Raw genomic sequence first — 144,179 nt, forward strand, 5'->3', positions numbered from 1 at the left:
ATGCGGCCGAGAATTGTCATGAAGAAGGAAACGCGTGACAGTTACGTTATGTGGGCTGCATGAAATCAGGCGAAATCCTCAGCAGGGCTTCAAATTTGGCTGGAGACAGTATTTTCTAGGCATCTTTACGTCCTCACTGGGCGCTCAGAACTGAGGAGTGCGACGTGATGCAATAGACAAGCATATTAGAGATATTATGCAACACATCTGCGCGAAACATCACCGGATTTTGAATGTGGTTTTATTTTCGCGACTGATCGGTGTCTGCAAAAAAAATAGTTCTCGTGTATTGTATGAGCACAATGAGTCACATTTGGTACTTACTATCCTTCTTGCTGTTACAGCTTTGTTGATCAGCAGCGACAAAATTTCTGAAAGGGTGCTATGAATTCATTGTTAATCTGTGCTGTCTTCTTTTCAATATGCTGCGTATACTTTATTTTAGTCTTATTGTACCTGATTTTTAAGCCTACTTTCAATTTGCTATTCGAAATTCTTCCGTTGCTGGTTGAAGATTAACTGTATCAGAGATACACGTTACGACGTCAACAGCTATAGAAGGTGATTCAGATACGTTCCACTAACACTTATCTCTTCTTCACATATTTATATGAAGATCATAGACACAGTGATTTTTTCCACCATGATCAAGCTCTAGGGATTCACCGATGAGGGGATGCGGAACAAAAAAGGTCTAATTAACTTACTACCGCAAATGCATGGTTTCCATTCCAGAGACCGTTTATTCAATCACGCATTGTTACAGAGACAGTGGTCTAAAACGTACTGTACCATGCAACCACAGTTACAGTATGTGTTCAAAACGATTCCCATGTGCCTCAGCGCATGTGTGCACGCGACGCAGCGTATTCTGCCTCACACGTTCACATCCGCCAGGCTGCATCCGAACAGTGTCAAAAGACAGCAAGAATATGCTGCTCAAGTGTCTCCACATGAGCTCTGCATACACGATATTTTCGAGATGGCCCCATTAGCAGAAATCGCGTGGGTTGACATCCAGTGAACGAGCTGGCCATGCAACTGGACCCCCTCGTCCGATCCATCGACCTGGGAAGACACGATTGAGATGCGTCCGGACGTTAACGGCGAAGTGGGCTGGAGCACCATCGTGTAGCAGCCACATAAGCCTTCGACTCATAAATGACCCTTCTTCCAGCAGGAGAGTCAAAGTCACCCGCAAGAAACACCGATAGTTCCGGCTTGTTAGGCGACGTGGAAGTACTGGTCCCAAAATACGGTCGCCAGTTATCCCGGCTCACACATTCCGGCGTATCAGTACTGATTGTACGCTGTCACCATGGGGGTTCTGAGCACTATCGCACAGATGATTGTTATGAAAGCTGAAGATAACCACTCCGCATAAAGCTGGCCTCATCCTTGAATAGGATGGACGACACAAATACCGGAATCGCGGTTGCCTGGTGGAGAAACCAGTAACAAAACTGCTCCTGATGTGGAAAGTCCGTCGCTATTAAGCCCTGAACACGCAGTAAGTGATAAGGGTGGCAACAGTTGTCATGGAGAAAGTTCGTCTGGCTTGCCCTATACTAGCCGACTAACTGTCTGGTACTGACACGGCAGTCGCCTTCCACAGCGTTCATCACATTTTCCTCCAGATCTGGTGTCCGAACATTTCGGCTACGCCCTTCACGATTTCCTGCTTCCTGAAACGACCCGACTCTGACAAACGGCGAAGCACTGTTACAAACTTGATTTCTGTGGTTTTTGTCGAGGGAGATAGGTCTCCTGATACAACCTTCCTGCCCGCCGCCCGTTGCCATTTGCCTTTCCGTAAGGCAACACCATGTCGGCAAGCTATCAATTCGAATACGGAACCATTGTGTATGAGGAACAGTACTAACTCCTAGGAGGAAACAATTCATATTGTACTGTGGGTGCATGGTACAGTGGCGTATTAGACCTCAGTCTCTGTAACAAAGTATAATTAAATAAATAGTCTCTAGCAAGGAATCCATGCATTCCCGGACGTAAGTTCATTAGACCTTTTTTGTTCCGTATCCTCTCATCGATGAATCCCTAGAGTTTGTACACGGTGGAAAAAATCACCCTGTATGCACCCTCAATTATTTGTAGGATGTATTCCAATCTTAGTCTTCGTCTACAGTTTTTCCCTTTACAGCTCCCTCTAGTATCATGGAAGTTATTCTCTGATGTCTTAACCTATTTCCTATCAACCTGTCCCTTCTTCTTGCAGTGTTTCCCATACGTTCCTTTCTTCGACGATTCTGCGGAGAATCTCCTCTTCAGTACCTTACCATTCGAACTAAATTTCAACATCCTTCTATAGCACATCTCAAACGCTTCGATTATCTTCTATTCCGGATTTCCCATAGTGTATGATTCACTACCATACAATGCTGTGCTCCGAACGTACATTCTCAGAAATATCTTCCTCGGATTAAGCCTGACATTTCGTTTGTTTATACGGAATCTCCTTTTTGCACTCTTCTTTGAATTCTCAACTTTGTCACAGTCCTGATGAAGTGTAATGGAAACCGTACCACTGACATATATTCCGCTATTTTGTCAAGGGCTGTTGATAAAAATTATAATTTAACATGTCACTTTTTGAGTAATTGTGTGCACGTAACTGTGAACGTTGGACAATGGATACTCTTATATCGAAAAGATCAATGATGTGATATTATTCACGATTGGAGCAGAAGAAAGATGAATTCTGCGTTTATGCAGTATATTTCCCTGCATTTATAGAATATATCCTTTTGGTAAACATATATGAAGAGCAAATGAGCGATCATATGCACACACTTCAGAACATCGTATTTATTTCTGGCATTCACAGACGTATTTGTGCCTTATTTGTAATGATCATCATCTCCACCTTCCCCCTTTGTAGTTCGAGTCGTTGCACGCTACAGCTTCTATTCGGCTCTTTCTTGTTCAGTCGATGTTTCCTTACCTTCAGAGCCTATTAGCCCATTTTGCTATGCACTTTTCTATAAAAATCATTCCTACTCCCAGTTTTGTAATTGAGAAATTGGGATTTGATGCTGAACGCCCCTTACCAGTTTTCAGGTAATACTCACCTTCACACATATACACTGACGGGAAAAAATCACAATACCACAACATAATTTCATGAAATTTCGGGAAAACATTTGTCTATGTAACAACATATTTAAGTGATTAACATTGTAAGATGACAGATTAATGTAAGCGCGAGACAAGCCATCGCAAATATGAAATGCTGGTATATTAATAACTGGTGTAATCTCAAGAATATTGAATGCAGGCGTATAAATGTGTATGCATTGTGTTGTACAGGTGGCGGATGGCAGCTTGTGAGATGGAGTTCCATACCTGTTGCACTTATTCGTTCAATACAGAGACGGTTGGTTGTGAATGACACTGGATTTGTCTTCCGATGATGTTCTATATGCGCTCGACTGGAGACGGATCTAGTGATCGAGCATGTCAAGGCGATATTCGATACTCTGTACAATATGTTGGGTTACAACAGAGGTATGTGGGGGAGCGTTATCCTGTTGGAAAACACCCCCTGGAATACTGTTCATGAATGGCAGCACACCAGGTCGCATCACCAGATTGACATACAACTTCGCAGTCAGGGCGCTTGGGATAACAACGACAGTGCTCCTCCCATCATACGAAATCCCATCCTGACCATAACTCCAGGTGTAGATCCATTGTGTCCTGCACGCAGACAGGTTGCTCGCAGCCTCTCAAGTGGTCTCCTTCTAACCAACAAAAAAATGGCTCTGAGCACTATGGGACTTAACTTCAGAGGTCATCAGTCCCCTAGAACTTAGAACTACATCTACATCCATACTCCGCAAGCCACCTGACGGTGTGTGGCGGAGCGTAATTTGAGTACTTCTATCGGTTCTCCCTTCTATTCCAGTCTCGTATTGTTCATGAAAAGAAAGATTGTCGGTATGCCTCTGTGTGGGCTCTAATCTGATATTATCCTCATGCTCTCCTCACGAGATATACGTAGGAGGAAGCAATATACTGCTTGACCCCTCGGTGAAGATATGTTCTCGAAACTTCAACAAAAGCTCGTACCGAGCTACTGAGCGTCTCTCTTGCAGAGTCTTCCACTGGAGTTTATCTATCACCTCCGTAACGCTTTCGCGATTACTGAATGATCCTGTAACGAAGCGCGCTGCTCTCCGTTGGATCTTCTCTATCTCTTCTATCAACCCTATCTGGTACGGATCCCCCACCGATGAGCAGTATTCTAGCAGTGGGCGAACAAGTGTACTGTAACCTACTTCCTTTTTTTCGGACTGCATTTCCTTAGGATTCTTCCAATGAATCTCAGTCTGGCATCTGCTTTACCGACGATTAATTTCATATGGTCATTCCATTTTAAATCACTCCTAATGCGTACTCCCAGATAATTTATGGAATTAACTGCTTCCGGTTGCTGACCTGCTATATTGTAGCTAAATGATAAGGGATCTTTCTTTCTATGTATTCGAGCACATTACACTCGTCTACATTGAGATTCAATTGCCATTCCCTGCACCATGCGTCAATTCGTTGTAGATCCTCCTGCATTTCAGTACAATTTTTCGTTGTTACAACCTCTCGATATACCACAGCATCATCCGCAAAAAGCTTCAGTTAACTTCCGATGTTAACCACAAGGCCATTTATGTATATTGTGAATAGCAGCAGTCCTATGACACTCCCCAGCGGCACACCTGAAATCGCTCTTTTTTCGGAAGACTCCTCTCCATTGAGGAACTCTTCAATCTAATCACACAATTGGTCTGATAGTCCATATGCTCTTACTTTGTTCATTAAACGACTGTGGGGAAGTGTATCGAACGCCTTGCGGAAGTCAAGAAACACGGCATCTACCTGGGAACCCGTGTCTATGGCCCTCTGAGTCTCGTGGACGAATAGCGCGAGCTGGGTTTCATACGATCGTCTTTTTCGAAATCTTTGCCGATTCCTACAGAGAAGTTTTCTAGTCTCCAGAGAAGTCCTCACACTCGAAGATAATACGTGTTCCAAAATTCTGCAACTGATCGACGTTAGAGATATAGGTCTATAGTTGCGCACATTTGTTCGACGTCCCTTCTTAAAAACGGGAATGACCTGTGCCCTTCTACTAAAACCTAACCAACCTAAGGACATCACACACATCCATGCCCGAGACAGGATTCGAGCCTGCGACCGTAGCGGTCGTGCGGCTCCACACTGTAGCTTCTACAACCGCTCGGCCACACCGGCCGGCCTCTAACCAACACACGGCCATTATTGGCACCGTATCTACATCTACATCTACATTTATACTCCGCAAGCCACCCAACGGTGTGTGGCGGAGGGCACTTTACGTGCCACTGTCATTACCTCCCTTTCCTGTTCCAGTCGCGTATGGTTCGCGGGAAGAACGACTGTCTGAAAGCCTCCGTGCGCGCTCTAATCTCTCTAATTTTACATTCGTGATCTCCTCGGGAGGTATAAGTAGGGGAAAGCAATATATTCGATACCTCATCCAGAAACGCACCCTCTGGAAACCTGGCGAGCAAGCTACACCGCGATGCTGAGCGCCTCTCTTGCAGAGTCTGCCACTTGAGTTTATTAAACATCTCCGTAACGCTATCACGGTTACCAAATAACCCTGTGACGAAACGCGCCGCTCTTCTTTGGATCTTCTCTATCTCCTCCGTCAGACCGATCTGGTACATGCGACGTATGCGACCGAACGAGATTTCATCAGTAAAATAACAGACCTCCACCCTACCCTCCTGTGAGCTCTTGTTTGACACCACTGAAGTCGCAAATGGTGGTAGTTTGGAGTCAGTGAAATACACACTTCAGGGCGTCTGGCTCGGAGATGTCCTCGAAGTAAACAATTTGTAACAGTTCGTTGTGTCACCGAGATGCCAAATCGCTACTGCAGATCCCGACGCCCTTTCGGTAGTGCCATGTGGCCGTGCGGAGTCCGGTCTTCTTGCGACCGCAAGTTCCCGTGACTACGGCTGCCAGACATTACGAGCAGCGGCTACATTCCTGCCAGGTCTTCCTGCAATATCCCAGAAGAAACGGCCAGCTTCTCGTATCCATATTAGACGACCACTTTCAAACCCAGTTAGGTGTTCATAATGGCGTATTAGTCGCCTTTAAGACATTCTTGACTAACATTGACTCACCACATCCAGTCTCAAAGGGAAGTAACAGCCATGGCAGTTACAGCGTGTATTTAAAGCAAACCTGATTTATATCCTCATTCGTATGCGACTAGCACGAAATCTGAATAGACGTCATGTTTCGGACGTAGAAACACGCCTGCCAACTTTCGTTTACGTCGCCCAACTCCTTTTTGGTGTTGCGATTTTTTTCCGTCGATGTATACAATCTTGTAAGCGTAAAAATTTTAAATTATTCGAAAATGTTCCTGCATGTTTTCCCAAGGTAACCACTTCCATTATCATTATTCCCATTTTCTTTGTTAATTTTAAGTGCTTCTTTTGCCAGACTTACTTTCCCTCAGAATATCATAGCATACCACAACGGACACACACGTTTGCGTTATAAGGATACAGTCCTGTTTCAGTGTTACAGTAGTCCATGCGCATCCTTGAGCCACATCAGTATTCACTTAACCTTTCACTCAATAGTGAATGTCCTTACCATCTTAGATGGTCATCTAACCAAACTCCCAGAAACTGTATGTAATATGTTTGTTTAATGTTATTGCTAAGTAATTATAGCATTAAACTGCTTCTGTATTGTTGTTATGTCTCCGCATTTATATCGTTTAGCACCATTTAACCGTCTGTAGACTGTCTTTCAGTTTCTTTCGTTGTCACTGAAATCTTCTGCCGTAAATCAGTTCTCTTATGCACGTTTAAAAAAAGGACTAGTATCAAACTTCCTGGCAGATTAAAACCGTATGCCGGACCGAGACTCGAACTCGGGACCTTTTGCCTTTCGCGGGCAAGTGCTCTACCAACTGAGCTACCCAAGCATGACTCACGCCCCGTCCTCACAGCTTTACTTCCGCCAGAACCTCGTCTCCTACCTTCCAAACTTTACAGAAGCTCTCCAGCGAAGGAAGGTAGGAGACGAGGTACTGGCGGAAGTAGAACTGTGAGGAGGGGGCGTGAGTCGTGCTTGGGTAGCTCAGTTGGTAGAGCACTCGCCCGCGAAAGGCAAGTTCGAGCCTCGGTCCGGCACACAGTTTTAATCTGCCAGAAAGTTTCATATCAGCGCACACTCCGTTACAGAGTGAAAATCTGATTCTGCAAAGACTAGTATCATCTGCGAACAAAACCGGCTTCTCTGCCGACAAGTGATATGATAAATCATATCGCAGAGTCTTTAGGCCAGTTGTCGTCAAACATTTTTGCTTAATGGTGACTCCTCGGGCCTTATCTGAAGGAGGGGTCGGGGTGGTATCCACTCAAAGAGAAATACAATTTTCAGTAAACTACGCTTATTGATAGAAGATTACCACTTGAACATTTTGAATCTATGTATTGCAAGGCCACACACCAGGCATTTTTAAGTGAAAAAGTAAATAATATATACGAAATACATGCATTTTTTCTGAAGGCTTACAAAGTGATCAATTTTCCGCACCCAAGTGGTTACTGTAGCAAGTGACATTGCAACAATATCGCATGTTTTTTGTTCTGATGTCCAGGAACAGTTTCTATGCATTTTCTTCACACCTTAGTATCTGAAAGAAGACCAAGCGACTGCAGCACACCGTTTTGAACCGGGGATTTGAATCAGCCAGATAGGGGACTGATGACCTCAGATGTTGAGTCCCATAGTGCTCAGAGCCATTTTTATGGTGAATTCAAGACCCTCGCCACTGTGAAAACGATGCCGCTGCCACCACGCAATGAATGATAGAACTCCTTTCAATATTATTAGGAGATACACGTAAGGCCACCCAACTGTAGCAGCTGGGTTCTTGGTGTGTATAGAGGACAGTCCATGCAGTTCATACCCGTTTCCTTTTTCCACTTGGCAATGTTGTCCTCTTTTTATTAGTACGGCTTTTCTTACCACGAAGATTCTCAGTATGAAGGAATAGCAGTTTCTTTCGTCACACGCGCTGTTTCAGATTCTCAGGTAAATAGGAGTAAGCTCTATATTTAAGCTTTCCAAGAAGGAAAAATAAGAATGGGAGGCCAGGATCTAGCGCTCGTGTTGGAAGGGTTATTAGTCTGGGATGTACTCTTTCGACTCTGCTTTTCCATCTATACAGCGAAGAAGCAATGCCAGAAGTACAAAAAGGGTTGAGAAGTGGTACTGAAATTCGGGGTAACAGATTGTCAGTGACAAAATCCGCTGATAACTTTGCTGTTTTCACTCAAAGCGAAGAAAAACTGCAGGATCTCTTGCGTGAAATGAACGGTTTTTTAGTAAAAGACATAAAATAACACAATGAATAGCATAATGAGCGCACACTGTGGACTGAAAGTAATGCAAAGAAAGACGAAAGTCATGAGCAGTAGGAGAAATGAGATTATCGGTAAACTTAATATAAAAATTGAGGACCAGTAGATGAACTGAAGGAGTTCTGCTACCTTGGAAGCAAACAATACATGTTGGGCGAAGCAACAGACTAACACAGACAAACAGGGCATTCCTGTTCGGGAGAAGTCTACTAGTACCAAACATTGGGCTTCATTAGAGGAAAACATTTGTGAGGATGTACGTTTGGAGCGCAGCATTGTACAGAAGCGAGTACTGGTCTACTGGAAAACCAGAAAGTAGAGAACCGAACAGTTTGAGATGTGGTGCTACGGAAGGACGCTGACAATGGACAGACAAGATACGTCAACAGAATCCGTGAGGATAGGAACACATGGAAAATACTGGTCAGAAGAAGGGACAGACTGACAGAATATGCCTTGAGGTAACTGTAAGGCTAAAAACATAGACTGGAAGGAAACTTCCTGGCAGATTAAGACTGTGTGCCGGACCGAGGCTCTAACTCGGGACCTTTGCCTTTCGCGGGCAAGTGCTCTACCATCTGAGCTACTTAAGCACGACTCACGCCCCGTCCTCACAGCTTTACATCTACCAGTACCTCGTCTCCTCCCTTCCAAATTTCCCCCAGGCTGTGGCTAAGCTATGCCTCCGCAAGCAATAACCTTTTTTCCAGGAGTGCTAGTTCCGTAAGGTTCGCAGGAGAGCTTCTGTGAAGTTTGGAAGGTAGGAAACGAGATACTGGCTGAAGTAAAGCTTTGAAGACGGGTTGTGAGTCGTGCTTGAGTAGCTCAGATGATGGAGCACTTGCCCGCGAAAGGCAAAGGTTCCGAGTTAGAGTCTCGGTCGGGCACACAGTTTTAATCTGCCAGGAAGTTTCATATCAGCGCGCACTCCGCTGCAGAGTGAAAATCTCATTCTGATAGACTGGAATGTATCCAACAGATAACTGAAGACGTTAGGTGCAAATGCTACTTAGAGATGAAGAGGCTGGCACAGGACAGGAATTAATAGCGTGCCGCATCGAACAGTTAGAAGACTGACGACAATAAAAGACCAACAAAGGAAACGTATGCTGATTACAATGAGGACTGTCGTAGCTACCTCATCCCTAAACATCAATGGCAGTCTCTCTGTGTACCAACCCTGCAGAGAGGTCTGTTGCTTCCTGTCTGTGCTCCGTGTTGGTGGCTGACGATCTTCTTACCTCACGGACCGTTACAGTAATTACCGAAACACTTTCATTTTACTACATGTTGACTGCAATATTCTCTTTCAAATTCTAATGGCGGCAAGGGTAAAATAAAGGGAACGAAAGGCTATTTACAATTTGTACAGAAACCATATGGCAGTTATAAGAGCCGAGGGACAGGAAAGGGAAGCAGTGGTTGGGAAGGGAGTGAGACAGGGTTGTAGCCTCTCCCCGACGTTATTCACTCTGTATATTGAGCAAGCAGTAAAGGAAACAAAAGAAAAATTCGGAGTAGGTATTAAAATCCATGGAGAAGAAATAAAAACTTTGAGGTTCGCCGATGACATTGTAATTCTGTCAGAGACAGCAAAGGACTTGGAAAAGCAGTTGAACGGAATGGACAGTATCTTGAAAGGAGGATATAAGATGAACATCAACAAAAGCAAAACGGGGATAATGGAATGTAGTCGAATTAAGTCGGGTGATGCTAAGGGAAATGAGACACTTAAAGTAGTAAAGGAGTTTTGCTATATGGGGAGCAAAATAACTGATGATGGTCGAAGTAGAGAGGATATAAAATGTAGACTGGCAATGGCAAAGAAAGCATTTCTGAAGAAAAGAAATTTGTTAACATCGAGTATAGATTTAAGTGTCAGGAAGTCGTTTCTGAAAGTATTTGTATGGAGTGTAGCCATGTATGGAAGTGAAACATGGACGATAAATAGTTTGGACAAGAAGAGAATAGATGCTTTCGAAATGCGGTGCTACAGAATAATGTTGAAGATTAGATGGGTAGATCACATAACTAATGAGGAGGCATTGAGTAGAATAGGGGAGAAGGGAAATGTGTGGCACAACTAGACTAAAAGAAGGGATCGGTTGGCAGGACATGTTCTGAGGCATCAAGGGATCACCAATTTAGTATTAGAGGGCAGCGTGGAGGATAAAAATCGTAGAAGGAGACAAAGCGATGAATACACTAAGAAGATTCAGAAGGATGTAGGTTGCAGTAGGTACTGGGAGATGAAGCAGTTTGCACAGGATAGAGTAGCACAGAGAGCTGCATCAAACCAGTCTCAGGACTGAAGACCACAGCCGGCCAGAGTGACCGAGCGGTTCTAGGCGCTTCAGTATGGAACCGCGCGACCGCTACGGTCGCAGGTTCGAATCCTGCCTCGGGCATGGATGTGTGGGATGTCCTTAGGTTATTTAGGTTTAAGTAGTTCTAAGTTCTAGGGTACTGCTGACCTCAGATGTTAAGTCCCATAGTGCTCAGAGCCATTTGAACCTTTTTTTTTTTTTTTTTTTTTTTTTTTAAAAAAAAGTCCACAACAACCACATCCTCTATCTCTTCCCGACTATTCCGGCTTTAAACTAGCATGCAGAGGCTATCTTGCTGGAATTCTGCCATCCATATTTCAAAATTTTGATAACGCGTTTACTTCCGATCGTGAGCAAAATCATATCTATTTCAAACCTCAGGAACTATTTCTACAACTAGTTAATACAGAGGAAACCAAGAAATTTCAGTTATAGAAGATCGGAAGGTATGCTAGGTGAAATCTATAAGGGGGATCAAAACGTTCAAAGGCCGTACGGTCCAGAACCAGTATGCTTGTCAGGCAAAATCTCCATGAGCATTGACGCAATCATCTGACCGACGCACCACGTTGAAAATAGCCGACTGGTGAAACGCCGACTCCTGCTGCATGAAGAAGTCCGTAACTGCCTGCTCTACATCCTCGTCCGACAGATATCGTCGACCCTTCAAGGGCGTTCTTTCAGGGAGAGTGGGCGTGACTGTCGCATGGCGAGAGATCAAGACTGTAGGCGGGTGCTCTAGTGTGTCCTACTTGATTTGGCGGAACTTCTGCTTTATGACAGTTGCAATGTTCGGACGTGGTTTATCACGAAGCAACGGCACCTCTTGTCGTAGTCCTCAAGGCTTTCGACAGACATGCTGTCCCATCCACATTCTTCCTTCTCCAATGAATGTCCACAGGTGTATGTCCTTCAGCAGCCAAGAAAAGAGTGACAGCATATCGATGCTGTTTGGACGCATTCCCGCTTTTACTCTACGCACGGCGGGAAGACAAGCATGCCACGCTAATCCTACATATCGGTGATTATACAGGGGGGGGGGGGGGGGGGGGGTCCATTGATCGTGGCCGGGCCAAATATCTCACGAAATAAGCATCAAACGAAAAAACTACAAAGAACGAAACTCGTCTAGCTTGAAGGGGGAAACCAGATGGCGTTATGGCGCGGCCATAGGTCAAACGGATATCAACTGCGTTTTTTAAATAGGAACCTCTATTTTTATTATATATTCGTGTAGTACGTAAAGAAATATGAATGTTTTAGTTGGACCTCTTTCTGCGCTTTGTAATAGATGGCGCTATAACAGTCACAAATGTATAATGGTATCACGTAACATTCCGACAGTGCGGACGGTATTTGCTTCGTGATACATTTCCCGTCTTAAAATGGACTGGAAAAGGCCGATATCGTGTTGATGTATGGCTATTGTGATCAAAATGCCCAACGGCGTGTGCTATGTATGCTGCTCGGTATCCTGGACGACATCATCCAAGTATCCGGATCGTTCGCCGGATAGTTAAGGAAACCGGAAGTGTTCAGCCACATGTGAATCGTCAACCACGACCTGCAACAAATGATTATGCCCAAGTAGGTGTTTTAGCTGCTGTCGCGGCTAATCCGCACATCAGTAGCAGACAAACTGCGCGAAAATCGGGAATCTCAAAAACAACGGGGTTGCGAATGCTACATCAACATCGATTGCAGCCGTAACATATTTCTATGCACCAGGAATTGCATGGCGACGACTTTGAACGTCCTGTACAGTTCTGCCACTGGTCACAAGAGAAATTACGGGATGAATACAGATTTTTTGCACGCGTTCTGTTTAGCGACGAAGAGTCATTCACCAACAGCGGTAACCTAAACCGGCATAATATGCACTATTGAGTAACAGAAAATCCACGATGGCTGCGACAAGTGGAACATCAGCGATCTTGACGGGTTAATGTATGGTGCAGCATTATGGGAGAAAGGATAATTGGCCCCCATTTTATCCATGGCAATCTAAATGGTGGAATGTATGCTGATTTCCAACGTAATGTTCTACCGATGTTACTACAAGATGTTTCACTGTATGACAGAATGGCGATGTACTTCCAACATGATGATGTCCGGCACATAGCTCGCGTGCGGTTGAAGCGGTACTGAATAGCATATTTCATGACAGGTGGATTGGTCGTCGAATCACCATACCATGGCCCGCACGTTCACGGATCTGAAGTCCCCGGATTTCTTTTTGTGGGAAAGTTGAAGGATATTTGCTATCGTGATCCACCGACAACGCCTGACAACATGCGTCAGCGCATTCTCAACGCATGTGCGAACATTGCGGAAGGTGAACTACTCGCTGTTGAGAGCAATGTCGTTACACGAATTGCCAAATGCATTGAGGCGGACGGACATGATTTTGAGCATTTATTGCATTAATGTGGTATTTACAGGTAATCACGCTGTAACAGCGTGTGTTCTCAGAAATGATAAGTTCACAAAGGTAGATGTATCACATTGGAACAACCGCAGTAAAATGTTCAAACGTACCTGCGTTCTGTATTTTAATTTAAAAAACCTACCTGTTACCAACTGTTCGTCTAAAATTGTGATCCATATGTTTGTGACTATTACAGCACCATCTATCACAAAGCGAAAAAAGTGGTCCAAATAAAACATTCATATTTCTTTACGTACTACACGAATATGTAATAAAAAATGAGAATTCCTATTTTTAAAAAAACGCAGTTGATATCCGTTTGACCTATGGCAGCGTCATCTAGCGGGCTAGCCATAGCGCCATCTGGTTTCCCCCTTCAAGCTAGACGAGTTTGGTTCTTTGTAGTTTTTACGTTTGACGCTTATTTCGTGAGATATTTGGCCCGGTCACGATCAATGGACCACCCTGCATACTAGCATCGCAGTCGTGCTACAATGCACAGACACTGCAACAATGCCCTCAAGTGGGAACTTTTTGATCGCCCCTTAAATACTATTAAGTGACTGTCACGGAAGCCCGGTTCCAGTTTCAGGTTGCCTACGTAGCGTCTTCCAGGGGTAACAAAAATTTGATTTTGAATACACGGTGTTCCATTTATCTGAGGACCGCCTGCCCGGGCTATTGCAGGCCGACCAGAGGCGCCACACCTGCTGGTCGTGCCGGTCTTACGGATCCCGCATGACAGCACTATGCCGTGTTTCTTTGAACGCAATTCACGATGTGTTCGAGGGAAGAGTGATTAGCAACAAGTGCTGACTTAAATCCTTGCAGTTTTTATTTTTGGGGTGCACTGAAGAACAAATTATACACAACAAAGCCGGCCGCTGTGACCGAGCCGTTCTAGGCGCTTCAGTCCGGAACCGCGCTGCTGCTACGGTCGCAGGTTCGAATCCTGCCTCAGGCATGGATGTGTGTGATGTCCTTAGGTTAGTTAGATTTAAGTAGTTCTAAGTCTAGGGGACTGATGACCTCAGATGTTAAGTCCCATAGTGCTTAGATCCATTTGAACCATTTTCTTTTTTTTTTTTGTACACAACAAATCCTCACACGGTAGAGGAACTCAAGGGTAACATCCGTGAAACAATTAATTCAATATCTCAGAGACAATTACATAGTGTGATTAATAATTTGTTGAGTAGATATCACAGATGCGTGAAAAATAATGGCAGGGAGTTCCAGCATCTCCTTGCGTGACATGGGTGAGTACAAAATTTATTTGTTTATATTTTAAATGTAGCCATGTCGTACCGCAGTTCCGCAAGTGTATTTCTGAGAAACTGCTTGCTATAAGAGAGGGAATAAGGAAAGGAAGCCTTTTTTGCAAGCCGTGCAATTGCAGCGTATCGGAAATGTCTCGCTGCTTTTCCAGAACGTTTTGAAATAACAGAAACCTCTGGCACCAGTAGCTTACCACGGAGGAAGAAATAAAACAAAGCACTGCCTCTGTTGTCTTTAATAACATTTCAGACTATCGGCTGACTGCGTCGCAAGAATTCTGCGACATGAACGGCTAAAGTGAATGCGTCTGTGTATCTGTTCAAAACCGAATAAATTTTACGTGCAACAGGCCCTATTAAACGTATAAATTCTTGGTGTACTTCATTCGGTAGCTGATATTTCACTGAAGTTCTGAAAAATAACCATTTATTACAGCAGAGCGTAATAAATTTCACACCCTTCATAAATGATAAATGATTTGCCACCGTTTTTGAAGGAAGTGGCAGTAAAAGAACGGCGCTACAACGTAATACTCCAAGGTTTCCAGATGTTTGCGAATCGTGTAACTGAGACGGGAGTTCGACACCAGCCCGGTATTCAGCTAGGGCGATGTGGGAAACAGCCTAAAAACAACAGCCAGGCTGACCGGCACATCGGCCCTCGGCGGAAATCCGTTGGGCGAATTCGATCTAGAGTAGGCGCACCTCCAAGTGCCGGATGCGGCCCTTTAACTCGAGGCTAACAGGGGGGTCAACAAATAAGCGTTCAGGAGAAATATTCGTCATGTCCATTCCGTAACTACGTACATCTCATTGCTACTTGTAGGAAGACCTGTTACAATAAATCCAAACCGAGCAGTTGGGCAATAGTAGCCACACTGACAGATTACTGCTCGAAGTTCTGCAACATAATTATGAGATTCTTCATCTTTAACAAGAAGGTAATTAACATTATAAAATGGAGAATGTTTTCTTAGATAGTCTATCTGTTATTAGCTCTGACTCTTTACTGTCTAGGTTCTTTCTTCAAAAGAAGTTCTATACTGAATTAGATATCCAAATAGTATGATTTTATATTTTTATACAGCGTCATTCAGGGAAGGTGTCACATAAGATAGCTCTTGCAATTAAAACTGCAGAGCCAGGACGGACAAAAAATAACGAATTTTGTCTTAGTGTGCGTCTACAGCGTAGAGGGAAAATACGTGGATAAATCTGAAAAAGATTTGGGGGTATAAAACGTATGAAATCAAGTACACAGAACTGGCAACCCTGGCCACAACAATGACTCGAACTCAGCTGAAAATAGAGTCGAACTGAGCTTGAATGGCAGATACGGGTACGTTATTCGATACGGCTTCAACTTTATGCCATAATTCATCAGTCGCAATGACTGGCTAGTGGTGGCGCGACAGTCACTCGGTAATCCGTGTAAGATGTTTCCAGTGGGTTAGAGACCTGGTGAACGAGGCTGTAAAGGCAAGTCGAGTGCTCCCTGTATCGAGATAGATCAAGACAGTATGGCCAACTTGGGTTCTTGCGTTATCCTGTTGACTGATAATGTCACAGAGAAGTCGAAGATACGCACAGCAACTTGCTTTAACGTGTCAAAAATGTAACAGCTGTTATTCAAATTATCTGCTACGTAAACCATAGGTGACAGTATTGTTTAAGCAAAGGCACCCAATACCATCACGCCAAGACGAGTGCTCCCGTATCGAGATCGATCAAGGCAGGACGATCAAATGCGATCTTACGTTATCCTGTTGAAAGATAACGTCACAGTTAGGTCGAAGACAGGGCATAGCCACTGACCGTAACATTCCAAAAATGTAACAGCTGCTGTCCAAATTGCGGCTATGTGAACCAGAGCTGACAGTATTGTTTATGCAGTGGTACCCAGTACCACATGCCAAGTTGAGTCGTGTGGCCCCCGCATCGAAATGGATCAACACAGTACAGGCAACATCCAGTCTTGCATTATCCTGTTGAAAGATAATATCACTGAGAGTCGAAGATAGGGCACAAGCCAAAAATGTAACAGCTGCTGTCCAAATTACTGGCTATGCGAACAAGAGGTCACGGTATTGTTTACACAGTGGTATCCCATCCCATCACGACAAGGCAAGTTGAGCGCCCCCTATATCTAGATAGACCAAGACAGTACAGGAAATATGCGTTCTTGTGTTATCCTGTTGACGGATAATGTCTCAGAGAGGTCAAAGATGTGGCAGCGCCATTGTCTTTAACATGTCAAAAATGTAACAGCTGCTGTCCAAATTACCGGTTATGTGAACCAGAAGTGATAGTATTGCTTACACAATGGTCGCCATAACATCATGCCAAGTCGATCGCCCCCTGTATCGAGATAGATCGAGACAGCAAGGGCAATATGCATTCTTTCGTTACCCTCTTGAAAGATGTCACACAGAGGTCGAAGATGGGGCACAGCACTGGCCTCAGTATATCAAAACTGTACCACATGCTATCCAAATTAATAGTTATTTGAACCAGAAGTGAAAGGCTTGTTAACGCAGTGGCATCTCCCGGACATCGACTTGCATATTAATGATTTGCAGACAGTACTGATAGTAACAATGGAATTTTTGCAGTGATCCATTTACCTATAATTAAGTACACTGTCCAGTCACATTTATATGACCATCTATCAAACTCTTGGATAACCACCATTTTCAGCACGGACCATTGCGATATGCGCAGGAAGAGAGACAATGAGGTCCTGAAATGTGCCGACTCCAGTACAGTGGCCAGTTGCGTTAGGTTTCTGCGTTGAGGATCCATGACGAGAACAGCCCGATGAAGGTGGGCCCACAGAACCTCGATTGATCTTTAATCCGGGAGGTTTGGTGGCCAGAGGAATACGGTAAACTTATCCTGGTGCTCCTCGAATAATGCACGTACACTGCAAGCTGTGTGTCAGGTTGCACTTATAACCCTACCTCTACTACTGTAGTTTAGTATGCTTTTACCTAAATAACAAAAACCCCTGTCTCTATGTTGCCACGTATACTGTATCCCAACAGAACAAATACTCCTGTCACGGGAAGAGCTACGTATAATCCTCTTACTAAAATTTAGTTTAGTTTCCAAATAAAGTACACTATGAGAGGATAGTCCCGTTAATAAGAAAAGCTAATCAATAGAGTTACCCTTTTACAGGATTTGACCGCGTGTTGTGTCTAATGGATAAGTAAATCAGACTATTCACTTCTTTTCCTAAAATCTTACCCAGCGGATAGACAGAAACGCAGTGTGAATAATATTATACTGAAGTTAGGACAGCTCAGTTCCAAGTCCATTTAGTGGTTTAAAACATGTACTAATGGTTGCCAGCCTATCCAGACAATGAAACAGTGAAGTATTGGAAAAGCAGAAGTATGAATTTTGACTACATTCTTGCTACTGTTTAAGTTGCTTCTTCAAATAAATATTACTCCACGCAAACAATCTTAGACTACACCCTTATACATTACGTTTTAAAAAGACAAAAAGTCCAGTAGATAACTTCAAGGAAGCTAAAAAAATTTGGGCAGGTGGGAACTTTAGTACTTTCCATAATCAACAAACTTAAATACTAAAATACTTAGATACTAAAGCACACACTTTTATACTGAACATTTCACTTCAAGAAAACGTCTTTCTGCAGGAATTTACTTTCAAAAGCTATTATTCTTTAAAATATCTCTGTATAGTCATTTACCACTCTAGTAACTTGGCTACATTCTAATTGAATTTTACGTAAGCAAGCTTTTACTATAACACTTTTCAATAGTTAAGAAAACACAAAAACAATTTAAATGGTGCCTCTTTATATTAACTGGGCACTCCATAAGTCTGTAAAATAGGATACTCGGATTAATCAAACACCAGGAAGAAACCTTGTAAAGGTGTATGACTATGATGAAATAACAGGGTGAACCAGTTTCTTTAAAGTGCAAGAATGATTATTAAGACAGGGTTTAAATTAATGGTTCACGCTGTGCAAGAGTAAAAATACAAAGGAAATCTTATCTGGTGGCTGTAGGCTTGGGTGTGGCGAACAATTATGGCGGCTGCATTACCCACAGTACGGACTGCAAGTATCTTGCTGTATGGGCTCAATTTCTCCTCTTGGCGTCGTTCAATTTTACACACAGTAGCCCATCAACTCGCAGCTATGCCGTAAGCCGTTTGCAGCCTTCACCCGAGGCATTTTGTGCAAATTTGAAGGAAAAACTTCGCCTTCTCCACAAAGGTGTTGCCTCAATCACTGCTGCCTATAGACTGTGTGACAACTCGTCCTTGTCACCTTTTCCATTCCTCAGAGCCACTTTCGTTTCAAACAAAAGCGCACTGGCTTTTACACAACATCTATTTCTTACATTGTTCTTAAGCGTGACGATTTTTTACAATCGTCAAATTTACATCAACTTGAACAGTTTATAAACACAAATATTTTTAAATACAAAATGTGATCAGAAAATTATTTAACGTAATAAACAATTTACATAGTATTTTATATACATTACTCACATACAGTGGATCAAATGATTCAAATGGCTTTGAGCACTATGGGACTTAACATCTGAGGTCATCAGTCCCCTAGACTTAGAACTACTTAAACCTAACTAACCTAAGGACAGCACACACATCCATGCCCGAGGCAGGATTCGAACCTGCGACCGTAGCAGTAGCACGGTTCGGAACTGAAGTGCCTAGAACCGCTCGGCCATAACGGCCGGCCACATACAATGCAAAGAACTTCAAACTCCTTTATAGCACACTTTACTTTACATCTACAGAAAATGTAGTACCAATATGCGAAAATTTGAAAGCAAAAAATTATAAAAATTTTAATGAACCATAAACAAATAATGTTATACACTGTCCTGCTGGCAGATGCCATTGTGCTGATGAAAAACAAACTACATGTAAAGATGGACGTTGTTCCCAAGGATAGATACGTACTTTTGTTGATCCTTTTTGCCTTCATGATGACGATGTCACCCATGTAATCCCACGAAAACATTCCCCAGACCATACGGCTCTCTCCTCTGGCCTGGACCCTTCCGACAGTTGTTACAGAATGTTTGATTTCAGACGTTTCACGCCGAATCAGCATAAATCGTAGTTCATCTGAAAAGGCCACTTGTCGTCACTCAGTGGGCGTCCAGTTGGAGCATTGACGTGCAGCCGGCCGGTGTGGCCGTGCGGTTCTAGGCGCTTCAGTCTGGAACCGCGTGGCGCTACGGTCGCAGGTTCAAATCCTGCCTCGGGCGTGGATGTGTGTGATGTCCTTAGGTTAGTTAGGTTTAAGTAGTTCTAAGTTATAGGGGACTGATGACCATAGATGTTAAGTCCCATAGTGCTCAGAGCCATTTGAACCATTGACGTGCAAATTCCAGCCTTCGTTGTAGATGAACAGCAGTCAGCATGCGTGCATAAACCAGGCGCCTGCAGCCGTGGCCCATGCGCAACAATATTCGCTGAACTATCGTTGAGGAGACACTGTTGACAGCCCCTTGGTTCATCTGTGCCGTCAGTTGCCCAACAGTTGCACGCCTATTCTCCCGTATACATCTCCGAGTCGTTACTCACCCCTGTCATCTACGGCCTGTGGGGCACGTCAGTTACTTCGCGCCGGTTCTGGACAGTGCCACTTTGGCATGCGCGGCATACTTTAACCACGGCGACAAGCGAAAAGTTTACAAACTTAGCCATTTCGGATGTGTTTCCACTCTTGGCTCGAAAGCTAATTATCATGCCCGTCTGGTTGCCATATAAATAGTTCCGATTCCGAATTACGACATCGAGTGCAGGGTATCTGCACTCCCATCACATCTTTCGTCTGTGATTGGTTATTGCACGTTGACATCGAACACAGGCGGTGGTCAAGTTAATGTTACTGGACCTGAATTATCTGTCAAAAGAAGTTCAAAAATTCAGCCAAACCTTGACAAGCTTTCACTCTAGTATGAAGGCTGGCAGCTTGCTTTAAAAGTACAGAAAAGTAAAATTGTGCACTTCACAAAACGCAGAAAAGTAATACTCTGTGGCAACAATATCAATGAGTCACAAGTGGAATGGTCAACTCACACAAATACCTAGTGTAATAATTTGTGGGGATAGCAAATGGAATGAACGCATTGGCTCAATTGTAGGTAATGTAGGTCGCAAACTTCAATGTGTTGGTAAAATACTGGGAAAAGGAGATAGCTTAAGGCAATTGTTGGACCCCTGTTAGAATATTACTCATGTGTATGGGACACAAACGTAATAGAACTAACGTGGGATATGGAACGTATTCAAAGAAGGATAGCACGAACGGTCACAGATTTGTTTGACACACGAAAGAGCCTCACTAAAAAGCTGAAAATCGTGAATTGGCAGGTCCTTCAATATAGAAGCGAATTATACAGTATAAGCCTGTTGACATACACTCAAGATCCTGTATTACACGAAGAATCTAGAAATGTGCTTCAGTCTCGTACATATCGTTCCCGTAAAGACTGCAGGAACAAGATTAGGCTAATTACAACCGGACAGTGGCAGTTAAACTGTCATTTTTCCGCGGTCCATATGCGACTGGCACGGGAAAGATCTCTAAAAAACTTACCTTCTACCACGTACTTCACATTGATTCGCTCAAACGAGGAAAGGCCGCTGGACCTGATGGGATACCAGTGCGATTTTACACAGAGTAGGAGAAGGAAAGGAACTTGCCCCCCCTTCTTGCAGCGGTGTACTGTAGGTCTCTAGAAGAGCGTAGCGTTCCAAAAAAAATTGGATAAGGGCACAGGTCATCCCCGTTTTCAAGAAGGGACGTCGAACAGATGTGCACAACTATATATCTCTAACGTCAATCAGTTGTAGAATTTTGGAACACGTATTATGTTCGAGTATAATGACTTTTCTGGAGACTAGAAATCTACTCTGTAGGAATCAGTACGGGTTTCGAAAAAGACGACCGTGTGAAACGCAGCTCGCGCTATTCGTCCACGAGACTCAGAGGGCCATAGACACGGGTTCCCAGGTAGATTCCGTGTTTCTTGACTTCCGCAAGGCGTTTGATACACTTCCCCACATTCGTTTAATGAACAAAGTAAGGGCATATAGACTATCAGATCAATTGTGTGAGTGGATTGAAGAGTTCCTAGATAACAGAACGCAGCATGTCATTCTCAATGGAGAGAAGTCTTCCGAAGTAAGAGTGATTTTAGGTGTGCCGCAGGGGAGTGTCGTATGACCTTGTGGATAACATCGGAAGTTCACTGAGGCTTTTTGCGGATGATGCTGTAGTATAGCGAGAGGTTGTAACAATGGAAAATTGTACTGAAATGCAGGAGGATCTGCAACGAATTGACGCATGGTGCAGGGAATGGCAATTGAATCTCAATGTAGACAAGTGTAATGTGCTGTGAATACATAGAAAGAAAGATCGTTTATCATTTAGCTACAGTATAGCAGGTCGGCAACTGGAAGCAGTTAATTCCATAAATTATGTGGGAGTAGGCATTAGGAGTGATTTAAAATGGAATGACCATATAAAATTAATCGTCGGTAAAGCAGACGCCAGACTGAGGTTCATGGGAAGAATCCTGAGCAAATGCAGTCCGAAAACAAAGGAAGCAGGTTAAAGTACGCTTGTTCGCCCACTGCTTGAATACTGCTCACCGGTGTGGGATCCGTACCATATAGGGTTGATAGAAGAGATAGAGAAGATACAACGGAGAGCAGCGCGCTTCGTTACAGGATCATTTAGTAATCGCGAAAGCGTTACGGAGATGATAGATAAACTCCAGTGGAAGACTCTGCAAGAGAGACGCTCAGTAGCTCGGTATGGGCTTTTGTTGAAGTTTCGAGAACATACCTTCACCGAGGCGTCAAGCAGTATATTTCTCCCTCCTACGTATATCTTGCGAGGAGAGCATGAGGATAAAATCAGACAGATTAGAGCCCACACAGAAGCATAGCGACAATCTTTCTTTCCATGAACAATACGAGACTGGAATAGAAGGGAGAACCGATAGAGGTACTCGAGGTACCTTCCGCCACACACCGTCAGGTGGTTTGCGGAGTATGGATGTAGATGTAGATTCACAAAGTACACACTTAAAGCCAAAAACTGTGAGCAACGCCGACCGCGAGACTGAAAGCTGGCGACTGGTTTTGGTGTCATGTGGAGCGGTAAGGAAAGAATGCAGGATAATCAAAGGCGAATTTGGAATCATTCTAACGACGATACCGGCCGCAAATGGGGAAATCCACTGACGTAAGCCACTTTCACAAACGGCACTTTTTTGTGGCCCAGCGCCTGGAAACGGGCATCTCGGAAACGGCGAGCAACTCGGCTCTACGCGTGTTGCTGTGGTGAGGATCTACTGAAAGTGGTTGAAGAAAGGTGAAACGACGTGTAGGTCACAATTTTTTGGACGTCTGCGCCTCGCTCCAGAATCTGGAGGTCGGATACAGGCCCTCTCTATAAAGAAGCACAGGGGGCGATGTATGCTAGATCTGACGGCAGAGTAGAATGACAGTGAACTTACAAGTATTCCTAAGCTCACCATTCAGCCCAAATGCTTGAATATGGGGTTTTGCAGCAGACGACACATACCCGTTCCCATGTTGACCAAACGACACCGCCAAGTGTGACTGCATTGGACACGGGATCATCGACACTAGACTATGGATCTATCAAAACGTGTCGCCTAGTTGGATCAATAGCGTGAGTATGTAGCGTCTGTTCTTTCAAACATCCGAAAGAGCAGACACCACACACTCATGTAATTGATTCGTCTTGACGAACAATAAAGCCACAAGCTTCAGTGAGGATCCACATTTACGTTAGACCTCCAGCGAGAACCTAAAATTAGCGAGCATGAAGGACGTGGTCGGATACTAGGGATCGGTAGCTCCAGGTGGGAACATGAGACGGCCGGAGCGCGTGCCGACACAGTCTGCATTTGCACTGTGTCCGGATGGTGCAGTGCTTAACGCAGTTGCCTAGAAAGCAGAACATCCCACGTTCAATTCCTCGTCCGCTGATTCCGAATGAATTCCCACTGTAGTTGACATCATTAGTTCCTTCCCTTTCGTCTGCTTTCTCCCACCTCCACCTTCAATTTACATAATACACTACTGGCCACTAAAATTGCTACATCAAGAACAAATGCAGATGATAAACGGGTATTCATTGGACAAATATATTATACTAGAACTGACATGTGATTACATTTTCACGCAATGTGGGTGCATAGATCCTGAGGAATCAGTACCCAGAACAACCACCTCTGGCCCTAATAACGGCCTTAATACGCCTGGGCATTCAGTCAAACAGGGCTTGGATTGCGTGTACAGGTACAACTGCCCATGCAGCTTCAACACGATACCACAGTTCATCAAGAGTAGTGACTGGCGTATTGTGATGTGCCAGTTGCTCGGCCACCATTCACCAGACGTTTTCAATTGGTGAGAGATCTGGAGAATGTGCTGGCCAGGGCAGCAGTCGAACATTTTCTGTATCCAGAAACGCCCGTACAGGACCTGCAATATGTGGTCGTGCGTTATCCTGTTGAAATGTAGGGTTTCGCAGGGATCTAATGAAGGGTAGAGCCACGGGTCGTAACACATCTGAAATGTAACGTCCACTGTTCAAAGTGCCGTCAATGCGAACAAGAGGTGACCGAGACGTGTAGCCAATGGCACCCCATACCATCACGTCGGGTGATACGCCACTATGGCGATGACGAATACACGCTTCCAATGTGCGTTCACCGCGATGTCGCCAAACACGGATGCTACCATCATGATACTGTAAACAGAACCTAGATTCATCCGAAAAAATGACGTTTTGCCATTCGTGCACCCAGGTTCGTCGTTGAGTATACCATCGCAGGCGTTCCTGTCTGTGATGCAGCGTCAGGGGTAACCGCAGCCATGGTCTCCGAGCTGATAGTCCATGCTGCTGCAAACGTCGTCGAACTGTTCGTGGAGATGGTTGTTGTCTTGCAAACGTCCCCATCTGTTGACTCAGGGATCGAGACGTGGCTGCACGATCCGTTACAGCCATGCGGATGTCTGTCATCTCGACTGCTAGTGATACGAGGCCGTCGGGATCCAGCACGGCGTTCCGTATTCCTCGCCTGAACCCACCGATTCCGTATTCTGCTAACAGTCATTGGATCTCGACCAACGCGAGCAGCAATGTCGCGATACGATAAACCTCAATCGTGATAGGCTACAATCCGACCTTATCAAAGTCGGAAACGTGATGGTACGCATTTCTCCTCCTTACACGAGGCATCACAACAACGTTTCACCAGGCAACGCCGATCAACCGCTGTTTTTATGTGAGAAATCGGTTGGAAACTTTCCTCATGTCAGCACGTTGTAGGTGTCGCCACCGGCGCCAACCTTGTGTGAATGCTCTGAAATGCTAATCATTTGCCTATCACAGCATCTTCTTCCTGTCGGTTAAATTTCGCGTCTGTAGTACGTCATCTTCGTGGTGTAGCATTTTTAATGGTCAGTAGTGTATGTTTCTTCTTACACTACGTCGATGGCTGTGTAGCAAACCGCACAATTGATGCAGGCCAGTGGGGGCAGTATATGCTATCGGGCACATTGAACTGAGATTCCATGGGAACTGTGGCTGTGGGAGACATGAATATCATTGCGGTCCTCTTGCCTCCCTTAATGCTGGATAACATCCCTCAAGGTGTTGGCATCTACCAGCAGGATGACTGTCCCAGTCACAAACACAGAATCATGCTACAGTGGTTTGAAGAACACGAAAGTTAACATATGATGATATAGACCATAGTGGCCACCAAATCACCTGATCTGAACGCAGTGGAGCGTATCTGGGGCGACACAGGGCTCCAGGTCCGCGGCCGTACGTCACCGGTCCGACAGGAATTGCTTACCAATGCCTACCCATCTGGTGCCATGTATTTCCAGAAACGTATCAAGGACTTGTTGAAACCATGCCATTCGAAATTGCAGCTATATTGCCTTCGGAAGGTGGACAAACACGCTCTTAAGCTCATCAGCGTATCTTCTTCTTCTATCTTTCTTCATAGGCCAGAACTTGTTTCCTTCGAAAACTCTCAGTCTACCCTCCAGTTACCGTTCAATCTTTTCCTTGTACGGCCAATATTTCTATTACCAGCTAGTAATTTATTTCGCAATCTTCCTTTCATCCACCCTCTATGTGTTCGCTCCATTGATGCTTTCTCTTACATACAAGCTTATTAATGGAGTGGACTTCCCATCTTTTCCTAATGTTTTCACTTTTCTCAACATCTCGCAGCGTCTTTCCTGTAATCCTTCGAAGCATTTTCATTTCCATTGTTTCCAAAAGTCTTTCTTAATGTTTCCGGTCTTGTCTCAGCTGTGTATGTCACAATTGGCCTCACTATTGTTTTGCAAAAAAAAAAAATGTGTGTGAATTCCTAAGGGACCAAACAGCTGAGATCATCGGTCCCTAGACTCACACACTACTTAACCTAACTCAAACTAACTTATACACCCATGCCCGAGGGAGGACTCGAACCTCCGGCGGGAGTGGTCGCGCAATCCGAGACATGGCGACTCTAACCGCGCGGCTACTCCGCGCCTATTATTTTTTCCCCCCTACGCATTCCTTTGCGTCTTCTCCTATTTGCCTGTTTTTCCTTGTAGTATTGTTTAAACGCCCCGCCACTTTATTTGCTTTTACTATTTGTTCTCTAACTTCCTTTTCGACATTTCCACTTCTGGACAGTTCAGTACCAAGATTTATAAATATCATTACACTTGCAGTTTGCATCTAACTGGATCAACAGATGTGGTCATACATTCGGCTTTTTGAGTGGATTTGACCACATTTAGGTTTTTGCTGCCACGTTAAATATATATAAAACTTCCTACAGTTTATATTCACTTTTTGCCACCTCGTCCTCCGCTCTATAACCACTACTAGCTCCTCTGCAAGAGTTGTAATGCTTTTTATTGTGTTTCTTGTTATTTTGGTTATCGCTCTGTAGTTGGACGGGTCTTCCTTACCTTAGATGAGAATGGAAACACTAGTTCACCATTCGTTTCCAGTTTTGCTACCAGTTATAAGATTGATAACCGACTTGGTTTACTGGACCAGTTAGCTGATAACCTACATACTTCGGTAATTCATTGGGGATCCTATCTTCCCCTGGAGAATTTCTGTTCTGTAACAAATTCATGGCTTCTTCTACCCCCGCATGTGAAACAGTTACATCATCATTTACTGTTGCGCTGATCTCTGACCTCTCTACGTTTTTCTACCTTTGCACAAGTCCTTTACATATTTAACCCATGATTCCTCACTTGTGTCATTCACTTTCAAGATTTATTTAATTCTTTCCTTTGCTGTCGTAATGTTCTCGAAATTTGTTTCTGCAAGCCATAGAAGTCAATGTTCTAAACTTTTCGAAAAGGTTTCCCAGTGTTTCTATTTAAAACGATTCACTAGTGATTTTGTCTCTTTACGAGATCTTTTGTAATCTTCGTAAGACTCTTGTGCTTGGATTGTTTTATATTTCTAATAGATACATCTCTTTTTTTACGCATTTCTTTAACCTCTTCGCGAAACCTTGGTGTTCTGTTTGTATTCCTCTCTTGCCTTATAAAGTGCGTACCTAGCGCTTCTCCAGCTGACCTTCGTCGCTGAATATGGATATAAACGTAGGAACGGTGTGGTGGAAGGGCCAGGCAGAGTGCCCTTTCTGCGTGACTTACCACTCTCATCTACAAAAAAGCTGAACTAATCCAACACCTCTGCATCAAAAGCACTATAAACCAGTAGTTAAAATACGATTACACTTAAATCCTAATAGCAGAATCAAGGTAAAATAACTGTCAAATCATGTCTGACCATCATATGCGGTCAGTGTCATGACTGGACGACAGTTGACGAAACGAAGGTGTACCTTCACCAGGTGCTGGACAAGCTCCGCGGAGGCCAAAATTCTCTGCTTGTGAGTGACTATTGGAGATAGTTCTCACGTGGGCTGAACCACTCAAATAGTGCCTGTACTATCACGAGTCACAAGCATTATCTGATCCTAATGCAAGTTCACTGGTACAGACGCAGGGATCCAAGAGTTTGGCAATCTTCAAAGAATCGAGTTAAGAGAATTCAGTCTCATCATAGCATTTCTGTAACACGACTATCAGTTTAAGTTTGTCTATTACGCGCTAAATAAAATAAAGTCATTTGGCTTTGATGGTGAGAAACGCCGAAAAGCAGGCTCATTGTTGCGGCCTTGCCTGTACAGCTGATTCGAATAAACCTTATATTTTTATTTTCTGGTGACTGTCTTTTCATAATTTATGAGCAGAACAAAATTTTTATTATATTTGTCTATGTAAACCAGCTTTCGTATATATTCTCCAGAGATGTTTATCCCATTACCCATTACCTTTGCTCTGTATGTGTGTGTGTGTGTGTGTGTGTGTGTGTGTGTGTGTGTGTGTGTGTGTGCGTGTGTGTGTGTGAAAAGGGGAGGGGGGAGACAGAGAGAGACAGCTCTTTGGTTTACTGGCCTAAATTCGTTGTTATTGTGTACATGTCATGTAAACTTGTCTACTGCTGATTAAAGCACCTCTATCACAAGTCAGTGATACAAATCCCAACACTTCTCTGGAGGAACTCATTAAAGTTTATTGCTTTTGACGTACGACGAGCAAGTATTTCTCTTCATATTTAAGCAATAGCAAGTACAGAGCCATATTAAACAGCTCTTTCGCCTCTCACCGAAACCAGTAGTGTTCCACGGGGTTCAGTTCTGGAATCACTCCTGTTCTTGGTCCTGCACAGAAAGGTGTGAAGTATGCAGCCATTCAAATGTTTGACAACCAGCCTTGTGAAGGAAAAGTGCTGGCAGAAATGAAAACCTTAAAAGAATTAAAATGATCTCTGCCTGGCAACTTCTACTCCATAGACAATTTACTCGTATGAATAAATTGTAAGCATATTATTGAATTGCATTGATAATTTTTGTAGACAGCGATTTAAAAAAAGAAAAAAAAAGAAAGAAAATATACCGTAATGTAGACGTCCTGCACGTAACAACGTTTTCAAAGAGAAAATTTATCAATATACTGGCATGATCCGTCGAAAATGCAAAAACAAAATTAAACAGCGTAATGTCAGAAAAGAAAACCTTGCGTAAGTTGCCATCTTCCACGCTTCTCAATCGCTACTGTTTGATGTCTATTTGATTTATTAAGCAGTCTTCGTTAGAAAATTTATTTTCTTTAGATATTCCGAGTTTCCAATTTATGAGCGATCTTCAGATCTGATCGGGAGTAGGATGGAAGAGAACTGATAAACCCAAAATTGCTACGATAAGCAGTCATACATTTTTAATTATCACCTCAAAAAAAATTAAGTATTAAAATTTTTGGTTTATTTCCCGGTCCTCGTACACGTTGAAATCCTCTCGCAAACAAACAAAAAATTAATTATGTAAATTTAATTTTTTTCGAGGTGGTAGTTAAAACTTTATGACTACCTCTCGTATTTTGTCTTAACATACAACTTACAATCTCAGACGCACGTATCTTATAAAGAAGCTCGTCAGTTTACGTGCAAATTAATCTCCACATACCGAAGGAACTAGCAATGGTCAACAAAGTAAGAGCCTACGGAATATCAGACCAGCTGTGTGGCTGGATTGAAGAGTTTTTAGCAAACAGAACACAGCATGTTGTTATCAATGGAGAGACGTCTACAGACGTTAAAGTAACCTCTGGCGTGCCACAGGGGAGTGTTATGGGACCATTGCTTTTCACAATATATATAAATGACCTAGTAGATAGTGTCGGAAGTTCCATGCGGCTTTTCGCGGATGATGCTGTAGTATACAGAGAAGTTGCAGCATTAGAAAATTGTAGCGAAATGCAGGAAGATCTGCAGCGGATAGGCACTTGGTGCAGGGAGTGGCAACTGACCCTTAACATAGACAAATGTAATGTATTGCGAATACATAGAAAGAAGGATCCTTTATTGTATGATTATATGATAGCGGAACAAACACTGGTAGCAGTTACTTCTGTAAAATATCTGGGAGTATGCGTGCGGAACGATTTGAAGTGGAATGATCATATAAAATTAATTGTTGGTAAGGCGGGTACCAGGTTGAGATTCATTGGGAGAGTGCTTAGAAAATGTAGTCCATCAACAAAGGAGGTGGCTTACAAAACACTCGTTCGACCTATACTTGAGTATTGCTCATCAGTGTGGGATCCGTACCAGATCGGTTTGACGGAGGAGATAGAGAAGATCCAAAGAAGAGCGGCGCGTTTCGTCACAGGGTTATTTGGTAACCGTGATAGCGTTACGGAGATGTTTAATAAACTCACGTGGCAGACTCTGCAAGAGAGACGCTCTGCATCGCGGTGTAGCTTGCTCGCCAGGTTTCGAGAGGGTGCGTTTCTGGATGAGGTATCAGATATATTGCTTCCCCCTACTTATACCTCCCGAGGAGATCATGAATGTAAAATTAGAGAGATTAGAGCGCGCACGGAGGCTTTCAGACAGTCGTTCTTCCCGCGAACCATACGCGACTGGAACAGGAAAGGGAGTTAATGACAGTGGCACGTAAAGTGCCCTCCGCCACACACCGTTGGGTGGCTTGCGGAGTATAGATGTAGATGTAGATGTAGAATAGCCCCCTCCCCCCCCCCCCCCCCATTAATAAGAAACGATTTCGATCCTTTCTTTGTCATTTACGGCTCTCTTCCTGTAGCACCCATCCGGAAACTTTTCAGTTACGTCAAGTATGCCAAGTTCACACGTCGCACTCCGCAGATAGCCACGCTGGTGATGTTAATCGCTTCTTACAAGCAGTCATTTCGGCATGTTTTGTACTCCTCGATTTTTGAAACCAGATCCCCAATTGGAAACTCTGCGACCGCGCCAACTATTCCGACAAATCCCGTCCGATTGCCAGTCTCGTTGCAAGCACCCGAGGACAAAGTGGCTCGGAGGATCCCCGCAGTTGCCGCTAGCGGCGCTTCGGAACGCCGCCACTTCACCCGATTCACAAATGAGTGGTGGCTGGCCGAGGTTTGCGCAAGAGGCGCCGGTGGCCCACATGTAGACGTATAAGAGCGCCGGACAGCGTCACCGGCTGCGCACTTGTCCGAGTCCTACGACCATGGAGGCACCCGCCAGCAGACTGCTTCCGCCGCTACTGCTGCTGCTGCTGCTGCTGCTGCAACTGCGAGACGCCGCACCAGGACCCCTTCTCAGGTCCAGCAGGTGGCACGGTGACGTCACAGACGGCGCACTGCGGGCGGAAGAGGCGGAGCTTGATGGGGACCTCGCCAGAGGATTGGATAGCGGCAGGCGCTGGACAATAGTGCACGATAAACTGGTGGCTCCGGACCCGTTTCCAGAGGAAGACGACGCCGAGGAGCAGTACAACCCTCCATCCAACGGAACTGACGCCGGACTCTATAACAAGGGCTTCTACGAGGGAGACATCCTCCTGCAACCGGAGGTAAGTCAGAGGATAGGGACGAATTATTCATTCGGCAGTGGAGTGCACACTGTTTTGGCAGATTGAAACTATTGGACCTCACAGCCTTACTTTCGCCAGCACCCCTCTCTTACTTTCAAAACTTCACAGAAGTTCTCTTGCATACCCAGTGAGACCAGCTCTCCTGAAAGAAACTGTACTGCTGAGAAATGGTTAAGGCAAAGTCAAGGGTCTGTTTCCAGAATGAACCTTTCACTCTGCAGCCGAGTGTGCGCTATTTTGAAACTTACTGTCAGATTAATACAGTATCCAAGACTGGGACTCGAACCCGGAACCTTTACTTTCTTAGGCAATGCTTTTACCGACTAAATTATCCAAGCAGAACTCACGACTTTCCTTCACAGCTTCACGCCAGTACCTAACTTCCACGCATTATTCGTGAAAAGCAAGGTTTCTGGTTTCAATCACGTTTAGTTACAGGGTTTTAACCTGTCGTCCAATTGGTGCATAGGTTAACTGTTTACTCTATTTAGTCAGACATTAAATCCAAGCAGCAGTATTTGATTATGTTCATTTATTCCGGTGGTTTCATCATCAGGCACATTCCGTAGAAATCAAATTGCTGCATATCTGCGAAGTACATATCTGTACAATCAAGGAATTGGCAACATAAACCAAAACACCCTGATTATAGTGGGTACAAAATGTATTCGCACACATGTTTAACTCCAAAGTAACTGCCAGAATTAACCAATTTGTCAAAAATTTCAAATAGTATCGATTAAAATAAAAATAAAATTACAATTCTCTAATTACTGGGATCTGCTGATTAACAACCATCTTCATATTAAAACAAACATAAAAATGTCTTTGTAGTAAATATGAATTTAACAATCTCCATTAAAAAATTATTAAACCATACAAATGGTAAAAAGTGTACCATGCTTACTAAAGAATCAGTATCTTTGTCCGGTGTAGGCTACAACACCATCGTTACTAATTGTAGCATAGATCTATGTAAAAAATACTGAAAACTGTCTTTCAGTTGATGTGAACACTTAACAATCTAAAACGTACAAATAGTTCAAAATGTACTATACTTACTAACGAATCAGGGCGCACTGGACATGGACAAACAGAGGTTAGTCTTCTGATGGTTTTAAACCTTAACAACCATGTTTTGACCAACTTTTCACTACTGACATGTTACGCTTAGTAACGATGGTACCGTCATCACTTATACTTAGATTCCATAGTAAATTTGGTTCGTTTTCTTACTAATTTTATATTTATACTTTTACAAATAACGTATTCGTATATTTGTAAAGACTGCTAGGTTTACACATTAACTGAAACAGAATTTTCCGATCATTTCTTTAGATCTGAGTTACACCTCGTAACGATGGTGTTATAGCCAACAATGTACTCAGGTACCGATTCTTCAGTAAGCATGGTGTATTTTTTTACTATTTTTAAGTTTTAATGCTTTTTAAATAATGTATGTTTTAAAGACTGTGAAGCCATATTAACTTAAAGGCAGTTTTCCACATATTTCCGCAGATCTAAGTTACATTTCGTAACGATGGTGTTGTGGCCAACATTGTGCAAAGATATTGATTCTTTATGTTTTACTACCTTTTAAATAATGTATGTTTTTTAAGACTGGTAAGTTCACATTAACTGAAGGGCAATGTTCTATTTATTTTCGTAGATATTAAGATGCTTATTAATCACCGAAAAGGGTAATTAGCAAATTATAATTTTATTTTTATTTTTAAGAAATAATATAGATTGTTGTATCTCCTTCACCGGACGACGTCTCTTCTTGTTAACCAATTTATAGAACTGATGCGTTTATCTGTGCTATATAACTATAAAAATAATAAGGAAAAATGTTCAGCCAAATCTACGCATTAAGCGGATACCACATTTTGAATCAAGAGAAATGTAAACTTTGCCACTTCATTAATGACAGAACTGCAACAGTTTATGATTACTCATGTAGATGCACACAAATACATGGGAGCATAATTCGTGGGAAAAGCTTAAGTCGTTGTTAGGCTTTGGTTCCCTCGCAGGATCAGGGAAACCGAAGCTCGTTTACGCAAGAGATTACTCACAAGCCTCTGTGTCATCTGCAATGAATCACTGCCCATGTGTGAAATTTATGTGAGGTTGAAAAGAAATGAAGTTTTTAAAGTATGGGCAAAAATTTGTCCAGATCAAATTAGACTGTCCCAAAAAACTGAAAACATTGAAATGACCAACACTCGGAAAAACGGTCGTCTTTTTCAAAATTTTTCCTGGATTTTAAATTCAAAAATCATCTCCGGTGAGAAAATAACATTTCTGGATAGTAATGAGAGGATATGTTGTCGAAACGTACCTGCGAGTAAACAGGAAGCTATAAAATGTGACTTGCTGTTGTCTTTGTGATTCAATAGTGTATTCTACCTTCCGTAAAGTTGAATAGCCGTAGAATATACAGCAGATCAACATGCACTGATACTGTGCATCTTCAACCTAGCTAACGGTGTCTCGTGGTAAACGACAACTGTTAAGAGAAAAACTTACATATTCTGATGAAAGAAACATTTCCAATGAGAGTTTGAATTCTGTTTGAGCAGGAAAATCTTTTTGTTGAGATCTCTACACGTTACGTGGAATACTGCAACGTGACTGATAACGAATTGCTAACATTTCTGTAAATAACATAAAACAACAAGAGCTTTCAAGAAAAGGTCGATTAAGATATTTCTCTGTCGTTTCAACAGCTAGAACTCTATTTGCGGATGTCGTGAGAAAATTTATTTCTAATGGCGGAGGTGTTCTGCAACCCTTTTCGATTTGCTAATACACAGATCGCTTGCAACTTGTATTACGCAGAAGAGGTTCACTGACTCATAGAAATCCGTTGCCTCAGAGAAATCCTCTGTTGGAAATAAAACGCAGATGAATTGTTTTACTGTTTACCTCTGTTGAAAAATATGACGTATGAAGCAAACTTTCATTAGCAGATGACTTTGATTGTTGAACAGTTCGATACCAGAAACAGCAAATTACTGATTCTTTATAATGTCAGCCACAAATGAAACCAAGGGGTCAGACGGACTTTATAACAAACGCCATTTTACTATAGATCTAACAGTTGCTAATGACTTTCAAAGCAGAAGATGAACAGAAATCAGAAAATTGAGAGCTATGAACCGCGAATCAGCACTACAAACGAATGAAAGCAGGAGCTACTGGTGGAAAACTGGAAACTTTATTGAGTATTCCCTGAAGTCTCACTATATCACCAATATAAAAACCTCTTGTGACATTCGCAACGATCATCGCTCTGAATCACAGCATATGAATGAGATTCGTCGATAAGTAATTACTGAGTGTTCAAACGCACTCGGAAAGGAAAATATTTATCGGTGTTTGAAGGAGAGTGTAACATGACCGCAACATCAAAAGTGGTAAAATAACAGGGTACATGTGAATAGTTAAAGTTAGCTCTCAAGAATTGCTATTTCTTACTTTTAGCTTAATGTACTGCAAATCCTATGCTATATCATCAGGAAGACTTTGTCATTAAAATTTTCCTTCATGCTTCCTCATTTACCACTGACAGTATGAGTCCCTACTTCAGTGCCATTCCCATTCATTACTTTGCGCTGTCAATATAAGTAAAGCAGTAAATGTATTCAAAAAGTTGTAACAGATCCAGTCAAAATTATTAAATTATTTCGTTACTACTAGCGAATACAATTTTTGGCGCAGTTAAAACTGCCTTTCTCTGGCCTGCACATTCATAGAGTAGTTAGTGTCTGTCTTCCAACTGCCCAAACGTATTTCAAAATTTCTTTTTATGAAGGTTCTGCTAGGATTTGTTACTAGCAAATATTTCACCTGAAAATCTAGCTAGCTACTGCAGGAGTATCAATTTTGAAATAATTACTGAAAATAATCAACTCCGTGTATAAACCACCGTATTGAAGGAAAAGAAGAAAGCTCTGAATTTTATTCGTATCCAGTAACGCATGTCATTTCTGCGCCACATCTAGGATCTCGTGATTTTTATAGCTCCTCTTGCTTGCCGTTCCCATTGAAAGCTGGTTTCTCTTTCGTTTCCTCATTTCTCTGCTTGCATGAAACAAAAGCAGAAGACAAAAATGCTGGTACAAAAATACAACATTTGTAATTAGTCAATAATTAGTACACTAGGGTCTGTCACAGTCACCAGTCTAGTATCCTTACAGCTTTTAGTCTTCGTGTATGATGAATATGAACTGGTATACTTTTTTGTTATCATCTTTCCTAATGTCGTTTAGGTGGCTTTGGACTAATTATTATTCGCTGCAAACTCTTACTGAATTTCTGGCTTGGATACTAGAACTTATTACATTTGCATACATTAGTAACATCAGACAAGGGTCACTCTGTGATTACAATGAGAACAAAGAATGGAAGAGTTTACCTTTATTTTTGTTCATAACGTGAAATGTTCTGCGTGCAATCGTAGTAACAACATATTGATTCCATATGTCAGCAGATAAGGCAGCTCTCTCGAATACTTTTTTCATGACATTAATGATAGCTGATCTGCTTTGAACTTACGTCCATCTACATGCTACGATAACCAGACAAAGGCACGGACTCCCTTTCTTCCTTGTTACGAAACAAACCAATACCGATAACAAAAGAAATGACTAGCGATGTAAAAGTTTTAGACAAAAAATCGATTGGCAGTAATTTCTATTAGAAGCAACACAAAAAGAAATATTTAAAACATATCATTTGGGCAGCTAGTTGCAGACACTAAAACAGCTCATGCACTGTTCCGCGCCATGTACTGGATCGCCTGCTGCACTGTCTAGGCATTGTCGATTTAAAAATGCAACGAAACTGCTCTGTTTACCGAAACGGCCCTTGAGCCGTTTACAACTTGAAACTACAGGAGCCCATAGGATCATTCCTTCCGAATCGTTGGGTGCGACGCACTTTGCCCTTCCTTCTGCATCCGTTTACTTTCCCCCCACACGGATCCGTTACCACCTCATCAAATTCTCGCCCCTCCGCATCCACTATGAACACCTTCGTATAGCCTACTCCATCCGCAAACTCGACTCCAACAAATATATTGTCTCCCTTCTAATTTCCAATCCTAACACGTTGCCGCGCCTTTACCAACATGTGCAACAATCCATCATATTTACACACACTCTATATCCTCTCCCAAATGTCAGTAGACTCCCTCAGCTAAATCCGCCTTTATATTTAGCTGAGCTATTAACTCTAATTGTTGCCTCCCTTCTCCACTCTATGTCAGCTCCTTTTTCCTTTCCATCTTTCCCTAGTCCGTTCCTCTTAATACCATGCTGTAGCCAGTTCCACAATCTCCTACTTCTTTTCCGTTGCCTAACATCCATCCCATCTACCCTTATCTCCACTGTTACAACGAATTGCGCGTCTCTCCCCGTCTGAGGTTCGAGTCCTCCCTCGGGCATGGGTGTGTGTGCTGTCCTTAAGCGTAAGTTAGTTTATGTTAGATTAACCAGCGCGTAAGCCTAGGTACTGATGACCTCAGCAGTTTGGTCCCATAGGAATTTACCACCACCTACCACAACACACTGGACCTCATTTTTATACCCACAACCTACGAGCCTATGGAATGCCTAACCTTCTGTCTTCCATTCTTTCTTAGTGCAGGTCCTTCAACTTAAATGAACGTGCAGTGCGTTATTTTAAGATCCTCACTTTCCTGCGCCATCTTCTTTTTTCATATTTTATCTTCCATTTTTAACTGAAAACAGAAATAGTCTACAATTTTTTCTTTAATAGCATTAATGACAGTTATCTTTTTAATAGTTTTAAAAACAAATGTCGTTGCGTCACATTTTTAACTATAGACGAGACGAGATATTTGTATCGCTGACAGCCTGGCCCTCGCCCATATGAAGCGAGGGGGATGAAACAACACTAAAAAAGAAGAAAATATAGCTGAAAAGGTTACTACGCAGATTTTGCAATCCGCCAACTTATGAAGAACTCGAGAGTTGATGTGGTTAAAACGTGTCCTATAGATAGCCTAACAGACAGTCTGTTTCAAACCCAACAGGAATTTTGCTGGTACATGTTGATGTAATGCACGTCTATCTTAACCAGTTTCCGAGCGAACATTGTGAAGGGAACTGCATGTAATGGACATCTGGAGTCGGGTACTTCGCGATAGTCCCTCGCTTGCAGCTGACTGGAAGACTGTAGTGTGGCTGGACGAGTTGCGCTTTTGCTTCTTTTCAGGTACTGCAAGGAATCGAGTGCACTGACGCATCCGTGAGGCGCTTAATCTGCAGTGTATTGAGAGTGCAGTCCAGGCTGGAGATGGGTCTGTGATGTGTTGCGGGTGTTTCTCGTACCATGCCTCGGGCTTACAATGTACACTCCTGGAAATTGAAATAAGAACACCGTGAATTCATTGTACCAGGAAGGGGAAACTTTATTGACACATTCCTGGGGTCAGATACATCACATGATCACACTGACAGAACCACAGGCACATAGACACAGGCAACAGAGCATGCACAATGTCGGCACTAGTACAGTGTGTATCCACCTTTCGCAGCAATGCAGGCTGCTATTCTCCCATGGAGACGATCGTAGAGATGCTGGATGTAGTCCTGTGGAACGGCTTGCCATGCCATTTCCACCTGGCGCCTCAGTTGGACCAGCGTTCGTGCTGGACGTGCAGACCGCGTGAGACGACGCTTCATCCAGTCCCAAACATGCTCAATGGGGGACAGATCCGGAGATCTTGCTGGCCAGGGTAGTTGACTTACACCTTCTAGAGCACGTTGGGTGGCACGGGATACATGCGGACGTGCATTGTCCTGTTGGAACAGCAAGTTCCCTTGCCGGTCTAGGAATGGTAGAACGATGGGTTCGATGACGGTTTGGATGTACCGTGCACTATTCAGTGTCCCCTCGACGATCACCAGTGGTGTACGGCTAGTGTAGGAGATCGCTCCCCACACCATGATGCCGGGTGTTGGCCCTGTGTGCCTCGGTCGTATGCAGTCCTGATTGTGGCGCTCACCTGCACGGCGCCAAACACGCATACGACCATCATTGGCACCAAGGCAGAAGCGACTCTCATCGCTGAAGACGACACGTCTCCATTCGTCCCTCCATTCACGCCTGTCGCGACACCACTGGAGGCGGGCTGCACGATGTTGGGGCGTGAGCGGAAGACGGCCTAACGGTGTGCGGGACCGTAGCCCAGCTTCATGGAGACGGTTGCGAATGGTCCTCGCCGATACCCCAGGAGCAACAGTGTCCCTAATTTGCTGGGAGGTGGCGGTGCGGTCCCCTACGGCACTGCGTAGGATCCTACGGTCTTGGCGTGCATCCGTGCGTCGCTGCGGTCCGGTCCCAGGTCGACGGGCACGTGCACCTTCCGCCGACCACTGGCGACAACATCGATGTACTGTGGAGACCTCACGCCCCACGTGTTGAGCAATTCGGCGGTACGTCCACCCGGCCTCCCGCATGCCCACTATACGCCCTCGCTCAAAGTCCGTCAACTGCACATACGGTTCACGTCCACGCTGTCGCGGCATGCTACCAGTGTTAAAGACTGCGATGGAGCTCCGTATGCCACGGCAAACTGGCTGACACTGACGGCGGCGGTGCACAAATGCTGCGCAGCTAGCGCCATTCGACCGCCAACACCGCGGTTCCTGGTGTGTCCGCTGTGCCGTGCGTGTGATCATTGCTTGTACAGCCCTCTCGCAGTGTCCGGAGCAAGTATGGTGGGTCTGACACACCGGTGTCAATGTGTTCTTTTTTCCATTTCCAGGAGTGTATATGAACAGAGTACTTTACTTAACATCAGCTGAGTATCTGGCGTTGCCCAGGTATACAGTTATTCCAGTATTCTATTAGTTTGCATCCTCCTTCCCCCTCTCTCTGTCCGTCTCCTCCCCCCCCCCCTCCCCCATCCTCTCTGATCATCTCTTCCACCTCCATTCTCTATCTATGCCTGTACTGCTCTGTTCATTTGTTCCTCCCCCTCTCTCTGTCCATCTGCTCTTCTCCCTCTGTTCATCTGCTCCTTCGCCCTCTATCCGCCTCCTTCTCCCCCTCTCGGTCGATCTGCTCCTGCTTCCTCAATCCCCTCCTCACATATTCCAGGACCATCTGTTCCTGCCACCCCTCGCCGTTCATCTCCTCCTTCCACTTCTCTCTGTTCCTCTTCCTCTCTTTCTGTCCATCACCTCTGTAGTGTCCTGCGGTCGGCAGGAAAGAACTAACGATCAAGTCTGAACACACTTTATTATAACTAAAACGCCTTCCTGGCGTGCACTAATTCCCAAATGCAAGAACAACAAGAAGCACAGCAATTCTTTTGGTTGCAAAAACCAGATAAGAGTACAAGACAATGAAAAGAGAATAATAACAAAAATACTACTCTACACAATTACAATTATACAACTTTCAACTGAAGTCTACAGCGAGTGTCTACTATGCTAGAGCCGGCGTAGGTATTGGCCCGAGCTGTCCTAGCTGTAGGTACACACTGCAGGTCTGACTCTGCTGGCATGCTTATAACACCGATTCGGCGGAGTGCTACAAGTAGATACATTAGTTCCAATTGGTGGATCTCTGTCACATGGCTTTTCACGAAGTAGTTCCGTGTTCAGGCGGAATGTGTGTTATTTACATCCACTGGCGATGTTTCGATCTGAGCTCTTGAAGGGAGGTCGGCAGCCCACCTTGCTTGTCTGTTGTGCAGGCCCTGTAACTAATAAGGGGCCTTTCTCTATCTATCTCCTCCTTGTCCATTTTTCTGTCCTTTTCTCCTCTCTCTGTTCATCTCCCCCTTCCCCTCTCTGTCCATCGCCTCTTCCATTTCTCCTGTCCATTTCCTCTTCCCCCTCTCTCGATGCATCTCCTCATCCCCTATCTGCATCCACTCTTTCTCTTCTTCCCTCCCTCCCTGTCTACCACCTTCTCATCGTCTTTCTTCCTTATCACCATGTTATCACCCTCACCCAGAAAGAGGTTATTGCTTGTTACTACCACAATATTTCTTTCCAGACAGTAAATAATATGTGTACCAAGATTGGTTGAAATTGATCCAGAGATTCAAAAGGTCGCATAAGCACTTGTCAAATATATTTCGCAAACATTTTACATATTTCGCACATATTTGTACACATATTTCACCTGTATCTCTGACGAATTTCGTCCTTTAGTTTCATTTTCATGCAGTGCTATTTTATGACATCATATCTCTTGAACTATATGTCAAATAATGATATCATTTTGCAGGTATATCCAGTGGGATATGTACATATTGTCTGCGAAATGTGTTCCGAAAATTGTTAGTAGTAAAGAAGTAAAAAATTAAAACGTCCTGCATGATGCAACAGTTTTACTGCATAACCAGCGAAAATGTAGTAAGCGAAAATCTTTTTTTTTTTCCTTTCATCATTTTGTGGGGGGGGGGGGGGTAAAGTGAGAAAAGGTCTTACAAAAATTTGAGATTATGTGTGAAATGGCTGCAAGTCACTAAGTGCTCTTATCTTCAAATACTGGATGAATATAATGTTGCTATTCGCACTTCGTGAGCTACGATCGTTTTTTCACTCGCACCCTTTGAGAGGTATGTGGTTCTTAACCCTACAGTGGCTCCTTCCGAACAGTAGTGATACGTTTGGTTCAACTGATCCAGTGCTTTAATAGAAGATGTGGAACCTACATCTACTTTTGTAATAAGTGAGGATCCGTGGTGATGAAGAGTTGCCCTCTCTCCTATATCTTCATGATTATGCTATGGACACTTCCGTCTTCCAAGATGACAAGGCTGCGTTCATATGTTCCTGGATTGATGTACACTGAGGCAAAGTATCGCCCGTCGACTGTCCCGCTAAATCAATCAATCTCAATCCTTCAGAAAATGTCTGGGACAGCTGATTAAACTTAGCATAGCAACCAACATCTCCACATTTTGGTAGTTCTACGGGATCTAATTATCAGTGAGTGGCTTCAGATGGGTATGGCATTTCTGAAACACTTACGGGCCATTATCGAGGCTAGAGGTGGTTTCATTCTATACTAGCGTGAACTCTCATGATGATTATTTTATTTTTATCTGGTGTGCTTAGTTCGATGTCGAAAAGTAGCTGCGCACTAATCCCCCATATCGAATGACATTTTGTTTATCTTTCGAGATATATTAGAAGTAAACAGAAAAATTCTGATCACTAAAAGAGTCCACCGTTCTGAAGAGCATTGTGTGTCTATAACACAGGTGCTGTCGCGTCATGTGACGAGGTAGACCGCGAGGATAAATAAGTATGTGAACTAGGCACGCGCATCACCGTTGCCTGTGGCTGCTCTACAGAGTAACGAAGTAGCAGCTGTGGTTTAAATAAGCTTCCAACGATCTTTTTGTATTTTGGAGGGGGGAGGGTGGATGTCGGAGATCATCAATACGGCACTACTTTCGACGCATCGATGTTGCTTAAATAATTTCACCTGCCATTAGTACTCTGTTCTTTCTCTATAAACACCAACTTACATTGGAATAATTACATGCATCGATAAATTTGTCACCACGTGGATAAGTTTCTAGACTGTAGGTCTCCTTGTAATCTACTATGATTGTCAGTTCACATTTCGGAGAAAGTGAAGGACATACCACGGGTTATAGCAGCAAGCCCAGTAAAGCATGGTGCTGCTCGAAGATATCGTAGAGTTTGATTGGTGCATTACTTACTGATATTGCCTGGGAAAGCACCACTACCACATTGACACTGGGCGATACTCTGGTATTTGTGATGGCTCGCAGTCTCTTATCAATCTACATAAACATCTACTCAAACGCCACATTAGTTTGAACATTGCCACGCTTTACTAGGCATTGTCCTGCTGGAGATAGTACGGCATTCCCTTCCATCTATCTTTCAAATGACTTACCCATCTACCGGTAGTGTGACCTAAAGTTTAACGTCGATTCCGAATGACAGTGTAACGTGGCGATTTTCACTGTGTAAATTGCTGCCTAAAGTGAAAGAACCTATGAGACCTGGTTGGGCAATGAATCCCGAATCATTGCACGCACACGATCACGCACACGCCCTCTCTCTCTCTCTCTCTCTCTATCTCTCTCTCTCTCTCTCTCTCTCTCCTCTCTCTCTCTCTGTCTCTCTCTCTCTCTCTCTCTCTCTCTCTCTCTCTCTCTCTCTCTCTCTCTCTCTCTCCACAAAACCTTTCGTCTCGTGAACTAAAGCTGAAATATTTGTTACTATTTATGGAAAAGTTATTAGTAACCCGAGGGTGATTTCAACATCACAGCGCTTTACCAGACATAGTCTGATGGACGTGGTACATCATTGCCTTCCTCCGACCTTAGAACTGAAGGAGGGAAAGAAGAAAGGAAGATTAGAGGTTAGCGTCCCGTCGACGGTGCGGGTATAAGAGGCGGAGCACAACCTGCGATTACGACAGGATTAGGATGGAAATCGAGTAGACCCTTTCCAAAGAAACTATCCCAGTATTTATCTGGAGCGATTTAGAAACATATCTGAAAACCCAAATCTGGATAGCCGAACGGGAACTTTAACCGTCGTCCTCCCGAATGCGCGCCCAGTGTGCTAACCGCTGCGCCAACTCGCTCGGTTTAGACTGACTTATCCAACTGTATAGGGACCTACAGTTTGACATATCAAAAAATTCTCCTTTTCTTAAAATCGAGATACAGCTTTAATATGATTCGACGTTACCGAGAAACATTATCGATATAGGCTTTCGGGGCCGGAGGCCCACTAGTGTACCTTTGATGACTGCACGACACAAAGCTTTACGCCTCGCCTGGGCGCGTAAACACTGACATTGGACTGTTGATGACTGGAAACATGTTGCCTGGTCGGACGAGTCTCGTTTCAAATCGTATCGAGCGAAATGTCATGCATGTCAGCAGGGGACTGTTCAAGCTGGTGGAGGCTCTTTAATTATGTGAGGCGTGTGCGATTGGAGTGATGTGGGGCCCCTGATACGTCCAGATATGGCACTGAAAGGTGACACGTACGTACGCATCCTGTCTGAACACCTGCATCCATTCATGTCCATTGTGCATTCCGACGGACTTGGGCAATTCCAGCAGAACAATGCGACACCCCACACGTCCAGAATTGCTACAGAGTGGCTCCAGGAACACTTTTCTGGGTTTTTAACGAAATCGGTCGTAATGAATGGAATTGATTTGAAATTTCGTTAAAGAAGAATAATAAAATTTATCTGTTGTTTTTAAGTTAATTTTCTTTCGTGCGAACTTTGTTGTAGAACCACTCTCTTATTTTCGTGTGGTAATAAAAAATTTTTACTTACTTAATTATTACGTACATTTAAAGAAAAAAGAATATTTACGTGAACTCATATGAACTGGTTAAGAATATTAGGTTGAGAATTGGGTCCTTTAAATCATTCGGCCTTGGCATACACTTTCCAGATGCAGTGGGTTTTTTGTTAAATATTTTTACTGAATTTTATCCCGGCACTAGCCATAGAGCACAAGATTACCTCTATCAGCAGAAAATGTTTTAATTATTGCCAAGCCGACATTTATCACTGATCAAACCTACTTCATTACATATTTAAGATATTTTGAAAGAACCAAACTGTTTAAATTTCAATGTTAACTAACATTAGCTATCCGCCTACGAATGCACAAACGTATAATTAATTCAAATTTTATCAGCCACAGGATCACTGAAAAAGAAGAACAATTTCTTAATTCACTATTGATTTTTATGCTTCTGTTCCCGATTTACGGGTTTGATAATTTTTTAAATGTGCCGCCTATTGTTGGTCGCGGCACAGCCCAGCAACACCGCTAAAAAATGCTGAAAAATTCTTAAAGAAATTTTATAGATGACGTGGGCAAGCTAATTTACATAAATAATTCACACTTTTGATAAACTCTAATATATTTAGATCAAACAACAATACAACTCACATTAATTCGTAACGCATCGTCTAATGGCGGCTAAGTCCAGACAGAGACAAAAGAAGTCTACCCATTCGTAAAAAACTCTTTCACAGTGTCCTACCGCAATGACTTCTGAACAGAGAAGACCAAAGAATACATAATGCATTGTGCTTAAATAGTATTGCTGACTATTAACATTTCTTTGCAAATTGACGATATTATTCTCTTCTGGCAACATATCTCTGCTATCGCAAATACTGACACATTTTACAATCACATAATAAATACAGAAAAAAATTCCTATCCTAAATACAGACAAATATTACAACAAAAAATATAAGGAGAATAACAAATGTCTTTTACACCACATTCAGTAATATTTTTGTTCAATAATTACGATATATACAACTTGCCCAGAGCGGCGTATATGGTACAAATAAACTATTTTTTTTTTTTTTTTTTTTTTTTTAATAACGTGAGTTTGCCAGGGAACGTTACAAGCTGGTGGAGGCTCTTTAATTATGTGAGGCGTGTGCGATTGGAGTGATGTGGGGCCCCTGATACGTCCAGATATGGCACTGAAAGGTGACACGTACGTACGCATCCTGTCTGAACACCTGCATCCATTCATGTCCATTGTGCATTCCGACGGACTTGGGCAATTCCAGCAGAACAATGCGACACCCCACACGTCCAGAATTGCTACAGAGTGGCTCCAGGAACACTTTTCTGGGTTTCAACACTTCCGCTGGCCCTCGCGCTCCCCAAACATGAACATTATTGAGCATACCTGGGATGCTTTGCAACGCGCTGTTCAGAAAAGATCTCCACCTCCTCGTACTCTTACGGATTTGTGGACAGCCCTACAGAAACCATGGTGTCGAGTCCATTCCACGTCATGTTGCCACACTCCCGATTTCTCACGGGGGCCCTACACGATATCAGGCAGGTGTACCAGTATCTTTGGCTCTTCAGTGTGGCATGTACGAGGGTTATTCGGAAAGTAAGGAACGATCGGTCGCGAAATGGAAACCACAGTAAAAATACGATGAACTTTTGCACAGGTTTGTTGGGCAGTGTCTCTAGTACGCCCGTCGATCGCGTTACGTCGTTCTTTTTAGTTCTGAGCACACAGGGAGCATGCAAAGATACGTAGAACAATAGTGTCTCCCGCCAAGTACGAGGGCCTGGTGGGAAATTTCGCCTGAAGCTATGTAGCCAACATTACATAACTGTCGTGCGTCTTCTTCTTCAAGCCAATTCTCAGCCGCATTATGCAGGGGCAATGAAGACGCTCCTGCATCGTTTTCAATTGTAAATGTTTGATTACCCACAATGCAGCCCGGAATTGTCTCCCTCTGAGTTTCATCTCTGCTCACATGAATCGTTGGCTATGAAGAGGCATTTTGGCACAGACGACGAGCTGTAGGCCAGCGTAGAGAATTGGCGGAAAGCACTGGCGGCTGCCTTCTATAACGACGGTATTGGAAAGTTCGTACAACGCTTCGATAAACGTCTAAGTCGGATCGGGGCTGTGGAGCTGGAAGTTGCAGCTAACTGTTGCAAATAAAACTGTTTTGATTTTCACTGTATTTTGCATGTCACGACCTATCATTCCTTACTTTCCGAAAAGTGCTCGTAAATAAACAGTCAATGAAACGTAAAATAATTGCCAGTTCGGTTCTTTTTCATCTAGGCTCAACTGTACTCGCAGTCAGAACATTCGTTGCAATTTTCAAGGTACAAAGTCTTAATAAATAACACCGGCGTGTAATGCACTGGTCGGCAACGTTATTCACGGACTACAAGACAGTGTTTTCTTCCGCCGGTGTAATCTGTCAACATACAAGCAAATAGCTGATTTCCAAGGTGCGCACTCAATGGAAGTCAGTATGGACAGTGGAATACGTGCGTTGCATAATCATTTGCCGCTGTTTGTAGGGATTTTTCCTGGGGCCGGGAGCAGAGACAAACACATACGCGGCGGTCTGTCACTGACCCGAAAACTCTGTGCGAGGCAAAAGCTCGGTCGCCGGCCCCGGCGGCCAGGTAAATAAACACGCAATTAACGGGCCTTAAAGAGTCCATTCTTCATGTTGCCGGCTGTCCGTGGAGGAAGCTGCCGCGAAACGACGCAGACCGGCGCGCGACTGGTGTTCTTCCGCGGACGAGTCACCTTCCGAAAGGCGGACGAGATGGGCGTAGGCGGTGGCAATGGTGTCTCACTAAATCGGCGTCGGCGCATGTAAAGATACTCGGCATTTCTTTGTTGCGTTGCCGAAGGCAGAATACACAAATTGCTGGTCTGTAATAATTTTCTATAATAACTACCCATCTGCTAGAAATAAAATCAAAACTTGGGTAAAATTACGAGTAAAATTATGTCTGTCATGAAATCTGCAGCTAACATTATCCGCCCGGTTGAAAATAACTAAACGTTAAATGTGCCAAGTTCAAAATGGCTCAAATGGCTCTGAGCACTATGGGACCTAACTTCTGAGGTCATCAGTCCCCTAGAACTTAGAACTACTTAAACCTAACTAACCTAGGAACATCACACACATCTATGCCCGAGGCAGGATACGAACTTGCGACCGTAGCGGTCGCGCGGTTCCAGACTGTAGCGCCTAGATCCGCTCGGCCACTCCGGCTAAATGTACCAAGTGCTGTTAATAAGTTACGTACGGCACAAAACGAAAAACTTGAACACAAACGAGACAAAACATGAAAACCACAAACGGCTATAGTAGAAGAGCTGCCTATGTTTACAATGCAAAATCGCACAAGAACGCCGTAGATGAAAAGGTTAGCTCAGATGAAAAAGGTTTTTTTTCAGTAAAAATAAAATATGTTTGCTTCAAACATTGACTTGAACAGAGAAAAAGTTATAAATTTTAAGTTTTGAAGTAAGAAAAGTACACTACGAGAGGGCCAAATAAGGAGATTAGAAAGTTGTTTTTGGAAATGGTCAGATACAGTGCGAAATGAACTTATTGCAAAGTAGAGAAGGCAAGAGAAAATTCTGTGCATAACCTCTGTAAGGAGACTAAGCTGGTAAAATAACGAATAAATGCCCCGCCCCAAGACTGAGGTCTCTGGAATCACAATAGCATTCGGATTGGATGTAAATGGTTCGATTTCTGACAAAGAAATTTTCGTGGTCGATAATGAGAGGTGAACTGAGAGTCAACTTCTTCCGTATGGGCGCCGCGATCTCGATAAATCTGAAGAAAGACACCGTTCCACCAGGCTGTATTTTAAAACTGCATTTTTTAAAAGCAGTTCTAGTGTCGAGCGTGGATCATTTTTAAGTACTTAACAGATGTGGGTCCTCACACTCGTCAAAGAGTAATAGCGTGCCATACACAGCTACTCACGGCATGCGATTTCTGTTGACAATGGTGATGTTGCCACGTCTGTTATGCACTTAACAATGAGCCGCGCTCGAAATTAGTACTGCTTAACAAAATACAAGTTTAAAATACTGACTGGTGCAACGATGTCTTTCTTTAGAAGTGACAGTGTTCATTTTCTGGTCAACAAATTCCGTGCTATCACTCTCAATTAAATTCCATCACCTGATCACAGTGTGGAATGATAACATAAAACCTTGTAAATGGCACTCCTTCCATCGGCTGAAGACCTTAATGCCTTCGAAAAGAGAGACCTATCAACCAGTAGCGTATCCCACTTTGCGTCCTTTTCTTAGGCCCTCAACATCAAAACAAGTACATTTTTTTAGTCTGCAGTCAACAGCAGAAAGGTATCGTACTAAAAGCATAACAAAGAGCTGTTTTTAATTTCTTATTTATTCCGACAGGTCTTAAACCATCATCCAGGGACTATACGAACGTCAGATAGCGAAACATCAGAAAGTAAAAACGCAAAAAATCCAAAAACGTAATTGGTAAGCTAATCGTAAACTGATACTTACTAACGAACAATAAAAAGAGCTCTCACATGACATACATCATACAACACACGATTACCATTCATACTGCAATCACAACTGTTGTGCACAACATGATGTTAAAGCATCTAACAAGAAGATGCAGCCCATTAAGTGGCAAAAGACAAACTGAACGTTATAATTTCTTGTGAGATCGAAAAGCGATATACAACAGTACTCACAGTCATTTAACGTTTACACTCATAATTTTAAAAAGAAATTCCAAAAGACGGTGCAACAGAAGACATTATCAAGCATGTGGCTGAAAAAAGTCTTAAGGGAGTTTGACAACTAACACAGTGACTTGATGATATCTTACTTTATATTATTTAATGCAATAATGGAGAAAACAGTGAAGGACAAAAACAGTAGTTGAAATTAAGGACTTGAATGAGTAATACCGCGATTGATCCAGATGATTGCTGTGGAAACTGTTAGAAGAAAAAGACCAAGTGAGTGGTCGCCTTGGTAACACAAGATTAGCGAATCGTGAGTTTCCTGTGCGTCTGATAGCAATCAGATAATGAGAACTGTGCCCGGGAAAACTACAACTCAAAAGATATGTGTTTTCTAGGCTTTTCAAGGGTCACCGTACAGGGTCTACAGTGAACATATCGATTTGTGTAAAACTTGTGCCACTGGTCACCACTGGTACTAGGAGGTCAACAATCGATAGATTACTCGCCAGTTCACTGCTCAACAACACGTGAACGGCCAACCATCAAGAATCTCTGTCTGCCGGACTGGAACTCAGAAACTAAAGCCTTGAATTCCGCGGGAAATACTTTTAGCTGCTGAGTTATCCGAGAACGGCTCATGATGCGATCTCACAGCCTCACATTCTGTTGGAAATTCCCTCCTACTTTCCAAATTTCACACCAGCTCTCCTGCTTACATTACTGGACAAGCGTGCCTCCGAAGAAATGGTTTAGCCACAACCCAGAGGGTACTTCCAGAAGTAATCTTTCACTCTGCAGTGGTGTGTTATTTTGAAACACTTTGGCAGACTAAAATTATGTGCCGTATCGGAACTCGGAATCGCAATCTTGTTTTAGTTTGTTTTAGTTTTGATAGTATCTTTCTCATAAACCCAGAAACTTTGCAAGTGTTCTCCTATGGCTTGTTCGACTAGCACTCGTGGAAGGAACGGTATCACGAAAAATCTTTCAGGAACTTTTTAAACTGTGCACATTTCCCTGTAGAATGAAAGATCTTTCCTGAAGATTCATTTCATTTCCGAGTAATGCTATTCCTCCACTGGAAAAAGGAGCGAGATCAGTTGTAGTAGTCATTAATGGGTCACGCGCTATATCTCCCCAGCAGTTTCATGGAGTGGGGAAATCTCGATCTAAGCTTTTTGTTCAATGAAAACTCAATGAAAAATCCTAACAGTATACGATCCTGCCACATGTTACTTTTACGCAAGATAAATATAGGTTTCAACTGTTGTTTTCAGGAACACAAACTTCGCCTCCCTGTTCCAATTTTCTCCACTGTTAGACAGGAAACGTCAGCACATGTGTTACCAAACTATTCCTCCTTTTGGGAATGGTTTTTCCAAGACTGAATTATTCCCATCTCCTCTCAACACCGCCGGCCAGTGTGGCCGAGCGGTTCTAGGCCCTTCAGTCTGGAACCGCACGACCGCTACGGTCGCAGGTTCGAATCCTGCCTCGGGCATGGATGTGTGTGATGTCCTTAGTTTAGCTGGGTTTAAGTAGTTCTAAGTTCTAGGGGACTGATGACCTGAGATGTTAAGTCCCATAGTGCTCAGAACCATTTGAACCATTTCCTCTCAACACCAGAATGATTTTTCGCTCTGCAGAGGAGTGCACGCTGATTTGGAACTTCCTAGGAGATGAGGCATATGACGAGGTACTGGCGGAAGTAGAGCTGTATGGGCGGGCCGTGTTTGGATAGCTCAGTCGGTAGAGCAATTATCCAAGAAAGGCAAATTTCCCAGGTACAAGTCCCGGTCCAACATACAGTTTTAACCAGCCAGAGACTTTCCTTTTTAGTTCGTGCTCTGTTCGTTCAGTTATTTTTATCATCTTACCGTAACTTACATCTATTCGTTAATCGGAGTGTGAACTTTGTGATCATGTCGGTAGATGTTGTTAAGACTTGAATACTTCTGTAGAGGCTCTCATCTTTATTTGTAAAGATCCGTCTTGACCCCACAATTTGTACAACTCACCATTACCCGTTTGAGCTATAGTCACCTTCAGATCATTTTCGGATACAGTATTACTAGTGTCCTGATTGACACAGTTAAGTCGTTTAAATATCTGGGCGTACGTTGCAAAGCGATACGAAATGGGACGAGCATGTGTGAACTGTGGCAGGTAAGGCGAATGATCGACTTCAGTTAATTGGTAGAATTTTAGGAAAGAGTGGTTCACCTGTAAAGGAGACCACGTATAGGACGCTGGTTCAACCTATTATTGAGTACTGCTCGAGTGTTTGGGATCCGTACGAGGTCCGATTGAAGGAAGACATTGAAACAATTCAGAGGCGGGCTACTAGATTTGTTACCGTTAGGTTCGAACAACGCGTTAAGTGTTACGGAGATACTTCGAGAACTCAAATGGGAATCCCTGGAGGGAAGGCGAAGCTCTTATTCGAGAAACACTATTGAGAAAATTTAGGGAGAAGCATTTGAAGCTGACTACCACACGATTCTACTGCCGCGAACATTCATCACATGTAAGGAACACGAAGATAGGATACGAGGAATGTATACAGTCGTTTTAGCCTCGCTTTATTTGCGAATGGAGAGGATAAGGAAATGACTAGTGGTGGACACGCACCGTACGGTGGCTTGAGAAGTATCTCTGTGGATGTAGACGAAGAAAAAATATTCGGAAATAAGTATCAACGGGAAAATCTGTACACCTAGGTACCTAGGCGTATAGATATTGACGTGGATACTTATAATGCTTTTTATGATACCCGAAACCGGTAACAACCTATATGATCAAGACAGATTTTTTTTTACAAATGAATTGCCATAACATGATCGGGGACTTCCTACACACTCTTTTAATTGATACCTTTCATCTTTGTTCAGTGTGGTGTATCAGAGGTGTATCTGTCACATTTGGGTGTCTGTAATGAGAGTCTGTGCAGTGTAATGTTATCGAATATAGGGGAGGTCGTTGGCATGATACTGCGTACTTCTCTTGAAAACAACGTTGGCCAGCGTGAAACACGACGTCCCCTTTCGACAAGCGGCCATCCATCAACAGTTTCAAATGCCTTCACACCATGAGACCACTCGGAGGGGTCTTTGATTTACACCAGAACAATTACACCCAGTCAGATTATCAGCAACACTACCTCTTCACCCATTCGTAGCCAAATACAAGAGACAAAAATGATTTCAGCTGTTAGGATAGTAATTGTTCCCTCTGGATAAAAGCGATGACTAACGACCCGTTCTGCTATGACCTGAAACTGCTTAATGTTGCTTCTTTCTTCTTTAAGTTTTGCACTGCACTCAATTACTTCCACAGCGTGACGTAAACAAATTGTACAATTTCAGAACCTTCGACCTCAGCCATTAGTATTAAGTCTGAGTTTATTTCAGCGCTGATTAAAGCTTTCTTCTTTATTACCATTCTACTACTTTTGACGAATACTTTTGACTTCCTCGTCTCAGTTGATACGGCTTCCTGCATAACAAAGGTCTTTCGTCTCTTCTTTTCTCTTCATATTGATATTCAGATGGCTTTCCTTCTTCATTTAGGGGTCAATAGAAAGCTTGGATAACCATCCGTCTACTTTGATTCGTGAAGTAACAGTATTGTGACGTGTGACGACATTGAGGCTCGGAGTGTTTGAAATGTATTGCGTTTGTAGAGAGCGTGTTGGAGTAAGCGTTGACGCACTTTGTGAGATGTTCATGTTTCTAAACTGTTAGTAAATGATATTAGTGCGACATTGGACTTGGTGCTGTCTGTTTTTGTTGCCGTGTCAGGGAGTTATTTTCAAGTCGTTGTTGCCTTGTCGGAGAGTTATTTTAAAGTCGTTAGTTATTGGCTCTGATTTGTTTTCGGTTTTGAACTGGTTAGTTATTCTCGTTGTTAATGGTTTGAAAGCTAATTTTTTGGTTTTTCGTTTGGATCATTCGACGAAATTTATTAATCGTCGTTAGTTGATTGCTGCTATGGATGACGATATGTCTGATATAATTAAATTTTCTGAGTTATACGGTCTCGTGGCAGAACTTGTGAATTTATAATATACCTTTTCATTTTGTTCCACTTATGTATTCAAATCATATAAAACAGTTAAGATTTCGACTGCCGTCTCTGCCATCTTCTTCAGGAGTTAAAGTCACTGGCTGCCGGGTATATTGCATCTATATAAATAGTGTTCTGTTTATACATATGCAATAGTTGACTCTAAAACCTTCCAGAGAGGTCCAAAGTGAAGCATTCACGGAAGGCAAGTTGCTGAACTCATAGCAATCCTGTTCCATCTTGAGACCTAGGCCCACCAAGAGAGACACAGGCCGCGGCGCTTACGTCACAGCACGTGACACACAGGTCGTACGATTGCCAGCAGTCGTCCTTGGCAGGAAGCGAGTAACTATTTAGCGCAAATTTAATAATCCTTAACCGCGCGTTAAAATGCATGCAAGCTCTCGATATCACAAGACAAAATTAAGATACACTCCTGGAAATGGAAAAAAGAACACATTGACACCGGTGTGTCAGACCCACCATACTTGCTCCGGACACTGCGAGAGGGCTGTACAAGCAATGATCACACGCACGGCACAGCGGACACACCAGGAACCGCGGTGTTGGCCGTCGAATGGCGCTAGCTGCGCAGCATTTGTGCACCGCCGCCGTCAGTGTCAGCCAGTTTACCGTGGCATACGGAGCTCCATCGCAGTCTTTAACACTGGTAGCATGCCGCGACAGCGTGGACGTGAACCGTATGTGCAGTTGACGGACTTTGAGCGAGGGCGTATAGTGGGCATGCGGGAGGCCGGGTGGACGTACCGCCGAATTGCTCAACACGTGGGGCGTGAGGTCTCCACAGTACATCGATGTTGTCGCCAGTGGTCGGCGGAAGGTGCACGTGCCCGTCGACCTGGGACCGGACCGCAGCGACGCACGGATGCACGCCAAGACCGTAGGATCCTACGCAGTGCCGTAGGGGACCGCACCGCCACTTCCCAGCAAATTAGGGACACTGTTGCTCCTGGGGTATCGGCGAGGACCATTCGCAACCGTCTCCATGAAGCTGGGCTACGGTCCCGCACACCGTTAGGCCGTCTTCCGCTCACGCCCCAACATCGTGCAGCCCGCCTCCAGTGGTGTCGCGACAGGCGTGAATGGAGGGACGAATGGAGACGTGTCGTCTTCAGCGATGAGAGTCGCTTCTGCCTTGGTGCCAATGATGGTCGTATGCGTGTTTGGCGCCGTGCAGGTGAGCGCCACAATCAGGACTGCATACGACCGAGGCACACAGGGCCAACACCCGGCATCATGGTGTGGGGAGCGATCTCCTACACTGGCCGTACACCACTGGTGATCGTCGAGGGGACACTGAATAGTGCATGGTACATCCAAACCGTCATCGAACCCATCGTTCTACCATTCCTAGACCGGCAAGGGAACTTGCTGTTCCAACAGGACAATGCACGTCCGCATGTATCCTGTGCCACCCAACGTGCTCTAGAAGGTGTAAGTCAACTACCCTGGCCAGCAAGATCTCCGGATCTGTCCCCCATTGAGCATGTTTGGGACTGGATGAAGCGTCGTCTCACGCGGTCTGCACGTCCAGCACGAACGCTGGTCCAACTGAGGCGCCAGGTGGAAATGGCATGGCAAGCCGTTCCACAGGACTACATCCAGCATCTCTACGATCGTCTCCATGGGAGAATAGCAGCCTGCATTGCTACGAAAGGTGGATATACACTGTACTAGTGCCGACATTGTGCATGCTCTGTTGCCTGTGTCTATGTGCCTGTGGTTCTGTCAGTGCGATCATGTGATGTATCTGACCCCAGGAATGTGTCAATAAAGTTTCCCCTTCCTGGGACAATGAATTCACGGTGTTCTTATTTCAATTTCCAGGAGTGTATTTGGTGGGTACCTTTTCATTGACATATTGATTTCCCATGGGCTCTGCACGGCGCCAACGTTCGCGAAGTATGGCGAACAAGGCGATTAGTGTGACGTCACAAGTTTGTAGCGGGGCCCGTATTCTCATGCGCCCGACGCGGGACCAAATGACGTCAGGTGGCACGAGGAGCCGGAGCCACGTTTGAAACTGCCACTGCCCCCTTCCTAAGAGCTTCCTTTCACTCAGTATGCAAAGCCCAGTCCCGTGCCACACTCAGAGTGTACCACAGGTCCTGTTAAAATTGTTGCTGTCTGTTCTAATTTCGTCCGCCTTTAATAACAGAGTCTCTGTATGGTGACGTTTGAACCAAAACTCTCGTCTTTTCCAATTGTATTTTGTGCCCGTTTCCTAGTCAGTGTTCAGCGAAGGCCAACTTCTCAAGTTCTCTTTGCTTAATATGTCGTGAGCACTCTGCACAACTCTCAACAACAGTGCGAGTAGTTTGTCCTATGGAAATGCTACCACACTGACAGGGGACACCATGCACGCCAGAAACTCGGGGTGTTACGTATGTCGTGTCCTGGCAGCGGGCCGTAACTCTGCTCTCAGTCCATGTCTCTTCAGCACACTTCCTATCTCGCTAGTCGACGCTCGTTGGACATCCAGCGAAAGCAAAGACGGACGTTTGACGCTTGTAGGGAGGCAAGAACGGCGGTTCCAAACGTGGCACCGCCTCCTAGCGTCACCTGAGGTCACTCGGTTCTACATCGGAACAGAACTGCTATGAGCTGCTCAACTTGCATTCCGCTCATGCATCACTTTGGCCCTCTCTGAAGGATTCCAGATGCTGCTATTGCTGCAAAGACAGAAAGGCAGAACAGCGTGTCAGCACCAGCAGTCAGCGATTCTAGCTCCTGATGACGATGGCGGAGACCAATATCAAAAGCTCGAGTGTTTATTCGAAGAGACACTGTTTGTTAACCGAGGATATTTTGTTCAAGAATGCCACCGTGAAAGATTCTGGGGACAATAACAATCACAATCAGAAAAGAGAGAGAAGGTTCGATGAGTTGACAGCACCTCTCGGACAGTGGATCTGTGGTGAGAACAGAGCAGTTTTGGCAACAAATATTCACCAACTTCCCATGATCTGTTGAACTAGGCCTAGAAACAACTTGCTCATTATGTTTTGTTAGTGTGTCCGAATCTTGTGAAAAAAATTGCAATGCAAGGAGAAGATAGGATATTTTATTCCGTCATTCAAATAAAAATACGTAATTTCTGTGTTAAAAATGAAAATGCGTGTGGCTAGGGCCTCCCACCGGGTAGACCGTTCGCCGGGTGCAAGTCTTTCGAGTTGACGCCACTTCGGCGACTTGCATGTCGATGGGGATGAAATGATGATGATAAGAACAACACAACACCCAGTCCCTGAGCGGAGAAAATCTCCGACCAAGCCGAGAATCGAACCCGGACTGACCACTCGGCTACCAGGGGCGGACGTTTCTGTGTTTGAAAAATATAACAGAGTGAAGAAGGCACAGTGTATTTAACTGTGCAAGATCTGTCTCAATAAGGGTTTTGTCAATGATAAACACGCTACTTCTACGCCACTTCGTGTTTTTCCTTTCACGCGATCTATTTCATAAGCGGAGATAATGGTATGTTCATTCTCCTCGCTGAAAGTCGAGCCTAAATAGCTGTCGTTAATGCCATAAACGGAAAGGCCAGTGAAAATTTGTAGTTTTGATTGTACTCTTACTGGCTATTTTTTACCGTCCTTCGAGATCTGTCCGTCTTGTGTTTCAGGTGAAGAACGCCGTCTCTGACCCAGCACTACTGTGGCCTCACGGTGCGATTGTCTACAAAACGGACGAGCAAATCGGTATGTCAATCTCTGTCCTTATTCTTGATTCTTCCCTTCTCTCTTCACTCATCATACTTATCACCACTTTTCGTATTAAGCGCTTGCAGTGCATCTTCTATTTGTCTCTGCATCTATATTTGCTTATAATACCAGTCTCTCTGGTTCTTCCTTAATCTACTTAACGATCTATTATCCGAAGTAAGATAGTTCATGTTTAATCTTCATACTTATCTTATGGAGTGATGACGCGAATATAAAGCACCTGTCAGTCTAATGTCAAAGTCAACTGCTGTCTTGTTCCCTGCCGAGCTAATGATACTCACACGACCGATTATCAGGGAAATAAATGTAAGATCGAGCACAAAAGAAATGCTGCACCAATATTCATTCAATGAAAGAATGAGCTTTGGCTGTTAAGCTTGAAGATGGAAGTCCCGTCATCAGTCTTACCCATTCTTTGTTGGTAACCCATTCGGTAGCATTCCAAATACTCCCAGTTCCCAAATTTGTCTCAGAAAACAGAATGGATTCTCTATGACGACTCACGCTAGAGAAAAGGACAAGAGAAAATATCTGTCTGGAAACTTAAGATTAGTTATATGGAAAGCAAGAGGAAGAGGAAGAAGAAATAGTGAAAATATTCTCACAACAACAGACAGATATTGCTGCTGTCTCAGAAATGGAGATGAAGCAGAAAAGTAGCAAATATGTTGGAAGATACATAATGGTGTTCGGAGGTACAACAGAAAGAAAGATCAAATAAAGACGTAGCAGCATTCGTAAATCAGAAATTATGAATACATAAATGAAATAATTATAACAACAACGATAAAAACGGAAGAGAAACTCTGACTCTGATAACAGTTTATGCATCGGAGAAAGATAAGGTTGAGGAATCAGTACCCTTTTATGATAACCTTCAAAAATTTGTGGCACAGTATGATCAAAAACTTCAAGCAAGAAAGCCGATCATCTGATAAAATCAAATACACCGTAAGCTTAACGTTCGTTTTACTTACATTGTGAATAATTGTTACAGTTTTGCGTCTCAAGCGTTAGTAAACTATCAAGAAGCATGATTGATCGTAAAATAAATGCAAACAGAGCGAAAACTCACGTATGAAATGCCGTTAGCTACAGCGTATGCATGAAGAAATACTTTCAACATTATATATAGTACTGCGGACCTAGTTTTAATAAAGCACCTCGTATGTAGTGGTTCTTGCACCGAAATTTAACCCTTTATGCAGAATAAAGTGTTCTGACGGACCAACGACTACATGCCCTCGATAGGCGCCCGTCGTATGGCGGTCCATTGAAACAGTGGCCTCACTACTGTAGGAAACAAATTTAATAAGCCATTAATTATTATCAACGTAGAATCATAAAACGTAGTAACATGGAAAATTTGGAAATTTGTGGTAAGGTCTTTGTGGGACCACACTGCTGAGGTCATCGGTCCCTAAGCCTACTCACTACTTAATCTAACTTAAACTAACTTACGCTAAGGACAAAACGCAGACACCCATGCCGAAGGGAGGACTCGAACCTCCCGCGGGTGGAGCAGCACGGACCGCGACAAGACGCCTCAGACTGTGCGGCTACCCCGCGCGGCGTAGTAACATGTATTCGCCTTTGTTACATAAAGTTAGTTTATATTTCATGTGAAGGTAATAACATGCAATAATTTATAAGTTAAAACTAAACAATTAGGGAAATATACTGCTGGGAAAAAGGCAACACCCTCGAGCACTGTTTTCAGTGCCACCAGAGTGTTACATGTACAAATTCGGGGTTTTAGTGTTAGTGATTCATTTGTTCACAGTCATGCGATCAGATGGAGCTCAGGAGGCCTGTCTTCGCGCTCTGTGTTTAGCCTCTTCAGGCAGTACTGTGATGAGTTTAGAGGTGAACAGTGTTTGTAACATTCATTCTAGGATATACCCATGCCCCATCGCAGAGTAAGCAATCCTATTTAACAGCTTCAGCCATTTGAATGTGGTCGCACTACGGACTTGCAGGAAGCTGGATGGACGTATCGACGGATTGCTGTATCTGTTGGGCACAGCATATCGAAGGCGTGTAACTGCTTCCAACAGTGTTCTGTGGAACATTCCCACACCTGTAGACCGTGTTCTGTACATAAGCTTAGTACAGACGCACGTCAAGGTCGACACATTGTGCGAACGGGGTGGTCGGCCGAACATCATCCAGGGCACGTGTTCCATCTGCTCTAGCATCAGGGACTATGGGGAATTGTCTGCTTCCAGCAGGATTAAGATCACATGTAGAGTCCGCGCAAGATACCATAGCCGGTAAATGCTCAGTCGGTAGAGCATGCGTGGGGAGAGCGGTAGTGGTAGGGGTTACGGGCAGGTGCTGTTGGAGAGAGGCCGAGCGCTGGAGGGGAAGCACTGTTCTATACCGAAGCTCACTTTTTTTTTTTAATATTAAGTGGAATCCCCCCAAGCCGACACTTGCATGGTGAACATTCAAAAAGATTTGTCACCTCTGCTTTGGTTAGTATCTGAAAAGAATTACACTGAAAAGAGGGAGCGATTTATTTTTGCTTGACTTGTTAAGCATTTGTAACTTTCAGATATGTGCCATGAAATGCGAATTTTGAGTAAAACCTATACATTTCTCTTGTTGCCGTGTTAAAATTTGCTTCTTTTGACAAAACACAGCGGAGTTTACAAAATGTCACCTCACTACCATGTTGTGCAGACACTTTTGTGAAAGAAATCTGAAACAGTGGTTTATTAAGTTTATTAAGTGAGTAACTGAGAAAAAGTCAGTAGATTATGAAAAAGCACATTCTAGGTACAAAATAAATGTGTAATGTCTTCAGTTATGTTGCTCCCAAATTCATAGCATTTCTCTTTACATCATCTATCGATGTCCCTTAAAATTAAATTCTTTCATTTAAAAAGTCTGTAAGAACTTTTAACATTGCAGTGCATCAGCAATCGTGAATAATTTAATGATTATAAAGAATCCGCCTCGATTGCAAATAGAAACCGACTGTTGACCTAGGTTTCGGTGCGGATAACCACGCCTTCTTCGGAACACACTAAACTACAAACTGCCTAAAGATTGGACCATGCCTCTTTAGGCAGTTTGTAGTTTAGTGTGTTCCGAAGAAGGCTTGGTTATCCACGCCGAAACCTAGGCCAACAGCCGGTTTCTATTTGCAATCGAGGCGGATTTTTTATAATCATTAAAAATTCTGTAATTTGTGGAACAACATGGTAGATCATGAAGTTTTGCACAATAAAACTATGGCAAAATACTCTCCTCTTTGTGTGCTATCATTTACCAAAATCTCTTTGCGATATCTCAAATTGTATGTGAAATACGAGGAATGTTTTGGATATTTCATTCTGTTTTATAGCTGGCATGGCGCGATCGCAAATGAGTGTACTATACCAGATCAGTCTTCTTGAGGTTGTTGGCAGATAGAGACCTCCACCCAAGTATAAAGAAAAATCATAGCGACCCATGTTTTTCATTGCAACCCTTTTAGAATTTCTCGCAGTGTCTCATTTACATGTAAATATCACAATAACTATGAACATTAACGAAATGATGGTCGCGTCATCACGAACGTGACATACAGAGCTCTTAGTAATGCAAAAATGATTATTTTTTTTAAAGAATAGTTTCCGTTAAATTGAAGACTGCAGGGCGTGCGCCTCCGTCTGTCATCGCCGACCTGTCGAAAGGTGGCAAACACATGAACTTCCCCAGTGCTTTGGGCGAAAACAGGTCACTGCACATATGCCACCGTATCCTGCATGGACTCTACCTCTGGCCAGGCTATCACTGACACCAAGACACTGCCAAGCATGGCTACTATGATGTCGTGAAGCAGATGACTGAAGAGTGCAACGGCGCTCAGATGTCTTCAGTGATAAGAGTAGGTTCTGTCTGTATAGGAGTGATGGACGTCTGCATTGGAATGATGGACATACACGTGTATGGCGTAGACCTGATGAGCTACGTATTCCGCAGTTTCACGACACACAGCTTCCATCCCAGGCTTCATTGTTTATGAGACCATCAGTTAGTATTCGCGATCACATCTGGCGTTTCTGCAGGGTAAAGTAGCCAGTGCCTGCTGCATTCCACAAACTGTTATCCCCATGTTACTACCTTTTTTTTTTTTCGACAGAAAGGTGACGTGGTATTTCAGCAGGATAATGCGCGTCCACATACAGCTGCTGAGGCTCAATGTGGTTTTCGTCGTTCGCAACAACTGCCCTGCTCAGCAAGATCACCAGATCTCTCGCCAACTGAATACGTATGGTACATGAAGTGGGAACTCACTCGTTCTCCTGGACCTGCACAAGCCATAGCCGAATTACAACAAAAGGCCGATGTACTTGGGACAGTCTATCACAGAAAGGCATTCGCCACTTTCTGATCGTTTTGCGTGCGAGAATACACGCCTGTACTGCCGCCAGAGGGGGATACACTGTGTATTGACGCCACCGTTCTGGCTCTTTTTATTGTGAGATGCATGTTTCATTTGCCCTGAATTTGTTACCATTTTCTCCTACAATGACGCACTATTGTCATCGCAGTTGCCGATAAACTGACCTTGTCGTTGAAGGTGTTGCAACTTTTTCCGGCAGCATACCGGGTGGTTATAATTAAATTTTCCCTATTTAACACGTTATAACACTAAAACTAAGTACCGCACGAGGACCAAAATTGGTGGCATTAATCAATTAAATTGAAACACTTTTAATATGTTGCTACGGTACATGATAGCATTGCAAATGGTTACCATTACTGTTACAAAAGGGGCTCAGTAAGGCGGCCAGAGCTTGAAAGCGCAGGATTGCACCCTGCACAGCAGAACGAAGCATGTCCGTAGATAGTTGGCTGCCTCTCTTGATACCTTGCGCTATAGATCAGCACATGCCTGAATATTGCCCTGGTAAACCCTGTCCTTCAGCTGGCCCCACAACCAGAAATCACAGGGAGTGAGATCAGGTGATGGTGCCGGGCAAGCATTTGGAAACGATCGGCTAATAATTCGATCGTCTTCAAATGCGTTTCCGAGAAGCAGATGAACTTCGTGAGCGATATGCGGTGGGGTCCCATCTTGCATGAAAACCGTTGAGCTCAATACGTCTCTCTCCTGTAGGGAGGGTATGACACGCTGGCGAAGCACATCGGAGTAACACTGTCAAGTCACACTGCACGTCTTTGGTCCTGGAGCGGCAACCTGTTCAAAAAAGAAAGGGCCAATGATGAACGAGGCCGTGAAGCCACACCATACAGTGACACGTTCAGGATACAAAGGAACTTCATGCACAGTGACTGGAGGTGAAGATCCCCACACTTGGCAATTCTGTGTGTTCACCTCCCCCGTCAGAGAAAAATGAGCTTCATCTGTCCACAGGATGGTCCAGGGATAGCCTCATCAACTTCAATCCTTACGAGAAAGTGGAGACCGAAGTCAACACGTCGTTGTTCGTCCCGTGGGGCAAGCTGCTATACGATATGGATCTTGTACGGATACCATTTGAGAATAGTTCGAAGCACCATCCGTACAGTGGACCACGGGATGTTCAACTGTCGTGACACACCACGCTTACTGCCTGACAATCGGGAATTGCGAGCAGCGTTGTCTGCCATAGCAACAGGGATTTCATCTACCACCTGTGGTGCAACTGAAACGGTCGTCGACTTCTTCCTGGAGTGACGCCCAGTTCTCCAGTTGATTCGAACTTCTCCATCATGCTCCGCACAGCAGGTGGAGGAAGAGGACCCTTCCGTAAGCCTTTCAGCCGGCGATATTCTCGAAGTGCAGTTGCAGCGTTACCGTTGTCTTGGTAATAGAGCTTCACCAATAATGCCCTGCCCCTTTTGCCCAATCTTATGTTGACAAGTCAAAAAATGCACTGCGACTGCTCAGGTGTGTCAGATTATGGATCACGATGACTGATCACGGCACCTGGTGGCCATAGTTTGAACTGGACGGTGGCGCTGTGACACATGGAAGTCATACACCCTATTCTCTGGACTTTGATGCTACCAAGTTTGGTACTCATATGGTAATTAGTTTCGGTGTTATAATGTGTTAAATAGAGAACGTTTAATTATAACCACCAGGTATTTACGTCTAACTTAGCCAGTCGCGGTCCAAAGTCCGGATCAGGTAATAGTCTTGTGTCTTGTGTTCTTCTCCTGACGCCGGCCGGAGTGGCCGAGCGGTTCTAGGCGCTTCAGTCCGGAACCGCGCGACCACTACGGTCGCAGGTTCGAATCCTGCCTCGGGAATGGACGTGTATGATGTCCTTAGGTTGGATACGTTTAAGTAGTTCTAAGTTCTAGGGGACTGATGACCTCAGATGTTAAGTCCCATAGTGCTCAGAGCCATTTTCTCCTGGCACATTATTCCCGTGTATAGTGAAGATTGCCTCCGTACCACGTGAGACCACATCGTCAGCACTATGTCAACCACCGATAAAAATTATTATAGTTAAATTAAAACGTTTTATGTGCTAGGAAAATCCTTGATACCTGTGGCACGTTAAATGTGGGATGACAAGTTACATTTGAGGAGGGGGGGGGGGGGGGGGGGGGCGGGCGGGGAGGGAAGAGCAGAAGGTGAAACACTGTGACCCTCATCCCAGAACCGAACCCAGAATTTCAACACCTAGTTATGAAATATCTTGTGGAACCTACTTTGGAGATTTACAGTTGGACAATGTGTCTCTTTGATCACTAGGTTGCCCAGAGTCTGCACAGTGCGAAATCCTGATGAAGGCCATGGAGCACTACCACCGCAACACGTGCATCCGCTTCAAGCAGTGGTCGGGGGAGGCCAACTACGTGAGGCTGTTCTTCAACCCGGAGAGCGGCGCCTGCTGGTCCCCCGTGGGTCGCCAGGGCGGCGAGCAGCTGCTGTCTCTGGGCGAGAGGTGCTGGTAAGTCCCACAGTCAACTGCTGTGTACCACAGTGTCCGAGGTTCACTTCGCGAGAGTCATGTATGGCGGGGTTCAAGAAGTGGCACCGTCAACTGTACTCATCAAGCCAACGCTGTCTATCTTGTTTAGTGGTTTGTAGGCTAAGATCCACTAGATATACATTATCTGATCCAAAGTATCCGGACACCTATTAGTGGACATTAATGTGGGGAGTGTCCACCCTTCACCTTTATAATAGTTTTCACTGTGGTGTCTGAATGTCTGTGAAAAAATGACAAAACACTATTCCTCATGCCAAAACCAGAGTAGATGGTGCTGTTTGGCTCTTGGGTGTGGAGCGAAGTCGACATTATCACCCCAAAAGTGGTCCATTGTGCTCAGGTCGGAACTCTGGGCAGGGCAGTCCATTCAGAAATGTTACTGTCCACAAACCATTGCCTCACACTCCTACTTTATGACAGAGGGCATTGTCATAATGACATATACAACCATCGTCTCCAATCCGTTCCGCTACTGTACGCGTTATGTAATGCTGTAAAATGTGTTCATACCATTCCACATTTATCGTTTTCTAATGCCGAACAAGGGGACCATACCCTAACCACGGAAAACACGCCTACATCGCAACACTACCACCTCTACGCTACGCTACACCTGATGAAAAGTAACATTCTCCAGGTATTCGCAAACCCAAACCCTTCCATCGGTTCGCCACGGAGTGCAATGTGATTCATTACCCAAAAACACTCTTTCCTGTTATCCACTGTCCAGTGGCACCGCTCTTCCAGTCATCTCAAGCTTCTCTTAGCATTGATTACAGAAATATTTGGCCTATAAGTAGCTTCCGACCATATACCCCTCTTTTTAACCCCTACGCGCAATCACTGTGCCAGTTGGACTGCTGGTAGCACTTTGGAACTCAAGAACGATTCCTTCCGCTGATTTCGCGCGATTTTTTTTACAGCCACCCGCCGCAATACTCGGTGGTCCCTGTCCGTCAGTACATCAGGTCCGCCTGTTCTTCCTTCAGCTGTGGATGTTCATTCACTTTTCCACGTCACAATCACATCGACCTGGGCAGCTTTAGAAGGGCTGAAATGTCTCTGGTGGATTCGTTACTCATGTGATATCCAATGACTCGTCCACGTTCGATGCAACTCAGCTCTCCTGAACGAACCATTCTGTTGTTACTGCTTCTCTGCTGATAGTACAATGCTCCCCACTTTCTTTTATACTGGCGAGTTCGCCTCTCGTGATATCTAGTGGCCAAGTGCACATTATGTATGTTTCCGGATACTTTCGATCAGGTAATGTATTTTGTTGTTTAGTTTGTAAAAAATGAGCCATAATCGTCACATTCTCGAGCCCACAACTACTGTTGGGTAGTTAGGTACTTGTTCCATCGATCGTATTCATGATGAAGGTTAAGATGTGAAAGTTATCAATAAAACAGACATAGGATATACAGGGTCAGTCAGGAGAGAGGTACATGATTTGAGGGGTGATAGTATTAGTGATTCTGAACAAAAAACTTCATATGGACGTATAACCTAATGAATGGTTTCCGAGATAGAACACATTCAATATCACTTTTGTACGTTTTTCTTAAATAACTCGAAAACCGCATCCTCCAGCGCAAACATGTCCCAGTACAAAATTGAACTATATTCAATTTCCTACAAATAGTTCCTATTCATTTTTCTCTAGAATTAATGGTTTATGCGAAGAGAGAGCGAGGATGTTGAAAAACTCGGTCGACGCGCACGCACTATAGCTTAAGTAGTTTTTGTAGGCCAATTTGAGGTAGTTTCCTGACTTGATAGACCACAAATGTGTTCTTTTCAATTTGCTCTACATTACTGTGGTACATTGTAAACCTCAAATTGGCCTACAAAAACGATGTAAGCTACAGCACACAAACCATTAGTTCGCACAAACTCTTCGCACCCACCATTAGTTCTATAGACAAAAATGAATAGGACCTTTTCTGTAGGAAATTTAATATAGTTTAATTTTGTACTGTGACACGTTTCCGCTGGAGGGTGCTGTTTGTTATTCAAGAAAAACGTACAAAAGTGATATTAAATGTGTTCTATCTCGGAAACCATTCGGAATAGGGCATACGTCCATATGAAGTTTTTTGTTGAGAATCACTAATACTATCACCCCTCAAAGCATGTACCTTTCCTCCTGAATCAACCCTGTATATACAAGGTGTTCAAAAGAAGTGTCGAAAACTTTGAGGGGTGGTAGTACTCATCGAAACAAGAAAACTAAGTCCAATAAACATGTGTCTGGAAATGCATACTTCCTGAGATAAACACGTGTTTACGTTGGATGTTCAATGTGGCGTCCATTCATGACAATGCACCCCACTGCCCTCTGGTGTAAGGAATGGAAATGGAAATGCCGTGTGGCCAAGGCCTCCCGGCGGGTAGGCCGTTCGCCTGGTGCAAGTCTTTCGAGGTGACGCCACTTCGGTGACTTGTGTGTCGATGGGGATGAAATGATGACAATAAGGACAACACAATACCCAGTTCCTGAGCGGAGAAAATCTCCGACCCAGCCGGGAATCGAACCCGGGCCGTTAGGTATGACATTCCGTCGCGCTGACCAGTCAGCTACCAGGGCCTTAAGGCGTAAGGAATGACGCACCCATTTGAAGTGTACCCAGTTGGTGCTGTATCTGCTTGCACTCGCTGAAGACACGCCCCTGTAGTGTCCGTACATCTTTGATTGGCATGACGAAGACCAATTCCTTCAAGAGTCCCCATAACCAAAAGTCTAGTCGATTGAGGTCTGGGGAAGGAGCAGTCCAAAGTGTTCCCTCCCCCCCCTCCTCCCCTCCCCCCCCCCCAACACTGACCAATCTAGAGGTCCTGAAATGTCTGCATCAGATGCCCGCGCACCTTGTGACGAAAGTGTGCTGGTGTCTCACCACGCGTGAACTACATTTGTATTCGTTGCTACAGTGGAGCAGCCTCCGTCAAGGTAGGCAATACATCAATAATGCGCCTCAGTTAACCTTTGTGGTAGCACGTATGGCTCTAATTAACTGTCGCCAAGCACGCCTGCCCATTGATTGAGAATCGGTGTTGATGCCCTCTTTCCTGAATTGCTCGCGGATTTACATCTGCCCATACACGCTGGTTACGGAAATTCAAAACACCATCTCTTGAGAACTCTGCCTCATCGGTTAATAAAATCTTGGATGTGAACTGTGGATGTGCGGCACACTTCTGCGACACCCACTGACAGAACCACTGTCTGCCGTGATGATCCTGTGGCCTTAAAGAGACGGGCTTTCTGCTGATAATCGCTGCACACTAATCCCGGGGGTTTCTCCGCCACTGAACGTAGCACACATTCCTCCAGGGCAGGCGTGCGTACTGGTGAGGGGCCTTCCACTGTCAGTCTTCCGAGGAGCGATGATACCTATGTCCCTCAGACTCTGGAAAAGTCTACCGAACAGCTTATCAGAGGGCACTCGGCGCTGTCGACAATCTTCAGCGTAGAGGGCACGGGCTTACAGGCTACGTCCATTTGCTAAACCATAGCAGAATGTCATATCCGCCATTTCACTTGTCGAGTAGTTGGCTTCCATTGCTAACAAGTGGTGGAAGAGAGAAAATGTAAATATACTACCCCATCTGAACGTACAAACAGCGCAATAACAGTAAACAGATATATGAATCCGCGTCTGGAAGAAGATAAAACACAATGATAACATGCCCAAGGTTGAAAGTACTGTACAATAAGGCACACAAACACTACGAAAACTAACGTGGCCTACAACAAGTCTCGAACCACATAACTGACTGCAGACCGCCTAATGGTGGATAGAGTACTGTGAGTAAGACATCATGATACCCTGCCGATACATTTGACGTACCGCCAGTGCAATAACTTTGCTAATGTCCGCAGCCAAGCGACGCGCGGCCCTTCCTATAAACGCGTGGTTATCTCTGAAAGTATGCGTTTATGGACCCATGTTTATTGGGCTTATTTTTCTTGTTTCAATGGGTACTACAAGTACTCTCAGAATATTCGATACTCGTTTTTGAACACCCCCTATATATAATAGGAAAAATATTTATATGGTTTCATATTGGCTATTTACATATTTTTCTTTAAAAATGACTAATTAATTTTGACAAAGAATTCTTCTATAGTATAGAATCAGTTGCTAAAGAGAACCGTCTGTAATCTACATTTGCAAGAACTTCTGCCATTTGTCATAAATTTTATTTCCAGGAATGAATTATCAAAGAGTCACATAGCTGCGTATTTTACCCCTTCTTGTATCAAAGTTAGATTCATTAATGGGTAATACAGATCAATTTTCCTTCTACTGTTGTAACTTTGAATAGCTCTAATGCATTGTTGATAACATATTTGATAAGTGAATAAATGTTGTAAGGCTTTGGTTAGTATATCTAGCTGGTTAAAGAGACGAAAGCAGATGTACGTGTGACAAACCCACACTTAATTCTAATTATTTTCTTTTGTGAAATGAATTCTTTTAGCCTGAGTAGGGAGTTGCCCCAGAATATAATCCCAAGACATCAGTAAATGAAAATATGAGAAATATATTAACTTCTGCATCCCAAAGTTTACAGTTATTCATTTAGCAAGAGCAACTAAACCGAAACGTTTTAGCAGGTCTGTGTCGACGTACTTCTCCTATAGTCGTTGGTTTATCCAAGATTTCAGGTCCACCGCTTCATTTCATGTTTGAGCCGATATTAGCATCATAAATAATATACACAAAAACTGCATAATGATAGTTTATTTATAATTGCTCAGTACAAAAACAAAGGCATCGTACTCCACTTCCACATGATATATTCAGGTTTTGGCACCGTACTATTTGAAAAAGGTACTAGAGTCGTTCGATAACGTTGATCCATACTTTTTTCTCAGAACATATTTATTCCAAAAATTGGTGTCAATATCAATCAATACTTCTTTTACATGTACTGTTTTTCTACATAGTCTCCATCACCTTTTATGGCCATGAGCTGGTTTGGTGTCATAGCATGTAATCCCTATTAGTAAAAGCTCTCGTCCTGTCCTCATAACCATGTTTTCGCTGCATTAATTACGCTCTCGTCATCTCCATAATGTGTCCCACGTAAAACATTGAAATGGCCGAAATAGATGGAACTCCGAGGGCACCAGCTCTGAGCTGTAGGGTGGACGAGACAATGATGTCCAACCTAGTTCGCGAAGTGTTCGCGGCTTCTGAGACTTTTGTGTGAACATGCATTGTTGAGCTGGAGGAAGCTTTGTGCTAGCAACTGCATCGTTACCATACTCTGTACTCAAACGTTTATGGATTTTCACCGCGATTTCTTTTTCTGCAACTGAGAATTCAATTACAGCACTTTGCACCTAACGAGTGCCTTGCGTAGTTGCATAGACGTCATTCTGAGTGTTCGCTATGTCACAATTGTTCGAAACTTCGCATAAGTACAGAGGAAACATCAAATTTGAAAGCATCTTAAAGAAAGTTTTCTTATATATAACAAAGGATGTAAAAAGAAATTTGGGACATTTTTTATTGAACGACCCACAGAGCGAGGTGGCGTAGTAGTTAGCACACTGGACTAGCATTCGGGAGGACGACGGTTCAATCGCGCGTCCGGCCATTCTGATTTAGGTTTTCCGTGATTTCCCTAAATCACTCTAGGTAAATGCCGGGATGGTTCCTTTGAAAGGGCACGGCCGACTTCCTTCCTCGTCCTTCCCTGATCCGATGATACCGATGACCTCGCTGTTTGATCTCTTTCCCCAAACAATCCAATCCAATCCAATTGAACGACCCTAGTATTTATCGGAATCACTGGCTTAACTGGCTCAACAGTTTCCAGAACTGTCTATAATTGTCCACCTTCAGCTGAAGCTGCTTCTGTTAATATTTTAACTTGTGACATCTTTCTTATGGTGTCAAACAAGCTCTATGCCATTGCTACTTAGTGTCTTATACATAAAATGATTATTTATAGTTTTCAGTGACCCTGAAGATCAATATTCCGTACGATTCAGTGAATCAAAATAGTATTCAGGGACACTCACATAGTGCTGGTTCCGTCTGCATGCAAATCGTTTTTGTAACATATCGATTGAACCGGTTAGACGTGGAGATACAAAAGGGAAAACTGCTATAAAACGAAGTTACACAAAAGATTATATTTTACTCAAAGATTACAAATTTGAACTTGGGTTTTTCCAGGGCAAAGTATCACGTAACTTACTGATGCGTTTCTATAAATGTTTTAATTAATCAATATTAGTTACTAAATTTAATATTAGCTTCAGGCTTTGCAAGATTAGTTCGTGGATGCTATTCCTACAAAACCTGTTTTTTGACTGCGAAATGAGGTGGTCCTGACTACCAGTATATATTAGTAATCCCAGGGATAATTTTGAAAGAGGGACCAAATACGAAAACTTGAACCTTATGAAGAAAGCTGATAAAGTCACTCTAAGTAAAACAATCGACATAGTGAGGGTTAGATGATTTCAAGAAATCTTATGAAGTGGCCAGAAGTTACGTTACGTCAAAAAAATTGGTTGTTGTTGTAGTCTTCAGCCCGAAGATTGGTTTGATGCTGCCCTCCACGCTACTCCATCCTGTGCAAGCCTCTTAATCTCCGAGTAGCTACTGCAACCTACATCCTTCTGAACCTTTTTACTGTGTTCATCTTCTGGTCTCCCTTTAAAACTTAAATCCCACCCCTCTCCCATTTCCCTCCAACAGTAAAGTGGTGATCCCGTGATGTTTCAGAATGTGTCCCATCAACTGATCCCTTCTTCTCATCAGGTTATGCCACAAATTTCTTTTCTCTCTCATTCTCTTCAGCACCTCCTCGTTAATTAAGTGATCTACCCACCTAATCTTTAGCACCATATTTCAAAAGCTTCTATTCTCTTCTTGTCTGAAATGTTTATCGTCGATGTTTCACTTTTCTACAAGGCTACATTCCAGACACATACGAGTACTTTCAGTAAAGACTTCCTAACACTTATATCTATGTTCGATGTTAACAAGTTTCTCTTCTTCAGAAACACTTTTCTTGCCATTGCCAGTCTGCATTTTATATCCTCACTACGTGGACCGTCATCAGTTATTTTACTGCCCAAATATCAAAACTCATGTACTACATTTAGTGATTCGTTTCCTAATCTAATGCCCTCAGCATCGCCTGAGTCGACTACATTCCATTACCCTTTTTTAGCTGTCGTTGATGTTCGTCTTATATCCTCCTTTCAAGACACTGTCCATTTGGTTCAACAGCTCTTCCAAGCATTTTGATGTCTCTAACACTATTACATCGTTTTATTACTGTAATTCCGTCTCCAATTTTTTTTTTGTTTCATTTACGTCGTTGCTCTTTGTACTGATTGAGTAACATCGGAGACAGGCTAAAACTCAGTCTCACTCCCTTCCCAACCACTGCTTGCCTTTCATGCCCCTCGAGTCCTATAACTGCCGTCTAGTTTCTGTACAAGTTGTACATAATACTTAGCTCCCTGTATTTTGCCACTGCTATCTTCAGAATTTCGAAGAGCGTATTCCAGTCGACATTTTCAAAAACCTTCTCCAAATCTATAAAATCCTTAGCGTATATTTGCCTTTCCTTAACCTATCTTCAAACATGCATCAAGTCGTAGGGTCAGTATTGCCTCGCGTGTTCCTTCATTTCTCCGTAATCCAAACTGATCTTCCCTGAGGTCGACTTCTGTCAGTTTTCCATACGCATGTAAATGATTCGTGTTAATATTTTGCAACCATGACTTATTAAACTGACAGTTGGGTAATATTCACACCTGTCAGCATTTGCTTTCTTTGGAAATGGAATTATTACAACCTTCTTGAAGTCTGATGGTGTTTCTCTTGTCTCATACGTCTTGCATACCAGGTGGAATATTTTTGTTATGACTGACTCTCCCAAGGCATCAGTAGTTCTGATGAAATGTCTACTCCGGGGGTCTTATTTCGACGTAGGTCTTTCAATACTCTATCAAATTCTTCTCGCAGTATCATTTCTCCTATCCAATCTTCCTCTGCGTTCTATAATATTGCCTTCAAGCACATTTCTCTTGTATAGCCCTTCTTCATACTCCTTTCAACTTTCAGCTTTCCCTTCTTCACTTAGTATTCGTTTTCCATCTGAGCTCTTGATAGTCACAAGGCTGCTTTTCTTTTCTCCAAACGATTCTTTAATTTTCCTGTAGGCGTTATCTATCTTTCCCCTAGTGATGTATGCTTCTATATCCTCACATTTGTACTCTAAACATTCCTGCATAGCCATTTTGCATTTCCTCTCAATATCAATTTTAGACGTTTGTATTCCCTTTAGCCTGCTTCATTAGCTGCATTTTTATATTTTCTCCTTTCATCAATTAAGTTCAGTATCTTCTGTGATATCCAAGGATTTCTATCCGGCCTTGATCCTCAGCTGCTTTCACTGTTTCATCACTATTACGCAAAAATTTAGGCTGTCAAGAAAAGAGGGTCCACCAACTGACGTTGTGGATTAGTAACAGATCGAGTAGCGCAATAGGTCTCTGACGCACGAAAGGAGCGAAGCATTCAATAGAATTATATCACAGTGCAATAGAGACGGCAGAAGGGTATTGTTGGAATGCAGCATGATAGTGGCTCTTAAATGGCAATTATCTCTGTTTCAAATACTGTCCGGGTTTAGAAATTACCCAGTCACGATGCTAAGCGTCTACTGGGAATATTGCGCTGTAGGCGTCACAGTCCGCGATTAATGTCACAGTGGTTAATCGCACAAACGTCAAGGTACTTATCAGCAACTGCTACCAATAAAGCTCCAAAATAAACGATAAGCCACATCCGCCAACACATCAGCAGAACTTAACGCTGGAACTACTAGGGTTGTTTCAGACGAGCAATGAGACGTTCTTTGGGGCCCAGTGGATGAGTCTTCAGAAGACAGAACAACAGCTTTGCCTTAACATCAGTCATTCAAGTTATTTGGTGCCATACTGCAGCTGATTCTGTCTTGTGATAATCTGTGCTCGTCATAGATCGGTTCACTGAAACTTTTGCTTTAGAGCGCTCTACATCACCGCTATAAACACCGACCCAACAACACAACGAACAAGGGAGAGAGGAACTTACAGAAAACGTCCTGTCAATATGTGAAAACAGAGAATAAAACACTCACGGGAATCTGTGTGTCTGCAAAATTCACACACACACGTTGTTACAAATGTAGTGGTATTTGAAGACGATCAGATCTTGGTGAAAATACTGGCCACTGACTTAATATAATTAAAACGATTGTAATTTCAGCAAATAGTCGAAAATATCCGCTATCGTTTGACTAGACGGTCGGTGATCAATCGCAGTTATCATTTTCAATCGTTTAATATGATGAGATGTAAGGTGAAACAACCAAATAAACGTAGTCCCGGAAAATCCAGATGCCAGATAGATTTATCGGAAGCTGTGTAATTCAAGCACGGAAGAGTTAGCTTGTACAGTATGGGAAAGAGATATCTAGTCCTACACACGTCAATACCTTCGTCCTAACATCTTAGCGAGGTGTCCTGATGTCACAAAACATCTTAAAACACCCTGTGTTCGCTCAGTCATCATCTAAAGTGGAGGACAAGGCCGTAGGCAATTACAACAACATTCTCTCGTTATCAAACAAAATGTGTCCACGTGCTTTACACAGGTAAATCTTCAAGTCAGTACATCCTTCATCCTCAATAGTACGTTTCAGTTGTTTTAATCTGTGAATGCCGTTATACTTTTTCCCCCTGCTGACCGTCCAACACACAGGGGATAGGCAAACTAATGTGAACACCTGTACTTACTTGAGAATGGTTTATTAATAAGGGGCCATAATAAGGCTGGGATTCTTCTTGGAATATTGGCTTATAATGATTGTATACTCTCCAGTGGAATGTTAGGCCACTCTTCAATCAGAACCTCTTCAAACTCCTGTAGTGACGAGGGAGGCGGAAATCTGCTCCGGAGTCTGCGCTCCAATACCACCCAAAAGTGATCAAAAATGTTCAATTCCGGGGACTGTACTGGCCAAGGGAGACGCTGCAGTTCAGTTGCTTCTCCTCATACAACGATTGAACTGTCCTGACTCTGTATGTGGATGCATTATCGTCCTGAAATATGGCATCATTGTTGGAGAACAATATTTGAATTATGGTGTGCACCTGATCACCTAAAATGTCCACATAATACTTGGCTTTAACACTGTCTTTGAGAGTAATGATAGGACCAACAGAATACCATGATATGGCTGCCCCCATCATCACACTTCCACCTCCATGCTTAAACGTCTGAATCAAGCAATCAGAATTGTAGGCTTCTTTTGGCGTTCTCCAGACGTAAACCCGGCCCGATGTTGGAAATAACGAAAACATTGACTCGTCGGACCATATGACGTGTTCCCACTGATCAGCCGTCCAGGATTTATGCTCCTGACGCCATGTTTTACGCTTCTTTGGTTGGTTGTCGTCACTAATGGTTTCGGTATTGCATCTCGTCCATGAATATTTGCTTTATGGAGTTCTCGGCGGACAGTGTCGATAGATACAGGGTCTCGGAGATGGCTATTGAGCTCTGCAGTCACTTTAGCCACCGTAGTTTTGTGTTGTTTTGACACAATTCGTATTAGCGTGCGATGATCTCTGTCATTTAGTTTTGATTTGCGCCCACTATTACGTTTACACGTTGATGTCTTTCCATGTTTTGTGCAGACTGTTATGACTGTAGAAACAGTTGCTCTTGAAACATTCAGTAAGTTGGCTGTTTTGGTTACTGACGCTCCAACTAATCGGGCCCCCATAATCTGCCCTCTTTGGATCTCTATTACGTTTTTCATTGCATGCCGACCTCGGCCTCTGAATGCAAATACGAAGTGTATACTACTCGTAAACAACCTGCAATGATGCCTAGTCGATACTGAACACGCACAGTCCAGTGCGACGCGTGCATTACCTACGTTGTTGACCGTCAAACACAACCATCCCATCCTACCGTTGTTCACGTTATTTTGCCTATCCCCTGTAGCTCAATTTTTCCTAGACATGTTAATTCGTTCTTCATTAACTTCTTTCTTTTGTGGTAAAGACTTTCCAAAAACACTTTTTTTAGTTTATTCCCTCTGTTGTTGTTGTTGTTGTTGTGGTCTTCAGTCCTGAGATTGGTTTGATGCGGCTCTCCATGCTACTCTATCCTGTGCAAGCTTCTTCATCTCCCAGTACTTACTGCAACGTACATCCTCCTGAATCTGTTGAGTGTATTCATCTCTTCCCTCTAGTTTCTCTTAAAAATTGTCCACTTGATAATTTCAAAAAAATCTGCATCCCTGTATTCAGATGTTTCTACTTTTATCGTCTCCAGTTTTCCCATGATTCGCTAATCACTCCATAAGATGATGTTTTTAATTCCAGAATTTTTTTCAGTGTTATCTGTCAACATTTGACACCTGCGGAACTTTTCTGTTGCAGAGAGGTTTTTTTTTCTTTTTATCGCCGCCAATCTGCATCTCACTTGCTTCGAACTTCATCTATAACCTTGCTAGTAGTACTCGTTAACTTTTTCTACCGTGTCTTCCAAATTTATAAAGTTTAATTGTTCTCTTTTCCACAACTCTCCAACAATTCTCGTGTTGTCTTGGTCAATTCTCCACACAATTTTTGAGTTAAGTAGATAGTTCATTCCATACAACCGTCTATTTTCTATAATTTCTCTCTACCACTATCACAATACAAGGCTAGAAAAATTGATACTCTGAAGAACACTGCCATAACAAATGGGTACGACAACTCTATAGTCATACGTACATTTAACAAATTAAAATGAAGGGAGAAAGAACCTAAATTAAATAAGAAAAACATGACACACCACGACCTACAATCTGACAAAACTGGAAGATCCTTGTGTAAAATTAAGTTAAAAGTTTCCTTCAAATCAGGAAACATTTCAGCACAGAAGTTAGACATAATACTTCATGCGGAAAAAAATAAGTACCTAAACTCTTGTATCTTTGAGTCTTGTGTAGCGACTACCAAGAACAATATATTGAGTAGAACCTTTCAGCCGCGTTTCAAAGAGCATTTTTATGCAGAAAATAAAACTACGCGTGTCAACATACAATCTTTGACAGAAAGCAAAACAACATCCAGAAATAGTAAGCTTATATTGTAAGCAGCAAGTGTGGGAAGGGGATATAGTAGATGGAATCAAAGATAGGAATATTCAAACCCTTTTTAGAGGACGTAGGGTGTCGTAATACTACAGAGATGGAAAGATTAGCACGAAACAGGAATAAAGGGATGAAACTTCGTGGTAGAGTAAAACTGTGTGCCAGACCGAGAACTCGGGACCTTCGCCTTTCCCGGACCAGTGTGACTGAGCTACCCAAGCACGAGTCACGACCCCTTCTCACAGCTTTACTTCCGCCCATGCCTCGTCTCCTACCGTGCAAACTTTACAGAAGGTATCCCGCGTAACTTACAAGACCAGCACTCCTGGAAGAAAGGATAATGCAGAGAAATGGCTTAGCCACAGCCTGGGGAATGTTTCCAGAATGAAATTGTCACGTGCGCTGACATGAAACTTTCTGGCAGACTAAACTGTGTGCCAGACCGGGACTCGAGCTGGGAACATCCCCAGCCTGTGGATAAACCATGTCACCGCAGTATTCTTTCTTCCAGGAGTGCTAGTATTGCAAGTTACACAGGAGAATATATGTGAAGTTTGGAAGATAGGAGACGACGTACTGGCCGCAGTAAAGCTGTGATGACGGGTTGTGAGTCGCGCTTGGGTAGTTCAGTCAGTAGAGCACTTGCCCACGAAAGATAAGGGTCCCGTGTTAGAGTCTCGGTCCGGCACACAGTTTTAATCTTGCAGGAAGTTTCACATCAGCGCACACTCCGCTGCAGAGCGAAATTTTCATTCTGGAATATGGCAATTATTTAAAAAATTGAGCTTATTACTGGAAGCAAAATTAGTCTCGTCGCACCAAGAAAAACGTAATCCAGTTTTATGAAACAAGCAACTGCTTCAGGTGTGAATGGCATCTTCCGGTAGTCTGGCAAGCAGACATTTTCGCACATTAGGCAGTGCAATCATAAAAAGACCGACCGACTTAACCTAACCTAACCTAACCTAAATCACGTGATCAAAAGTATCCAGACATAACGGTGGTGCGAGCTAAAGTTTAGTGTCCTACACTGAGAGAACCCAGTCCATATTGTAATGGGCAACCTTGCGATTGAGTGTCAGACGGCAGCCCATAAAGCCAACAACTGTGCCAGTAGTCTTGGTGTTCACGTGGGTGTTTAGGGTCGGACGAAGTCTGCGTTGTAGCGCTTCCCATAAATATGCAGTGGGCTTCAAAACAGGACTGTCCATTACCAGCACTCTATTGTGAAATCAGGCCGCTAGAGATTGTATTGTAAATGACTTCTATAACTGAGCGCTCTTCACGTTAACACCTATCGTGCTGACCTCAAAATTGGCCTTCGTAGGTAAGTAACTCGTAAAGGTCAGAACCTGACCTGTCAAGTTATGGATTATACGAATACTCACTAAACAGCAGAAAAGTTTGTTTATCGGGGTGATTATTATCAAGTGAGATTTTTGTCAGTGATATTGTTCAAACTTCCAAATAAGTGTAACGAACAGTTCTATTTTGGCAGATGTAGTAAGTAATCGGTGCGATATTGTTTTTTCGTAAAAATGGAAGAGGCTGATTGTTGTTAGTTAACACCTTTTTTAAATTAGGAGAGGAGGTGTGAGGCATGTATGAAATGAGCTGAGGAAAATTCATGAGGAGACGGCTTCATCTCAAAGGACTGTTTATTACTGTAAAAATTAATGAGGTCGTCTGAGTGCTACAAATTCGGACGCACAGTGGTGGTTCGCTTCTGAAAAAATGGTCGATAAAATTCTTAGTATAGCTATAGAAGTTAACATTCGTGAGATATTAGGTGTATAATATTCTACATAAATCATAAATCTCTACATGTGTGTAGATTCAGTGCGTGATAGGTGCAATGAATGCTAACTCCAGAACAAAGACATTGGACGGACATTCTAAAATAGTGTTTGGAACCATTGAAGTATTTATTTAGAAAGTTTCTAGTGTCATTATGTAATTACATAGAAGACTTTGATTCGTCACGAAACCCTAGACACAACAGTAGGTTGGCGAGTATTTCGGTGCTCTAGAAAAGTGGAAACCGAATTCCCAACAGGAAAAGTGATGGGGCAAGTTTATTGAAATTGATTGTCTATTTGGAAAATATTGAAGCAATTACCGGTCCTAGTTCTTCAACGTTACTGGTCCATCTGCATAGAGAGCTGAAACAGAAGCGACTGACATTAGCGCGAAAAGCGGACACAGGACAACATATCGACTGTACGGTGATACGAGTATGAGCTGGACACCAAAATAGTTCACAACACATTCTATTCGTAGCTTTGGTTCTCTGCAACATTTTTCTATTTCTTAATTTCTAAAAACGACTTGAAGAGAAAAATATTTCGCCGAGGAAAGAACTTATCCGTGTTGTAAATGTTCTTCGCACTTTGGTACAATTTTTTAAAGAAGAAATAGAAACTAGAACCTTTTTGAATCAAATGCATTTCGTCCAATAAATATGACGAAACTGTTGCACTGCTTACAAAAAATAGTTATTGTTTATTTATCAAACTCCTCATCCCATTTTTGTGCAGTTTCAGTAGAAATTATAGGGTAAAATTTCAGGATAGAATACTTTTGATAGGACGGTAACTAAAAAAAGTTTATACCGGTAATACTGCATCTTTCAAAGTAGATGTCAATTGTGATATTTCACATTTACTTTTTCAGCCCGATTTTCGAGTGAACGTTGTCAAATGTAACTACATATTGGGCAGACATTCATTTCAGGAACAACCTGAGATGGCATTAAATTATGAGAGCGGATACAATCGGTGGTATTCGAAAGCCGCGAGACGTTGGCAGGTTATGACATGCGTCTGTGAGACGTATTAGCCCCTCGTTACCTCTGAGCCAGCAGACTCCACTGTTACGCGTGTTCAACAAGCTCTGGGCATCTGATCTGGAAGAGACGCCAAGATAACGGAGAAGTAAAAGATGGAGACGATGGTCGGAAGAAGTAAGAGTGAAGCAACATGAGACAAATTCAAAGTACGTAAATTAATTTGTACTCCACCAAGTTAAACAAAAGAGGCGTATTGCCTATATTATGTATCCTTGCACTGGAGAAATGGTTCAAATGGCTCTGAGCACTATGGGACTTAACTTCTGAGGTCATCAGTCCCCTAGAACTTAGAACTACTTAAACCTAACTAACCTAAGGACATCACACACACCCATGCCCGAGGCAGGATTCGATCCTGCGACCGCAGCGGTCGCGCGGTTCCAGACGCACTGGAGAAGATTATGCAAGAAAAGTTTCGTGAAAATTCTCTGGAACAGAGCTTTGAGGCAAGATCTCACACATTTGACGTATGCTTACTACGTAGCCCAACTCTTTAGATCGAGGAAGAGAGTTGTATAAGTAGTGGAACCACGGACAGTGCTGCTACGAGCATAGGACTACTCGTTGACGAAGTAAATACTGATTACCACATAATCAGTCGTAGACGAAACAATTATTTGGGACGAATGTAGGCATGGTCGGTCAGGTACCTATCACAACCAAATGTCGGATAATTTAAATGTCTCGGCAATACATTTAAATAAGGTGCATCATGTTCAACAGACGTAAAGGCGGTGTTTCAAATCGGAAATCGCTATAGCGACCTCAATCGATTGCTGAAATTACACACATCTGTCGAGAAAATTCTAATTTCAACTACACTGCCGGGAAAAAAATCGCATCACCAAAAATTAATTAATGTTGAGTAATGAAATTTTGGGAAGTGTAATAAAGGATGAAATGTATTGCTCAACAGAAGTTAGGAAAAGAATTGCAATGGCAAAAGAAGGATTCACGAGGAAACAGAAATTACTTTGTGGACCACTAAACAAAGATATGAGGAAAAGACTTGCCAAATGTTACATCTGGAGCGTTGCACTGTATGGTACGGACATTGAGGAAGGAAGATGAAAGAAGATTTGAGGCGCTAGAGATGTGTATACGGAGAAGAATGGAAAAAGTGAAATGGGAAGACCGAGTATGGAATGAAGAAGTATTAAGAAAAGTTGGAGAAGAAGAAACATGCTGAAAGTCATTAGAAAAATAAAACGGAACTGGATTGGACATTGTTTGAGGAGGGACTGTTTATTGAAGGAAGGAATAGAAGGAATGGTGGAGGGAAAAAAAGGAAGAGAAAAAAGAATCAAAGGAGACAAGTATTCAGAAATGAAAAGACTTGCTATGGACAGACAAAAGTGGAAGAGGTTTAACCCATGACAAGACTTGCCGTAAGACAAAATACTACACTACTACTATTACTGCAATGGAATTTCGCGTATACATTTGTATGTTATTGTACATTTTACATTTAAATGATTAAGATTTCAATATCACAGGTTAATATAAGCACGAGGTAAGCTATTGCAAATTTGAAATGCTAGTACGTTAATGACCGATGTAACCGCCGGAATATTGAATGCAAGCATGCACTGTGTTGTACAGGTACCGCATGTCAGTTTGTGAGAAGTAGTTCCGTGCCTGTTGCACTTCGTCAGTCAATACAGGGACAGTTAACGTTGTTTGTGGATGCAGTTGGAGTTGTCGTCCGAGGAGGTCCCATACGTGCTCGATTGTAGACAGATCTGGTGATCAAGGACAATGCAACATGTCGACACTCCTAGAGCATGTTGAATTACAACTGCGGTATGTGGGCAAGCGTTATCCTGTTGGAAAACACCCCCTGGAATGCTGATCATGAATGACAGCACAACAGGTCACACAACGCACAAATTTGCAGTCAGGGTGCATGGGATAACCACAAGAGTGCTCCTGCTGTCATACTAAATAATCTCCCAGACCATAACTCCACGTTTAGGTCGAGTGTGTCTAGACCGCAGACAGGCTGGTTGCAGGCGCTCATATGGCCTCCTTTTAAACAAGACACGGTCATCACCGGCACCGAGGCACACCCAGGTTTCATCAGAAAACACAACAGACCTTCACCATGCCCTCCAATGAGCTCTCGCTTGACACCACTATTGTCGAAAATGACGTCGGTTTGGGATCAGTGGAATTCACACTACTGGGCGTCTGTCTGTTCATGAAGTAACCGATTTGTAACAGTTCATTGAGTCTCTGTGGTGCCAACTGCTGCTCAGATGGCTGCAGCAGGTGCAGTACGATGCCGGCCGCGGTGGTCTAGCGGTTCAGGCGCTCAGTCCGGAACTGCGGGACTGCTACGGTCGCAGGTTCGAATCCTGCCTCGGGCATGGATGTGTGTGATGTCCTTAGGTTAGTTAGGTTTAAGTAATTCTAAATTCTAGGGGACTGATGACCACAGATGTTAAGTCCCATAGTGCTCAGAGCCATTTGAACCATTTTTTGCAGTACGATGCGCCGAACACGATGGTGTCCCCTCTTGGTAGTGCCATATGGCCGTCCGAAGCCCAGTCTTCTTGCGATCGCACTTTCTCGCGACCACCACAGCCAGCGGTCATGAACAGTGGCTACATTCCTGCCAAGTCTTTCTGCAATATCACCGAAGGAGCATCCGCCTTCTCGTAGACCTATTACACGACCTCGTTCAAACTCAATGAGGTATTGATAATAGCGTCTTTGTCGGCTTCAAGGCATTCTTGATTAACATCAACTCATTGCGTCGATTCTCAAAGGTAACTATCACGATCTCTACAGTGTGTATTTGAAGCAGATTGGCATCCTCATAGCGGCGATACTATCGCCACTGTTATGCATCTGGAGCGAAATTTTAACAGACGCCATCTTTCAGACATAGAAACACGCCTGCCAATCTCGTTTATGTCGCACAACTCATTTTTGGCGTTGCGGTTTTTTCCGTCAGTGTATATGAGACACTAATCAAACTCATAATGTTGTATGGGTGTGCGAAACACAGAACACTTTGAAACAAAACCGTCCATTCACTTTTGCACGGAAGTTTTTGGCCCACTGCATGACATAGCTATGGAAAATGGGAAGTGCGACATAAATACAAACAACAGAAATTACGTAAAGAGCCTAATAAGAAGAGCATGCCGGTCACGTCGTCCGAATAAATTCCTTTCGTAAAGCTACTGGGTTTCGTGCGAGAATCCTGGAAGGTCAGAGACAAATTATCATGGCAATTGACGGGCGTCAATGAGCGGCGGACAAGCGCCACTGGAGGAGAAACCTTGGACCAGCGCGTGCTCCCCTGGGTATGGTCGTCGAATGATAGTGAGGGCCAGGCCCTTTCCCGAGTGTACGGGTGAACACAATTCTCATCCCTCCGTGTATTCAGTCGCCACAAGGACTCTCAACAAAGAACCGGCTTCCATTGATCGAAGCAAGGACCTTGTGACGCTTGATACTTACCAGTTAATCCCAGTTGCTGTTGATTCATGCCATTCTTACCACAGCGGCACGTAAGTACTGTAAATTTACTGCAGTACTCCTGATTTATATCATCACGATTGGTTACCAGTAAGCAGTGTAAACAGATGGATCTAAGTGATGGGAATGCCTTCGTTTGTCGTGTCTTCGAGGTCCGCATTTAAACTGATTTAGCTTTTATGATGCAGATATACAGGGTGTCCTAGAAATGTTGCGACAAACTTCGAGGGGTTGTTGAGGATGGTTAAAGGAACAATTCGAGTACAGGACCATGTCCGGAAACCATACCCAATGACGCTACAGAACATCGAAGTTACTCGTACTGAGTCATACCTTTAACAATTGTCTTCCTCACTTCTCTGCATGTTTTCCACGTAAGATTAGTAAGAAAGGTGTCCGTGAAAGTCAATGATCATGCTTAGAGTCCCTTTCCAACACACAGTTTTAATCCATCTAAAAATTTCGCTATATGGAAAACAGAATGCGTTATTTCATGTTCACGGCACCTATTTCTGATGTAGTAGACCAAATGGTATTGATAGATTGTGTTCACAGAAAAAAAGTTATATTGTTTTGGCTTGTGTTGATCTGGAATGCTCTGTTATAGGTACCTAGGAATAGTCATCCACGAACTGGGCCATGCCGTCGGCTTCTGGCATGAGATGAACCGCCCTGACCGGGATGACTGGATAGACATTTTCTGGCACAATATTCTTCCTGTAAGTGACATCTGTTTAACTGATTCTAAATCACCGTATTGTTCTTGTATTTTTTCTGTATCTGACTCATATTGCCACTTCCAGGGGTTTGGTGCTGCTTTCGCGAAGCACGCTAATGAGTCGGTCGACACACTGGGAGAGCAGTTTGACTACAAGTCCATCATGATGTATGGAGAATATGCATTTTCAAAGGTACGTTGCCCTAGCTATAACACACAACAATAGAAAACACAGTTAGCAAGAATCTTAGATGTCAGGTTCATACCAAAACACTACTTCGCTTAGAAAACAAACAAACCCACAGCACTGTCAGCAGCTGGACCAATTTCATGGTTGGTTGGTTGATTTGGGGGAGGGAACCACATAGCGAGGTCAGATTAGGAAAGGAAGTTCACCATGCCCTTTCCAAGGAACCATCCTGGCATTTGCCTGAAGCGGTTTAAGGAAATCACGGAAAACCTGAATCACGATGGCCGGACGCGGGTTCGACCAACACCGACTCTATAGAAGGCCCTGGCGCTACGTCATCAGTCGTTAGTGACGTCACAACGCCTAGGCATGCCACATGGCCCATGATCGTAGTGTTGATTATGCAATGCCGTTCCTTTTCTGTTACTAATTGTGTTTTTTCGACTACAGCTATAGTTCTTTATTCTTTATTTATACCTTTTCAAGACCTGTACGATATTGTACCCAGGCACCACTACTGGTTTTGTGTCGTCAGTCTTACGTAGTACACAAATTTTGACCGGTCAGTTCAGCAACTAGTATTCACACTTGAATAGACGAAATCGCGTTTTCTATATTATTTTTTATTTAATCGAAGGATCGATTTATTTGACCTGCATGTAGGCAAAGACTGCTTTTCAGAGTAAAGATCATACAGTTAGCTGTGTTGTGACGAGTCACATTTTAGCAAAGATTTCCACTGAAAATAATAGTACGGTGTGTAAATTCGAAGTTATGAGCTCTGATACAATCGAATTAGTGTTCAACTTCAGTCATTATTTTCGAAATTGTTTTCAGGTATGTGAACTACATTTTCCAAAAGAGAATTCAGTAATACTGAACTATGATCTTCATTTGTAGCTTTACTATAGTAAGAAAATCTTTCATCTAAATAAAACTGCAGAATTCAAAACAATATCAAACATTTTGTCCAAAAATAAGGGATTTATACTGATAAGCACGCCCAGGCGTTTCTGCCTGCAACATACCTGGCGTTGGCCGTGCCTAGCTGAAGTGACGTCACGAACAAGCGCCGAGGCCTTCCTTTGAGTCGGTGTTAGTTTGAATCGCCGTCCTCCCGAATGCGAGTCCAGTGTGTCCCAACTGCATGTAATCTGATTTCATAAAGCTATTACCTGTTTTACTGCAGCATCCGTGTTCATACTGTAATTCTTTCTCCCTCTCCTACTTTTTAGGGAGCTGCACACGTGGGTGTTAAGAGAGGTTTGGTTAAAGCCATGTATTTGTTGTAAGTTTGTATTTTTTAAATAAGAGAAAGAAATCTTCTTGTTTATTATCTGTTTCATGTCTTCATTCATTTCGAAATACACTACTGGCAATTAAAATTGCTACACCACGAAGATGACGTGCAAAAGACGCGAAATATAACCGACAGGAAGAAGATGCTGTGATATGCAAATGATCAGCTATTCAGAACATTCACACGAGGTTGGCGCCGGTGGCGACACCTACAACGTGCTGACATGAGGAAAGTTTCCAACCGATTTCTCATACACAAACAGCAGTTGACCGGCGTTGCCTGGTGGAACGTTGTTGTGATGCCTCGTGTAAGGACGAGAAATGCGTACCATCACGTTTCCGACTTTGATAAAGGTCGGATTGTAGCCTATCGCGATTGCGGTTTATCGTATTGCGACATTGCTGCTCGCGTTGGTCGTGATCCAATGACTGTTAGCAGAATATGGAATCGGTGGGTTCAGGAGGGAACGCCGTGCTGGATCCCAACGGCCTCGTATCACTATCAGTAGAGGTGACAGACATCTTATCCGCATGGCTGTAACGGATCGTGCAGCCACGTCTCGATCCCTGAGTCAACAGATGGGGACGTTTGCAAGACAGCAACCACCTGCACGAACAGTTCGACGACGTTTGCAGCAGCATGGACTATCAGTTCAGAGACCATGGCTGCGGTTACCCTTGACGCTGCATCACAGACAGGAGCGCCTGCGGTGGTGTACTCAACGACGAACCCGGGTGCACGAATGCCGGTTGGCGTGGCCAAGCGGTTCTAAGCGCTTCAGTCTGGAAACGCGCGACCGCTACGGTCGCAGGTTCGAATCCTGCCTCGGGCATGGATGTGTGTGATGTCGTTAGGTTAGTTAAGTTTAAGTAGTTCTAAGTTCTAGGGGACTGATGACCTCAGATGTTAAGTCCCATAGAGCTCAGAGCCATTTGAACCATTTTTTGCACGAATGGCAGAACGTCATTTTTTCGGATGAATCCAGGTTCTTTTTATAGCATCATGGTGGTCGCATCCGTGTTTGGCGACATTGTGGTGAACGCACATTGGAAGCGTGTATTCGTCATCGCCATACTGGCGTATCACCCGGCGTGATGGTATGGGGTGCCATCACTTTGAACAGTGGACGTTACATTTCAGATGTGTTACGACCCTTGGCTCTACCCTCATTCGATCCCTGCGAAACCCTACATTTCAGCAGGATAATGCACGACCGCATGTGCAGGTCCTGTACGGGCCCTTCTGGATACGGAAAATATTCGACTGCTGCCCTGGTCAGCACATTCTCCAGATCTCTCACCAATTGAAAAGGTCTTGTCAATGGTGGCCGAGCAACTGGCTCGTCACAATACGCCAGTCACTACTCTTGATTAACTGTGGTATCGTGTTGAAGCTGCATGGGCAGTTGTAGCTGTAAATGCCATCCAAGCTCTGTCTGACTCAATGCCCAGGTGTATCAAGGCCGTTATAATGACCAGAGGTGGTTGTTCTGGGTACTGATTTATCAGGAACTATGCAACCAAATTCCGTGTAAATGTAATCACATGTCAGTTCTAGTCTAATATATTTGTCCAATGAATACCCGTATCTCATCTGCATTTCTTCTTGGTGTAACAATTTTAATGGCCCGTAGTGTATTTAAAGAGCCAAATAGCTAATGGCTCCGAGCACTATGGGACTCAACTTCTGAGGTCATTAGTCCCCTAGAACTTAGAACTAGTTAAACCTAACTGACCTAAGGACATCACACTCATCCATGCCCGAGGCAGGATTCGAACCTGCGACCGTAGCGGTCTCGCGGTTCCAGACTGCAGCGCCTAGAACCACACGGCCACTTCGGCCGGCCAGCCAAATAGCCCTTGCGGAAAATTTGGATAAATGTGATCACGCAGTATACGGTCTTATATCTTCTTCTTTTCTTTTTCTTCTTCTTCTGTGTTTATCCCATCTGAGGAAGGTTTCGCTAATGATGGGAAGTAGCCAGTGCACGATTTGTAAAATTATTATAACTTTAATTCTGTCATCGAATACCTTTCCTTTTCTCATTAACGCAAGTTATCCTATCAGAAGAAAGACGAGTATGCCATGTTTGTGAATCGTATATACTTGATCTGTTTGTGTTTTCTGAGACAATGATACAGAACTAGCCCTGCATTCGCCTAGATAATTTTGGGAAACAGCTGCGTACCAATCCTGCATTGGTAGTTGATCCTAAGCAGTGATTCAGTGATCTAGTCTCATCAGGCAGCATTCTGTGTGTTAAACTATACGATGACGGATAAGAAACAGGACGTGGAACAGATGTATACGCCATCGCTCAACAGCTACAGTTTAAACGATAAAATCACGGGATGTCGCCTAAAACTGCCGTCCCATGTATAACAGAATGGTTGTGCACCTTTACCGAGACCAATTTACAGTCTGGGCCAAACGGCATTTCGAAGAGTAGGCTGGCTGAAGACCAGTTGAGAAAGCCAACAATAAATTAAATCTGAACTCACCGACAGGTCGAAAGCCTTAGTGCTTCTGGCATATGTTTATAAATTCTTTTAAAACATTGATTACAGCAATTCACAAATTCAGGATACACTAAAACTCAAGCAACGTTTTAGTAATACAAACAATTCCTGTACACGAAAGTTGTTTCGAAAATAAATGGGTAAGATGAGGCCAGTGAAAGACGAGTGGTCGTTTTAATGCTTATAAGGATAGTGTCGCAATACTGTAGGGTGCAATCGCAGATACGGTCGCAGGTTCGAATCCTGCCTCGGGCATGGATGTGTGTGATGTCCTTAGGTTAGTTAGGTTTAAGTAGTTCTAAGTTCTAGGGGACTGATGACCACAGATGTTAGATGTTAAGTCCCATAGTGCTCAGAGCCATTTTGCAATCGCAGATTAGCGGGAACTAGAAGCAAACATGAAAACGCTGTGCTCGCGACATTTGTGAGTACTCATCGTGGCGGGCGCACTTGCATTGAACAACCCGTATCATGACGCAGCACGGGGTCTGATTCGGCGCTAATGGGCAAACGGCGGGGCAACTGCTGGAATCTTTTTTCAAGACTCTTTTAAAAGGTATTATGATCGCCTTGGACTAAAGAAACTATTTATTCATAAGAGCTGCTGTTGCGATTTCGGACATGTCATTATCAGTGGAGAACAGCGAAAATTTTGCTCCAGCTCATGTGAAAACTTTCAATAATGTCTGATACGTATATGTGTGATCATTTGAAGTTTAATGTTTTCATATCTGCTGAAGAACAATTTTATGCGACTGTAAACCACAGCCGCGGAACGTTAAATACTGGAACGTGTTGCCCAACACTCACTATTCTGGTTCTGCATCACAACTCTACGTCTAAAACGCGGAGGGGAGCCCACCTCTTTGCAGTGGCGGTAGATAGGTAGCCTATTACCAGGAGTCAATGCTGTGTTTTAAACGTTCTGAACCCAGAAATTCCGAACAAAAGGTGTGGATATATTTGCATAAATGTGAACGTCGTTTTTAGGCTGAAAAGTATACAAGGTGCCCTTATCTAAGCACACACAGTTTTCCAAGTTAAATGGATAATTCAGATATAGTTAATAAACGAGAGTTTAACAAGTTATTGTACGATTGATACTATGCATAAGGTCAAGTATTTAGAATAAGTTAAGAGGTGTATCTATTTTATCCATTAGGTTTTTTTTCTTAAATGAAACAATGTGCTTTCTTTAATAGTAGGTGGCAGCTCTTGAATAATGATTTACCATAAAACATTTTTCAAAATAAGCCAATAAATTGCTATATGAGAAATGGCCAAGGGTGCAACAAAGCTTCTGCTCAGTTATGGTAGTGGAGTCAAACACAGCACAGTACCAGCAGCCTTGGCCATAACAATATCAAGTGTTTGAACTGATGGTGTTCTGAGTGCTGCAATGTGGGCTGTATATATATCACAGGGCGCTGAAACATTGTATGTTCTTTGGATGGACAGGGCACATTTTACTCTGCTGTGAATGCACAGAAATGGCACAAATGGAGTCACACTTCACTGCATGTCGTGCAGGAACATCCACTGTACTCAGCTTATCTGGCTGTGTGGTATGGTTTCACAAGCTCCTTCATTCTCAGTCCACTTCTCTTCAAGGAGATGACACCTCGTGGGTCTGTTAGGTGTACAGAGACATCTGCGTATTATTAGAACCTCCTTGTGCAACCGTGTCCACACTATTATTTTCATGCAAGAAGGGGTGACTCCACATGTCGCTTGCCACGTGAAATATTTGCTTCGAGAAACCTTTGGTAATGACAGCAACATCTACATGTAGTTTCACATGTAGCCTTCCAGGTCTCCCAACCTAAACACAAGTGACTTCCGGTTGCAGAGATATCTGAATGATCATGTCTGACAGGGATGTATCTAGACTCTTCCTGATCAGAAGAATAGCATACGATAACATATTGGTCTGATTACACTTGATATGCTTTGAGTGTCTGTTGACCAAGTCATGTTACGGATGCAGCATATCGCTGAGTACAAGACCATTTTGAACACATGTTGTAATGTGTGACCACATCCTAAGAAAGATATACCAGAACCACAATTATCATGTTTTTGATAATTTCTCCCCTTTTCCTGCACCCGCATCGCATCCTGACTGCTCAGAGTGCCATATTTTCACCTGGAAAAAGAAAGTGGAAACATTATTTTTCAGCATAATCAGGTGCACTGATTAATGAACGTACCAACAATACTTCAGCATCTCCCAGTGCAGCACTCAGAACACTGTTAGTTTAATTACTACCACCTGATAATTACAACAATAATCCATTTGACACCTACTGCTGGATAAAGATTACCTTTAGACTCAACCATTCATTATGATCTTCAACCATACACATTCATCTTGTTCCTGAATGGTTTTCTTGTTTAAAGTCCATGTCTCCAGTAAAAAGTCAAAACAGGTAACAGGCACAGATTGTAAACTTCCTTTTAAGCGTCATAGAAAGTTCAGTTTAAAAACACTGTTTAGTTTAAGCAGAAGCACTCCAGGTTATTTTAACTCTTCTTTTTTTCTAGTCATCCAATCGTCTTAAATTGTTCTAAATACAAAACCTCATAAACTGATTATATGACTTAATTGTTGATTTGTATCATTTTCTTTTCAGTGTGTTTATTGCATATTTTGCCCAGCACTATTTTCAAAATTGCTCAGTAAGGTACTTCCATTTGGCACTATCAGTATCATGTGGTTTAATCAGTTGCCTTTAACACATATTCCTTCTTCAAGTTGCCAATATAAGAATCTGAAAACTTCCTCTAGTGCAGATGAGAATAGTTTTGGTGATATGGCCATCACATTTAGAAAATAATTTAAGTGTTTCATATAAAATGTTTTCTAGTGATATATTACCACAATCTGTACTCCAAGAGCTACCAGACACTGTGAAACAAAGAACATCGTCACATTTAAGAATGTCACAACTGCTTAAATAAATCAGTAGATAAAACAATTATAAGTTTTACCATGTAGCAAAATACTCAATGCTTTGTGTACTATTGTTAAGTGAAAACCTTGTTGCAATATATTAATCCATTTACGAAACACTAGGCGTACTCATGCCAAATGGAAATACTGAAACATAAGGAAATTTATATACTGAATCACCCTAATAAATTTTCTTCTTTGCCCCTCTTCATAGGACAATGTTTCACCAACAATTGCACCAAAAGTGGCTGGAACTGTCATTGGACCAATATGGAAAAAGAGTCACCTCAGTGACAGTGACTTACGAAGGATCCACAAGCTATACCGCTGCAATGGTGAGTCAAGGCTGCAGATGATATGACAGAGAGCAAAATAGTACTACGTGAAATGTGATTGACATCCTTCCTGTAGCAATGAAAACCTTTAATTTTGAATAAGTTATCTGATGTTTTATGTTGCATGTGTATGTTGTGTACTTTGAACAAGCCTCATTAGCAGGCAGCTGTAACACTTTCTCTCTCCTCTTGCTGTCTTTTGCAAAACATAGCAGGAGTATAGCAGATAGTAAACAAATAAAAGCCATGGGTGAACAATACCTACAAAGAGCAGGTAAATTACTAACCAGAAACCATTTCATTATTCAGTTGAGAAATAACCTTACCAATTCATTCGTGTGACACAAAAAGGAGTGATATGTTCCAAACCTTTAGGGCCAAGCCTATACAGATAAGGTTACATTAGATCAATACTTGCTCCATAGATCATGAAACAACACTTCCTAATGATGTGGATTGTGTCGGTTTAACAAAAGGTTCCTTGACATGACATAATTCAGTGTTTTTAATAATTTTAAAATTACTATGTCTAATAATTCATCTACTGAGCAAAAGGAGTTGTCATTCAGAATTTATTTCAGTTTGTTTTTAAATGCTGGTTGGCTATCTGTCAGACTTTTGATGCTGTTTGGTAAGTGACCAAACACTTTTGTGGTAGCATGATTCACCTCTTTGTCTCTTTCTGTGCCAGAGTTAGATTTAACCCATAGTAGTGAAGACTAGTGTTTCTTCTAGTGTTGTAGCTATGCACATTGCTATTGCTTTTGAATTGGGATGGGATATTAGTAACAGACTTCATAAATATACATAGTGGTCTCCAGTTATTATTCTGGTTACACTCTTTTGCACAACGAATTTTTTTTCCTTGATGGTGAATTACCCCAAAATATGATGCCAAACAAAGGCAGTGTATGAAAATAGGCACAATAAGCTAATTTACTGATATGTTTATTGCCAGGATTTTCAATAACCGTAATAGCATAAGTAGCTGAGCTCAGATGTTTCAGTATATCACCAATGTGTTTCTTCCAATTCAATCTCTCATCAATGTAACACCCAAAAATTTTGAATATTCTGCCTTAGCTGCAGACTTCTGTTCAAAGTTTATATTTATGAATGACATTATGCCATTTACTGTACAGAACTGTATATACTATGTTTTATCAAAATTTAATGACAGTCCATTTGCAGAGAACCACTTACTAATTTTCTGAAAGACATTATTTACAATTTCCTCAGTAATTCTTGTTTCTTACTATATTTATATCATCATCAAAAAGGACTAGCTTTGCTTCTTCATGAATATAGAGTGGCAAGTCATTAAGACCAAGACTGAACCCTGTGGGACCATATTCTTGATACCTCACTAGTTTGAGGAAACTGCTGATTTTTATGCATTATGTGAACTGTTTATTTCAACCTTCTGCACTTTTCCATTTAAAATATGAATTAAACCATTTTTGCACTGTCCTACTCATATCACAATACTTAAGCTTACCTAGAAGAATTACGTGATTCAAACAGTCAAAAGACTTTGAGAGGTCACAAAAATCCCAGTGGATGACATTCAGTTATTCAAAGCAATTAATATTTTATCAGATTGACATTTTGGTTATGCTTTATATATACAAATATGTTTCAATAAATTACTCATTCAAGAGTTTTCTTTGGATGAAGCTGACATAAATGAGACTGCGCTGTAGTTGCATTAGGCATCACTGTTTGCACATGTTGTTTAAGATTGGGATGTATTGCTGTTCCATCAGCTTTCTTCACATTGTATTCTTTGAACTATGCAATTCACAGACAATTTGATGTATGTTTATTGATGAACATCCCTTCAATTGATCCAATAACATCTACTAAAATGTTTGTGTGTGAAGGTTTCTTTGTCGAGAACCTTGACCAGCTCTCTCTTCCTGGCTTGACTGACCCAGTTTCTCGTTATTTTCTATCCACAGAGATATATTTTTTCCTTCCAATTTAGATAACACCTGTCGCAAAACTTTTCTCTGTATATTAATGTGGCTACCCAAGTATTAAGTTTTGCTGCTCTATGAATTAAATGCATGTTTGCAAGTTCCCATAACAAGTAAAGCTCCCTTTTCAACAACCAGTTAGCACTGTAAACAATGGTTAACTCTAGTATGGATGCATCACAGAGATCATGTACTGCTTTGCTAGTTATCAGCATCACTGTCAATGTGGGACACAACTGTTTATCATGACACATATGCAATTTACAAGCTTGTGTATTTCATGTATTGTTCATTCAAGAGCTCTTACCATTTCAGTATTCATTTTCAGTGATTGATTCCTGATTTCAAAATAGTCAGCTTACAATCCTCTACTGTCTCTGCAATTTTGGCCTTAACAATAGATGATTCCCTGTCTTAAGAAGAGCTACAAATCATCCTATACAGAAAGAAAATGCAAAGAGTTACTATTCAAAGATATCTATTAGACAATTGCCCTTAATGACATCTTTGAACAAGTAAAACCAACTAGATGATGCCCGAATTCATTATAGGACACCTTCCAAAAATCTGAGGAAAAAATCTAGGCAATAAAAAATCAAAATTATTTCTGATAGACCATCTTAAAAACATGTACACTGAAGTGCCAAAGAAACTGGTATAGGCATGCGTATTCAAATACAGATATATGTAAACCAACAGAATATTCAGAATACTGCTCTGCAGTCGGCAATGCCTGTATAAGACAAGTTGTTAGGTCAGTTACTGCTACTACAAAGGCAGCTCATCAAAATTTAAGTGAGATTGAACGTGGTGTTACAGTCAACACATGAGCATTGGGACACAGCATCTCCAAGATAGTGATGCAGTGGGGAATTTCCCATGTGATCATTTCACGAGTGTACTGTGAATGTCACAAATCCAGTAAAACATTAAATCTTTGACATTGCTGTGGCTGAAAAAAAACCTGCAATAACAGGACCAATGATGATTGAAGAGAATCATTCAATGTTGACAGAAGTGCAACCCTTCCACAGAGATCTGAAGATTTCAATACTAGACCATCAACAAGAGTCAGCTTGTGAACCATTCACTGAAACATCACTGATATGGGCTTTTGGAGCCGAAGGCCCATTCATGTACCCTTGATGACTGCATGACACAAAGCTTTACACCTTACCTGAGCGCATCAGCACTGACATTGGACTGTTGATAACTCGAAACATGTTGTCTGGTTGGACGAGTCTCATCTCAAATTGTATCGAGCACATTGACATGTACGGGTATCGAGACAACCTCATGAATCCATGGACCCTGCATGACAGCAGGGGACTGTTCAAACTGGTAGAGGCTCTGTAATGGTGTGTGGTGTGTATGGTAGGAGTGATATGGGACTCCTGATATGTCTAGATAAGACTCGGACAGGTGACATGTACGTAAGCATCCAGTCTAATCACCTGCATCCGACCATGTCCATTGTGCATTCCAATGGACTTTGGCAATTCCAGCTGGACAATGCAACAGCCCATACATCCAGAATTGCTACAGAGTGGCTCCAGGAGCACTCCTCTGAGTATAAACACTTCCACTGGTCACCAAACTCATCAGACAGGAACATTGTCGAGCATATCTGGGATGCCTTGCCACGTGCTATTCAGCATTAGTCGAGTCCATGCCACATTGTGTTGCAAGCTTGCGGGGGCCTACACAATATTAGGCAGGTGTACCAGCTTCTTTGGTTCTTCACTGTATATTTTATAGTGTCAATTACCTCCATGTCAATCATTTCACCTGCACAGAATCAACACACTATAAAATAAATCTCAATTATTTCAGGACACCATGTGAAATCCGGCTTCCCTTACGACATTCAGTGTAACTTCAACCAAGATGCATGTGGTTTTAACAATGCAGGCTCAGCTGCTTGGGAGCAGCAAAGTGTCAATGCAACAGGTGAGCAGTTATTATCTGCATCTTTCAGGACTTCTCTGTTTCATTATCATTTCTGTAATAACAGAAAATGAGGGAGACAAAATTGATTTTTTTGTTACAGATGGATATGTGTACTCTTCAAGCACCTCACCTGGTCACCTGATGTCGATCAACTTCCATCCATTGTCAGAATCAGACCCCCGTGGTCCCATTGGTTGCGTATGCTTCTGGTACAATGTTCCTCGGAATGGATACCTCAAGGTTCTTAAAATGCTACAACTTGACCAGAAAATTATAAAATATAAATAAAACCACATGAAATGATTCACTAAATAACAAAGATTGGATTTATGAAGTGTTCTGAAGGCTTTGTTGCACCATGAAGGGGCAGTTCTGGTATTTACGTCAGGTGAATTGCTCCTGGGAAAAACTGATGTCAAAATATCTGCATTCCTATGCCTATTTGTTGTAAGCTTATTTGAGAATACTGTATCTGAGCTTAACAAATTTAATGGAAACATTTGTAAACAATGAGAAAGATGATTTCCTTAGCTGACCCTATAAAAAGAACCATAATTTAGCACCTGTATATTTATATTTGTGTACTACTGCGACAAGTACAGAACTCAAATAAGTTATTTCAGTGTTCAGCAAAATTTTGGGCTTACAGGCATTTGTTGTTAATTACACTCCATGATATTTCAACTGGTCACCTGCCAGTCATCCTCTGGTGAGCCATCAAAGTCTTCAGTGGTACACTGAGGAAGACTGGCAGATGCCTGTTGAAATATTGTGGAGTGTAGTTAATGATGGCTTGTTGCAACCCCAAAATTTCTCTGACCATTCTATTTATCAGAAAATTTTTAAAATTCACAAAAAAGTTATTTCAGTTTCTGCTACTTTGTACTGAAAAAGATTTTATTTCAATTCACAGCTCTATCAAATATATATGCGACGTGTCACACAGTTAACAAGTGGAATGGTGAAGCAGGTTCTTCTGTGGGAAAGTGATACTCGTACAACCACCGCTGAATGGGTACATGTCGAGGTTCCCCTTTATGTCACAAGGAGCTTCAGAGTGAGTATATCAATTCATCTCAAGCAGGCCAGTAGAATAAACTGCACTTTCAATAACTCTTCAGAGTTGAATTCTTTGATATCTGCAATCTGCATGTCTGTGGTATTATAAAACACTGGAGAGACAATATAAGCAATAATCACTGATGAACAGTTTATTTCTACATAATTTTTGTAACTTGATGACCTGCCAAGTACATACCAGTATTTCAGTTAAATTATTGGACTGCAGTCAACCACTTCTTCTGTCACGATATGTCATGTTGATTGAAAGTTGACAATGCTCTCATCATGACCTCCTGTTACCTTCAACGTTTTTCTAACTTGTTTGAGCCTTTCAAGAAATACATTATATCAAGTTCTGCAAAATGGTACTTTTTTCAGCTGTAAACTCTTCATACACAGTACTGTTATCAATCTGTTCCTTCATCTTTACAGCTAGAAAGTAGTGGACATACTCCAAATCAGGAAGGCAGGATTGATAACTTACTAATTTTAGAGCTTGTAAATAAATGGTTCAGGCCATTGCAATGGAAAATTGTGATGGATGAATGGATGACGTTCTGGCAAAAGATAAAAGTTATCTTCACTAAGCAGGTTCGCTTTTCCATCAATTTCTCACTAAAGTTATGAGGTAAAGAGACAAAAAAAGGTCCAGTGATCATTTTTCTCTCTTCCTCATAGTCAATAACCTCATGTTATGTGAAATTCAGAATCCTATGACTAGACCATTAGTAGCTGATAGAATTGTTTTTGCATTTCCTGGAGCACAGTCACAATGGGAAAATATTAGTTTTGTTGCTGTATGATCCCAGATTGTAGGCAATGTGCACACATTTAGAATGAATCTTTCATTCTGCAGCAGAGTGTTAACTTATCACTGGGCATGAACAGTATTTCATGGCATTCAGGCCAAGTCACATGGTACCTCTTGCTTGCTACTTTGGAGACTCCATATTGGATTTTATTATATTTTTTTATAACTTTCCTGTTATGACAATGTCATTTCAAGGCAATGGCGCATTAAAAATTTATTACAAATGCCACTCTTGGCATGATTTGTTACAGTTAAATGTTAGTTAATGACACATCAGCAGTAAAAAGCTTTTAGGAGATCCTAAGATAAATGACACTAATGCAAAGAGTTGTATGTGAACAGCATGATGTTTTGGTGGGTTATGGCACTGGGGGAAGTAGGTTTGTTTCCTGCTACATGCTAATATTTTTGTTCCATTTTTCATTTGTAACATATCTAGTTCTTTCTTATTCATATAATAGAAGTATGTTCTGTAATATTCAGTGTTATTCAAATATAAGGCTCTCTCAGGAACAAGTTTCTTCTATTATATGACAAAGATGAAACTCCTGCAAGTGAAACAACCAGCAGTGATATTTGCTTTCTAATTTGCTATGAATACATTGCTTTTTATTCTGAATGTGTCACAATTTCTGAGGGTGTGGGTAGGCAGGAACATAAGAGGACAGCTTAAGTAGCTGTGAGTGAAACAAACAGCAATCATATCCTAGTCTTGCTTGTCAGAAATACTCCTTTGTTTATTCCAAATATGCCATGATTTCTAAGAGGGTGGCTAGGCAGGAACTTAAGAGCACAGTTTAAATTACTGCAAGTGAAAGAAGCCACAATAACATTTATATTCTTGCATGTAGCAAATATTTAGCTGTGATTAAATTGTTAACAGCACTTCAAATTCAGCAGTCAAGATAAAGATCATACCACACAGTGAATTACAAAGAACTTTGTGCAAAACAGCGAAAGGACATTGAGGTTATGTTGTTCAGCTGTGATTTGTACCATAATTTCCATACTTCATGTTTTACATATTGCTAAATCTTCATTTAAAGACAAAATATGCCATTAATTGAAGTACATAACTCTATTTGCCAAGGCAACTATTTGACACACTGACAGCTACAAATTACAAAAAATTTTTGGTGAATCTTTAATACACGAATTTTCAGAAGCAGAAGCCAGCAACATGAGCACTCATGTATTGAAAATATGGACCAAGTTTAAGGGGATACGGAATCGGATTTTGGGTTAAAAAATCGAATTTTTTTTTACTGGCGTATTATATTCTGCCATGTTTCCTCTTTAAAATGACGTATCATACATAGCTCTACTACAATTATAACTATTTTATTTTTATATATTTGTGAGATCGGGTATTGCGCTTTAGTTATACACGTCTCTCGTGGCTGACCATGAACTTTTTGGCAGTACCTTTAAAGTGACATGAATTCAAATATCCCGGTTTCCAGCGACTATTTATACACTAGTTGCCCGAAAATGTTTCTCTCTGGTTTCCTCCAGTTACTCTTTGACTTTGTGGCGGGACTGTTTTGTAAACAGTGTGATATAAGAAAGTAGTTGTTGTTGAGTTATTTCGTATTTAGTGCTTCATTTTTCGCAGTGAAAATGCCTAGAGCTAAAGCAAAAGTATTTAAAAAGCGTGTGAACTGGCAAAAGAAAAGAAATAATGATTCATTAGCAAAGCAAAGCAGTTCATCATCATCACTGTTGGAAAATGTGAATCCACTTATTACTGATTTGCCGAACGAACTTACACCAAATGAAAACAGTGCTTCTCATAAAAAACTAAGAGATTTGGAAGAGAAATATAATTTACTTGATAGAGGGAATGAAGTTTTTGAACTCATTGATACGAATATATTGTGTGAAGCTCTTGAAAACAGTTTGTGCTGCAAAAAATGTCATGGAAACGTTTCTCTGAAAGTAGAATCCCATGTTGGCCTGGCTGCCCAGTTTAATTTAATATGCAGTGTTTGTAAATACAGCTGTAAGTTTCCAAGTTCGGTTTCAGTAACTGTAAATAATGGATACAAGAAAACTGAACTTTATAGTGTAAATATTAGGTTAGTTTATGGATTGCGAGCAATTGGTAAGGGCAAAGCAGCTGGTGATATGCTATGTGGTGTTCTAAATCTTCCAAGTGCACCTTCAAAGTTTGAAGCTTACAATTATGTACTAGGATCTGCAGTTGAAGATGTAGCACAGAAGTCAATGCAGGTTGCTGTGGAAGAAGCAGTGGAAGAAAATGACGGCATTCGTGACCTCACAGTGGCGTTTGATGGCACGTGGCAGAAAAGGGGCCACACCTCCAACAATGGTGTTGTAACAGCAACTAGTGTTGATACTGGCAAGGTTATTGATGTTGCAATAATGTCTAAATACTGTAGGTGCACAGGCAGGCTGAAAAATGAACACAGTGATGACTGTATTGCTAATTATTATGGTAGTAGTGGTGGCATGGAGGTTGCTGGGGTGAAGAAAATTTTTCATCGCTCTTCACAGTGGTATAATGTTCGCTATGTCAAATATCTGGGAGATGGTGACTCTAAAGCATTCAAAGAAGTTTTGGAAAGCAAACCATATGGGAACAGTGTAAATATAAGCAAACTTGAATGTATAGGACATGTGCAGAAGAGAATGGGTGCCAGGCTGAGAAGGTTAAAATCAGTTATGAAAGGGAAAAAACTAGATGATGGGAAAACCTTGGATGGCAGAGGAAGATTGACTGATTCCATAATAGACCACATTCAGAACTGCTATGGCCTTGCAATCAGGCAAAATACAGGCAATCTTGAAGAAATGAGGAGAGCTATATGGGCTTTATATTTCCACACCGCATCCACGGATGAGCATCCACAACATGGTTTGTGCCCCAAAGGTGAAAACAGCTGGTGTAAATACAATAGGGGACTAACAACAGGAGAGAAATACATTCACCACCACAGTCTACCATCAGCCATCATGGCAGAAATAAAGCCCGTTTTCAGAGATCTGGCTGACAGAAGTCTTCTGATGAAATGTCTTCACGGAAAAACGCAGAACCCCAACGAGTGCTTGAATAGTGTGATATGGCATCGTCTCCCAAAAACAGTGTTTGTCGGAATTAATACACTACATTTTGGTGTGTGTGATGCTGTGGCAACCTTCAATCTTGGAAATATAACTAAATGCCAGGTCCTTCAAAAGTTGGGTATGTGTGTTGGTTCCCGTACGGTACGTGCTATGTTCTTTTTAGATCAGCACAGACTAAGGCATGCTGATAATATAATCAAGACATTAGTGAAAAAAGCAAGACAGGTGCAGAGGGGTGCCAAAAGAAGACTTGAAGATGATTATGAAGACTGTGAAGGGGGTATTAGCTACGGATCAGGAATGTTTTAATCTTCTTTCTCCGTTTCCCGTAAGTTTACTTTTTACTTCATCTAGGAACATTATCTCAGGTACTGGTCAACCTAGAAGTCTGAAATTTTTATGACGTAGTGACATAGGTCCCTATTACATACTGAAACAACGATTTTTTAATTACTTGATTTACAAAAGACTTAGGGGTGATAGTCTAGTAAAAAGCGATGGAAAAAATTTACTTAAAAATAAATGTACAATATCTCTGTAAGAAAATACTTTGACAATAAACTGTTGTTTCAGTATTGTTGTAACATATGAATGCACATACAGTAAAATTTTTACCTCTCTGTCTCCAGTAGTTTGTGAGAAAATGTTCCCTATAGTAGGCATATATTAACATTGCGGGGATAGGTGATTCCGTATCCTCTTAATTACCTTCCCCTTTCTCACAAAAATAACTGCTGTGACAATATACACTACACCATGAATCATTTGCTGACAAATTGTTTCTGCAATGTTTCACATGTAAATATTCAGCTTTCATAATGTCTGCCATAGCACTCCCAAAATACCAAAGATAAAAGTTTCTACAACAGACTGCAAACAGACTCATCAAAAATGAAGCAATCTTATTGCCTTTTGCTACTGCGAAATGCTACTGGTTATTCTTGTTTCAGGCAGAGATGTCCCTAATGATAAGTGAGTGTTGAAGTATCTCCCCTTCATTCTTTTATTACTGATATTGGTTTATCTTCTTTAATGCAATGATTTATATTAACAATTATTTTCTCCGATGTTAATTTTCGATGAGACAGAATTAATTTTCAGGTTATTATTCCCTGTTTCACTAATAGAATAAAGTTTTGGCACTCAGTGGGAAGATCTTCACTAATCTTTTTTTGAATTAATCAAAATAACGAAACACTGGCCTTCACCAAATGAAAATCACTTTCAAGCAACACAATAAATTTTTCTACTACTCTATTCACTGCTTTTAACCAGACTGCATGGTACTGTATAACTACTGCATGCATGTATTATCTGAGTCACTGTTAACATGGACAAAATTTATTTACATAAGTAGTTACAATTTTGTTACTGGCCAGATACATGGGCATCATCACCAAACAGGGCAGGTTCAACTTGAATTAAAACACAATTACTAATGGAGCCACAATAATGCTCGATCATTTGGCCATCAGAGAGTACATGCTATAATTCTGGAAAAAACTCTCTTGTAGTTCACTACTTAAAAGAATAACTTTTTCATCACATGGTGTGATTAATTATTTCTACAAATAATAACAATTAGATAGTTAATTAAATGAAACACTATCAGTGTAGCATATTTATTTCATAAGAATTATAGACTGAGTGGGACTGTGCAGCAAAGACTTACATGAACTCTATTAAACTCAGAACAACAGAAGGAAGTGGGAAGAATGCAGCACATTTGGCTCTTACATAACAAAAGCACAGATACAAAAGTTTCATACAGTATGACTGAAACTATATATTGTCATTGATAAAAGTATAAGAAATATGGGAAAGAAGATGATTTTTCAAACATATATCACATCCTTGGATAATTTTTGGGTATCTATTACAGTATGCACTCTCCAGAAACATCATAGCACAATAAACCTTTGGGCCTAAACTGGAATTTGAACCCAGAAACTTTCCTTTCACCACCAATGCATTATCAACTGAGATATATTGGTTCCACTTGTGGCTCACTCTTATGGTATCAGTTTTGACAATCTCTCTCTCCTACTCTCCAAACTTCTCTGAAGTTTTCTCCCATAACTTCCTCAGCTATCTTTTCTGGATAAAACAATATCACAAAGAAATGGCTTAGACATGACCTAGAGGTTTTCTTCCAGTTTCAATCATTTGCTCTCCAATGGAAAGTGCACTGTTTGAAACTTCATGACAATTCTTCATGATATTCTTTCTCCCAAGACTACTAGGCCAACAAAATGTGCAGGAAACTTTCCACGTTTAGAAACCAGGAAGTAGTAAAGCCAATTTAAATCTTTAAGGGCTGATAATGTGTCATTAATTTATTCATCCATTCATTCACACAACCTGCTCTGCAAACACCATTATGAAACGAATATTTTAATATGTTGATAGGATATGTTGATATGTTGTCCTTTGCTGATACTATATGAGGTAATATTGTCTTGCAGTCTACATGACCCATAGTTTAGCATATTGTTACTTTAAAAAAGTGGAATTAACATGGCAGACATTGTCTGATCAGATGTTTTGATTAAAATATTGTTCTTTGTGTTGTCACTACACAAGAACATTTCTGTGTAAAGTAGTACATATTTTAGAGCCAGAGTTTTGATGTCATTTTAAAGAAAATTTTCCTGTTTCAGTATTCTGTTTTCTCTTTTTTTGCAGCTGATCTTCACATCATTGAGCAATGGACAAAATCCTGTTGCCATGGATCAGTTTGAACTGCACTACAGCCGATGCAGTACTTTTCAGTCAATTAATAGAAAATATTCAGAAAAAAAGAGTAGCTTTAAGAATACAGTTATATCTCACAGCCCACCAACAAAAACACCAACACATAATCTGAAACCAAAAATTTCTATCATTTTTACACAAAAACCCTTAATCTTTTCAGGTAAAAGCTCAATAATTCCCACTGTAAAAGCCCCATCAATAATCAAAACACTTCAATCATTAAATATCAAAACATCATGAAGAATAAAAGGTATTTACAGGGCAAACCTTTTATAGACATGTTACAAAACATGTTGAAGAACATCTAAATGAGCAGAAATTTTTGGTCAGCTGTGATAAATACATAGGGTGTGATAGGTTTCCAAACAAAAATGTGTATCACTAACACAGTCCTCTGAAGCATGCTCCAGAAATTTGATGTGGTAGTTGCTTGGGCAAGTGAAGTAACTACATTACTTGATTATGAGATACAATGCTTAAGACATTAAAAATGAAAGTAAAATTGCCACAACTATCCAACTGTAACACATGTGGGTACAGCAGAAGATACCTGCCACTATAATTCTGTAGGCAGAGAGCTTCTCACATTTTTAGCTTATCGGTGATTGTCATTGTTGCATTGTATGATACAGACTATATTAGTTATGAAATTCACAATGATATAAAATTCATGAACTGTAACTATATAAACTTCATTCTGCTGAAATAGATTACAAATTGTGACTACTCAAAAAAATCTCATAGTCTGCTGAAGACACATTGCAGGAAAGTACCTGATTTCATTGTTGTATACCAGAATTTGGTTGTATTTTAATGTATGTAAAAACACAAGAAAAATAGATAGACTTATTTGGCACTATGAGTGCTGTAATTGTTCTTGTTGCAATTAACTGTTTTATGTATTTTTTATTAAACCAAAGATTTGTAAAAAAACATTTAATTATTTATTGTAAAAAGGTTGTACAGATTATAGATAGTTTAGCTACAGACAAAGATAATGTTATTTTGGTTTATTTATAGAAACATTGATATTTATTTGTATTTGTGAAAACAGATTTTTATACAGTTCTTTTTGAAGATAACTTTAATGTGAAAATAAAAAATAATCAAATGTACGCAACTTTTCAATCCAGCAGCCTCTCCTTCCATTCTAGTGCTTTTAAAAGAATGAGAACATGTTTTCTGGGTAACAGACATCTCTCCTTGTGTAAAAGGAAACAAAAAACATCACTGACTTCTTTTGCATGTTATATTCTATGTGGTACATAAAAATATTGCTAACTTCATATTTGCCAATAGAATGAGGTGTTGTAGCCATAATGTGACTTAATGTCTGTATGGGTCAGTGTCAGAATCCAAGTCCAAAGCCACCTGATCCATCTGAGCCATAATCAGTCATTCTCTCATCTGGCCCATAAAGTAACTTTTACATCAGAAAATCCATTCTGCAGATCCCCACCAAATAGGTCAAGTGAATTAATTACATTATATGGAGCTGCTTTTTTAATGTTATGCTGCTGACGCTGTGTTTGGTAATGGTTTAGACAGATCAGTGTATAGTATATCTCCCACGAAGGAGATCATTGCCATGTCCTCAGGGGCAACAGTACAAGCACTATCCAGTCATAAGCCAGCTACTCCCAGCAATCAAGACATTGGAAGTTCACAGTCATCATGAAAGTTCATGTTGACAGGCCATTCAACTATCTCAGTCACCTCTAATAACCTTCTTTTGAAGAGAAGTAGCTGCGGTAGCACATGATCCTTCTCAAACTCTATGTGCTTACTGCATTCATTTTGGTGTTCTCCCTGCACCAAGTTACAATGTTGTCCAAGCTGTATATGATACTCATGCTCTCTGAGGCCATATGTTGGTATGTCAACCCACTTTTCCAAAGTAAACTAATCTCATCTCACAGTTGGTCTTGCGAACTCCCAGAACATACAATGATCAACAGCATCTCTTAATCAGTTTTGATGTGATTTGCATTTTACAAATATATGTCAGGAAAAACAGTAAAATTATATGTAACATAGTTTGAAGATCACTTTTTCCAAATTCAGCAGAAATGTTATGAACAGTAATGTGTAACAAGTGGACCTCTTCAAGAAAGTGTCTGAAGAATTGGTACTTCATGCATCACAATTGTGGCCAAATGCTGTACTGGTAATATTTTCATCATATTGGATCTCAGATGACACAGAACTCCAAAAGTTCCACCCATATCTTAACAAACCACATTTACATCTTGTGACAGCACCTAACGGTTACTGCTGAGTAGTTGATCTTCTAAATAGCAGTCCATATGAGCAAACTTTACTTGCAGTTACTCATGCCTTAGGTATTTGGGCTATGCACAGCTCTATTAAAAAGAATATGTGCTTTCATGCCCTGCAGCTAATTTGCTACAAATGATAATCTGTAGGTGTGATCCTGCAATCAAGTAGTCTATGCAGTGGCTAGAATTGTGAATTAATAAAATACAAGAAATATAAAATAAAAGATAAATTAATAATGTAATAAAAGATTCTATTCTAATGTCTATAACTAATGTAAATAACAAGCAATTATGATGAATAATAATATTGTGAAAAGGAAAGTTGCTACTCAACATATAGCAGAGTTGTTGAGTCACAGACAGGCGCAACAAAAAGACTGTCACAAATTAGCTTTTGGTCAGTAAGGCCTTTGTCAATTTAGATGTCAAACACACAAATACACACTCATGCAAACACAATTCACAGACATATGACTGCAGTGTCACGCAGCTGAGGCCACACTGTGAGCAGCAACACCAGTGCATTATGGAAGTGGTGACCGGGTGGGGGTAGGAGGCTAGGTTAGAGAGGGGGAGGGATAGCAGGGTAAGGATGGCGGACAATGATGTGCTGTTGGGGAGCGCAGGTGGAAAGAGGATAGGGCAGCTATGTGCAGTTGGGAAGTTAGACAGAGGGCTGCAGAGAAGTGGAGAGGGGGGGGGGGGGGATAGCAGAACAGGAGAGAAGTAAAAAGACTGGGTGCAATGGAGGAATGAAGGCTGCATAGTGCTGGAATGGGAACAGGAAAGGGGCTGAAAAGAATAGGACAATGACTAATGAAGGTTGAGGCCAAGAGGATTACGGGAACATAGGATATGTTGCAGGGAAAGTTCCCACCTGTGCAATTCAGAAAAGCTGGTATTGGTGGGAAGGATCCATATGGCACATGCTGTCAAGCAGTCACTGAAATTAAGGATGTCATGTTTGGCAGCACGCTCAGCAACAGGGTGGTCCACTTGTTTCTTGCCTATAGTTTGTCAGTGGCCATTCATCGGACAGACAGCTTGTTGGTTGTCATGCCCACATAGAATGCAGCACAGTGGTTGCACCTTAGCTTGTAGATCATATGACTGGTTTCAAAGATAGCCATGCCTTTGATGGGATATGTGATGTAGTAGACGAGTAGGTGGTGGTCAGAAGATGTATAGGACAAGTCTTGCAACTAGGTATATTAGAGGGGTATGATCCATGAGGTAAGGGATTGGAAGCAGGTTGGAACCAGGGGTTGTTCAGGAATGGATGAGTATATTGTGTAGATTCAGTGGACAGCAGAATATCACTGTGGAAAGGGTGGGAAGGATAGTGGGCGGGACATTTATGATTTCAGGGCACAACAAGAGGTAGTCGAAACCCTGGTGGAGAATGTAATACAGTTGCTCTAGTGCTGGGTGGTACTGAGTGATGAGGGGAACACTCCTTTGTGGCCATACAGTGAGACTTTGTGAGATGGTGGGATACTGGAAAGATAAGGCATGGGAGATTTGTTTTTGTACAATGTTGAGAGGATAATTATAATAACATGTATATATTATCCTCCTTACCCCCACCCAGTCACCACTCCCATCATGCACTGCTGCTGCTGCTGCTTGGAGTGTGGCTTCACTTACTGGAGACTGCAGTCAGCAGTATATGAGTTGCATTTGCATGGGTGTGTATGTGTGCGTTTGTCGTCTAATTTTGACAAAGCCTTACTGACCGAAAGCTAATTTGTGAGAATCTTTTCATTCTGTGTATCTGTGACTCAGCATGTCTGCTATATGATGATTAGCAAATTTTCTTTTCACAATATTGTTACATTGCATCCTGGATTTTCCAAGAGATAAGATCTCAAATAAATGAGAAGTGGTCCTATGACATACATTTAAAATACAGACAGAAAATACTCTCATCAAACATAGTCAAGTTACACTGAGAGCATTGCAAGAATGGCAGAAAATTCTCCTAACTAAATAGTCATCAAAAGCTTGCAAAAACTAAGTCCATTTCATGATCACAATACACAAAAGATTTTCTAGTTCAAAATAGTTCAGAGTTCAACATGATAAGTTACAAATTAATATACACAGAATCAAAAATAGTAAACTCACTTTTCAGTTCCTTACACAAGCAGGAAAAGGTAGAGTCCTATTCTGGAGCACATTCAAACCTCTCAAAATATAATGTCCCTTCAGAAGTTAAAGTATTGCAGGAGCCATACCCCACCCGGAATCACCTATATCACACATGTTATCATAGGTAGGTCTGCCTTCTTCCAACACTCTACATAAAGCATCCAGAATCGCTCCCTTGACCTCTTCACTTGAGAAGTTCCAGTCTCCACTTGACTCCAATAGTGTTCCTCCACTGTGCAACTCTCATTGGCTGAAGGCCATCCCCATCAAGAATACTATGTTCTCAAGTCCTATAGACGTTATTTAAATCCTTGACCAATTTCCTGCACTAAACTAATATAATATAACAATATTTAAATAAAAGAAATGTTATTAACATATAACATATCTGACTGTGAGTTATTGTTGAATCTCAAAGAGCTATAAGTTAGCCATCTTTAAGATTGTCTAACACTCCACCATTTCTTGGAATATCTCTGGCACAAAGACCAAACGAGTAACAAATTTCCAACTTAGAGATTTTCCCCACATCCGGTCTTTTGCTAATGCATATGGCTTGGCTTGAGAGGCTGTGGCAGCCCACCTGGCTGCATCGTGTGATCAGCCCTGGTGCCGCACAGCTTTGCAAACAAATTCTCCTTATCTTGTATCAATTCTAGGTGGCTGATTAGCTTGCCTACATACACTTAACATTACACACTTCCCCTTAACATGGCACATTAGCTGGCTAACTCAGCACATTAATTAGCGCCAAATTTTACATACGTAAATTACGTAATAAATACATACATAACAAAATAAATAGAATATCCTACTTGCGTCTCAGAACAATAATGTAAGTATCTGTGTGGTGGTGTACGAAACACCATGTACATCCTATGATATGTCATATCATCTTATCAGCATACGTTTGCTAAATCTAACACAAATTATAAAAATATAATAGAGGGAAACATTCCACGTGGGAAAAATATATCTAAAAACAAAGATGATGTGACTTACCAAACGAAGCGCTGGCAGGTCGATAGACACACAAACTAACTCAAACAAACACACAAAATTCAAGCTTTTGCAACAAACTGTTGCCTCATCAGGAAAGAGGGAAGGAGAGGGAAAGACGAAAGGATGTGGGTTTTAAGGGAGACGGTAAGGAGTCATTCCAATCCCGGGAGCGGAAAGACTTACCTTAGAGGGAAAAAAAGGACAGGTATACACTCGCACACACACACATATCCATCCACACATATACAGACACAAGCATGTGTGGATGGATATGTGTGTGTGTGTGTGTGCGAGTGTACACCTGTGCTTTTTTTCCCTCTAAGGTAAGTCTTTCCGCTCCCGGGATTGGAATGACTCCTTACCCTCTCCCTTAAAACCCACATCCTTTCGTCTTTCCCTCTCCTTCCCTCTTTCCTGATGAGGCAACAGTTTGTTGCGAAAGCTTGAATTTTGTGTGTTTGTTTGTGTTAGTTTGTGTGTCTATCGACCTGCCAGTGCTTCGTTTGGTAAGTCACATCATCTTTGTTTTTAGACAAATTATAAAAATTGTGGCATATTAATTAAATGCCAAAATAAACATAAGACATCTCAAATTTTCAAAAAAATTTAGTGTTTTTGCCCTCATCTATTAACACTTTTTTGCTTTGTCCATAATGTAGCACTTCACCATCACCAACACAGCACACAATAGGCATTATGGTGTCAAAGTTTAGATGGTTCACAGTCAAGCCACCTCTGCCAAAATTCATGATGTCCTTGGTCAAGTACTATGCCAAAACTTATGTAAATCCACTGTCACCGTCCGTGATAAAGGATGACAGCTGTTGAAATACAACTGTAGTGTAGTTAAAAAAATCATATGACTTCCAGGCTTCCCATGGATCAGGCACTGAACACCCTCCACAGTGAAATAAATACATTCACAAACAGGATAGCAAGCAACAAGTGATTTATAGCATAGGCAAAACACATTTGATATAAGCCTTTATTTCAAACACTTTGTCCACATTCCCACTCGAAAACATGTCTTTTATGCTATGAAATTTTTTCAATACCATAAACCAACAAATATTTTGTTATTTCTCTATAATTTTTCCATGTCAATTTACTAACTTTAAAATAAATACTACACTGTTCAGATATTGCCCATTTAACTTTCTTTTCAACTCCACTAATAACTTCATTCTAAATTCATCAGTATCCTATTTGCATAGTAAAATGCCTGTCCCTAAAATTATTCTCTTATCAAATTATGAAGCTGTCCCCAAAAAATTTCACATACAAATCAATTCAAAAACCCTTTCAAAATAACATACATTACAGAATTACTCAACAAAATATACTCCCAAAACTTTGCCTTAATTTTGCTCTAAACACATGTTCTGCCCACACAAGCAATTAAAATTTTTATGAGGGTGCTGACCTCCATGCACCAAGTTTTGTATAAACAACAATTATAAATAAACTACATATATTACATGAGAAACCCATCCAGAATACTACAAATAATAAATTTAAAAAACCACTTGAAATTCCCTCAAATCTTATGTACAGTATGGTTCATATTTCACTCTTTCATAAATGAAGAGATTAATTACTTTCTGCCGACCTCCTTGCACCAATATCTGTGCAGCCAATATTAAAACTCACCTTGTGCTAAGTCGTGCCTCCATACATCTTACATACATCTTAAATTCACCATTTTTACCCTTTAGACAAGCAATATAACTCTCCAAAATTCTCACAACTACACATGAAACACACTTATTTACACATGTAATACAAATACTATTATTCTTTTACAAGTGCAACTCTGCCATTGTTGCCCCTTATAACATTTATCATGCCAGTGTGAGTATGTTCTGAGTCACTTTTTTGCAATTTTTGAATTGCTCAGATTCAAGCCCTCTTTCCTCATTCACCAATGGGCTCTTACATTCACACAAATATTTGTGACTAGAGTTGGAACACCATTTTTAGATTCAAGAAATGCACACTTCGCTTCTTCATCAACATCGTTTATTTCACTTACAGGCTGCACATTTGAATTTCACCACTCTCTAAACATTTCTCCCTCAAAAGATAATTTTCAATATCCCTTCCTTTTTCCTCCATATTTATAGTACACATTACAATTTCAGACCAACTCTCAATCTCACTATCGATTCCTAGATTCTCCTGATCTACATCCAAATTATCTGTAGCATCTAAATCTTTCTCTGAATATGTTGTATCTTCCTCCTCTTCTGAACCAAATATACTGTCTCCTTCCTCCAAATTAATGATAACAGTAGTTACAACTTTCTCACAATTAATCACACAACTTAAAATTTCATCTTTCTTTTACAAATTCTCACTCATTTCCATCAAAACACTACAAACTTCATCACAGTTAACTCCATTAACATCCACCAATAACTCATAAGCTTCTTTACTTAAAACATCCATTACATCTGTCAATACATTAGAGAATTCACCAGGAATAACTCCGCCAACCTCCACTGATATACCATATAAATTGCCATTACTACAAGACTTCTCATTAGGATTCGTACTACACATGCATTCCGCCAAACATGGATCTAACTCTTTCTCCTTTACATTTTCCTTCCTATGAGATACTTCCAGCACTTTGGATTCTGGTCTACCATCTAATGCTTTACTTTCACATTCATCCTTCGACATCCACTCAGAATTCATGCTTTCATCCAATGCCACCAGTTCCCTTGCATCAATAGAAATAATTGCACAAATTCCTTCCTCTGAGGTATCTAAATCAGTAGCCTCAGCTTTTGCAACTTCAGCCTCTAAAACATCACCTTCAACAATAAATCATTGACATCTGCTGATATGTAATAAAATTCATCATCAGCTGATTATACTACTGCTACACTGCCTACACAAATATCTTCACATACTTCTGCCAATACACCATGAAATTACCTGCAGCTGATGAGATTACAGCTTTACTGTCTTCGCAGATAACATCATTTGCTTGCTTTGATACAAAATCATCTACATTACTTTCACCTATATCACTATAATCATTGCTAATGACTAGTTCCTCATTAGAATTCATCACACATTCCACTTCCACCAAATTCAGATCCACCTCAGCCTCTCTTCTCATCACAGAATATTCCAACAAACATATTCATTCAATCATTCACTTCCCTTTCACAAATAAATTGTCCAGCCCCAAATCCTCATTATCAAATTTCTCTACATATTTTACAACCTTTCTTGGACTCTCCTTATGGTTTCATTGCTTAAAATTATTTTCCATTTCCTTACTTATTACAAGCTCTATCTCCAACATTTGTGGCTTCTTTGCTAAATTTTCAACACCAACAGAATTTTTAAAATAACATGTCAGTTTCAATGCTGGTTTATTTTGCCATCTCCAGACTTGAGGTGTGGTGATTTCTAATTTCCTTAACTTGTATTCTGCCACTTCACTTCATGAGACACCTGCCCCTCAAATCTTCATACCTGATCTTGATTTTTGTTATGAAAGTTCTCGTTTCCATTTCTCATGTGAAAATTAATATTACCATGATAGCTAGTTTGGTATTATCATAATTCCCTTTCTGGTACCCATTTTCCTGCCTGCTGTTCCCATTATGTGGCTTGAATTTCAATGCCTGTTCGAGTTTATCCATAAAAACTAAAAACTCATCAGTGGAGTTTGTTGGACTGTAGACAAGATCCCACTGTAAAAATTTCATCAGGCATTTCTTGAGCATCACAATCTCCATCAGCATTCCTAGCAGATGATTTATATGTGTAAGAGAAAAAATCTGCATTGATCCACTTCCATGTTTGAAACTTTGTCCATTTAGGACCTCATCCTGAAGCTGTGTTTGCTTTGCTTCACTCCAGGATTTCTTCAACAAACAATTCTAAAACATTTTGTATGAGTAAAAACTTGCCCATGATTGTGCATTGTGCTTGAGATGTCTCTTAGCGAGCTTAATCTTAGCTTCTTCTGGCATTCCTCTCACAAACTATCTTTACACACAGCAACAAAATCAACTGGATGGTAATGTCCATCATTTGCAAAACACTTTGTCATTCCTGAATTACTTCATGGAACAGCCATCACAGTAATAGACTGATTTACTGCTAAAGAATTTAATTCTGCCCTCATGTCTTTAAACTGCTGTTCATAGTGCATAACTTCTTTAATTAATACACATGCAAAATGTTCTCTATCCTTAAGCACCTCTTTCTCACATTCTACTACTCCACAAGACAAATTGTTAATAGAGTTAGCGATCACTTCATCAAGTGCATTTTGCCCCACCACAAAATTCTTGACATTACCACCCAGTTCGTCCTGTAGCTTTTTCAACTTGTCCCCAAAATCCTTTTCCACTGTGTTGACTCTGATGTTAACCAGGCCAACCTCCTCAGAAATTTTGCCTACATTTGCTCTTATAGCTTCTAATTTTGAATCTATCATTCTTTCTACATCAGAAGTAATCTACTTCAGTTCACCTTTTACTGTTTCTGCTACACTTTTCTCTGTGGACTCTATCTCTGTTTTTATTGAACCTACCTTTGTACCTAATAGCCCCATTTTAGAGTTCAGATTTGCCAGAATGTCCCTTAACATGTCATTAAATCAGCCATACTTGCATCTCCCTTCTGTGATTTCGGACTATCTGCTCCACTAATATCATCCCTAACAACATACCTATCACCACATTCAGATGTGACCTTGTAGTCAAATAGGCTATGCATTGGCTGGAATTGCAAATTAGTAAAATACACAGAAATATAAAATAAAAGATAAATTAATAATGTATTATAAATGGTTCAAATGGCTCTGAGCACTATGGGACTTAACATCTGAGGTCACCAGTCCCCTAGAACTTAGAACTACTTAAACCTAACTAACCTAAGGACATCAGACACATCCATGCCCGAGGCACGATTCGAACCTGCGACCATAGCGGTCGCGCGGTTCCAGACTGAAGCGCCTAGAACCGCTTGGCCACACTGGCCGGCTAATGTATTATAGGTTCTATTCTAATGTCTGCAATTCATGTAAACGACAGACAGTTATGATGAATACTGTCTATTCAAGAAAGGACATCTCAAATAAATGGGAAGTGGTCCTATGATATTTAGTTAAATAACAGACAGAAAATACCCTTATCAAATGTAGTTAAGTTACATTCAGAGCATTGCAAGAATGGTACAAAAATCTCCAAACTAAATAGTCACCAAAAACTTGCAAAAACTAAGTCCATTTCATGATCACAATACACAAAAAATTCTCCAGCTCAAAATAGTTCATAGTTCAACATGATGATTCACAAATTAACATATACAATATCAAGAAAAGTAACTCAATCTTCAGTTCCTTAATAAAGCAGAAAAAGGTCACATTCAGATCATTTGCAATAAATAAAAGTAATAGTTGGTTCGTAAATAAATAAGCCAGCATTCTTGCACAAGTGCACTCTTGTTAAATGAAATGAACTATCGTTAAATAGTTTTATGAAGGAGGTGTCCACTAACAAATGCGTTTGTCCACTTGTAAATTGGCACAGTTTTTTTAATAGCACTTTCCATCAACATTTAAATAAAAATTTTGGCAAACTAGTGAACCATTCATTAAAAAAAACACAATTATAGCAAAATATGAGTTTTTCATGCTGTTTTCATTTGGTTGTGCAAATATGGAGAATACGATGTTCTGACAAAGATCTGCATAATGAAAAAGGATGTATAAAAAAGGTGTAAAACAATAAATAAAATAGATACAGATACTATGCTACCAGGGAAGATAGCTATTGTGCAATGCTATCATCTGAGGTACCGTTTGTTGAAGTTTCATGAAATGATTAAAAGCTGTTAATTCAGAGGTTCATTGTGCAAATATTTGTTGACCTGTGAAATATTAATTTCTGCAGTTTTAAAGATATTGAGGCATTGTTGTGTCTTTGGATGTGCCCCATTTTTTCAGAGATCATAGATGTATTCAGATCTGCACCAATATCTGACTGGAGTTATTGTCGAATCTCAAAGAGCTGTAACTTAGCCATCTTTAAGACTGTCTAACACTCTGCCATTTCTTGGAGCATCTCCTGCACAAAGACTACATGAGTAACAACCTTCCAAATTCCAAGCTTAGGGATTTTTCCCACATCCAGTTCTTTGCTAATGCATGTGGCTTGCCTGGAGTGGTTGTGGTGACCCACCACATCATGCTAATGGTCCTGAGGCTGCACAGCCTTGGAAACAAATTCACCTTACCTTGTATCAATTCTCGGTGGCCGATAAGCTTGCCTACATGTGCCTAACATTACAACCTACATCTGTACTCTACAAACCACTGTGATGTAAACAGCAGAGTCTATTTTCCATTGTATGATACAACAGGATTTCTTACCATTCCGTTTATGTACTGGGTGTGGAAAGAATTGCTGCATAGTTGGCTCTGTGTGCATTGTAATTAGCCTAACATTGACCTCACAGTCACAATGAGAGTGATATGCAGGATGCTGCAATATATGCATAGATTCCCCACCTAATACTGGTTTTTTAAAATTTGTAGGAAGTCTTCTGTGGGATGATTGGCGTCTACATTCAAATGTCTGCCAGTTAAAGTATTTCAGCATTTCTTTGACATTCTCCCTTGGGTTAAATAAACCTGCAGCTATTTGTGCAGCCCCATTTTGTGTATCTCCAACGTACCTTCTTAGTTCTGTTTGGTATGGGTTACAGTATATTTGAGCAATGTTCTAGGATGGGTTGCATAAATCTATAAGTCAGCACAAAACCCCAAACAACAGGAAGAAAGTACAGGTGAGTCGTCTTTGTGAGAAGGTTAAAAGAAGCAACTTGCAAAATTGCAGACCAATATTCTTAATGTCGATTTCCTGCAGAATTATGGAACGCATTCTCATTCCAAATATAGTAAATTTCCTTGAGGCAGAAAAGCTTGCATCCACAAATTAGCAGAGATTTAGAAAGCATCTCTCATGCAAAACTCAGTTTGCACTTTTCTCACATGATATCGTATGAACTATGGATGAAGGGCAACATGAAGATTCCATAGTCCTAGATTTCCAAAAAGCATTTGAGATAGTGCCACATTGCAGACTGTTAATGAAGGTACAGGCATATAGAATAGGCTCCCAGATACGTAAGTAACAGAACCCAGTATATTGTCCTCAGCAGGGACTGTTCATCAGAAACAAGGCCAATGTCAGGAGTGTCCCAGCAAAGTGTGATAGGACTGCTGTTGTTCTTTATATACATAAATGATCTGGTAGACAAGTGAGGAGTAATCTGTGCCTTTTTGCTGATGATGCTGTGGTGTAGGGGAAGGTGTCATCATTGACTGAGTGTAGGAGTGTATTTCTAGTTGGTGTGATAAATGGCAGGTAGCTCTAAATGTAGAAAAATTTAAAGTAACACAGATGAGTAAGAGAAACAATCCCATAATGTTCGAATACAGTGTTAGTAGTATGTTACTGGACACAGTCAGGTCAATTAAATATCTAGGTGTAACACTGCTAAGCAATATGAAATGGTACAAACATTTAAGGATTGTAGTGTGGAAGGTTCATGGTCGATTTTGGATCATTGGAAGAGTTTTAGGCAAGTGTAGTTCATCTGTAAAGGAGACCCATTCTTGAGTACTGCTCAGCTGTTTGAGATCCCCACCACGTTGGATTAAAAGAAGACACTGAAGCGGTTCAGAGGTAGGCTGCAAGACTTTGTTATTGACAGGTTCAGGTAATACACAAGTTTTATTAAGATGCTTTGGGAACTCAAAGGGGAATCACCAGAGACCAGGTGTTGTTCTTTTTAAGGAATGTTGTTGAGAAAATTTAGAAAACAGGCATTTGAAGCCGACTGCAGAACAAATATGCTGTCACCAAAGTACATTTCATGTAAGGACCATGAAGTTAAGATGAGAGCAATTAGAGCTCACGCAGGGGCATGTATATGGTCACTCTATTTGTAAGAGGAGCAGGAAGGGGAAAGCCTATTAGAGGCGCTGGGTAACATCCACTACACATCATACTGTGGCTTGCGGAGTATGTACATAAAGTAAATGAATGTTTTGTATTCAATCTTATCTGTTGACTGACAGCATTTTCCCAGTATTCTACCAATGAAACCAAATTTGACACTTGCTTTACTTATGAATGAGCCTATGTGATCAGTCCACTTCATATCACTACACAATCTTACACCCACATCTTTGCATGATTTGACTGATCCCAATTGGGACTCACTGACAAAGTATGTTGCCAATCTTTGCACCACTTTGAAATCTTATCACTATCTGACTCAATATGTACACAGCTTCTTTTGGAAAGTGTTTCATTGTAGATAAATATGTAGTGTCCATGTTAGTGAACATATAAAATTCTTTAATTATGTAATTCAATTAAAGATTGATGTTGTGTTATGTTACTGATATGTTGCTTATTAAGAGTGAATAATTAAAAAGATTTAAATCTCATAGCACATACTAACTTCACCAGAAACTGCACACAACATTCTCTCTCTAAATATAATTATAAGATATGACATTCGGGAAATGCAGGTTTCTTAACACTATACATTTCTAGAACCCTGCATCCCACTTTTGTAGCTAGACGCAGACAGCCACAACATATACATGGCTATGAATCTTAAACTTTCAGTGAGATGCGAAATGGTGAGTACATTCAGATAGTAAGTATCTACAAAACAATTACACAAAGATATTTTTGTCCACTTTATCTTTTAATCTTGTTTCTCAGACAATCATCTGAATTGTATCTGCTTCTACAAGATTATAAGCCATGGCAGAAGAACAACACAGTATTTTATGATTTACTTATCTGGTACATGTAGTTATTGATAATAACTGACTGCATCTCCTCACGACAATATCCAAGTCCTTGGCATTCTTAGTATCATACTCCAAAATTTAACAACATGCACACAAAAAATATGATTATATACTTCACAGAATAACCTTCAAAGCTTTGTTACTAACTTTTCACAAAACAAAGAGAATTTTAACAAACAAGCACAGCTGCTTATGTACAAATAATATTTTAACAATCAGAACCTGTTCACCCCTTATTGGCAACAGAATTTTGTCTAAATTACAATTACAAAGATAATTACAATGTTATTGAAATGCACCATAGCATACTTAACAAAATGTAAACATAGATTTTCTAATCAGGTTTATGGAAAAAGCATCATCTTAGTTTCTGTTTGGTCAGATAAGTATTTTCAACAATGAGAGCTTAAATTTTAAAGAAACATATGATTACTTCTCCATCTATGTTACTAACATTTGTAGCATAATGTCACATTGTATAGAGTCAAGTAGTGTCCTCACTTTTGTTTGAAATTCAAAAATAGCAAAATTATGACAGTATGTATATGAAAAATAAACATTGTTTCTGTAAAATTAAGTAATAATGATATTTATTATGCTTGTAAAGCACATACTGAATCAATATCTGTAGAAGTGTAAAGTAAAATTTGTAATAATAAGAATTTACAAACATAGTAGCAGCTGGATCAGGTTGTTTACTGAAAAGGTGCATCGTATTCTACAGATGAATTAGTTATTATCAAAAGCTCATGAGGTCACTTTTTAAACAAATTGAGGCTTCAATATTTTCTTGTTCTCCATCTGTAGACTCATATTTTTGTGAGGAAAACATGACTTTACTGATAAAATTAAGGAGTACATTGAATCATTTGAGGTTAAAGTTACACTGTACATAAATATTATACATAAAAACAAAGATGAGGTGACTTACCGAACAAAAGCGCTGGCAGGTCGATAGACACACAGACAAACACACAAAATTCAAGCTTTCGCAACAAACTGTTGCCTCATCAGGAAAGAGGGAAGGAGAGGGGAAGACGAAAGGAAGTGGGTTTTAAGGGAGAGGGTAAGGAGTCATTCCAATCCCGGGAGCGGAAGGACTTACCTTAGGGGGAAAAAAGGACAGGTATACAGTCGCACACACGCACATATCCATCCACACATACAGACACAAGCAGACATATAAATATGTCATATAAATATGTCTGCTTGTGTCTGTATGTGTGGATGGATATGTGCGTGTGTGCGAGTGTATACCTGTCCTTTTTTCCCCCTAAGGTAAGTCTTTCCGCTCCCGGGATTGGAATGACTCCTTACCCTCTCCCTTAAAACCCACTTCCTTTCGTCTTCCCCTCTCCTTCCCTCTTTCCTGATGAGGCAACAGTTTGTTGCGAAAGCTTGAATTTTGTGTGTTTGTTTGTGTGTCTATCGACCTGCCAGCGCTTTTGTTCGGTAAGTCACCTCATCTTTGTTTTTATATATAATTTTTCCCACGTGGAATGTTTCCTTCCATTATACTGTACATAAATAGATATATTATGTATTTGAAGGCAAGTTTGAATGAAGAGACCATGTATTCACTATTTTTACAGGGAGCCTGATGTGGAAGTGAAATACAGATTTAAAAATTTTTCCACTGATATTATAACTACAGGTTTGTTTGAGCTAACAAAGATGTTTGTGGTAACTGTAAGGAACTCAAAACAGAACTAAAAAGCACTTGTCTTCCCAAACCAGTTAAAATAACAATTATGAATTTCCATCACATTGGAGTAGCTTGGGTCACACCTTCTGTTAATCCATAGAATGAAAAATCAGTCCAAAGTTGCCATTTTCTATTTTTATTCATTCGATGACTAGTTTCAGGCTGAGACCCATTTTCAAATCATCATAATAGTTGAAAATGGCATTTCTGAAGATGTCAAAAATGCACGATGCATGCAGATGTGTAAATTTCATAATGCTTAGCAGTGTTGCACCTAGATATTTAATCAACCTGACTGTATCAAGTAACACACTACTAATGCTGTATTCGAACATTATGGGATTGTTTTCCCTACCCATCTGTGTGCATTGTAACAGTTCACTGTACACTTTTGACATCTTCAGAAATTCCATTTTCAACTATGTTACAATGATGTGGAAATGGGTCTCAGCCCAAAACTAGTCATCAAGTGAATAAAAAGTAAAAAACCGCAACTTCGGACTGGTTTTTTGTTCTACTGAAAAGAACAATTGTTGCTGGAAAATGGTTCATATTTGCAGATCTAAAGGTTCCATAAGAAGATAGAGGCTGCACAGGAAGAGTGCAAGCAAAATGATGATATGGCAGGTTTATGCATGGATTTTATGCAGAACATGCCATATCTCTGCATTCCAGTGCAGGAAGTGTTTCACCTACAGCAACTATGGATCTTTGGATCCGGCAAATGCTATTTCTTTGAATATCATGGAAGAATAGCCAAAATTGGAGCAAATGAGATTTGCAGTTTCTTGCATGCCTTTTTCCATGAACACTATTTTGGTAAAGCTATTAAAGAGATGCAGATTATCTCTGGTGGCTGCTCAGGACAGAACAGTAATAATGAAGTGGTCCAGTTCCTGATGGCTTTACTGGGGCTTGGTGTGTTTGAAAAAATATGTCAATATTTTCCAATCTGGGGCATTCTTTCCTACCATGTGATGGCATGTTTGGGAGAAAAAAAAAGTTATGACAAAATGACAGTTTGCTCAGATACTACACTGAACTTATTCTTCTCTCTTCCAATAAAAAGGATGCATTCATCATCAACTATCTTAAAGATAAAAACATTGTTAAGAACTTTAAAGACTGGTGGGCAGGTCTTTGTAAGCCCAATGCCCACACTATAGAAGCCATGGGAAGAGATAGGTAACAGAAAGTCAACTTTAATATGCCACAGTACTATATGTTTGAGTATGAGAGGCGTATTAGTAATCTCAGCATTCACTGGTGGATTGACTCAAAACTCTTTCAGGCTTTTAAAGCTGCTAACAAACCTCAGACTCTCAACAGCCTCAGCACATGGAGAGAAATGTTATATAAACAAGTTTAAATTAAGAAATAAAACTTGAGCAACACATCCCAGAGGAGTACAAAAGCTTTTGTTTATATTTGACAGTGCCTGAAGAAACACACATTGGTGGTGATCTAGCAGCTGTACTAAATTCATGAAATTTATTCGTAACTGCAAAACCTTCCTTACATTAACTGTGTCAGGTAATAAGATATTACCTATTGATGACACATGAAAATCTGTGGAGGACCAGGGCTTGAACTAGAGATGAGTCATTCATGAACTAACAGGAACCAATCACCAAGATGAACAGAAGGAGTGAGGAACAAATTCTAAAGAATGATCTTTCATATTCCGTTTCAGTCATGGCTTCCTACTCATAGTTCCTGGGAATGGGAAACAGTCAGTCTTGTTCCCGCAGTGGCACTTCAGCTGGTCTTGTCCCAGCCTTGGTCCCGTTCTTGTCTGTCGGGCATCTCCCTCGGCCAGACTCATCCTTCTTCGCATGGCCACTCATCACAGTTCCACTGCCGTTTGCACCCAGTTAGTTCAGTATAGAGTTTTGGTCATTTCATTCACTGCACACGCTCATTCTAGATCTGTTTCAAACCCTTCTTGAACTCTAGACTTCTGGTTCTTTTTGTATTCTATTCAGCATTCATGACCAGTAATTAAAATGTATTTTATAATTATTTAAATTACATAAAAATTACATTGTAGATAATACAAAAATCTTTTCAGGTAAGAAAAGGGCATGTCAGCTTACTTCATTATTTTGATAAATAGCAAAGATATACTTATAAAAAAGCAAGTTTCTTGTTATTACACAAGTAAAGGAAGTTGGCACGCCACACACAAGTGGCCATTTTCTATCTTTTTTCTGATCTGGGGTAAAACAGCATGTTCGTTGTTATGGAAGCCAGACCAACTTACAACCGAATTAAGCTCATGCTTGATAATCGAGTGTCTGGTCACATATTTTGTAAAGAGTATATGATAACTTCTACAATACTATTTCAGTGGTACAGGGTGGTGCACAAAACATCGACCCAAGTACTAGACTGTTCACTGTCACTCACCAATCATCATCTATTGTTTTGAAGTTGTTGTTTGCATTAACTTATATTGTTTCACTGCATTCAACCACATAACACTATAGTTGGCTAAATGAGAGGTTTTGCAGAAGGAAGGAAATTACTTCTACAAGTGTGTGAGAGTTCCGTAATGAATAAAAACTCTGTACTCCATTGGGGGAGGCAAGTGAACCCTCTTGGCGCCTTCCATCCTTCAGTCGTCACCTATGCTAATAATTTCCAATTTTTTGTAAGAACCACATATCATGCACAAATGAACAGTGAACAAGTAAAAGTGAATGGTTCCCAAAAAAGAGCAATCACCAGTGAACTAGCTCCCAAGGATGAACATGTTTGCCCATCTCTAACTTGAATCAGCATTCCCCACTTGTCGCAACCAGCTGTCTGAGCACCAACTTCAGCTGTCTGAGCACACTTACATGACCAACCCTAACTTCCATATGTTATACTGTCTATGACCCCATAGCTCACAATTTTACTTGGATTTCCAATACAGTGTTTCAAGGAGGCAACATATTCAACATTAGTATTACAATCATCATTCTTCCAATTGGGGCTTGTAATACTTATTTTTAACATTGTATTGTGGAATCCATAGCTGCACTGGGTACTTTCATGTGTCACCAAAGGGTAATAGCATCACACCTAATCCAGCTAATGTCAGAAGATTTCACAACTGTGAATAAATTTCATAAATTTAGTACAGCTGCAAGATCATCAACAATGTGTGTTTCTTCAAACATTTAAAAACAAAGTATTACAAGCCTCAGCAGGCAAAATGATGATTGTAATACCAATGTTGAATACCTTATCTCCTGGAAACCCAGTGGCCAGAATCCAAGTAAAGTTGCGAGCGATGAGCTTGTAGACAGTATGAAATATGGAAGTTTGGGTCAGTCCTGGAAGCTGAAGTGGTTGAAGGAACCACTCATGACAAGCGGTAAATCCAGGTTCGAGTCCCAGTCTGGCACAAATTTCCACGTTTCACCGATAGGTCATATCTTCGTGCCTAATGCAGCTAATAACAGAAAGATTCCACAACTCCAAATAAATTACATAAATGTAGTACAGCTGCAAGATCATCAACAAAGTTTCTTTCTTCAGACATCGTTAAAAGTAAGCAATACAACTCTTTAAAGGCAAAATAATGATCATAATACCAATGTTGAATACGTGTCTCTCTGAAATCCTGTTGTGGCAGTTTTTGTGTATCATCAACATCGACAAGTGCAATGAATATGGTTGATACGATACTCTATGGTATTCTGTGGTTTGAATTCACTCTGGTTTTTTTTTAGCAGTTGCATTGATTTGATTTTGTAAATGATACTGACAATATTATACACATGTATAATGCATTATTCAAACTACAACTTCTCCCGGATAATTATTTTGTTCAAATTGCACAGGAATTCCACCTGACGTAGTGTAATAATGTTGACTGTAAGCTGTGTTCATCTACATACGAGGGCCATTCAGAAAGTAACCTCCGCTTGATTTAAAAAAATACACCAAGTTAAATAAAAATATTTTAATATATACATCTTACAACTACATCTTTGCACTATTTTTCTACATAGTCTCCATAGCGATTCAGGCACTTATCGTATCTCTTCACAAGCTTTGAAATTCCTTCTGCATAAAAATCACCCGCTTGTGCCTGGAGCCAGCCTGTGACCGTATCTTTGAGCTCTTCGTCGTCATCAAACCGCTGTGAACCGAGCCATTTCTTCAAATGCATGAAGAGGTGATAATCACTTGGCGCCAGGTCTGGGCTGTAAGGTGGATGGTTGATAACGTCCCACTTGAAGGACTCAAGAAGGGCCGTTGTTCTGCGAGCAGAGTGAGGACGGGCGTTATCGTGCAAAAAAAACGATACCGGAAGTCAGCATACCACGGCGTTTGTTCTGTATAGCCCGTCGTAACTTTTTTATTGTTTCACAGTACACGTCTTGATTAATGGTCGTACCACGTTCCATGAATTCAACCAACAACACCCCTTTGGTATCCCAAAACACCGTTGCCATCAGTTTTCTGGCAGAAAAATCTTGTGAGTCTTTTCTTGGTTTGGTAGGCGAATTTGAATGTGCCCACATCTTTGATTGTTCTTTTGTCTCAGGGGTCATGTACTTAATCCAGGTTTCGTTACCGGTCACGATTCTGTTTAACAATGGTTCTCCTTCGTCCTCATAACGTGACAGAAAGTCTAATGCAGAGGCCATTCTTTGAGTTTTGTGGTGGTCGGTAAGAATTTTGGGCACCCATCGTGCACAGAACTTACGGTAACCCAATCTTGCTGTCACTATCTCGTACAAGAGAGTCTTAGAAATCTGTGGAAAACCAGTAGACAACTCCGACATTGAGAAACGTCGATTTTCACGAACTTTTGCATCAACTGTCTGAACGAGTTCGTCAGTCACCAATGATGGTCTACCACTCCTCTCTTCATCATGAACGTTTTCTCGTCCACTTTTAAATAAACTTACCCATTCACGGACAACTCCTTCACTCATAACTCTTGGTCCGTACACGGCACAAAGCTCACGATGAATAGCTGCTGCAGAATATCCTTTGGTTGTAAAAAACCTTATGACAGCACGCACTTCACATTTGGCAGGGTTTTCTATTGCAGCACACATTTCAAACTGCCACAAAAACTAAACTAGCGCAGGTACGACGTTCACTCGACCACGGCTTGATGCCGACTGACCTGTTGAGTGCGTGAACGCACAGATGGCGTCGCTACTCCCCCCACAACTTGCACTGTGACCAATCGGAGGTTACTTTCTGAACCGCCCTCGTACATCTACATGACTACTCTGCAATTCACATTTAAGTGCTTGGCAGAGGGTTCATCGAACCATAATCATACTATCTCTCTACCATTCCACTCCCGAACAGCGCACAGGAAAAACGAACATCTAAACCTTACTGTTCAAGCTCTGATTTCTCTTATTTTATTTTTATCATCATTCCTACCTATGTAGGTTGGGCTCAACAAAATATTTTCGCATTCGGAAGAGAAAGTTGGTGACTGAAATTTCGTAAGTAGATCTCGCCACGACGAGAAACGTCTTTGCTTTAATGACTTCCATCCCAACTCGCGTATCATATCTGCCACACTCTCTCCCCTATTACGTGATAATACATAATGAGCTGCCCTTTTTTCCACCCTTTCGATGTCCTCCATCAATCCCATCTGGTAAGGATCCCACAGTGCGCAGCAATATTCTAACAGAGGACGAACGAGTGTAGTGTAAGCTGTCTCTTTAGTGGACTTGTTGCATCTTCTAAGTGTCCTGCCAATGAAACGCAACCTTTGGCTCACCTTCCCCACAATATTATCTATGTGGTCTTTCCAACTGAAGTTTTTCGTAATTTTAACACCCAGGTACTTAGTTGAATTGACAGCCTTGAGAATTGTACTATTTATCGAGTAATCGAATTCCAATGGATTTCTTTTGGAACTCATGTGGATCACCTCATACTTTTTGTTATTTAGCGTCAACTGCCACCTGCCACGCCATATAGCAATCTTTTCTAAATCGCTTTGCAACTGATACTGGTCTTCGGATGACCTTACTAGACGGTAAATTACAGCATCATCTGCGAACAACCTAAGAGAACTGCTCAGATTGTCACCCAGGTCATTTATATAGATCAGGAACAGCAGAGATCCCAGGACGCTTCCCTGGGGAACACCTGATATCACTTCAGTTTTACTCAATGATTTGCCGTCTATTACTACGAACTGCGACCTTCCTGACAGGGAATCACGAATCCAGTCGCACAACTGAGACGATACCCCATAGGCCCGCAGCTTGATTAGAAGTCGCTTGTGAGGAATGGTGTCAAAAGCTTTCCAGAAATCTAGAAATATGGAATCAACTTGAGATCATCTGTCGATAGCGGCCATTACTTCATGCGAATAAAGAGCTAGCTGCGTTGCACAAGATCAAAATTTTCTGAAACCATGCTGATTACTTATCAATAGATCGTTCCCTTCAAGGTGATCATAATGTTTGAATACAGTATATGCTCCAAAACCCTACTGCAAACCGAAGTCAATGATATAGGTCTGTAGTTCGATGGATTACTCCTACTACCCTTCCTAACAACTGGTGCGACCTGCGCAATTTTCCAATCTGTAGGTACAGATCAATCGGTGAGCGAGAGGTTGTATATGATTGCTAAGTAGGGAGCTATTGTATCAGCATAATCTGAAAGGAACCTAATCGGTATACAATCTGGACCTGAAGACTTGCTCGTATCAAGCGATTTGAGTTGCTTCGCAACCGCTAAGGTATCTACTTCTAAGAAACTCATGCTAGCAGCTGTTCGTGTTTCAAATTCTCGAATATTCCATTCATCTTCCCTGGTGAAGGAATTTTGGAAAACTGCGTTCAATAACTCCGCTTTAGCGGCACAGTCGTCGGTAACAGTACCATTGGCACTGCACAGCGAAGGTATTGACTGCGTCTTGCCGCTTGTGTACTTTACATACAACCAGAATTTCTTCGGATTTTCTACCAAATTTCGAGACAATGTTTCATTGTGGAACCTATTAAAGGCTTCTCGCATTGAAGTCCGTGCCAAATTTCGCGTGTCTGTAAATTTTAGCCAATCTTCGGGATTTCGCGTTCTTCTGAACTTTGCATGCTTTTTCCGTTGCCTCTGCAACAGCGTTCGGACCTGTTTTGTGTACCATGGGGGATCAGTTCCATCTCTTACCAATCATAGATTACAGATTGTACATCAGAGCTTTTATAATTTTTTTTGTCTTCGATGGCTTTAATTATTCTTAGCAAATTGATCATGAAAAGGAACCACAGAATACCACCCGCACACAACACTGTTTCGTCTGTAGTTTAATTCTGGCCTCATACATAAGCAATGAAATCTTGTTCAACAATAAATACCATCAGCACTGTTCTTAGAAAATGCACTCTGATTCAATTAATTTTTTTCTTTTATAAATAGAATTCAGTACCACTGGTGCACATTTATTTCTTACACATCGTAATATTGTTTGCAGTTTCAAGTAATTTAAATTTGCCGCTGCAATAAAAGTTAAGATGGTGGCCAACAAAAGATAGAGGATTTCATTTTTAATTAAGATTTTCCTTTTCCCAATAAATGGTTAAGCATTTAAATTGATGCCACCAATAAAAAAAAATTATTAATTTTTTTTGCAAATTACTTTAACACAAACCCATGCTATTTTCAACTAGAAGTACAGACGAAGTTGCTATATAATCGCAACTAACAATGGTTGTGCTTCTTGCAGCTATGATGAAACAATTAATACAAAATTATAATTAAAAGAGGAAGTGAATTTTCAATAATTAATCATAAGTAGTTTTAACGCATTTGACTCTATTTGTTTTTACCAGCAAATGAACATAAAAGTACAATAATTTTATATTAAATGTTTTTCATTTAACAGACCTCAAATCGATTCGCGTCTTGCATCGGTGATGTACATCAGAAGAAGACGCCAAAAGGGTACAAACAAAATAAAAGAATGACATAGATTAACAAAGAATGTGAGACAAATATTGTCTCTGTTTTACATAATTATCATCTTTTTAAGAAACAATTACATAATTGAATGAATATCATCCACACATTCATATTCCACTCATAATAAAAATATATATATATCGTGGATGTTATATTGCCCCTTGGGCTGATAAAAAAATAGTTTTTTCACCATGTTTATTTCTCATCATCTTTTTTTTTTTTTTTTAATCAGTCCACATAATCCACGAAGATTCATTGTTTTTAATGTCCGAGTATTTGACTTCAATGTAACTTGTCACAGAAAATTGTATTTGAATTGAGCAATAAAAAAAAACTCCATGACTGTATTGCCTCAGAAATTGCTTCAGATACTTCCCAGATTATCTTATTCCCCTCCCCCCATTCGGGTTAGCTGGAATCGGAAAACCAGGATCAAAACCATCCAAGGGGCTTCAAGACAATACATTCACCTACTATTTACATTCAGGTTTGACATAGTTGAGATTGTACAAACTGGAACACGAATTTATGTTTCTGTCATACGTGCGAAATACAGTGAAGTTTTATGATGGTTTTTTTAACAGTTTTAATATATTTCCTTTGTATGACAAAAATTTCTTCCACATCGAGCCGTCGGAACGCAGTCAGGTAGTGACTGCCGCCGGTCCGCCCCTGGCCACGTCGGTGTAACGTCAACTGCCGTCGGCTATGCCGTGATTGCGATCTGCTGCCGGCCGGTAACTACCCCTGCAGCAGGTCTGGATTCTCTTGTGCCTCGTCATTCAGTTCAAGATACATGTGTCAGTGACAAGATAAACACTCTTACCATCCTGTGGAGAAAATTTGTTAGTGTATATATTACTCGCATTCACACAGAAGGAATTAATTTTGTCCTGTATCTTGACACTGTTCAATACAATGTAGTGATTCATTTAGGAATTCATCACAATATGCACATTTCATAGGTATGGGTGTGGGGGGCAGGGAGGCAGGAGCACTGTCTGTAAGGGCATGCAGGGACTAGAGACTGCCAGGTGCGGTGTCGGAAGTTGAGGTGTGGAGGGGAAAAAAGGGGAAAGGAAAAGGAGAGAGACAGCGGAGGGGGAAGGTCAAGCAGGTACATTGGCAGAGGATGACAGACAAAGACAGTGAGGGAATGTGAAAATGGGGGAGATTATAGGACGAGGGGACAAAAATGTTGGGTGGAAGGTGTAGATTACCATAGGTTGAGGTTGGGATAATTATGGGAGGGGAGAATGCGATATAAGGATAACTTCCATCTGCACAGTTCAGAAAATCTGGTGGTTGAGGTGAAGATCCTGATGGTCAGGGTTGTGAACCAGCCACTGAAATCAAGCATGTTATGTTTAGCTGCATGTTGTGCCCCACAGTCATACCAATATAAAAATCTGTGTAATGGTTGCAGCAGATTTACAACATGGTTGCTTTCAGAGGTGGCCCAACCTTTCAAGGAGTAAGATAAGCCTGTGATAGAACTGGAATAGAAAGTGCTGGCTGGGTGGACTGAACAGGTTGCACATGTGTCTTCCACATGGATATGATCCCTATGACAAGGGATTGAGATTTGGATTGGCGTAGGGATGGACTAGGATGTTGGGGAAGCTGGGTAGGTTATGGAACACCACTTTAGGAGGGGTGGGAAGGATCTTGCATAAGATGTCCCTCATTTCAAAGCATGATGATAGATAATCAAAGCCCTGACAAAGGAAATGTTTCAGTTGTTCCAGTCCAGGGTGGTACTGGGTGATGAAGGGGGCACTCTTTCGTAACTGGCTCTTGGGGGGGGGGGGGAGAATTGGGGGGGGGGGGGGGGTATTTGGGGAAACAGCATAGGAAATCTGTTTGCAGTCTAGGTCTGAGTGATAGTACCTGTCTGTGAGGATCTTGGTGAGATATTCGACATACCGGTAAAGGAAGTACTTGTCAATACAGAGAAGCTATCCCTGTTTGGCAAGGCTGTATGGGAGGGATTTTTTGATGTGGAAGGGATGGCAACTATCAAAATACAGTTGTTGTTGGTGGTTGGTGGATTTAATGTGGGCAGAGGTGTAAAAGGAGCCATCAGAGAGGAGAAGATCAAAATCTAGGAAGGTGACACACTGAAATGAGGAGGACTAGGTGAAGTGGATGGGAGAGAAGGTGTTGAGGCTGTGAAGGAATGAGGATAGTATGTCTTGGCCTTGGGTCCAGATAATGAAGATATCATCAATGAACATGAATCACATTAGGGATTTGGGAGGTTTGGAAGGTTTCCTCTAGCTGGCCTATAAAGGGTTTAGCACAGGAGGATACCATGAAGGTGCCCATGGCTGTGCCTCTTCCTTTGAAGGGACAGTAAACAATCTAATCCGTGGCACAGCAATGTGTAACAGAAAATTAACTGCTGAGTATGCGTGTGCTGAGTGTGGTGTCGCCACATGTGTGCACTTTAATCAGCCACCAACTATATCAGCGTGTGGTGGCTGCTGAAGGTCACCTGTGGGAAATGGAAGCACAGTGCAGTCTCCTCCATGCCATCTGCTGGTGACTCACACATATATATGTGTGGAGCACTGCTGATTGGCCCTCTCTCTCTGTTGTTCTAGTTGTTATCACACACATCAGTTGTTCTGTGTCTTGTTGAGTCCCAAGAGGCTTAGTTCAATTGTTGTTCAGAGGTTAAGAAAAAAGCCATATTTGTGTGACTTAGATCAGTTTTGTGTAGTACTTGGTTACTATGCAAATGGTAATGAGGATGGATGGTTTCTGCATGTGCAGTCTTTAAGTGTGGTTTCATCAGGCTTATTCATTATGGACACCATGCTACCAGACTCAACTGAACAGCTTACTTTGGCTGCGACCACTTTGTTGGTCTCCATTAACATACAGAATGCCATTCCACCAGTCCATCCATCCACATTTCCTCCATATGATGATTCAGCCGAGGATTGGGGAGCTTATGAAAAAAGACAGACTCGAATTTGTGCAAAGCCTTGTTCCTCTCATTTATTCCACCTAAGGTGGATCAATTACTGCCTCTTTACAAGAACCAGCAGCTCTTTCTTTTGATTACATGTGTACTTTATTGTCTAACTATTGCAAATCAAAGAGTGTCATAGCAGTGCAAGTTTAATTCTACTGATGCCTCAAGAAACCAAATCAGTCATACATGGTCTCAGCATCTGAACTTCACAGCCTTAGACAAAAGTGTCAATTCATTACCAATGTCCATAATGGCCCTTATGCAGACTCTATGGTGCACAACATAATTATCTGTTTAGCTCTGAATGGGGAAGTGTGCCAAAAGGCTTTACTCAGTGAACATATCCTGTCGGCAGAAGTTTTGCAAATTGTGCAATCTTTTAAAGTTTCTTGGGCAGTGGGTGACCAAATGGAAGTATGGGTTGATGTGACAGTAGTGTCACAAGATGTGCTCACTAGGACAACAGACAGCTTGCGCAACGAAGCAGTAGTGGTAGCAGTAAACATGCAGGCCCAGCACTGAGCCGACTAAGAGCAGGACAAACAGCCATGACCACCACAGTGCCAGTATCAGTGTTTTTTGTTTCCATCTTGTCCTTTATGTTTTGTCCAGCATGAATGTTCAGCATTCCTAAGTGCTAGGCTACTTATAATGCTTTTCAGAAGAAAGGCCACATCATCACTGTGTCATTTTTTGAAGGTTGCTCAGGGTATGAACATGGATGTAGACTGTTTGACTCCAATGCTTGCACCAGCTACAGGTCAACACAAGCACTGCTGTGACATTATTGAATTCTCAAACCTATGTGAGTTTGGGCTTGCCATCATTGACATTGGTCACACAGAAGCTGGTCAGTTATAACAAAAAGAACATTGCATTTTTTGGAAAATTTATGGCATCTGCCTCTTATAAGTCAGTGGTTCATTCTATTACATTTTTTTATGGTTTCTGATGTTGGTGTTGAGAACTTGCTCATGATGGAGGCATTTCAGGCATTTGGATTTTCTGTCATCAATGCATTTCACCTTTTGTCCAATCAGGCACCATATTCTCAATTGGAAACACTGTGTGAGTAGTTTTCAGACTTGTTTTCGGAAAGTATAAGGGGTGCTATGAATTTTTCTGCTCATATTTGTTTAAAATCCACAGCTCACCCTTGTTTTTGTTGTGCAAATCCTGTTCCTGTTGCCCTGAAAGATCAAGTGAAAGTAGAATTGAACAAACTTCAATCTCTGTGGTGCAACCTGTTACGACTAGTGAATTGTCGTTTCTGTTGGTTGTAGTTTGGAAACCATAGAGAAAACTTTGTCTCTGTGACAACATCAGTACTACTGTCAACAAGCAATCAATCGTGGATACATATCCTTTCCCATGCCAGGAGGAACTGTTGGTGAAAAAATGGGTGGCCAGTACTTTTCTAAAATTAATTTGTCTGAACCATATCTGCAGGTTCCTGTGGATAAAGAGTCTTGGAGAGTTCTGGTTTTGAATAGCCCTTTGTGCCTTCCTTTTGGTGTGGTGAGTGACACTGCTATTTTCCAAATATTTTTAGAGCAATTGACTATGTCTGTACCAGGTTGCATTAATTATCTGGATGATGTTGTTGTCACGGGCTTCTTCATGGCCAACCACTTGAAAAATTTAGGCTCTTTGTTTTCTGTCTTACACTTGTAAGCTTACAGTGTAACCTCATGAAATCTCAGTTTCTTCAACCTTCTATTGTTTATTTGGGTTTCGAGGTCTCGCAGGATGAGGCTCACCCTTGGCCAGCCAACATCTCCGCTGTTACGAAGAAGCTCCAGCCTTCCTTGGGAAGATAGCCTGCTATCACAAATTTCCGCCAGAGGCAGCCACATTGGCCCACCCATTGCATGCCTTGTTATACAATAATGTATCTTTTTGCTGGAGCCCAGATTGCATACATGCTTTTCAACAGTTGAAATGCAAACTCCTCTCAGCCCCTTGTTTAGCTATGTTCTCTCTGGACCAGCCCATAGTTTTGGCAACTGATGCCTCACTGTATGGTCTTCACACAGTCCTAGCACATCAGTCTGGCAGTGGCTCTGAATGACCAGTTGCTTTCACCTCTAAATCTCTCACTCCAGCTTAGCAGTATTATGATGTGGTGGAAAAAAGATGCTCTTGATCTCCAGAAATTTCATGTGTTCCCCCCCCCCCCCCTCCAAGTTTAACCCTATTCTGACCATAAACCCTTCGTTTCCTTGTTTAATCCTTGCACTTCATTACCTGGCAAGGCAATACACTGCTTACGTTGCTGGGTGGTGTTCTTATCTCACTACAACTATGAAATCCATTTTCAACGTCTTAACATGCCAAAGTGGACGCATTGTCCTGCCTTGCTGTGGGTCCTGATCCTGACTCTGATCATGAAGAATTGATTTGCTTTCATTTTTATATTGAAACGCAGGCCACTGCTGACCTGGTTCTCCACCAGGTGGTTCATTTTGTTCAACAGGGCTCACCAGAAAAACTGCTGGGTCCGGCTTCAGACACCCTGTACAACTATTTTTCCTTACAGTATCACCTTCCTGCTTTTGATGGCGTTTTGCTGTTGTCCATGGAACCTCTCTCCTGGAGTAATCATCCCTAGTGCATTACGGTGCAAGGTTGTATGCCTTCTACACTAGAGCCATTGTGGTGTTTTGCATACAGCTGTTAGCTAAGAGATATGGTTTTTGGACAGGGTCTTAAGGTGAAATTGTTCATTCTGTCATGGCTTGTGAGCAGTGTGCCCAACAACAGGCAGCTTCCAGAGCATCTCTATTCCACTGTCCCACTCCATGCCAGCCATGGAAATGCATTCATATAGACTTTGCAGGTCCTTTCTTGAATTCCTATTGGCTCTTGGTTGTGGATGCATTTTCCACATTTTCTTTCATTCTCAGGTGTGCATTGATGTTGACTGAGGTCGCAATTTGTACACTTTTGAGGGGTTTTGCTATTGAGGCTGCAATAGTACATGTTGCCGTAAAACATAGCAACACATCTTGCCTTCCTTTTACTATACCGAGGAAAGACGTGCATGTGAAAAATGTTACTTTAATTAGTAGTATGTAAAGAGCATTACCGTGCCAAGGTTTGTTGGAATTTATGTGCAGATATGAGGAAGAAAAATGCAAGCATAGCGCAGAAAGTGACAACGGATGTGTAATTTGGACTGGTCAGTGCGAGGTCACTTGCACCTTGCAGTCATGTTTTGGGGATGCTGTGGACTCCAAATAAGAAAAGGGCCTGATGACAATGGTCAAGCACTAAAGCAAAATTAATGTTGTTATAGAGATTTTATGCTGTGCTATCTCAATTTAAGTATTAACTTATGGTTTTGGTCAAGTATTGAAGCATCATATATGAACATGTTGTATGAAAAGCTTTTTTAATTAACTGTTGTTGTGAGTTGAGAACTTATCTGAATATAGAAGAATTGTGGAGACTGTGTTTTGTGTTTTCATAAACAGTTGCTTAAATGCAGAAGCTCCCTTATAGCCTTCACCTCTCTACAATCAGAAAAGCAGTCAGTGGTCAAATCCGTGGCACTGCATAGCAGGACCACATCAAGAGAAAACAAGGTGGCAACCAGGAAATGTGGAAAAAAAGGTAACTGTTATTACAGGGAATGAGTAAAGACTTGGCATCTCACAATATACTGATCACTTAAAATCAACCCACAACAAGAAAACCACCTCATGTGGCATTCTAACTGAATGATACAGACAAGAGGGTATAAAATAAGAGAGTTATATAATAATAAATTAAAACAAAAATTTTACGAAAAATGGGAAGATGTACATTGTTGTCTAGGGCAACAGAAGTAAACAAGCCATCAAGAACTGTATCACAAGTACAAACACTGTGATGGTACAAACAATAACAACATTATTCAAATTAAAGGGATAGTGACTTTAACTAAACCCAAACAATCTAGATTGTCATGATTTTTAACAAAAGGAATACCAGATGGCCATAGCAACCAGGTCAATGACAAATATTATTCATGTGTTGTAGTACATTCTCAGCACATAAATCACAAGAAGGTAAGTCGACTACAGAGAAGGTTTTTGGTGAGTGGTTTCGACAATGATGAGCACTTTGACAGCTACTGACTGCAATACTCCATTGCTTCGCAGTTGGCGGTAGTGCAGCTGATTGTGGTAGCTGCTACATAACGACTGTCCAAGACCATGCTTCACACATGGGGACCTCAGCAGGATCCTCCAGCAGCTAGTGCACAAATTAGGTGAGCTGTACAGTATACTGCCTCCACAATTTCTAATCTGAAATAATTGACTGTGAAAGATATTGAATAACATCGGGTGACAGTGTAAATGCATTGATAAACAACACAGCTTTTTAGTGTGATATAAGCTTTAAGTTATATGATAATTTAGATTACATTCCTGTCACAACCAGAAGTATGGATAGTATGGTCTTGGCAGAAATTCTAGATAAACTTAAAGCATTAGAAAAACTAGATGACTAATCAAATAAACTATACAGGATGTCTAATAAAATGGAGCAATTAGATGAACTATCTCGAAACAGCAAAAGTCAAGCAGATAAACTGGATGAACTATCTCAAAATAATAAAAAATAGATAACTTAACCACAAAAATAGATTAAATTTCCAAATTAGAGGAAACCTTAGCTAATTTACCTAAGGAATTCAAAATTAAAATAGTCAAACATGGTGGTATAGACAAACAAAAATACAGTTTAAAAATGTAAATAACAAGCTGACACAGCAATTACAGAACTATATGCAATCAGATCTCAGAGACTCAAGATAGAGAAGAAATATTAGAACTAAATAAAAAACTTATTGAAATTTCTAGTGATACAAATAATTTAACTGATTTGGAGAAGTCTCTAGAAGAGCACTATCTCCAATTCTGTGATTGACACTTACAGAAATTATGGAAAGAATTGAAAGACACTAAAGAGGGACTTGGAGCAAAATAGCTACATTTGTCATCCAGAATTAAAAATAGGAAATTGAGCTAGTTGTGCTAAGAAATTCCCAAAGTTTAAACCAGAAGGAGAAGTACATCCAACATGTTTCTTAAGTATATTTCCTCGATGCATGCCTCAGAAATGGGATGAAAAAAAAAAAATTTCACAAGGGCACCTACTAACTGATGGGGCAGAATGGGGAACAGCTCATTCAGAGAAATTTAAATCTTCAGAAGATTTTCAGGAAAAATTTAAGAGGAAATATTTGTCCACAAGTCTGTAAGAAAAATTCAAGACTAGATTTATTAGATCCTAAGTACTACAACTGTTTATGGGGAACACGTAAGAAGCATACTGAGTAGCATCTGACTAGGTGTAAGTATTTATATCACTCACTAGATGAAAAACATTTGGTTCAAGTGTTGGTAAGGAGAAGCCTTCACATGTAAAGAAAGTGGGTGGACTACAGTAGAACAATTATTGACAATTGTAGAAGGTTTAGATATCCTGAATACAGAAAGACACAATTTTAAACATCCAGAAAATCAGAATACAGGCAATTGAAATACAGGAAAAGAGGGCAAATGCCAGACATCTAAATTTTTCAGGAAGAAAGAGAGTAATTTTTGTTGGATTGATAGGAGACCAAGTAATGATCTCAATAGAAAGAGAAATAATAGGGAAAGGAATAATTCACAGTTTTTTGTAACCAGTGACCCAAGCACCATTGACACTGGAGTAAAACGGAATGCATCCTACATCAAACAAAGGCCAGATACAAATAATTATCCAGTAATAGTAGCAGAAAATGGGCAACATCCTGGGATGTGGGCCAAGATCCAAGATGTAACAAAACTATTGTCACCCATACACTGAAAAATTAATTGCATTCACTCATACAATGGAAGAGAATGATTATTACAAGAAGATAATACAGAAGAAGAAGAGCAATTAAACCAATAATCAGGGGAAAGGCATTACATATAAATGTAGATATTTTTATAGACTCAGGAAGCAAAATTTCATTAATTTCACAAGAACACTAAGGCACTCTACTGATGACAGGAGTGTATATCTTAGGAACAGTGGGTAGTACGAGAGGCATTCAAAAAGTCCGTGCAAAAATAAAAAATACTCACGTGTTTGGGGTAGACCTTTTTTATTTTTTGACATAGTCTCCTTTTAGACTTATACACTTCATCCAGTGCTGTTCTAATTTGTTGATCCCTTCCAAATAATAGGCATTGTCCAAGTCTGCAAAATAACTATTAGTAGCTGCAACCACCTCCTCGTCTGAATAAAGTCTTTGTCCCGCCAGCCACTTCTTCAAATTGGGGAACAAATAGTAGTCCAAGGGAGCCAAGTTTGGAGAATAGAGGATATGTGAAACGGGTTGGAATCTTATTTCCATTAATTTTGTGACCACAACTGCTGAGGTGTGTGCTGGTGGATTTTCTTGAAGGAAAAGGACTTTTTTCAGTCGAATTGCCGGCATTTTTCTTGCAGCTCGGTTTCCAAAGGGTCCAGTGACAATGAATAATATGCATCTGTAATAGTTTTACCCTTTTCCAGATAGTCAATGAGGATTATCCCTAGCGAATCCCAAAAGGCAGTTGCCATAACCTTTCCGGCCGAAAGAATCGTCTTTGCCTTTTTTGGTGCATCTTCTCCCTTGGTAACCCATTGTTTAGATTGCTGTTTGGTCTCAGGAGTATAGTAATGTATCCATGTTTCATCTACAGTGATGAAACAATGCTTAAAGTCCTGTAGATTCTTCCTGAACAGCTGCAAACCATCCTTGCAACACTTCACATGATTCCATTCTTGGTCAAGCGTGAGCAATGTGAGCAATCGTGGAACCCATCTTGCGGATAGCTTTCTCATATCCAAATGTTTATGTAAAATATTATGTCTCCCTTCATTCAATATGCCCACAGCACTAGCAATCTCACGCACCTTAACTCTTCTGTCATCCATCATCACATCATGGATTTTATCAATGATTTCTGTAGGCGTAACCTGCACAGGGCGTCCAGAACGTTCAGCATCACTTGTGCCCATATGGCCACACCAAAAATTTTGAAACCACTTATAAACTGTTCTAAACTAAGGTGCAGAGTCACTGTAATGTTTATCAAGCTTCTCTTTAGTCTACTGAGGTTTTTTGCCTTTCATAAAGTAATGTTTAATCACCACACGAAATTCCTTTTCATCCATTATTTGACGATCACTCGATTTCCTTGATTCACACAAATGCCAAGCACAAATAAATAGCTGACCAATATGGCTGAAACTTGGTGTGCATTCTTTCCAAAGATGCCACTAACTAGACATGACCTTGATAAGTGCTAGTGGTGCCATCTCTTGGACTTCACATGGACTTTTCTAATGCCTCTCTTAAAGGAAAGCAAATTAAAGAATAAAGAGGAAACTTGACTACCATTAGAGATAAGTGATGTTGAATTTATTCAGATTCTATTAGTAGTGCCCAATGTGAGCCTGCAGCTATTGTTAGGTCTAGACTGGTTATGAAAATTTAAAGTAAAACTTGAGTTTGATGATAAAGTGTTATACCGGACGAAGAAAAGCCCTAATTATGTTACACTATTTAAAATGCTTACTTTATTAACTAATGGGGAGTTATTACTAGTTGTCATTGCTCAGTTAGAGAATGATGAAGAAGAAATGTAAAATCTGGAAGGGTGTCAGGAACAAATAAAGATTAAATCTCAGAAATCTAACCTATTTACCGAGCAAGGTGGCGCAGTGGTTAGCACACTGGACTCGCATTCGGGAGGACGACGGTTCAATCCCGTGTCCGGCCATCCTCATTTAGGTTTTCCGTGATTTCCCTAGATCACTCTAGGCAAATGCTGGGATGGTTCCATTGAAAGGGCACGGCCGACTTCCTTCCCCATCCTTCCCTAATCTGAGCTTGTACTCCGTCTCTAATGACCTCGTTGTCGACGGGACGTTAAACACCAATATCCTCCTCCTCCAAGATGGTGGTGAAAAAAGGTTCGTGAACATTGAGTTCCGCGAAAAACGTAAAAAAGAATGAGTCTTTATGTATTCAGTGCAAAAAAAGTATCATTGTTCGACCTGGAAAATGTTACTGCTGTGAAGTTAAAGCAAAAAACGCAAACGAAATCATTACAAGATCAAAATCTAGTGAAAAAACCGTAGCAAATGCAAATTCAGTGACATCGACATGTAAACTGCAAAAAACAGTGAAATCAGTGAACTTAAAAGGACTGTAGCCTTATTGGAGAAACAGCTGCAACATCTTGGCTGTAAACCTCAACAGAGCATGGTCTGAACCTGGAAGAAATATCAGCTATGAGTGATGTAATCAAAGGAAGAACTACTGTGGAAACCAGTACAAAACTTGGAAATAATAAAGTAAGTGCATCAGATAGTTATAATGACAAACGTGATTCCACAAACAATATCAATCAGGAACATATGAGTCCAGATAATAATTACAAACAACAACAGCCGTGCACTGTAAATTTTTCGCGCATGTCGCATCCTAAACAAAGAAATGTGATTAAAAAATCAGTCGACTGGCCTCAAGTGTGCAAAAAAGAACAAAAAGTGTTAATTTTTGCCGATAATCATGGACGTCAGGTAGCAGAAAAGGTAGCAGATACACAAACTAACGCAAGTGTCCAAGCCTTTGTCAAACCAGGAGCAGGCATTGCAGAAGTGACAAAAACAGTGGTAAAATCGTGTGAAAACCTTAACCCAAAAGACTGTGTCGTAATTTTTGCAGGTGCGAATGATGTTGCCAGAGATAAAGGTAGTGAACTCATCACTGTTCTTGAAAGTGTGCTACCCAAATTAGGCAACACAAATGTAGCTGTTGTAAATCAACCACACAGATACGACCTTCCTCCTTGGTCATGTGTAAATAAGTTAATAGAAAGAGTAAACAAAGAGATAGATACTGTATGCAAAAAGTTTCTGTACGTGAACTTAATAAATGTAAGCACGTTAGACAGGTCCATGCACACCAGCCATGGCCTTCATTTAAATCACATTGGGAAACAATTTTTGGTTGAAGAAATCTGTCGTCTAGCAAATTGGAATCACAATAGGCCTAAAATAGATGCAGTCCAAAGTACTTTGGACAAATGGGTCATAAAGAAAGATGCAATGTCTTATAAAAAGGGTGAAAGGCATTTTTTAGGGAAGCAGACTGTATCACAAATAAATGTGATGCAGAATTAAATTGCAAATATAGACTGAAGATTGTACACCAGAATGTACAGTCATTAACAAACAAAGTTGATGAAATAAATATACTCCTCAATAGTGAATGGAAAGATGTTTCAGTGTTATGTTTTTGTGAGCATTGGTTACAAAATGAGTATTTTCAGTACTTAAAAATATTACATTTTAACCTTGCAAACTGCTTTTGTAGAATGGAATCAAAACATGGGGGAACTTGTATATATGTAAAAGAAAATGTAGATTATAAGAGTATAACATCTGTTTGCAAACTTGGTTGTGAAAGAGACTTTGAAATCTCAGCTGTAGAGTTAATGTCTGAAAACACTATTATTTTATGTGTGTATAGATCTCCTGTTAGCAACATAAGTGTTTTTTTTCAAAAAATTTGACCTTGCTTTAGGCAAACTTAAGACAACTGGCAAAACAGTGGTACTATGTGGTGATTTTAATATTGACTTTCTGAGCCATAGCCCTCACAGGGAAACGTTTTTAAATATTATAAAAGCCTACAATCTTTGTCTTACTGTTAGCTCTCCAACACATGTAACTAAAACTAGTGTCACTCTCCTTGATCAGGTATGTGTAAACATGGACAAGTGTACATCAGAAAACTTTGATACTGGCTATAGTGACCACCTTTCACAATTACTGACCATACCTGTAAATCACACTTCGACCAGTATAGAAAATGTTATCCATAAAAGGATTTATAGTGGGAAAAATATTGAGTGCTTCCAGTACCTAATCAGTGAACAATCTTGGAGAGAAGTATATGATACCTCTAATACTAACGAAAAGATGGAACATTTTTTGAACATATTCAAGCATAACTTTGACATAGCTTTTCCACAAAGGAAAGTTATTTCCAAGAGCACAGATAGATTCAGAAACTGGATTACATCAGGCATCAGAGTATCTTGTAAAAGGAAGCGGGAACTTTTTCTGCAGTCAAAAACTAACAGCAGTCCAGAATTTATTAATTATTTCAAAAAATACAAGCTAGTTTTGAAACGCATCATAAAGGAGGCAAAAATTAAGGAAAATGACAAATATATTATGAAGTCATTCAATAAAACTAAGTCCATGTGGAAAGCTGTGCAGGATCTTACTGGGAAGAAGACAACTCACAAAAATATTGTGATATCACATGATGGCAAGAATGTCACTGACCCTAGGGAAGTTGCAAATAGTTTCAATTCTTACTATGCAACTGTTGCTGGGAAATTAGTGAAGGAAAAATTTGGAAATCCACCTAATACAACATGGAAAGAACTTTCATCTATTGAAATAAATAATATATCCATGTTCCTCAGTCCAGTAAGCCCAACAGAGCTCCTAAATACCATTAATTCACTGAAGAGTAAGTACTCAACTGGTATTGATGATATTCCAGATTATATTATAAAAATAACAGCAAGACAAATACTTTCACCTTTATTGGACATATGCAATTCATCCTTATCATGTGGTGTCTTCCCTCAGCAACTGAAAATGGCAAAAGTAATACCCCTATATAAAAAAGGTGATCATCAATGTATGGGTAACTATAGGCCTGTGTCTCTATTGTCAGGGTTTTCGAAAATTATTGAAAAAGTGTTCCTTTCAAAACTAATTACATTCTTCGACAAGAATAATATTATTTCTGGGTGTCATCATGGCTTCAGACCACAGAGATCAATTGAAACTGCCACTTTCAATCTGATAAACCATGTCGTAAATGCAGTGGACAACCACAGAAATATCTCAGGTTTATTCTTGGACCTAACAAAAGCTTTTGATGTGATTGATCATTCTATACTCCTGAGGAAGCTCGAATGGTATGGTGTAAGAGGTGTGCCAAATCAGTGGATCAAATCATATTTGGAATATCGTTCTCAGGTAACTGAAATTAAGTACACAGAAGGAAATGAACTCCAGGTACACGTTTCAGAACCATGTGGACTAACTCATGGTGTTCCACAGGGCTCCATTTTAGGTCCCTTTCTTTTTTTGGTCTACATTAATGATTTCCCATCACACGTTAGGGATTCTGAACCAGTACTGTTTGCAGATGACACCAGTCTATTGATTGAAGGGAATAATGAAGAAAATCTTACTGCATCTGCAAAAGATATTACAAAAGGAGTGTCTGAATGGTTTACCAGAAACAGGCTAATAGTTAATCCCCAAAAAACTGTACTAATGAATTTCCATACTGATCAAAATAAAAATCCGGCACAACCTGTAATATGTATAGATAACCAAAACATTAGTTCTGTCAATGAAACTAAATTCTTGGGATTCATATCCAGGAAAATCTTAAATGGAACACTCATATCACAGCCCTAAATTCAAAACTAGCAAAAATGAGCTATGTGGTAAGAATTCTCTGCAACAGTACTAGTGCAGAAACAGTTAGGGCTGTATACTTTGCTCGTGTACATTCAGTACTGAAGTACGGTATCATTTTCTGGGGAAATGTACATCAGGCCATAACAGTTTTCAGGAAACAAAAGGCAATTATAAGAATAATGAAACAAGTGAGCAGCAGAAAATCATGCAAACCTTTCTTTAAAGATCTAAAGATCCTACCCCTTCCCGGCATTTATATACTGGAAATAGTCACGCCTGTCAAAAAAAGCATACTGAGAAAAGAAAACCTTTTTCCTCAAAACAAAAGTGTCCATGATTACAGTACCAGGTCAGACAGTGACATACACGTCAATCATTGTAACACCACATTGTGCCAAAAAGGTGTATATCATGCACGAACAAAACTTTACAACAGATTACCAAGACATATAAAATCTCTTACTGAACTACAAAGCTTTAAAAAGTCTGTGACATCCTACCTTCTGAAAAACTGCTACTATTCAGTCTCACAGTATCTTATGCAAGAAAAAATGTAATTTGTATCTTTAATTGTAGAAATAAGTTATGAATATACAGTATTTCAAAAATTTGTAATTATTAACTGTATAGATCCAATTTGTCATAAAAATTTGTAAAATTTATGTTTGATATTTGAAATCCAATAGCCAATAAATGTTTTCTGTCCAATATCCTGTGTACAATATATGTACTTAAAAAGAGATTTATATGGACAAATAAATAAATAAATAAATAACCTATTAACTAAAGAACAACAACACAATTTGTATACAATCTTAATGAAATACAAGAGTGTATTTTCTGAAAAATCAGGAGTGATTGGTGATTATGTTTGTCAATTTAAGATAAAAAAATAAGGAACTAGCTTTTTGTACACCTTTCCCAGTTCCCATAAGTTTAACGCCAGCAGTATGCATGGAAATGCAGAACATGATAGAAAATAACATCATAGAAAGAATTGTAATCGCATATAGCAACCCTTTACTTACAGTAAGAAAACTAGTGGGAAGAGTGCAGTTAGTGTTAGATGCACGAGCTTTAAACAGACATACAGAGAAAGCAAGAGACAGACCTGTATCTACTGATTATTTGTTAGCGAGATTCTAACAAGGAAGGTACTTTAGTTCATTTGATTTGACTGTAGCTATTGGCAGGTTAAATTACACAAAAATTCATGATAATATACTGTGTACCTTCTCAAAGGAAAGTCTCATCAATTTAAAGTGATACCCTTTGGATTAAATATTTCAGTATCAGTGTTCATACAAGCAGTAGATGAGACACTAGATAAAGAACTGCTACAATAATTAATTTTATGTAGATGATACACTCCTGGAAATTGAAATAAGAACACCGTGAATTCATTGTCCCAGGAAGGGGAAACTTTATTGACACATTCCTGGGGTCAGATACATCACATGATCACACTGACAGAACCACAGGCACATAGGCACAGGCAACAGAGCATGCACAATGTCGGCACTAGTACAGTGTATATCCACCTTTCGCAGCAATTCAGGCTGCTATTCTCCCATGGAGACGATCGTAGAGATGCTGGATGTAGTCCTGTGGAACGGCTTGCCATGCCATTTCCACCTGGCGCCTCAGTTGGACCAGCGTTCGTGCTGGACGTGCAGACCGCGTGAGACGACGCTTCATCCAGTCCCAAACATGCTCAATGGGGGACAGATCCGGAGATCTTGCTGGCCAGGGTAGTTGACTTACACCTTCTAGAGCACGTTGGGTGGCACGGGATACATGCGGACGTGCATTGTCCTGTTGGAACAGCATGTTCCCTTGCCGGTCTAGGAATGGTAGAACGATGGGTTCGATGACGGTTTGGATGTACCGTGCACTATTCAGTGTCCCCTCGACGATCACCAGTGGTGTACGGCCAGTGTAGGAGATCGCTCCCCATGCCATGATGCCGGGTGTTGGCCCTGTGTGCCTCGGTCGTATGCAGTCCTGATTGTGGCGCTCACCTGCACGGCGCCAAACACGCATACGACCATCATTGGCACCAAGGCAGAAGCGACTCTCATCGCTGAAGATGACACGTCTCCATTCGTCCCTCCATTCACGCCTGTCGCGACACCACTGGAGGCGGGCTGCACGATGTTGGGGCGTGAGCGGAAGACGACCTAACGGTGTGCGGGACCATAGCCCAGCTTCATGGAGACGGTTGCGAATGGTCCTCGCCGATACCCCAGGAGCAACAGTGTCCCTAATTTGCTGGGAAGTGGCGGTGCGGTCCCCTACGGCACTGCGTAGGATCCTACGGTCTTGGCGTGCATCCGTGCGTCGCTGCGGTCCGGTCCCAGGTCGACGGGCACGTGCACCTTCCGCCGACCACTGGTGACAACATCGATGTACTGTGGAGACCTCACGCCCCACGTGTTGAGCAATTCGGCGGTACGTCCACCTGGCCTCCCGCATGCCCACTATACGCCCTCGCTCAAAGTCCGTCAACTGCACATACGGTTCACGTCCACGCTGTCGCGGCATGCTACCAGTGTTAAAGACTGCGATGGAGCTCCGTATGCCATGGCAAACTGGCTGACACTGACGGCAGCGGTGCACAAATGCTGCGCAGCTAGCGCCATTCGACGGCCAACACCGCGGTTCCTGGTGTGTCCGCTGTGCCGTGCGTGTGATCATTGCTTGTACAGCCCTCTCGCAGTGTCCAGAGCAAGTATGGTGGGTCTGACACACCGGTGTCAATGTGTTCTTTTTTCCATTTCCAGGAGTGTATGTTAGTAGGATCAGGATGCGGGAAGAACACTGTATTACTAACTAAAATCCTAGAAAAGTTTCAGGAAAAAGATATCACAATTAAATTAGCAAAGAAGTATTTTACAAGGGAAGAACCGGAATTTATAGGACATTTTGTAGGGACGAAGGGAATAAGACTGTATCCTGAAATGATAGAGGCTATCAAAGACTGTCCGGAATCAAGAAATGTACAACAATTATGCTCATTTCTGGGGATAGACTGATTCTATCATCACTATATACAAGGCCTAGCCATAAACGATCCCAGACTATTGTCATTAGTGAAACAAAGAACAAAATGGATACAGGATGAAGGACCACCTGAAGAATTCTTTATTCTTTAATATTAAGCAGGCATTGGTAAATACACCAGTATTGTGAAATCCAGTAATGCATGAAGCCTTTAAGTTAGCAACTGATGCTTCTAAGTATGGTATAGGATGTAAACTGTTCTGGGTTGAATGGAATCCCAAGTGAGGAGATCATAGAACAATAGTGTTCATTAGCAGAAGTCTTTATAAACATGAAATAAATTATACAGTAACAGAAAAGGAATTATTAACAATTGTATGGAGTATAAAAAAGTTTGGTATGCCCATTTAGGGGTTCGAGATCATAATATACGAGGGCTGTTCAATAACGAATGATCATAATTTTTTTTGACAACATACCTTTAGTCATCCTCATAATTTTGATAGTTCTTCTCAAAGTAGTCTCCCATGAATGTGATGCACTTGTCACAGTGTTTCTGCCAGTCTTCAAACACATGCTGGAAACCATTTTTTGAGAGATCCTTCAAAATCACCTCTGCAGCCTTCACCACTGCTTCTGATGATTGATAATGCCTCCCATGAAGGCGTTTCTTCATGTTAGGCAATAGAAAAAAGTCACAAGGGCTAAATTTGGACTATAGGGAGGGCGAGAGACGCACTTCACGTTGATTTTTTGCAAGATGTTCAGCAACAACATTGGAAATATGTGTCCACACATTATCGTGGTGCAGCATCCAGCCTCCTTCATGCAAATGTGGTCTTTTGCACCTGATATGGACTTGCAATGTTTTCAGGACATCCCTGTAGTATTGTCCACGTGTGGGTACAACATGCTGATAAACCATTTCATAAATATCAAAGAATGAGATGACCATAACTCTCCCAGCAGAAGAAACCACTTTTACTTTTTTGGGGGTTGTTGATGAAAGAGATTTCCACACTGAGCTTTGCTGTTTGCTCTCATGATCAAAATGATGTAGCCAAGTTTTTTTCAGCAGTGATTACAATTGAAAGAAACTCTGGATCTTCCTCTAACATCAACTTTAACTGCATACGGACCTGCACACAAATGTCCTTTTGTTTGGGAATCAACAGTCTTGGGACCCATCATGCACAAACATGTGTCTTGTAATTTTTCTGTCACCAACATGTGAGTGGTAATCAATGAAATGTTCAGTACTTCAGAAAGTGATCTTAAGGTAACTCGTCGATCCACTCTCACAATGATAGCAGCAGAGTTGATGTTTCCTTCCATGAGAGCAGTAACTGGAGCACCGGGTCGACCTTCCTTTGGAATCGATTGTCTCCCCTCTTTCAACATTTTAAACCACATTCGAGCAGTCCCGTAGGTAAGAACAGACTCTCCATAGGCCTCCTGTAACATTGTATAGGCCTCAGCTGAAGATTTGTTGAGACGAAAGCAGAATTTCTAAGCCACATATTGTCCCTTGCATGTTACCTCCACTGCAGCAGATTTTCAGATTTCAGATATGAAGAAACAAATGAATAAGTTTTTCCCAAAATATGCTGGACCTTTCAAGAAAATAGGGATACCACATTCCAAAGCAGTATTTCAGATAGATACCAAAACAGGATATGAAAGGAGACTT

At 41.3% G+C, this 144,179-nt stretch overlaps 1 protein-coding gene across 1 annotated transcript; it reads left to right on the forward strand.

The window, feature by feature from the left end:
* Window positions 1–30,663: 30,663 nt before the first annotated feature.
* LOC126417092 (meprin A subunit beta-like) lies at window positions 30,664–101,345 on the forward strand. Its single transcript, XM_050084987.1, has 10 exons — window positions 30,664–31,008; window positions 55,806–55,881; window positions 62,609–62,807; window positions 81,968–82,079; window positions 82,164–82,271; window positions 89,255–89,375; window positions 93,188–93,304; window positions 93,405–93,544; window positions 94,218–94,361; window positions 100,950–101,345. Exons 1-10 carry the CDS (start codon window positions 30,664–30,666, stop codon window positions 101,256–101,258), a joined length of 1,671 nt encoding a protein of 556 aa, XP_049940944.1. The 3' UTR covers window positions 101,259–101,345.
* The last annotated feature ends 42,834 nt before the right edge of the window (window positions 101,346–144,179 follow it).

Source organism: Schistocerca serialis, chromosome 8, assembly GCF_023864345.2.
Source record: "Schistocerca serialis cubense isolate TAMUIC-IGC-003099 chromosome 8, iqSchSeri2.2, whole genome shotgun sequence".
NCBI classification, from domain to species: domain Eukaryota; kingdom Metazoa; phylum Arthropoda; class Insecta; order Orthoptera; family Acrididae; genus Schistocerca; species Schistocerca serialis.

What these genes read in the sequence shown, in the direction of transcription:
- LOC126417092 (XM_050084987.1), top strand. Translation starts at nt 30,664, where the DNA reads ATGGAGGCACCCGCCAGCAGACTGCTTCCGCCGCTACTGCTGCTGCTG. An exon ending in CAAAACGGACGAGCAAATCG is followed by an intron (nt 55,882 to 62,608) that starts GTATGTCAATCT and finishes TTTGATCACTAG; the next exon opens with GTTGCCCAGAGTCTGCACAG. An exon ending in GCAAAGTGTCAATGCAACAG is followed by an intron (nt 93,305 to 93,404) that starts GTGAGCAGTTAT and finishes TTTTTGTTACAG; the next exon opens with ATGGATATGTGTACTCTTCA.